The 121896-nt window shown below is 35.6% G+C and overlaps 2 protein-coding genes across 4 annotated transcripts in view; one reads left to right on the forward strand and one right to left on the reverse strand.

Moving 5' to 3' along the window:
• Nucleotides 1–10184, reverse strand: part of LOC138710590 (very long chain fatty acid elongase 7-like) — a 113328-nt gene extending 103144 nt beyond the window's left edge. The window contains exon 1 of the mRNA XM_069841584.1: nucleotides 10043–10184. The gene's annotated coding sequence lies outside the window, so the exon portion shown is untranslated. The remainder of the gene's footprint in view (nucleotides 1–10042) is intronic.
• A 24795-nt stretch (nucleotides 10185–34979) lies between these two features.
• LOC138710592 (very long chain fatty acid elongase 7-like) lies at nucleotides 34980–121210 on the forward strand. 3 transcript variants are annotated; one of them, XM_069841587.1, is made up of 10 exons: nucleotides 34980–35016; nucleotides 35157–35338; nucleotides 70972–71037; nucleotides 76961–77076; nucleotides 80303–80493; nucleotides 97182–97262; nucleotides 99129–99185; nucleotides 106602–106707; nucleotides 109089–109225; nucleotides 120984–121210. In XM_069841587.1, the coding sequence occupies exons 5-10, from the start codon at nucleotides 80329–80331 to the stop codon at nucleotides 121143–121145; spliced, it is 708 nt and encodes a 235-aa protein (XP_069697688.1). In that variant the 5' UTR covers nucleotides 34980–35016; nucleotides 35157–35338; nucleotides 70972–71037; nucleotides 76961–77076; nucleotides 80303–80328; the 3' UTR covers nucleotides 121146–121210. The 3 variants fall into 3 exon arrangements, with proteins under 3 accessions (XP_069697688.1, XP_069697687.1, XP_069697689.1); XM_069841586.1 differs by lacking the exon at nucleotides 76961–77076; XM_069841588.1 differs by lacking the exons at nucleotides 76961–77076; nucleotides 80303–80493.
• The last annotated feature ends 686 nt before the right edge of the window (nucleotides 121211–121896 follow it).

Consider the following 121896-nt stretch of genomic DNA (forward strand, 5'->3'; position numbering starts at 1 on the left):
TTATTTCTTGGGTAACTTTGTTGCGTAATTGTTTGTACTCAGATTGTCTTCAGATCTGGTCCTTCTGTATTTACGGTAAGCTGCGTCACGTTCAGTCATCATAGTGCGTATTGAGGCAGTTAACCATGGGCCTCGTTTCGATTTCAGTAGTGCGTGTTTATCGTAAAGTTGGGTAATGTAATCATTAAAAATCGAAACCTTGTCATCTAGAGTGGGAGTAATCCAAATTGTGTACTAGGGAATCATGGTTGCGTCTGATATTAAAGCTGTCTGGTCAATGCGTCTTGTGTCTCTATATGTCACTGTTTTACGAATGATTGGAGGGCATTCGACGGAATAGGCAAGGTAGATAATATCATGCGCCGAGGTTCCCGGTGCAGGTATTTGTCCGTGCGTCAGTACTTTGTCCCGGTTTGTTGTAGCTATTAATAGGTCCAGTAAGGTCTCAGAAATCGGAGTGTGGTGAGTAGGATTGAAGGGAAGGACTGTCAAGTTGCATGCTTGGAACATTGTCAATAGTTGTGTCGTGCAGTTCGATTGGGTGGCAAGCAGATTTGTATTTAGGTCGCCCATGATAATTGCGTGTTCATAATGAAGCAGATGGTTTATTAGGGGCTCTTTAATATCCATTATTCTAGTGATGTTTGGGGGGTTGATATATTACGCAAAGGAGACATTTTTGAAAATATGCAGTTATTTCAATGAAAATAACTTCAGGGGCTGCAGAATACTCACTAGGAGTAGAATATATAATTTTGGGTTGTAGATCTGACCTAATGTATGCTCCGACACCTCCATCACCTTTATTAGTGCGATCATTACGCAATAGCGTGTTGACTAGAGCCGAACAAAGGGAAGGTTTTAACCAAGTCTCGGTTAACAATAAGGCATGAAGATTAAGTGGAGAAAATATGTCATAGAACTCGTCGAAGTGGGCTAATAGGCTTTGAGTGTTAATGTGGGCCAGCTGTAGTGCGCGAGGGTGAAGAGAGAGAGCGTATTTTAGAAAACTGGTTTGTACCTGAAAGTTATTGACTGAAGGGCATGCACTATTGTTTGGGGGTGAACAGGGGTCGTTGTATTCCACAGTGCCAGAGACTGGCTGACCATTTCTGTTTCTAATAGTAACTGCTGCCAACTTAAAACCTTATCTAAGTCAAGAAACAAATTCTCTACTGAACTAAAATGAAATAACTAAAACTTCTAAGGATTAAACTGTGATGAGCTAAAATAAACCTTAATAGAATTTTCTGATAAGGAAAATAGAAAAAAATGTAAATCTAATTCGATAACAAGAGAAACAATGAATGAAACGTTTATGTAGGATACCAAGAAACACGCACTGACTCACTGCAGTTCATTTTTGCGGGTGACTCGCCTCTTCGTATCGCCTGTCTTCACAATTATTGCGCCATCCTGTGTCCATACGTTGTGCAGAACGTACTTTATGATGCAGTCCTTCAACAGTTGATGTCGCGTCAAATCTTCTCTCAACACAATTCCAGAATTTTTGAGCAGTTTTTTGTTTGTATACATTTCCTGTCGTTTCCTGTAGCTACAGAATTTCACTATTATTGGTCGGGGTTGTTCGTCATTTTTTCTCCCTACTCTATGGCTACGGTCGATATCGTTCACATTCAACACTACACCAATTTTCGTAGCCACATCCGCCGCTATTTTGTCCATGTCTTCAGACGCTTCTTCTTTCACTCCGAAGATACGGAGACACTGTCGCCGTTGGTATTGCTTCAGGTCGTCGATCTTTAATTCCAATTCTTCAATCTTCTTTTCCCTCTCCTCCAGAGACGACTTCAGACTCTGAATAACTGCGGAGTTGTCTTCAATAGTTTTCTTGAGTTCCAGCACAATCCCTCCTTGAATTACGCTGGCAAGACAACCCAACACGCTCGCGTTCTGCAATGCCTCGATTGCGGCGCGTTTCATATTTTCAGCTTTTATACTCATTCTAATATTTAGGATGTACTGATTTATATATTTGAAACTATATAATTACTAGTTAAATGTTTACACTTAAGCTTACACACAGGTACAGTAAAAACACCTTCGAATAACGCAAAAGAATCAAGAGCGTTGTTTGTGTGGTTACCTACTATCCGCCATCTTGTAACGGTTCGTTCTTTGAAGATATGTTGCTTATTCTGCATGAAACAAAACAAATAAATTAATTTGGAGGTTTGGATATACCAGACTCACCGCATTGCTTAAGGCACAAATGGGACACAAAGCATGGACCGATATCAATGCTAGATTAGCAACACCATCTTACTTAGGAAGGGCTGATCATATTAGGAAGTTTAAATGTAGAAAACAAAGAACGGACGTGGCAAAATTTTCCTTTGTTAACCGCACAATAGTAGACTGGAACAGCTTACCTGCGGCAATCTTTCAGGGTGGTCCTCTTAAAATCAATACATTCAAGGAAAGGTTGAGAAGATTAGACTGAAAATGTAATTGGAGGTGCAGTGTAATTATTTAAGTTGTGTCATGTAACTAATTGAGTTGATATATAATTAAGTTGATATGTAATTAATTAAGATGATATGTAATTAATTAAGATGATATGTAATTAAGTTGGTATGTAATTAATTAAGGCGATATGTAATTATTTAAACTGGTAATAGTTGGGTGAAATAGAAGAACTTATAAGTTAGATTTACTTTTGCTTATCGTAGGCGTTATTATAGAAAAGTTTTTTATTTATAGTCCTAGGTTTATTGCATCTAATATTTATAAATATACGTTTATTTTATTTTATTTCTGTAATAATTGTAATTATTGTATATTATTTATCACGCCACCGGATGTTAATAATACATACATACATACATACATACATACATACATACATACATACATACATACATACATACATACATACATACATACATACATACATACATAATTTGCGTATTAAGAAAACGATATTCTAGGAACTATAAAAGAGGAAAAAGAACTCCATAAAATTATCCAAGACTAGAATAAACGTGGGAAAAGAGAAAGAAAATAAATAATTAACGTAACATATTGACAGTATCTGTTTAACATAAAATTATCATAGGAATACTAAAATTTGTAACATTCACCTGATGATGTCAATGAACGTTACATCCAATCTTGATTCCGCCTAGGAAACGGTTAAATACCTCCCACATGTCCTGACTGTTATTTGGGCTGCCTAAACAAAAAATAATGGCTGAAATCTTGTTTTCATTTTGTTGTTGTTGTAACTATTATTATTATTATTATTATTATTATTATTATTATTATTATTATTATTATTAATTGTATATTGTTCCTGTATTTCTGCCATTTTAATATTTGCTATTGTTCTTAAACTGGTTGAGTGGAAGAGAAGGCTTTATGGCCTTAACTCTGCCAGTATAAATAAACAAACAAAGAAATAAATGAATAAATAAATACATGAATAAATAAATGAATAAATAAATAAATAAATAAACAAAATAAATAAATAAATAAATAAAGAGTTTAATAGTTTAAATTACATGTCTGAAAACAATATGTATAGACAAGGTCAGTTAAGATGGAACAATTACAAAGAAATTGTACAATCAAGAAATTCGTCGAGGTTATAAAATGGATTTAAAATTAACCAATTAGAGGTGTAAAATTTGAGAGCAGCTATGCTTAAATTAAAAATTTGTGATGGAAATATATTTGCAACCCACAATGACATCTCACAAAATATTTTTTTGGGATTTAACAAGTCTACAAATTATGATATTGTGACAGCGACGTGAGATTCGAACTCACGCCCCGCAAGAGAGCAGATCGCGCGTGAGCCGACACGGGCTTCACGGAGCACGGAGGGACGGCGCGCGGCGGAGAGAAGAGAGGGGAAAGGGGCCTACGCGACGAGGGGAGAGTGCGCGCGCAGCTCGCGGAGTGAAGGTGGGACGGACCCTCCCGAATCTTCTAGAGAAGTCCTTTCGAAGTGGAGATAGCCCGATAATTCGAGAGGACATCCGTAGAAATTTCTCGCAACTATGATTTTGCTATAAAAGAAGAAACGCCAGAGAACTCGAGCAGTTTTAGTTTATTCAGTCAGTGAGTAAGCCAGAGCAAGCAAGCCAGTCTTGTGTACCGGAATTCGACTCGAGTGTGCGTCCGCAACTGTGTCAGCATCCGAAGGCCTGAGTTCGAGTGCAGTGGACCGCAGTTGGAGAGACCTGAGTTCGAGTGCAGTGGACCGCAGTTGGAGGGACCTGAGTTCGAGTACAGTGAACTGTCTCTGAAGGTCTGTGGTTCGAGATACTGTGAACTCGAGTGACTGAGCTAGAAGAACTGTGAACTGAGAACTAACAGTTCTGATTTGTAAATAGTGCTTTGTAAATATTAGTTAAGATTAATAGTTCATTGTTGTTCGTAATAGCCCTAGTAAATTGTCATTGTCGTTTGTGGAGTGCACTAACGAATACTGTGTTACGTGTGTGGAGAGCAAATCCCATTGTTGCCGAGAGCGTTTAATGTGAATTGTAGAAAGGAGTTATTATTGTTGAGTTGAAATAAATTCACAATATTAAAATCATTTCCTTGTCTTGTGTAATTGAAATGAATATAATTTCCTAATGTTAAAGTTGGAAGATTTCCTTAACATACAGAATTAACTCTAACACATATAAATTTATTACAGTCATGATTTTCTTTTTCACAAATAATGGTTTACAGTGTTCATTAAAAGTTTTATTTGATATAATTCTTATAAAGGAATAAAAATGAATGCATGAATAAATGAATGAGTGAATGAATAGAGGAATAAATAAATATGTAAATGAATAAATGAGCAAATGAATGAATGAATAAATAAATAAATAAATAAATAAATAAATAAATAAATAAATAAATAAATCCGACAACCTATAGAAAAATTTCTTTATTATGTGGATAATACCTCTTTAAAACATAATCCCACTATATGTATGAACAAAACACATATTTTAGCCTTAACTATGACAGACAGACAGACAGATAGACAGACAGATAGATAGATAGAGAAAGTAAATAAATAAATGTTTTTTTCGTTGCATGTGTGGACAAAGTGTGGTGGCCCCTGAATTTATTTTTTAGTTTTGTCTAACCCTGGTAAAATGATCTTTCATTGCATCTAAGCTGCGTTTAAATAAATACTTTCTTATTGTTGTTACCAAATTCAAATGACATTTTGTACGTTAGTACTATTCCTTTTGTTGACCGACTTATATACACAGGTACATGATTAAACAGATGTAAACACACAGTACCGGAGCGTGAGGGGAGACTAGCAGCGTGAACTGTTGACTCGCAGCTTGCTCTTCGTACCAAGCGAAGCTATATGGTATGATCGATGCACACTTAACTTGTATTCAAAGTAACCAAACGCAGAACTAGTAATGAGACTCACTAGGGACAATCCTGCCTTCTTAATACTTTGCTTCACAGATTCATTCACGCGTAATAATATTTTCACTACTCGCAACTGAAATACCCTTAACAATCTGGGGGCAAGCCTCGTCCCTCTTCTACCTGTTCAGTAGTAGGGTGTGTGATACACACCATGTTTCAAAATGATGGTAATACTTTCATATTATTGTTATTAAGTTCTAAGTTGTGAAAACATATATAGTAACAATGTACATAAGTTTTTTCGCAGACATTTCCGAACTAATCATATACTACATTGTTGGACTGGACGTGCTACTGCCGCTGATTTGGTCTATCGCCCTTGGCCTACGAAGTCACCAGACTTGACACCGACTTCTTTCTTTGGGAGTACGTGAAGGTTGTAATTTATGTACCACAATCATCTACCCCAAGATCCTGAAGATATAAGATATCGGATCATTACTGCGATTACATCCATAAATACAGAGATATGATGGAGAGAGTGCGGCAAGAATTTGACTATCGTGTTTATGTAACTCGTGCAACAAGGGATCCTCATATTGAGTGTTTATAACGTGCTAATAACTTAGATACTTTGAGAGTTTCTTAAACAAATAAAGGTACATAAGAAAAACGATGAATGTCAAAATTCTGTTAAGGGTGATGTCATCTATTACAATAGATTACTACAAACTTTAGTGTTGTTCTTATAAAAATTGGGAAAAAGAAGAATTACCACCACTTTCCTTCGTTTTCAATAGGAAGAGCAATACATTTTGTTATGATATACTCAATTAGATCATCTCAATCTTAACAGAAATGTGACATTCATAGTTTTCCCCTTTTACCGTTGAAATTATGTGTACCAAGTTAATGTATCATTAACACTTAATAATAATGAGAGGAAATTGTTACAATAATTTTGACAGACGGTGTATTTTCTCAAAGAAAAATTTAAATAATCCTGCATATATAGTAATTTCTCTCACAAATATCGTTCTTAGACGAGAGTATCTCGCTTCTCTCATTTATTTTTCAGTATAGCCTACATAATACAAAATATCAAAGAGAAAATCGACTGACGATACTTAGAGTTCAGCGCCATGTGAGTCATTCCACTTCAAATCGCACAAAATTATACAAATTTTGACCTTCATATTTCTGATTGCGTTTATATTTTTTTACCAACTCTATGGGTCTAATAAATCAACAAGTGTATTTTTATTTCCTACTAAGTCCACATGGTTTTTAAATATTACATGTTAAAATTCGTTAAAAATGTCGCACAATGCAACATTTAAAGAGTCATATTTCTGACGATATTGATGTTAAAATTTTTTTGAAAAATGCATTTAAAAGCTTAAAGTACTGTATTTTATTAAATATTTACTAACTAATTTTAATATAATTATTTCAAATATTTTTTTTATAATTCAATTTTTAAAAGTTATATATCAATGTGAAATAGTCCTATTAAAAATCTAAAAAAATGCCTACTAGGTGAACTGAAGTATTCTTAATAATTCCAGAAAAAATCAGAATGGGATCTCCAATAGTTTAATGGAAATTTAATTACTTAAGACACAATGTGTAGCGATCGGCGCAGCAGCAGTGGACGGGAAGCGTTAAAGCGCGCTGGGAGGTTTATCGGCGCTGGATGATTGACTGAACGTTGCAACATTACACCCAGTACGGATCAAGTCACTCGAGGAAACAATGCTAATTTACTTATTATGATATCTTCAAATAATTGTACATTATGCTTTTTAAATGTTTCTTTTCATTCACACTTTAAATTTTCATTCGCCTACCTTATTTCTTGAAAGAAAATTGTTTTACTAAATCTTCAGTTTTTGAGAACGGGGTGAAAGAATATAATTTTAATGTACCAGTTATTGGTTTTAGATTATGGTATCTGGCCTGCAAATTTTCAGTGTGATTTTTGTGCTTATTGAATGGACAAAATATAAATGACACGTTAGAAATGTTTTTTGTGACCAAGGTTTTTTTTTTCTTTTTTTCTTTTTTGGTGTTGTTATAGGATCTTGTATAGGCTAACTCTCGTGGCAAGTCTTTTAACAGTATCTCCAATGCCATCACATGGACCTTTACCATGCGACGTTGCAAAGAAGTGTCATTCAGCACTAATTCCATAATCGTCTTCATGTAAGCAATTATTTTTAAAATTCGTTTTTTTTTTTTTTGTATTGTGAACTTGATCCATTGGAAAAGTAGATGGTTTTTTTCATATCGTTAAATTCTTGCTTTAAGAAATTGATTGCTTCGGATTGAAAAAAGTGAAAGGGATCGGTTTCATATTTCATGGTTTCTGAGATGACAATACTTTTGTAACGAATTTCTGTATCTCCTTTGAAATATACTACGAAAGAATTTATTTATTTATTTAAATATACAGAATAAAGAATATAATTACAAACAAGAGAAATAGAAATAAAATAATACAATCAATATAAAAAAGGAGATGCAGTAGTAAGTTATTAACAAAATTTGAGACCAGATGAGCAGCGCTCCTGTTCGGTCGCAGTTCCGATATAATATTAATAGGCCTATAAGAGAACATAAAATAAAGTAAATTGGAAGTAAAATTAAAATTGTGTTGTATTGTGGCTTGGCATATGTTCCAATTCACACCTTGTATTGAATCTTGTATTACAAATGAATAATTTTCAGAAAAGTCTGCAATAACTATGTAATTTTCAGGTTGTACATTTCTTTGCATTCCGTCAAAAATAAAATATGGCTGACTTTTGAAGGGATGACGATGCATCTTCTATATGAAAAACTTTACATGCTAGGGAGCCTTTTACTTTTTGAAACTTTTCACGGGGGTATCGTTTTTGTTGTAGCTTTCTTTTTTTGATAGGGGATTTTATTGACATCAAACTCTTGTTTAATTCCTCAATATTACTGATTTCTATTACTGTATCCATAGAACTGCTAGAATAAGAACGGGGATAATCACTTTCTCTGTCCGCACTTTCATTTGATTCATGTTTATTAATATCACAAGAACTACCGGCTTCACATATAATTTCACTTGACCTATCCGGAAATTGATTGATTTTTACGGAACGAATCACATATTTGCACATTCAAAGACTCCTTTAAATTGAGCTTTATCAATAAGTCGCGACTTACGCGTCTTAGTGTACTTTTCTTTTTAAAAGCGTGATTAGGAAGGTAAATGGATTTAAACACATATTATATATTACGCGATCTTTACCATCACTCATGTTGTATAGAAGTCACGTCACTGCGTGAAATTCAAACCCAAACTGATTATTTTTCTCTTCTATATTTTGTCTCCTGCCATCTGTTTACTGCCATAAAGTTTACAGCCTCACCCAGCCTCGCTATCATCAAACACTTGGTTATAATACAGTATAAACATATAGAACTGTGAAGGGCTTCCCCTCTTAGCTGAACTGACAATAATAAATAATTTTAGATAAGATATTTACTGTTCCTTAAGGTATTAATCATTTGATGATTTGTATAGTGACATCAGATGCAACGGGGAATTTCGTAAAACTTTCCACTGGCAGCCTTCTAGCCTATGGCTGCAAGCAGTTCATTAGCTGGGCATCGCGAGTGCGTGCATGCCTCCGGAAAATAAATTGTTACAAATGTATGGGTGCCGATTCCAGATTTATAAATGCAGTAGCTTACAGATAATACATCAACGAACAAGTCTATATTTTTTCAGGTTTTTAACTTGGCTATTTAATATAGTAATTTTGCTTTGAAAAAGAAATGATTAAAAAAATAGGCCTAATTTTAAATTTATTTGTGATAGGCCTAAAGTAATAAAAAGTGTTGTATTTAGTCTTTCAAATGCACCAAACCGCAAATCTCAATTATATGTAGATACAGAGTTCCAAGTGAGTTTATGTAACAGTGAGCGCATAATTTGCGTAACTTCAAATAGTCATAACTACACAAATAATTAATAATTGTGAAAATAAAACAATACGGGTCTCCTTATTTGATGTCTGGAATTCATGAAAAAAAATTCGACCATTTCCGAGAAGGTCGTGTTTTATTGCTGTGCGATTTGACGTGGAATGGCTCATGTGTGTTTTTGTTTTAAAATAAAGATATACATATTAATTCTGTTACTAAAGTTATTATACTTTATGTGCATTACTTCCGTACATATTTACTAGTAGATCCTGAATATGAGCAAAATAATACCAGTATTTTAGGAGAAATCACTGTGCACAGACAGACGATATCCAAACACAATTTTGAGTATGGCGGAATGTCAATATGTGCATCTCTGTGAAAATGTACGAATATGTTCTTTTGTGTCATAATTACTAATTTTTATATTTCGTATACTGCAAAAGAAAAAGACTGGAATACAATATTATTCCTCTCACTAAGAACAGACCGATATAAGTGAGTTTGTAATACAACTCTTATTTCCTATACGGTTAAGAAAGGTTGTAGGATTGAAAGAGGAGGAGGAAACCTCCTCACGAATAATACTAAATAATGTTATATCGGTATTGTATTAATACCCGTGATCATATAATAAATATTACCACGTGTTTTATTTTCAAGATTTTGCAACATGCACTTCTTTTCTCAGGAATAATCCAATTTTCATTTTACTTACAAGTGGAAAGATCACAAGTCCACTTCCAGCCAACCTCTTCTTTTCAACCAAGCACTACCAACTGTGCAGAAGGACATTAGGAAAATTCGATTAACTTAATGAAGGAAGTGTTGAGAACCAATGGACAATAGGTCTTCGCTGTTTGTTTAAAATTCAAGGTTCTACTACTAATAAAAAGCAGTTTACATAGTAAACACCTAATAGTTCGTAATCGTTACGCATGTTGGAATCTTACCTACTGCGTAACGAAACTTGGTTGATTTATTTTACGGAGGGGCAGGCGGAAGTTCTCGTGTACGAAGTTACTAATTGGTTTACATAGGAGGAAGGAGTGAAATGATGTAACTCAATAGTTTAATTCCACCACACATTTAAATTAATAATCCAGTGACTCAGAGTTGCCAGATGTGGCTACTTGTCGCCATTCTGGCGCCTTTTATGTTCCTTGTGGCGACGAAAATTTTCACTTGGCGACCTGGCTACTTTTCTTGCGTCTTTAATTTGAAATTATAAAAATAATTTAATTAAAACATTTTTTCACAAGAATATGATCCACTGTACGTAATATTCTTCAGTATGTAATATTCGTCAGTTATTGTAGACACGTTAATAAAAAAAATGGCTGAGTAACGTTCAAGGTTGCATATAAAATTTCCTCAGGCTCTGTCTGACACGGGGATATCAACGTGCATGTATGGTCTGTGATGTTTTTAATAACATAATTAAGTGGAATTAATGCATATAAATATATTACATTAATGGATAAAATAAGTGGATGTTATTATCAATTAAACTTTTAGTTTAAAATACATAAAATCCATTTATGTACATTATTTCTAAACTTCGACAATTAACAGAAACGATGTTGAGCAGTAAGCCGTTGATTAATAATAGCGGGAGTTCAGCGATTTACCGGGCCTGTTAGCAGATTCTTTCACTTGGTTGCTTTTTTTAACTGTGATAACAACTTTTATGTAGAAGATGCCGAAATATGAGAGGTACAGAAAGTATAATAAGGAGTGGGAGAAGCTGCCCTGGGCTAAAGGTAAATTCTAGTTTAATTAAAATTATATAACCAAGCCTAAAAATTCGGTGCCGGTATTTAGTCATAATCCAAAATAACTACCATTTTTTAAAATGCACCATTACACTACAGACATACCGAATGCAGAAAATTAATATTTTCAAGCTGGCTTCAAGAGGCTACAGATTTTAAGAAAAATTCGAATGAAGTAATTTGTAAAATATGTAAATTTTGTGAACAAATAAGCAACAGAATACAAGTTGAACAAACAGAAAAATACAAGTATCAAAGATACACATCATAGCTGAATAATGCCATTTAATGATCCTGTATCTTTGTATTAAATAATATTAACAATAAAATTATTACAAATTTATGAATGAATATAAATTGTTATGTTCATGATTACGCCGTAGGTTTTTTAATTTTATTGCTCCTGTCAATATCAACTTCAGAGATAATTGGCTACTTTATGGCATCTTGTTGTTGTATAGTTGGCGACATTGGTCTGAAATCATCTGGTAACCCTGCCGTGACTCAACATCGCTAATAGAACTTAGATCTACCAGCCAACTACCGGTTTTACACCCATTTATCTCAGTAGAGATTGAATAGAATCTTACCAGTATGGGGTAACATATTATGATCAACACATTGAAGCTGCTTTCATAGATCCGATTACTCTACTCATTGTAGCTCACTACTTTTCTCAGGATGCTGGGTGAGCATCGGTCTTGTACACTAGCAGAATTTGAAATAAAATAACTCTTATCGCACGAAGACTTCAATCACCGAGCATATCCTACCTTAATTCCAAAGCATGTTGGCTTAAACCACACGGCATGACGTGTAACACAGCCAAGTTATAGCATAGAATATAATATAGGCCTAATACAATGCGCGGACTTTACGAATTACCGGCATTATAACCGGTCGTAACTCGCGTGTTTAGTGGCGAGATCCCACCGCTTTCGCGCACGAGAAAAACAAATCAACGGTGATTGGCAGTAATTTAGGCCTACAGTCCCGCAAAACTAAAACGCCTGAAAGAGATAACAAGCAGGCAGTGCATTTCTGTTTCCGAACGTACAGCGGATCGAGTCGTTTCGCATGGGGTCATTAAATAACAATGATGTAATGTATTATAAATAAGCCCCTATAACGTCATAAGACGTAGAAAGAACATTCTCTTAGTTTAAAAAAAATATGTGAAGTTCGTAAAAGATTTGCATTTCATAACCTCAGAATATACTGTATGTTTTCGTTCACTGCAACAGGATAGGTTTTGATAAATGAATTATTTGTGCATATCGTATAAAATATAAATATTACTAATTTGTATATTGATTTTTGTTATTATTATTTTGTCCCTGTAACGTCATGTGACGTAGGAAGAACATTTTCTTAGCTTAAACAACTTTTTTTTTACAGTTATAGTAAAAGATATGGATTTAATAATCTCAAAATATATGTTTTTGTTCACCGTAACGGAGTTGATTTCGTTAAATGAATATATTTATTTATTCGAATGACAGGTACATAGATAACTTATCTTTTACCTAAACACAACCTCAAGATTAAAAAAGTTAACTTAAAATTAAATCTAAAGAAGGAACTAAACAAAATCCTTAAAGAACTAAAAACTAAGAACTAGAGAGAGGCATGAGGCTTCTCGCTTCCCAGTATCTGGCACATTCAGTCAGTGATTTTAGAGCTGGACAGCGTTGGAGATTATCCCTATTCATCGCTTCTTGAAGGTCACAAAGGCTACAGGTTTGATATTGATAAATACCGAAACGGTGGAGACGCTGCGCCAAGCAGTCATGACCATTTCGCGCATTTCCGCTTTGCAACTGGTCATGACTGGTCGTTAAATGAATTAATTGTACAAAAATTGTATATATTATATATAGAGTATTTACAGTTAATGTGTATCATGTTTACTATTATGTTCTATAATATGTATTGCATATACTAATTCAGTATTATTATCGATATAATTTTATTTTTTGTCATATGTAGCACTAATATTTTGTACAGAGCTAGTTTCGAAGTGTTAGTGCGTTTATATGGTTAAAAAGCAGCTGTACAGACCATTTAAATTTAGTAGCAATCCCATTTACAGTTGGCATTCTCCATTATTGTTATGTACAGAACTAGATTATACCACAGTCTAGTATATACAGTCACGAAGCTCAATACGTAGTACATATGCATCCATACATAGTTGCTAACCACTAGGATCACTACTATCGCATCATTACAGACAATGCGAAATAGTACCTGCACAGTCTATTGTTTCTAGTTCTCTCAACAACTCAAGCTTCGTGACTGTAGGCCTATATATTAGACTGTGGTTATACCTTTCGTAGCGTAGTGACGTAAGCATTTAGGGTCAGAGTTTCAACCCTAAAACTCCAATTCCAGGATATAGGAGTACTAACCGATAATTTTCCTAACTTGTTTGGGAACGAAAATGCGCTGCCTGGCAATAAGAAAACGTTATCTTCATCTTATCTTTCATTAAATCACACGTTGAAAATTATGTCCACCTTACTGGATGAAAGAATCTCATCCGAGAAAATTGCAGATATTCAGGCAAGAATACAGCAAAGTCCTAGGAAATATGTAGGCCTATTCACGCCTATTAGCACAAGAATGCAGCATGTCACAAATATCTGGATTAAGAGAAGTGAAAATGCAGCACTTTTGTCCTCCTAGAGTGACAGTGATTCATCGATTACAGCAAGGAGATCCAGCCACTCGCGTGAATGTTTGTTTTGTTCAGTTGATGTTGCAGCCCGTTCATGACGGTACTCTTGATCCATCTAAATTAATAATGACGGACGATGTTTGCTTCTATTTAAATGGTTACGTACACTCACAGAATACAAAGGCACTGAGAATCTTCATTTAGTGCATGAAGTTGCTCTTCACGATCAGAAAGCAAATGTGTGTTGTGGCATTACTGCACAGGCACACAGAGTAATTGGCCTCACTTTCTCTTACGACCTCGTCAACTCACAACATTTTTGCGATATTGACTGAAGATGAAAAATAGAATGCTTATTTCCAACAGGATAACTCCACTGCACATATAGCTGCTAGATCGTTAGAAGTATTAGAAAAAGTGTTCGATCGCGTAATTGGTCGCGGACATTCGCCAGCTCGTTTCGCAGAATTAAAATTTTGTGATTTTACTTGCTGGGGAATTTAAAAGAGAGAGTATATGTTAACAAACCACACACTCTAGAAGAGCTAGAGAATGAAATAAGGCAGTGGCTGCTCCTGCATATTTCTTAAGAGAAGAAAAGAAGTTAACAGCACAAAATGACACCTTCTTGAATAAAACATACCGGTACTACAAATTAGCCGACATGCATATACAGGGTGTTTCAAAAATACGGGGCATAATTTCAGGTATGTATTTCCCACATGTAGACAATCAAAATAGTTCATTACAACATGTGTCCGGAAATGCTTCTTTTCCGAGTTATGGCCTTCACAACATTGAAATTCACCGGAACGTTTTTCTTTCCACAGGTCGTTGCCGTCAAAGGAGACATTAAGAGGGCACTCTGACAGTTCATTCCGAGGCGGAGGTTACATTCAGTGTTGTGTAGGCGTTAGACTGTGCGACATGTATGTATGTAAGACCAGGTAGTGTTGGGGTTGACCTTTCCTTTTGTATAGCAATGATCTGTAGGCCTACTTGTAAACTGAGTTTCCTAAATTGTCCAAAATATAATATGTTTTCACTTCCATTCATTGTTGAATAATTGCACAAGTTAACAATTACAAGAAAATTCACAACCTTGTAGCATTTTTCGCGCACACTACAGCATCACACATGTTGGAACAGACTAGCTACTAACACGTAACCGGAACCGTTTTACAGAAATGGGAATGAGAAATAATGTTAGGAAAGCGAGAACAATGCACCCACCCACGTGGTCTGTGTTGCCACATATTTTACATTACCACATGTACATTTTAAAAGTTCAGTATCACATATTTTTGAAGAATGTCAGTTCTTGTAAAGTCATACTACCGTTATTGTTCAGAGCTGCCGTTGGCCGATTAATTTTTTTACGTTAAAAATAATGTAGTTTGGAGTACTTTCAATTTCAAATATATATGTACAAAAGTGACAACTTGGCTGTTGCCCTGTCTAGTAGACTATGAATGGAAGTGAATTTCAGGGGCCAAAAGAATCTGCCATACTAACGCAGAACTGCTTCCTCTTTGTTTCATATAAATCCTACTTTAACTTTCAAATATCCTCGAAAGTTTCAAATCATGAATAGGAGCCTATATAAAATGCAATGAATAATATATTTCGATTTATAATTAAAAAAACTGTTTTTATTGTGCCTCCTTCTAGATGTGTTATAGTCTGGTTGAATGCAACATCGTTAGATGGCAGCAAGCTTGCTGCACGACCAGTCGGTTTCTGTCTGCTACACTATTTTCCGCTCATGCGCTGATTCAGAGGAGGATCTCCTCCCTCTCCGTTCATTTTCTTGCTTTAAAACTCTACTGCTTTCTCTGGCCTCTAGTGCGCTGTTGTCTATGTGTGTTAATTGCAGTAAAGGAGGAAAGGGTTGACTTTCCTCCTCACAAACAATCTCGCATCCTTCTCACAGTTTTCTAGCAGCACATGAGCGCGCGTCGTTTTAACTCGATCAACCGATGTTTTCTTATAGCTGTGAACTCAAAACTTATCGAATCTTTCTCGAATTTCTAGGCACGTCTTTTATTTGGTATTTACTTTCAAAAGAAAAAAAATGTGAGGAGGAAGTTCCTCCCTTCCTTCCCCCGAGGAACTGCCACTGAAATCAGGCAAGTGTTGTGTGAAATTACAAATAGAGAGTTGTAGAAGGTGTTTCAGAATTTTGTACACCGATGTGATTCTTGCATTCAGAAAGGTGAAGATCATTATCATCTACCTTGATAAAAAGTAAGATCAACAACTTTCTCTTATTACCTCTTACCGGCGCATTATTTGTATGGGACTCCAGGCCTAAATCACTGTCAATTACCGCCGATTCGTTTTCTTCCCGTACGAGAGCGGTCGTTCTCCCCATTAAGCACGCGCGCTACGACCGGTTACAATGCCGGTAAGTTGTACTCGTATATGCCGCGCACTGTATCTTCATGAAGTTCCAGTAAGGCCACCATATCTTACAGAATATTTTGCTATACGAAAGGGTCCCGCCAAGCAGACATCTTCACGGGATCTTGAGGCATCATTAGATCTCCAAAACTTTGACAACAATCCGTAACTTTAAGCGATAGACACCTGGCTGATCATACCCATCTGATATCATTGGGGCTGAAGAAAAGTATTGGTATCAGGGTAGTAAATAATCTCTATATACATCGTTTACAAAATGCGTCTCGTTGCCGGGTGTCTCTACTGTCTGTAAGGAGCAGAGCAAGTGAACATTCCACACTCCTCAATAGTAGACCTGCTTAAGTGAAGTGAGGTTGTATCAGAATGCCGAAACAAAAATCCAACAAAGAACAGACAATAATAGAATTGAATTCAGAACATGGGGAAAATGTGTTTGACTTTAGTAATAATAATGGTATTATTGTTTGTAAATGTAATGTTTGTTCCGAGTAAATCAATTTGAAACACAAATAATTCTGTAAATGTAAATTCTATTATGAGTTCATTCATACGGAGCGGACTGTACAAGCAGTCGCTACCGTAACTAGTCGAGTGTACACACAAGAATGTTGTAAACACAGAGCTCTACGTACGATGCAGCTTAGCCTATAACCAATCCTTTTTTTCAGCCCTAGATATCATTTAACTTTCTACGTACTTTGAATTCCATATGCTTATTATAAAATGAAATGTTATAAAATTAAGGGAAATAGAAGTGAAATGAAGAATGTTTGTGGAATGATGTTTTACTCCTATAAGTACGTTTTTCCTTTCCAGTTTTTAGAGGGTAACTTGGGAATTGACTGTCACATAAAAATATTAGTTCCCTTGTATTACACTTGTATTCTATTAATCCTTCTTGAGGGTAGGTCTGCATGCCCTAAGGGTCCCCGAGCTATACAGATTGCCCTGTGGGCCGCCTCCTAACTTTCTTACAACCTACAAAATCCTTTTAACTTTCCGAGTAGGTATCACAGCGGTCCCTGAACCACGGCCTCACGAACTACCAAGAACCCGGGAAGAGTCAATGATACATAGCACTACCACCAGCAACTAATGACCAAGTACCACGGGGTCCAATTTCGGTGGCGGTCTGCAGCTGATTCTACCGGAGAAAACCCAAAATTTTGGACGAAATATGGAACAGAAAGCGATGTGATGAGGATGGGGAAAGTGTAATTATGATGGCAAAATAAGTCCAAGGTCAGCAATTCTGCTTCAATTGGGTGAGGGAAGATCTAGGAAAAACTGAACCAGGTCACTCGTCCCACCCAGGTTTTGAACCCATACCCGCTCATTTCACGGTCACACATGCTAACCGTTATTCCATAGCGGTGGACTTGTATTTGAGTTCCTTATTCAAATTATCCGTTCCAAAAGTTTTAGTTGTACCAAGACAATTTAAAGTTCGAACTGTTCCAGTATGTCATTTTGAATTAAAATCTTAGGGTGCTATGCATACACATTTCACTAGCCCGCGCTACAAGCGTGCAAAACTAGCCCCGGCTATCGACTGATTACTTGTACGGGAATCATATCATATCATATCATATCATATCATATCATATCATATCATATCATATCATATCATATCATATCATATCATATCATATCATATCATATCATATCATATCATATCATATCATATCATATCATATCATATCATATCACATCATATCGTTAACACTGGTTTATGAATACGAAAAATGTTAGTTCGCTTATCCACCGGAAGCCCGCGCTAAAAATGTCTATGACTATGACCCTTAGTTTTATTGGTTCTTTCCCTTTTATTATCATAGATTTTGTTTCTTCAATGGATTTGATCATATTTTGAAATATTTTTTTTTCATAATCGTTACCTTCAACATTAAATTTTCTAAATATTTTGATTAAGAAAAAAAATATTTCCTGAAGGAATAGGTAAAATATCCTAGACTATATCGTTGGTGTAGGTCTTTAAAATATACCAGTAAAATACCCATGAAGATATTTAATTAATTGTGTAACTTATTTTATTATGTAAATACTTTACGGTTGTAAAAATAATTATGAAATTTTGATATTATTTTTGCAGGTAATTATTAGCTATTTTAATATCCTGAATAGTGTTTTATGAAGTGTAATGTATGTATATTAAGCACGAAAAGTTATGCTCATTTAACTTTTATAATAGCTGAAATATAAAAAGGAAATTAATTTCATTAAACTTTTGCAGGCCAATGGTATACCTTTCCAGTAATCTTCTGCCTTTGGAACAATAATTCAGAAATTGACGGGGTATACGGGTCGGTCCATTCTTTGGACATGCTGTTTCCAATTGTTCGTCTGTGAGTCAATATATTCCATAACAGATCTAATGTGTAATTCTTCCAATATTGCGATATTTCTTCTTCTGTCTAATCATGTATAACCTGCTGTACGATATAAAACTTTCATATCGCTAGCCACAGTTCTGGATCTATCACAATTACGTAGCCTATTGTCCAGGCTTTGTTACCATAGGTTAAAATAGTCCTAAGTAGGGTCTTATATACTCTGATTCTTCTATGTCTTTGGACTAATGAATTATTTATACTAGTGATTAATGATAATCACGGTGCTGTTATAATAATTGAGGATTTTTGTTGGGACATCAACTTAATTTCTGTAGGATATGTTGTATCCCAAATATTTAAATGAAAACACTTGTTCCGTAGGCTTGTTGTATACACATATTTTACTTCTAATGGGGTATTTGTCATATGGGATATTTGTTTTGTTAGTAGAAATTTTCATGTTATATTTGCCAGACACCAGTTCAAATGTGTAAGTCGAAAGTTACAGTTCATCTTCTGATTTTCCAAATGGTAGTATAATATCATCCGCAAACATTTGAATATCTACGAGGGTCTTAATTTTTTATTTTTAGACAAACCAGGTATATCACCTTAATCTACAGACTTTTATGTCACTTTTCAACATAGTCTCCATTTCTTTGCACACTTTTTCCCCGTCGTTTTGTAAGCTTGAAAATTCCCTTGCTGTAAAGGTTCGTTTCATCTTCCCGAAGACACTGACGCACTGCTTTACGGATGTCCTCCAGCGTCTCGTAGCGTTGGCCTCGCAGCTATTCCTTTACAGAACTGAAAAGATGGTAGTCGGAGGATTCCAAGTCGGGACTGTAGGGAGGTTGCAGAAGAGTTTCCCATCCAAATGTTCTGATTTTCTCCACGGTGACACGATCAGAGTGAGGCCACGGGTTATCGTGTTGCAGCATGATCTTCTTTTCAGGGGATTTCTCGCGCAATGCACGACGGAGCTTCAAAACTATCTGAATATAGCGGACAGCATTTATGGTCTGTCCAGGTTCAACCAAAATGCATCCCAGAACTCATCAATTCTTTCCTTGTTGCCTTCCGTGGAGGCAGTTCGAGGGCGACCGCTACGAGGCTCATCTTGGATGCTCGTGTTCCCATCTTCGAAATATTTCACCCGTCTCCTAACACTACTAGTGTCCATGCGCACATCTCCGTATGCACGCTGAAGTCTGAGGTTAATTTCAGCAGCAAATCTTTCTTCTTTAAGAAGGAATTTAATGACAGCACACTGTCGAAACGAACCATCGTTCTCGACCATTTTGCAAACATTGCCTGTGGTCACAGAGAAGTTAATGACGTCACATTATCTCAATACATAGTGTAAAGACTGTAGATTATGATCATATGATTGGAATTATAGCAATGTGTTGCTCACGACTTTCAGTACGAACCTCTGTAGATTTGGATTGCTATTAATATATATGCTTCCATGATTATTAGTTTTCCATTCATTTATTAAAGAATTTAAATGTCGATGGTGTTGAACAGAAAGCTCGTATGTCAAAATATTCAATTTCACAGGAGAGAGAAAAAATATTTTGATATATTGATAAGGAATAAATATCTGACATAAGAGAGTATTTCAATATCTTCTCCTAAATTTGTATCCATGCCTTGACATAAGATGTAGATATTGCATTAGCAGAAGGTTTGGAAATACTTTTTTGATAGGGATAAAGTGAAAACTCATTTTGTTCATTTTTTTTTTACATACGAGCTTGCTGTTAAACATCAACGATATATTATATAGGATAAGTTAGGGCCTCTGCGATAAACTCTGAGGAGCGACAGATCTCGTAGTAAGGATAATTTTTCCTTATGTTCTATGACGCGCGGTTTAAGAGCTACGCGACATCGAAGAAAAGTCTTGACATTTAAAATTACGAAATTAGTTATTAATTTATTTCTTCAGCTCGACTTCCATGCGGGATCATTACAGGTCCATAAAGTAAACAATTAATTGCATGCAGGAATTTTGAATGCACACTTGAATTGCATGCGTGGGCTACTCTCAAAAGGTAAAGATCGAATCCCCGAAGGCAGAACAAAACTAATTTGAAGTAGACTCTCAAACATTTAAGGCCGTATTCATAGACATTCTTAGCGCGGGCTTTCGGTGGATGATCAGCGAACTAACGTTTTTCGTATTCATAAACCAGTGTCAGCGATATGATATGATATGAATCCTGTTTAGCACGCTCGTAGCCCGGGCTAGCGAAATGTCTATGAATAGCACCCATAGGTACTGTAAGTAAATAAACAAGTCAGCAATGCAACACGACAAGGTAAGTGAAACAACTACTTGTTAACAGGTTTAAATATTATTTATTGTAGTAACAGTGCTTACTGAAAATTGCTATATTTAGATGCATTCAACCCGAGAGAGAGATTCAATCATATAGCACAGACATGGGTATTTCAGACCCCGCGTGTCAGACTAGGTGTATAGCTTCCGTCCCTCCTCTTTTCTGCTAGGGTGCTATTCATAGACATTTCGCTAGCCCGCGCTACGAGCGTGCTAAACTAGCCCCGGCTATCGACTGGTTACTTGTACTACAGGATTCATATCATATCATATCGCTAACACTGGTTTATGAATACGAAAGACGTAAGTTCGCTGATCATCCACCGGAAGCTCGCACTAACAATGTCTATGAATACGGCCCCTAGTGTTTATAAAGAGCTCGACCTAAGTGAGCATGATGCTAGCCTGTGGCGGACCACCGATAGCCTATAAGCGCATTATAGACACGCGATTTATCCCACAAGATGAACATTTAAAGAGGAATGCGTATGCGTTCATCTATATTTTGTGGTTTACAAAGATAATGCAATGTAGTTTACTGTGTACTTTGCAAAAAAAAAACAATTGTCACATATTTCTATTTATAATAATAATAATAATAATAATAATAATAATAATAATAATAATAATAAACCTCTGATTGAGGCTCTGGCTGATACGTATATTTATTATCAGGCAGTACATCTCACTTTACGATGTGTCCGTGGAAGAACAATTTATTGTTTATCTGCATCGCAAGCCTGATTAGTGAAATATGTTACTAGTCAGCGATATATGCAATGGAGGCGAAAACTGGCCATCTTACCCCATTAACTCCTGGCTTAGTTGCCTTTTTGAGTGATGCCTTATTGGTTTCACTTATAAGATTCAGACCTGTCTTGGGACAGTTGACTAAATAATAATAATAGTAATAATAATAATAATAATAATAATAATAATAATAATAATAATAATAATAATAATAATAATAATAATGCCACCTTCATGATTTTTCGAAATCCATTCATTGTTCCTGCCCATAAAGTGCCACTAGAGTTGCAGATGGAGTTATTGAAGCTTCAGTGTAACTCAGAGCTCACTGAGGAACATTATCTTTCAGGCATGAATATTTCTAGAAATAAATATGCCAACCTGCGTACCTTTGGAAGGAAGACAAATATTATGAGTGAATATATATATATTTGTGAATAGTTTTTTCTCGTATGAAGTTTACAAAGTCATCTCACCGTTCTAGGTTGCTACATGTAAAATATAGGCATCCCTTTTCATTGCTAGATTGTACCTGACTTGTAAATCAAAAAGACATCGATTTAAAAGGATTGTTCCCGATTATTCCTTTCCATACAATACAAATCCCACATTTTAAGTAGGTAGTACACCCAGGTAATTAAACCGAAGCATAAAATACATTATGGTACGCCACTGTTTCTGCTTCAGCGGACAGAGGGGAAAAGTAAGTCTCAATACTATTCTCCTCTTCTTCTGGTGGCACGTAGCGCGCCCATACCCGATATAACCAATTGTTACAACCATGATGGGTGGAAAATTTTTTTTAGTTGGTTATTTAACGACGCTGTAACAACTACGAGGTTATTTAGCGTCGATGAGATTGATGATAGCGAGATCGTATTTGGCGAAATGAGGCCGAGGATTCGCCATAGATTATCTGGCATTCACGTTACGGTTGGGGAAAACCTCGGAAAAAACTCAACTAGGTAATCAGCCCAAGCGGGGATCGAACCCGGGCCCGAGTGCAACTTCAGACCAGCAGGCAAGCGCCTTAACCGACTGAGCCACGGCGGTGGTTGAGTGGAAAACTTATGAAACCATTTGTTATTGCAGTTTAAAAATTTTATTTGCAAAAGACACTAATTAATAATAAAGGAAGGTGGAAGTGTTGAAGTGAACAGAAACTCGTTGAATCAATAATGAAATAATATTTCAGTTTATCAAAAAGGTACCTTGCACCGAAGTCTGTTGTTAGCCAGCTCCTTGATCTCATTCCAACTTTTTCCATTTGATTTTAAAATTGGTTTATTTTACGATGCTTTGTCAACTGCTATGAGTCGCTTACGGTGCCAATACTCGTAAGCCTCAAACTTTTTCCGGTTCTCTGTACTGAATAGTTATACTGAATACTACTTCTTCGCATATCCGCATTGCAGTGTGTAAGTGCTTGTTTGAAAACCCGAGTGTCGTGATTTTTTTTAAGCAATAGGCATACAGATTTAAATATTACTCGTATTATGACTAAAAGACAAGAGACATTTCTTAATTTTGGTATTAATAAATTTCTTAATGGTGTTTGTAACGCAACAATTAGTGATGCACCCACCCCAATTTCACAGAGTGATCTCTAGGATAAGCAAAAGGAGAGAAAATTACCAATACACAGAAGAAAAAGTCAGCGTTCACTCTTAAGTACCCTGGCACCAAAAAGGATTGACACACTCAATGTTTTCCCTGTACTGTAAGATCTGTATAAAGGGCAAGTTTAAGAAACTAAAATGTTTATTCCCTAATGTAATGTAAAACTAAAAATCTTTCATACAAATCACAACAACAATAACACAAAATAATATTTATAAAAGAAAATCTATTTTCTGATTTTAAAAAAGTATTAGCACATTATACTAATGCATATAATATGTCTTTGTAATGTATTTTCAGTGTCTTGTATGCAAGCCATTACCAAAGATGACAGCTTCCAGAAGTCTCGGCATTGAATGAACCAAATTTATCGTCGTTTCAGGGGAAATATCAGATCACACATCCAAGAACCTTCTTAAACTCTTCCTTATTAGATGGGCGACACTTGGTGCTTTCCCTTCCAAGATATTACCACAAATACTCAGTAGAATTGAATAAGCTTCTCTACTGTAAGATCTATAATATATAAACACAGAGAACAAGGATCCACACGAAACAAGGAAAGATCTAGTCGCCCATGAAAATTCACATATCGAGAGAAAAGAGTCATCATACGTTTAGTCCAAAAGAAACCTACAAAAAGTGCTGCTTCTTTAGCTGTTGACATTGCAACAACATGTGACAAGACAGAAAGTGTTTAGACAGTACGGAATGTCTTTAATAGTGCTGATATTCATGGCAGGTCTTAAAAAAACATATTTCCGAGGTAAACGAGAAGAAACGCCTTGAGGTTGCCAAGACATATTGTGGAAAGTCATTGGTATTCTGGGACACTGTCATATTCTCAGACGAGTCGAAGTTTAACCTGTTCGGATCTGAAGGACGGAAAAAAAGTGTGACGAAAACCTAGCACAGAATTACAGCAAAAACACGTAGTTTCAATAGTAAAACATGGAGGTGGACATTTTATGGTTTGAAAGTGCATGGCATCCTCGGGAGTTAGAAATCTGGCCTTTATTGATGGAGAAATGGATCAGTACCAATTCATTGGTGTGCTGCGAGATATTTTGTCCAACAATGTGCACAAGCTCGACCTGGATGGTGTCTTCCGTCTCCAACAAGATAACGACCCCAACCACACAGCTACAGAAACAAGAGAGTGGCTACTATATAATGCCTCCAGGAGACTTCTTACTCCACCACAGAGCCCAGATTTGAATTGTATTGGGTATTTGTGGAAATATCTTGGGAGGGAAAGGGCCAAGCGCCGACCATCTAATAAGGAAGAGTTTAAGAGGGTTATTGGATGTGTGATCTGAAATTTCCCCTAAAACGAAGAGAAATTTGGTTCATTCAATGCCGAGACGTCTGGAAGCTGTCATCCGTGGTAATGGCTTGCATACAGGATATATTACGAGATCTATTACATGCATTAGTATAATGTGCCAATACTTTTTTTGGAATCATAAAGTAGATGTTTTTTGTAAATAATTCTTTTGTGTTACTGTTGTTGTGATTTCATTATATTAACGAATAAACATTTTATTTTCTTAAACTTGCCCTTTATATATATATATATATATATATATATATATATATATTGAGTGTGCCAATACTTTTTGGTGCCAGTGTACATGGACATTTAAAATTTGGTTTCATATGGGTACAATGCCTGGCATTGACCACTTGCCATGACCTCATTTGTGCTACTGTTCTGGGAAATGAAGCTATGAAGCCATTGCGACATTTTTGAGATCTTCAAAACAAAGCATTCCGATTTAGTGAACAAACCAATTGACTTCTTCATGCGTGAAAGAGATATAGTTAAAATAGAAAAGAAAGTTATTTCCTAAGTTTCACACTCTTACTTTTAAGTCTTAGAGAATACGTACGCCATATTTAATTATTAATACTTAGTTAAATGTAGGAACTTTAAGAAATTGAAAAGGTATTCACGAGTAAATTTGTTGGTACCAGATCCTCGTCTTATAGAAAAAGAATTTACGGACCGCTTTCTCTGAAAGGTTGATATCCACTGGTCTAAGTGATGCTCATCTACCTGCAATGGAAAAAATCGACATCTCTTACATATAAACTACAGTATTGCAGGTAGACAATTGAAGGGTTCAGAGCCATAATGGATCAAGCGCCATATATTAAAAACGGAGAAAACAAGGGTTAAAATTAAGTGAATACCATAATTCAATGAAACATATAGCAACTAATGTAAAGTATACACGTTAAAACTAAATGACATGTCAATCTTCATTAAACTATGTTATTCACTTAACTTTAACCCTTGCTTTCTCCGATTTTAATAAATGGCGCTTGGCCCACTATGGCTCTGAACCATTCAATTTTATAAAGAACCCGAATTGTTATGCAAAGTGTGGAGCATGTAATTGTCGTCATCGAGCTAGCGAATTTTTATGAATGAAAGCCAATAACAACACGGAAACAAGATTATTAAAGCAAAAAATACACAAACAAAAGTTTTTCCACTTTCATTTGTCGCGATTACGGCCAGCTGTCTTCGGCGTAGTAGAGGGCCGTCGATCTAGCCCTGTAGTTAACGGACAGAGTCTGTTTCAATGCTTACTTCATTAAGGATATAATGGAAAAGCTCATGTCATTTAAACATCGAAATGCTCTTTTGTTCTTTTACGCTATAAATGTTAATGCAAGAAGTGTCAAATTAGCATACAAAGCTGTATAATTAATTTATTGTCTCGTACGTCATTGTTCCAACTGCAGCAACGAACACGTCTATTGACGTGCTTCCTGTAACGCTGCTAACTTTCCGGGTTCCGTCAGGCATGTCACACATTACTTACAGAACTGACAGAAAACCAGGACTGTACATCATTATTAAACAATCGAGGTCATGCTACGTTAGGGTCAAGAAATGTAATAGAGTACCCTCTAGAAAAATGATGTCTGTCTATTCTTCTTCCCTATCTCTCGGGTGACAAATGAAGTTGCTCTAAGTTGTACTCAGAGAATTTTTCTGGGAGGCATAATATTCCTATCCCTCTGTCTCAATCGATGGGTTACCAACACTTCAGGTACTGGTATATTTAATGAAATATTACTTGCAGTGTAAGTTTCTTAGTAAATTCTAGCACAAATGGTTTTATAACATCATTAGAGGAACTACGTCTGTAGCTTCCATTCAGGCGACCCAGGTTCGACCCCCGGTCACATCATGATAAACAAAGCAGACATTCAGATTATTTTTCTCAGGATACTCCCGTTCCCTCTGTCATACTACCAACACTTCCCCATATTGAGGCCGGTTCCGGAAGAAGGGCACATACCTATAAAGTGAATTTTGAGACAATGACCTGCAAAGGTGTTGTGTTGCCAGTACGCATTTTAAACATAATTTTGATTTCGTTCCTTATATTTTATAAATTCATCGTTTATTAATATGCTAATATGTATATATTACATTTGTAAACCTACCGATATTTTGTCAGAATAGTAAGTACAGTTGTATGTAATAAAAGATAGTTCCCATTATATGTAATAAATGACAGTTCGCTAGTGTGCAATGTTATATTGCCTATATTGATTTACTTCGAATGAATTGTAGGCCTATCTGTTTTTCTGTACCATGTTTGTTGCTTTAATTTTGCTCACCAGTGTAGTAGAGCGGGAAATTGACGTTCTACTCTCTCGGACGTTCACTGTAATACTAATTCGTCAATGCACACAAGAAACGTCAGGACTTCAGTTTTGAGATTAATGAACTGAATGTTATCCGGGTTGCGTTCACTATGGATTCGGCGCAAATTGTTTTCTGCCACCCCTGATGTAGTGGTTCGAATCTGCTAACATCCGCGAATTCTTTTTATTAAGCGTGTAATTTTTTCTTATTCTCTCATTTATTTTGGCTCTCTCTCTCCCTTTTTTTGCTTATAGTGATACCTCAGCCGAATTTTTCTTTCTACATTTGAAATTCATAGCATGAGTGGAAGTACGTAATAGCTTAATGTTGTTAATCAAATTAATCTTATTAAATTCAATTTCGAAATATACAGCAAAATAAAGTTTTCCAGTGAGTAATGTAAATATTTATAGTTCTCTTGGAAACACTCGTTTATTCAAAAATAGTTACTGCCAATTAGTCTAATCGATTTAGTTTAATGTAAAATAGCCTATATTAAACTGAATTTCAGAATGGAACAAAAGAAACGTGTGGTATGAATATTTTAAAATATAGACTCCTTTTTAAAAATAATTTATTCAGGCTCTTAGTTGCCTTTAACTCTAGGAAAAACTTTTACATAATGTATACAGTTATTTAGGACCTAACATTCTACATGTGCTACGTGCTAAATTTCTGAACTATTGATGAAAAACACACTGCACAATGGATGTTGAGATACCTACAACACCATCTCTTGGCGCACGAATGAGTCACACGCAGTTGAGCTACGACAAAGACAATTTAGTATGATATTCTCATATGGATATTCCTCACTTAGATTGAATCAAATCAGGAAGCTTGTGGTAGAGAGACTTCACCATATCGTACCGTGGCTAGTGGGCGCATGCATTTCGCAGCGGGAGGGAAGATGTTCATCAAAAACGTGGAACTGGCAGACCGTAATCGGCAAGTGAACGCTGTAAGAGCGCTGCTGGAAGAACACCGTTGTTGGTTATGATTTTGACGGAACCCTTCTCACTAATTCCATTCCTATCGGAAATCATGTAAATGGTGCATAGTACAGTTACCTTCTGGAACACCATTTACAACCAACGGTGCGCCTTAAACGTCCAAATCTACTGAATTATCATCCTATTGTGCTACATGATGGTGTTCGCTCTCACATAGCTGCCCCTGTCCTTAATTTAGTTCGCAGATGAAACTGGGAAGTTCTGAAGAATCCTCCATATTCTCCAGATATGAGTGCATTTGATTCTGACCTTTCCCCGAAAATGGAATTACCACTTAGAGGAGTTCACTTTAGAACCAGACAGGCAATTATAGCAGCAGTAGAGCAGTCTGTTCGAAGATTAGTACAACAAGACGCTGTGGATGACATCCGTCGTCTCCCTGAGGTGTGGAGGCGTGTTCTTCATGTTGGAGGAGATTACTTCTGAGCACTGCAACAATGTGACTGTTCCAAAAATGTTTTTTTTTTTTTTTTTGTTAATTCAAAAGTTGCCCTAATTATTGAATGAGCCATGTATACAAGGAGTGTTCCAAATTGATGTGTACACTCTTTGAAATACTATTTCACAGAAAATAAATGAGATAGAAATACGATTTTTGCGGTTTATGATTCAGAAGGCAGTGGAAGGTATGGAAACATGTTCATCTGTATATAAACAAACATGGCGGTGCAATTATCATTCGAAGAACGAAAGTGGATACTGAAATGTTATTAGAAAGTGGAGAATGTTATTGAGGTTCAACGAAGTTGGAGGGTTGAATTTGGAACACAACCACCAACAAAGTTAACTATAATAAGAATCCGAGACAAGTTTGGAGTCGACGGAACGGTGCAAGATGTGTTGAAAGGGAAGTGCGGAAGAAAGAGAAGTTCCACCGATAACGAAAGTGTTGATACAGTCATGCAGGCTTTTGCACAATCTCCAAAGAAGTTAATGAGGCAATGTTCTCTTCTGATTGGTATCAAATCCAGGGTTCATCGAATTTTGAGAGTTCAAAAATGGAAGCCTCACATTCCGAGACTTGTCCAAGCACTAAATGAGGACGACCCAGATAGGCGACTGGAATTTTGTGAGTGGTTCTTGAACATGTGTGATGAAAGGGAAGATTTTCAAGACTTAATTGTTTGGTCAGATGAAGCCACATTTAAACTTAATGGCACAATTGTGTGTACTTGGCTAACGAAAACCCACACATCTTTCAAGAAAAGGCAGTTAATCTTCCAGAAGTAACAGTATGGTGTGGTCTGTCTTCCAGACGAATAATTGGGTCGTACTTCTTTGAAGGGACTGTCAAGGGTGAGAAATACATGTAAATGTTGAAAACTACTATTCACGTCTTAATGACCTCTTTGAGTATGAAAATGGGTTTTACTTTCAACAAGACGGGGTGCCAACTCACTTTCATGTCAATGTGAGGAATTTTCTCGATCGCACACTCAATCAGAAATGGATACAACGAAAAGGAAGTTCTGCGGAGTTTCAGCCTCGATCTCCGGATTTAAACTCTCCAGACTTCTACTTATGGGAAGCTCTAAAGAACACAGTGTACGCCACAAAACCACAAACACTGGAGGAACTTAGAGTTCAGATTGAACATGCCTGTAATGATTTCCATTAGTAACAATCAAATTGGAATGTCACTCTGTTGTACGTCGTTGTTGGGAGTGTACTGTGGCGAAAGGGGGCCATTTTGAACATGTACAGGCTTAAGGAATACAAAACCGCAAAAATCGTATTTCTATCTCATCTCGTTGCTAAGAAATGGTGTTTCAAAATGTGTATACATCAATTTGGGACACTCTGTATATTCATTCATTCATTCATTCATTCATTCATTCACAGTGTTTTGCCCAAGGGCAGATATTTCACTGCAAACCCAGCTTTCTCCAGTCTTTCCTATTTTGTGCCTTCCTCTTTGTCTCCTCATATGATCCATATATTTTAATGTCGTCTATCATCTGATATTTTCGTCTGCCACGAACTCTTCTCCCGTTCACCATTCCTTCCACAGCATCCTTCAGTAGGCAGTTTCTCCTCAACCAGTGACCCAGCCAATTCCTTTTTCTCTTTCTGATCAGTTTCAGTATCATTTTTTCTTCATCCACTCTTTCCAACACAGCTTCGTTTCTTACTCAGTCTGTGCATTTCACACGCTCCATCCTTCTCCATATCCACATTTCAAATGCTTCTATTCGCTTCTCTTCACTTCGTCGTAATGTCCATGTTTCTGCCCCATCTGGTAGAGGGACAGAGAAGGCCTGACGGCCTTATCTCTACCAGGTTAAATAAATAAATAAATAAATAAATAAATAAATAAATAAATAAATAAATAAATAAATAAAATAAATAAATAAATACTACTAAAAACTAAATACAATGCCGCACTCCACTAGTCTCTTCCTTAGTTCTTTCTCCAGTGGTTCGCAGAAGATGCTTCGTTTTCTATTAAAAGCTTCCTTTTTTTTTTCTTCTTTCTGCTTGACAATACTATAATACGCTGATTTCATGTAACGTAACTGTATCTTAATTACATACATTAAAGTACTGATATTCATTAGACCTATGTTATTGCAACTAAGCATATGCGATATTGATTAATATCGTATTCGTAACATCCTGCAAGTCTTGACCCCGCCAATCCAAAATAGCAGACGCGAGTTTTGAAAGTGATATTGATGGAATCACTCAAATAAACATTAATCCAACTTCAAACATTCTACTGGGATCCATTCCTTATCCTCAGATAAATTTCACAAACTATACAATCAACAACTATACTGTATTTAAAATAAAATAAATTCTATCCATGTTAATTCTTTTTAATAGGCTTTTCTAATAAATTGAATTTTTAGTGTTTTAATGTGTGTTGTTTTGAGGTTAAAATCTCCATACCAAGCCCTCCGTTGCGCCATCTGTTGCGCTACTCGAGAACAAGCTGAAAAGACACACTCGTGGCATCTGTTGCAATAGTCGAGAACACGCTGAAAATACAGGCATGTTCACCATTTCATTATCACTAAAGTAACAAGGTAAGATATTTGTAAGAACTCAAAACATAGACATTTAATTATGGTGGAACGAAAGCAGTCGCATGCACCTTGCTTTTAATGGTAATCAAGACGTTCGTATGAAAATTATGAAACTAGTGTCTTAACTACTACGATTATAGGCTCGTTGCATAATATACTAATACTCTTTTCATTAATGTAACGCACCTGAACTGTCCTTTAAGTAACAGTCAGTGATTCATTTGTTTTCTATACTAAAGTGCACTATTTCACGTATAATAACTGATGTCTGTGAAGCTATTTTATAAAGTTTTGTAAAGAAACTATTTAAAGATTATGAATTGTACATTTAAGACATCGAGGAACTCCCGTTTATATTCATATTTATCTCCTGTGCAGTTTCCTGATTTTGTGGACTCGTTTTTGTATAATATAGTATGTTCGGGTTAGGAGTACAATTTTGTTAATAGCATTTTTTTCATTTTTTTTATTGCGGTAGACCCCTGACTCAGCTCTCCACAAATATCTTTTCGGATCTATAAAAATATTAGCGTCTTTGTGATATGTTGTTTTCAATATGCTTTCTCAGCTATGAAATTTATTAATTTTTTGTAATTACTGAAAACATGACAATATTAGATTTAACACATATTAAAATGGTATTTTATCAATATCTCTGTTTAAACCAGTAGGATTATTAGATCCTATGTGATGTAGAAATAATAAGTGTACTATTACGGCTGCTATTACAATAAATGGTAATAGGAAATTAAGCAATCAAAAGAGTTTTGATCAGATTTCTTCCAGTCATCAAACACCTACTGTTCGATCACTGATGTTTTAGCCGGAGGAAAGGGTGGTATCTGTACAGGTTGCAGTCAGTGAAGCGTATCGACACACGAAACTCAACAAGAAGCCCATGCGATGTTACAACACTTATTTGAAGAAGAGGCTAGTTAGTTCTTTACTCACGAGTTGAAACTAAGTTTCGTATTGAGATTAAAGTGAGGTTACCAGACATTCCCGTTTCCCGCGGAAAATCCCGAAATTTTGCTTTGTCCCTGGAATATCCCCGAATTTAATAATTTGCCCCCAGATATCTCCGAATTTATGTGTTAATTATTATAATTTTATGAAAATGCTGCTGAACATCTCAGTGCCTGGAGTATTCATTCACAACATATCTGTGGGATGCATATTGCTGAGATGTCTTCCACAAACAAAAAAATTTGAAGAGAGAGTCCATTATTTTTCTTCCAATGTAGATGGACTTGACCTGGATGAAATAATTTATTTTATAAAATTCCTTTCTTCAAGAAATATGCGACTTCAGAGAAAATAAAAAAGTGAAAAGAAGGAAATGCTGATCTTTGCTCAAAATGGAGTGAAATTTTTAAAAATTTTCTCTCAGAAAATAACGCTCTATGCACAACTTCAGACGTTGATTGAAATATCTCCGTGACTCTCTGAAATAATGCTTGTGTGTAAATAGAATAAGTATTTTAATTCTTTAAGGTGTGTAAAAAACAATACAAGTGAATAACAAACTAACAAAATTGCTAAAAATAATTTTGCCAGTATATACCGATATAAACTCCTTAAAATTGTAGAAAAATCTGGTAAACATAAAGTGTAAACCAGTTCTTATAATGTGCCATTCTGTGTCTTAAAATATTGATAGTGATGATGAAAATGAACGTTCTATCTGACCAATTGGACGTGGTTTTTAGTGGTTTGTTTTACGATGCTCTATCAACATCTCAGGTTATTTAGCGTCTGAATGAAATAAAGGTGATAATGCCGGTGAAATGAGTCCGGGATCCAGCACCGATAGTTATCCAGCCTTTGCTCATATTGGGTTGAGGGAAAACCTCGCAAAAAACGTCAACCAGGTAACTTGTCCCAACCGGGATTCGAACCCAGGCCACCTGGTTTTGCTGTCAGATGCGCTGTTACTCCACAGGACTTTGATGTGGTAAAGCCATACATACACAGTCAACTGAAATTATTAAAAAATATATATATATATATATTTTTAAGAGGGAGGAGAATAATGTCATAGTTGCAGCAGGATCAACGTGGTTCAGTGGTTCTGTAGTATATGAACTCGTAAGTACTTATTTCACTCATGTATACCACTTCACCAATGGCGTGTAAAATTGCACTAAATTTGAACCGGAGCCATCTATCACTATAATAATAATAATAATAATAATAATAATAATAATAATAATAATAATAATAATAATAATAATAATTAGGGGGCGGATGTTGATGACCTAAAAATCTCCTGAAAATGATCATTAAAATGCTCTTAAACGAATGGAAATTGACATAAAATTAAAAGAAAATTACATTTAAATATTATTCATCGTACTCGCATCACCACGTCTTAAAAATTAGTTACCTTGTTTCAATGACTGCCCTGCAAATCTCGGAGAGAGGAGGCAACTTCCTGGAATTTGGCTAAGTTAAGGGAAAAGAACATGCAACAAAATGAAGGTTTTGAAGGGAATACTATAGATTTTAATGAGGGTTTACAATGTATTCCAATCAGAGGTGGTCCATGTCAGTGCTTTCATTCTCCGTCTCCTTCTCCTTCCGCGCTTCACTTTTGCTACCATATCTTCAAGATGAGGGAGTGTGAATGACAAAACAAATTGTGGGCGCAGCGTGCATTCTTGCAATCTTTGTGTTAAAAATACTGTCTATTACAGTAGACATCCCTTCCGAACCATGTTGAGAACACAACGTCCTGTCCAGGACATGGTGAAAGTTTCCCCCTTACCAAACATATATTCTAAAGACATCCTGATACTGACAAAAGAACAGTAGCAGTCAAAGTCCTCACTTAAACTAAACTGCTGTCAAGCATTCTATATTACTTCCGTTGTGTGAAGTGAAGCCTTCAGTGGAATGAAGGATGGACTTTAGAGTCTGTTCCAAATTATAAAACTCAAACTTCACCGTTATTCACTTATTCAGTAAGTAATTACTACTGAGCTATTTGGTTAGAAAATGATTTAACACGTCTATCGGTAAAGAAGAAAGTAAAATGCATTGCAAATGATCTAGAAGTTCTTCAAAATATTAAAAATGACCAAAAAATGCCGAAAAAAATTTTAAAATGACCTATTAGTTCAAAAACGTCAAAAATGCAAAAAAATCAATATAAAAATTACTTTTTAACGTTGATATTAAAATAGAAAGGATTTCTATATTAATAGGCATCGTCCCAATGTGAAAATAATAAGATGACTTTTCATCAACATCCGCCCCCTAATAATAATAATAATAATAATAATAATAATAATAATAATAATAATAATAATAATAATAATATGCACTATTATTTTTATTAATTAACAGACAGCGGAAATCATTAAAAATGTATATAATTATTTTAAGGAGGGAGGACAGGATCAACGTGGTTCATTGGTTCTGTAGTATGTGAACTCGTAAGTAGGCCTACTTATTTCACCATGTATACCACTTCACCAATTACGTGTAAGAATGCATTAAATTTTGAAACGGAGCCATCTATCACTACAATATATAATAATAATAATAACAATAATAATATACATTATTAATTTTATTAATTATTTTGTTATTATTCTATTCGCAAAGAAAATAATTTTATTAAAGAACCATCCAAGGTTCTGTCTTTCCTTGAGAAAAAATACTAAAGTTCCTCGAAAATATATAATAAAAAAGACCTCCCTCTCTCTCTCTCTCTCTTGTGACGTTATCTATAAAATGCACAAACTTTCAGAATTCAAAACCAATATATTGATAGGAGGAAGAGTTATGTACAGACGCATGGAAGAATGAAAACCAATTTGCGCAATATTCCAGTAACTTCTAGGTTCTTCACCTGGCAAGTGATTATACGAAGAGTCATGCAGACTGGAATCTGGTGTCAATGACATTACTGCTTTAATTCAATGAAGGCGCATGAATTGCATATGCAGCTACTCGATTACGCCGTCAACGAAGAACAAACGTATCTCAGTGCGGTAAGTGACAGGAAGCCAAGTGGGAGCGGAAGGTTAGTTACGCTTTTAGTCCAGTTAATATCAAAACATTAGGCAGTGACTTACTCCACTCCGGTTAAGAGAAAAACATCTTCTGACGTCATTCACTCGTAAATTTCCAGCGCAATATATATACATCTGATGATATTTGCAGGGAACAGAGGAGAGAGAAGCTACAGACAGATCTTCGCTCGATACCGACTGCAGTAGTTTCTTCGGTGGTGACTACAGACCGTTATTTAAATCTACCTACAGCACACATGATCCATACCTACCGGTTGGATCGAGAGGAGATTACCAGTGCTTCTTCAGTGTCGCGGTGAAATACGTACACAGGTACGAGACTTCACTTCGTTGTAGTGATTCTGTGTTCTGCTACGATTCATGTAAATTCGCTACATTGTGATAATCAGGCTTAGGATCCGGGACACTTTAGCAACCAATGTACGCACAACTTGACTACAGAGTTCCTTGAATATAGCAGACCAGCGGTAACCAAATCTCGAGCTGCAGTGATTACATGCGACAGACAGCCTATGAAGCTAGGAGACGGAGGAAAGGTACTTGGCATGAAAACTACAACCAGTGGTGGATCCTGTACTAACATCTCGATCAATCCTGCGGATAAAAATCTCAAGCTTTGCTGTATCAGTAATGTCACTCCTGTCATCAAGAGCCAGTGAATAATATACGATTTTTCTTGCTTCCTCTTGAACATAATCAGAAATTTTCTAGTTCTTCTTTCGATACTTGGTGGAGAAATAGTTTTTCAAAATTAAAAACTTTTTATGGACAACTTATTTAAGCTATTTTAATCATTACTCTTTTGAGAAATTATGTTTTATTAAATAGCTTTAGAGCACACGATATTTTAAACCCCATTAGTTAGCTGACTTCCTTACATTTATTTATCTCATCTTTCTCTTCCTGGCTATGATTTAAGACATGTCAATTCCTGGCGTTTAACAGTTCGTTGCCACATACTATTAAATCAGTTTTTCTACAATATTATTATTATATGAATAACTAATAAATAGTTACCCTCATATAAAGATTAAGAAGATTAAAATAGAGATAAAACCTAATGATTTTATCCTTCTAGGGAGAAGATCTAAAAATATCAATATTCATGCACGTACAGAAGAATTATAGAAACACATACTTAGTGGTTAGTAATAATAATGATAATAATAATAATAATAATAATAATAATAATAATAATAATAATAATAATAATAATACACTATTCAGCGTTGCAATTATTGTTTCTATATACTCCTAATTGAACCGTTGAGCAAAGTGAACATATTACATTTTGTCCGAGAGAACAACAGAATAGTTCTCCTTCTCATTCTTTACGAAACCACCTCTTAAGGTTGACGCTCACTGGCACGAACCGACCGGAACGGAACGAACCGGAAATATTCTGCGAGAGACGTATGCATGTATTTCAAACGGCAAACGCTCACTTATCCGAACGGAAGCAACCGGCTGCCGGTCCTGACGGACAGGGTTCTCGCGACACGACCCTAGCGGAATTTCCGATGACGATCGTCAGCATTCGTATGTCTTCGCTGGTCTTCGGAGAAAAGTGTGTTGGCTGTTCTCAGTACTTTCCCACTCAACATGTGCTGGTGCGTTGTCCAGACAGATTATTCTTAAAATGGGCGATGAAAAGTTAATTTTAACAGTGCTAATAGCGCTTCTGTGCTGATTGGCCTTCGAAATGTGATGTTTCCCTTCATTATTTCAAGTGCTAATAACAGATGAAGTTTTAAACATTTTTCTTCGCTCAAACGAAAGTACTAAAAAAACCATTACTCGATCTTTACACAAATCTGGGAAAAGATATTTAAATTAATCAAAACACTGTTTTATAACGTTATGACTAGAGCCCGGATTATATGTAATTACATATTCCTTTCCTACATATGTAGCTATAAGGAAAGCTGAAAGTCCGCGAATCATATTAAAGGAATCATTATTCCGAAGTTTTAAATGTTTTTACATATTTTGGTGCATAATAAATATTTTGGCACATATTATATTTTTTTTTTACATATTTTGAAGGATATTGCATATTTTGAAAGAATATATACATTTTTTTCACCAATTTTCTCTCTACGTAATTCTTAAGTTATTTTTTAAAATTGTTTATAAAGCTTATCCCTTCGTCTCTAGTGCATAAATATAATTTAATAATTGAAAATAATAACGTATTCTGTCAAAAAATGGACATCTCTTTGCAATGCTAATAGTTTGTAGGCTATATCCTTGAGAAGTAACGGTGAAGTAGGTACAAATACCAATGCAAATGGTGGGTCATTGTACTGCTAACGTAGTGAAGGAAAGAATGAAAATTACCCTGTGGGTATGGCCGTTTCGCACAAACACCCCCAATCAGTTGCTCTAAAAGAAAATAATAGTTTCTTCTGTTTTTTTTAAGAAACTTATTTTGACATCAGGTAATCCAAGTTAAAAGACTGGGTTTCAAATGATGATTCCTTTACTAAAATGGTAAAATCGTGCAGTCCAAAGTGTGTGACAAACGCATTGGGTGCTCCATGAAGTTACGATTAGAACAGCATTTAAAAATTGGACTTCATGTGAGAAATAAAAAAACGTGCTCCGTCGAAAAGAAACAAGTTCTTCTTACACAAGTGGTGCTGAAACATTCGTCTTCTACAAGTGAATTTAATAAAAATTTGTGCATGGCAATGGTTGCTGCAAACGTACAGTATATAAACTTGGAGTTCCAAAGTTCCAAGCATTCCTACGCAAATACTGCAACTTCAATATTTCGCATGAATCAACACTCCGGAAAACATATTTAAACTCCTGCTACACTGACACAATGGAAACGATTAGAGATGGACTTGATGATTCCTACGTATGGGTTGCCGTTGACGAGACGATCAATGACGGCAGAAAATATGGAAAAATATTTAATTATTAATTGCGCCTCCAAACGATAATTAAATGAGGTTCAATCACATGTGCACCTGTAATTTTTTATCAGTGTGCAAAAATACATCTAATAAAGCTTAGATTTTAAATTACCAACTTTTTTTTATTTATTACATATTTATCTACATACTTCGTCATTTTTAGCTTCATATTTATGTAGTCTACATAGTCCTCATTTTCACATTACATAAAATCCGGGATCTAGTTATGGACCCATATTTTCTTTTCTTTTTTTCTTCCTCATCAGCTAAAGACTCAGTAAAATAAAATAATCTTCGGAACTACTATCCCACTCCATGCTTAAACCAGACTGCCTGTCGACTGTACCGGAATATTCCGAGCAGTGAGCGTCAGCGCTTCCGCGGAAGACGGACTGCTGTAGATTTCCGTTCCGGTCGGTTCGTGCCAGTGAGCGTCAACCTTTACTGCTTGTAGAGACAGAGTTTGCAGAGCGACATTCATTTCTTGCCTTCAGTACGTGAATGAAACACACAGCAATGTACAGGAAACTCCTCGTATCCGTTTGAATGTCTGTGATTACACGATGTAATCACGGCAACAGCTGTAGTCATCGCTGTAGTAGACAGACATACTTTGAATGTAAACAACGATGTCAATGTGCTTCGTTATATTCTACTGTTAATAGTACAATCTAGTGATGGTGGAAAATGAAGTAGGATACATAGGTCACAAGTTTTCATGTCTCTCGCCGACATTGAAGGCATTAGCGTTACAATGAACAACCTTGTACATACTGCAACTCGTTCGAAAAAACTGTTCACTATGAATTGAAAATGCACTGTGATGGCCTGAGTTTGTTTCGTAGGGAGAGACGGAAGAATACTGTACCTCTGATCACGAACCTGATTGTACACTGACGCACAGGTAAACAAAACTCAACGTGCCACCTCACTCCATGTGTACTCCATTGCACTGTAACTTCACTTCATTCTTAAGTTGTCTCGGATCCTAAGCCTGGTGATAAGTTGTATGCTTTCTTATATGACAAAAATAAATATTGGTGTTCAGCGAATGAGAATATTGGTCTAAGTGTTCTTACATTAGAAGTTGACATAAGATCACTACTTAACTAAGGCTTGTGAAGAATCCTGAAACATAAAATAAAGCATATAATTTGCTTAATATAGTAGGGCTCCGCTAATTGGAACAAATTGGGTTAAGAAAATTTTTGGATCATCCGAAATCATCGCTGAAATATAGGTAAAGTGGATTCCATTAATGTCGTCTCGTTCTTTAATCGTACAGACAACGAAACTGCGTCTTAAACCACCACACCACCGTGCACGTATGGCTGGACTTGCCTATATTGTACCGGGACATAATTTTATTTTTACTAACATTTCTAATATTAACCTGGCGTTACCTTTGGATTAAAGGTTGAGAACCGGAAAAACCGTTTGCTACCTCCTTCCACGACCGGAGTTTGATGATACTGGCGTACAACACAAACAGATCACTTTACTTTTAATATATAAATCGTCTTTAATAATAATAATAATAATAATAATAATAATAATAATAATAATTTTAGGCAACTACCAAATATACATAGGCCAAGTAGAAATGATCGGGATGAAATTTAAATACAAACTGCTGAGCCATTTATACCGGAACCCACACTTTCTGAAGTCGAAATTGCGATAGAAAATCTGAAAAAGTACAAGTCACCAGGTATTGATCAAATTCCAGCAGAATTAATTCAAGAGAGTGGAAGCGTATTATCTAGAGAAATTTATAAACTTGTACTTGCTATTTGGGAAAAGGAAATTGTACCAGAACAATGGATCGAGTCCATAATCGTACCTATTTTTAAGAAGGGGGACAAGACTAACTGTAGTAACTTTCGAGGAATATCACTTTTGTTGACGTCGTACAAAATTTTGTCGAATATCCTTTTCAGAAGATTAACTCCATATGTAGATGAAATTATTGGGGATCATCAGTGTAGTTTCAGGCGTAATAGATCGACTATTGATCAGATTTTTTTTATCCGACAGATATTGGAGAAAAAATGGGAGTATAAGGGTACAATGCATCAGTTATTCATAGATTTCAAAAAGGCGTATGACTCGGATAAGAGAGAAGTTTTATATAATATTCTTATTGAATTTGGTATTAACAAGAAACTAGTTCGATTAATTAAAATGTGTCTTAGTGAAACTTACAGCAGAGTCCGTATAGGCCAGTTTCTATCTGATGCTTTTCCAATTCACTGCGGGCTAAAACAGGGAGATGCACTATCACCTTTATTTTTTAACTTCGCTCTAGAATATGCCATTAGGAAAGTCCAGGATAACACAGAGGGTTTGGAATTGAACGGGTTACATCAGCTTCTTGTCTATGCGGATGACGTGAATATGTTAGGAGAAAATCCGCAAACGATTAGGGAAAACGCGGAAATTCTACTTGAAGCAAGTAAAGAGATAGGGTTGGAAGTAAATCCCGAAAAGACTAAGTATATGATTACGTCTCGTGATTAGAATATGGTACGAAATGGAACTATAAAAGTTGGAGATTTATCCTTCGAAGGGGTGAAAAAATCCAAATATCTTGGAGCAACAGTAACAAATCTAAATGACACTAGGGAGGAAATTAAACGCAGAATAAATATGGGAAATGCCTGTTATTATTCGGTTGAGAAGCTCTTGTCATCTAGTCTGCTGTAAAAAAATATGAAAGTTAGAATTTATAAAACAGTTATATTACCGGTTGTTCTGTATGGCTGTGAAACTTGGACTCTCACTTTGAGAGAGGAACAGAGATTGAGGGTTTTTGAGAATAAGGTTCTTAGGAAAATATTTGGGGCTAAGAGGGATGAAGTTACAGGAGAATGGAGAAAGTTACACAACGGAGAGCTGCACGCATTGTATCCTTCACCTGACATAATTAGGAACATTAAATCCAGACGTTTGAGATGGGCAGGGCATGTAGCACGTATGGGCGAATCCAAAAATGCATATAGAGTGTTAGTTGGGAGGCCAGAGGGGAAAAGACCTTTGGGGAGGCCGAGACGTAGATGGGAAGATAATATTAAAATGGATTTGAGGGAGGTGGGATATGATGATAGAGACTGGATTCATCTTGCTCAGGATAGGATCCAATGGCGGGCTTATGTGAGGGCGGCAATGAAGCTCCGGATTCCTTAAAAGCCAGTAAGTAAGTAAGTAAGTAAGTAAGTAAGTAAGTAAGTAAGTAAGTAAATAAAAATAATAGGAAAGTATTTATTTTATTTTAGTAGGTTATTTTACGACGCTGTATCAACATCTACTTGAAACACCGACTACATTCTCACCGGCGTTTCATTTTTATTTATATTTATTGTGTTATTTTACGACTTGTTTGTTCTGCAGTCGACCTTCTATTAATGGATCAAAACTTGAGCTTGGACACTGTTGAAAATGGATTCTAGTGATAAAGATTGATACTATGATGACCTTTACTACAATTTAAATGATTAATTAATTAATTTATTTATTTGATATCATTTTACTGGTACTGCCAGAGATTAAAGCCGCTCAAGCTATATAAAAATACCAGTATAATAATAATAATAATAATAATAATAATAATAATAATAATAATAATAATAATAATAATAATTATTATTATTATTATAACAATAATAATACTTACTTACTGGCTTTTAAGGAACCCGGAGGTTCATTGCCGCCCTCACATAAGCCCGCCATTGGACCCTATCCTGAGCAAAATTAATCCATTCTCTATCATCATATCCCACCTCCCTCAAATCAATTTTAATATTATCTTCCCATCTACGTCACGGCCTCCCCAAAGATCTTTTTCCCTCCGGCCTCCCAACTAACACTCTATATGCATTTCTGGATTCGCCAATACGTGCTACATGCCCTACCCATCTCAAACGTCTGGATTTAATGTTCCTAATTATGTCAGGTGAAGAATACAATGCGTGCAGTTCTGTGTTGTGTAACTTTCTCAATTCTCCTGTAACTTCATCCCTCTTAGCCCCAGATATTTTCCTAAGAATCTTATTCTCAAACACCCGTAGTCTCTGTTCCTCTCTCAAAGTGAGAGTCCAAGTTTCACAACCATACAGAAAAACCGGTAATATAACTGTTTTATAAATTCTAACTTTCAGATTTTTCGACAGCAGACTGGATGATAAAAGTTTCTCAACCGAATAATAACAGGCATTTCCCATATTTATTCTGTGTTTAATTTCCTCCCGAGTATCATTTACATTTGTTACTGTTGCTCCCAGATATTTGAACTTCTCCACCTCTTCAAAAGATAAATTTCCAATTTTTATATTTTCATTTCGTACAATATTCTGGTCACGAGACATAATCATATTTGTCTTTTCGGGATTTACTTCATAAACCTATCTCTTTACTCGCTTCCAGTAAAATTCCCGTGTTTTCCCTAATCGTTTGTGTATTTTCTCCTAACATATTCACGTCATCCGCATAGACAAGAAGCTGATGTAACCCGTTCAATTCCAAACCCTCTGTGTTATCCTGGACTTTCCTAATGGCATACTCTAGAGCGAAGTTAAAAAGTAAAGGTGATAGTGCATCTCCTTGCTTTAGCCCAGAGTGAATTGGAACACATCTGACAGAAACTGACCTATACGAACTCTGCTGTAAGTTTCACTGAGACACATTTTAACTAGTTTTTTGTTAATACCAAATTCAATAAGAATATCATATAAAACTTCTCTCTTAACCGAGTCATATGCCTTTTTGAAATCTATGAATAACTGATGCACTGTACCCTTATACTTCCATTTTTTCTCCATTATCTGTCGAATACAAAATATCTGGTCAATAGTTGATCTATTGCGCCTAAAACCACATTGATGATCCCCAATAATTTCATCTACACATGGAGTTAATCTTCTCAAAAGAATATTGGACAAAATTTTGTACGACGTCAAAAAAAGTGATATTCCTCGAAAGTTACTACAGTTAGTCTTGTCCCCCTTCTTAAAGATAGGTACAATAATGGATTCCTTCCACTGTTCTGGTACAATTTCCTTTTCCCAAATAGCAAGTACAAGCTTGTAAATTTCGTTAGATAATGCGCTTCCACCCTCTTGTATTAATTCTGCTGGAATTTGATCGATACCTGGAGACTGATAATTTTTCAGATTCTCTATCGCAATTTTGACTTCAGAAAGTGTGGGTTCGGGTATAAATGGCTCAGCAGGTTTTTATTTCAATTTCGTCCCGATCAATTCTATTTGGCCTATGTATATTTAGTAGTTGTCCAAAATAGTTTTTCCATCTGTTCATAATAATAATAATAATAATAATAATAATAATAATAATAATAATAATAATAATAATAATAATAATAATAATAATAATAGTAACAATAATCCATGGAAGGTTAAACAGCTTGTCTTGGATGAAAAATAGTTTTTGTAGTTAGTTACTTTCAATTTTCATCGATATAAAAGGAAACAAGCATAGAAAATGTTTCTTTCATGATGCCGTACCATCCGATAAAAAAGGTCACTCTTTACGTCACCATTATTTCAGTCTTGGACGTCATGATCGAACAGAATGAAATAAAGGAATGAATAGAGAAAACGTTTTGAGTTGGTCGTTTTCAATTGCTGATGTAAGAAGCAGAAACAAAACGTTCACGAAGTGTCGAAGGTCAGTCAAGTCATCAAATAGAAGAGTGAAAGGAAAAATGTAGCTACGTCGTTCAAATGGGTATATCCACGTCGCTGATAAATCACTGAAAATATTAAGGAACAAATATGTAAGACCACGATAGTATGGAAATAAAAATGTTAACACAGTTCGCGATTAGATCAAGTATTCCTGAACCTATTGAAAATGAGCCGACCTTCATATGTCAGATATTCCGTGCGACACCCCTGTCCCAAAAAGTTTAAATGAATTGCCCAAATTTTATTTCGTGGTATATTTTAAAATAAAATAGTAAATATACAACCTCGTAGTATTTTAAAAGTATTTAAGAATACAAAATTTGAATGACATTATAGAACTGAATAAGGAGGTGAAGAAGTAGGCATAATATTTTTGTTATACATGACCTTATGTCTACAGCTTGTTCATATTCCAATGGGAAAACATCTCGTCCTATAATTCATCATTTGAGTTTCACTTTTAACTAATAATTAAAAATGAGCCATCTTCGTACATGAAACCTATTCTACAAGAACAAACACATTGGACGTCATATGTGACTCTTTATACAGGGACATCATTTTATTTTTACTAACATTTCTAATATTAATTATATTTGGATTAACAGTTGAGAACCGGAAACACCGTTTGCTATCTCCTTCCACGACTGCAGTTCGATGATACCAGAGTACAATACAAATAAATCACTTTACTAGGTATAGGAGGGAAGAAAATTAGTTAATCCATTTACGTAAACTAGGAAATATAGCGATTTTCAGTTTCATAATTTTCATTAGGTTTCTGTTTAATCAAAACGCAGTAGGCTACTGTATTAACAATAAGTGAACTGAACTGAGCTATCCATGCGGACGTATTCATTATGCAGTGTATATTATATTGACTACAGCACATTAGCGTACAATATAGAGAATGAAGTTAAATTGAAAAATAATCATAATATGGATATTTAAACACATTTTTGAAAATGGTGGCCGTTCATTTCGACACAGGCTTCAGTTCTTTTGTGCACATTATAGCACTATAGACTATTTTACCTGATTTCAATTACCAATTTCGTCCTTGGTACTAGTAACTCATGTTGAAATAATTCTGTACCTACTCTATAAAAACAGTACCTTACGTACTGTAAATTCAATCTTCACTTCTACCAGATCCAAAATGATAAAATTACTCAGACATACTATCTACTCTCCGCACAAGTGGCTTTGTTGCAGGGTCGTAGAAAGGGGGAAAATGACGTGACAGTTAATTACTTAACTAGGTTCTTTTATTTAAGTTATTTTAATCAATTGTATAATATAATACTGTATAATATTACGTAGACGTCCAATTCCTATCAGAAATTAATGTTTTCAGGAAAGAGCTAAGACAGCTCAGTCACTAGTCTTTACAGAGGGGCGAGCGGAAGCGGGTGGGGGAAACCGGGATGCGGCGTAGGCAAACGGACAACAGTACCTGTGCGAAAATATGATTCTATATTGAAAGCTCTTTCGTCACTGGAAAACGCGAACGTATTTCTGGAACGTTCTATACTCACTAACTCAGTACTGTTTACTATAACCTTAAGGCAACTTTGACTGCATTGGAAGTTTACTAATAGATGGGGTGGGTGTGAAGTACATTCAAAAACTCAGGTACAATAAAAATTAAAGTAAAAATAAAATGATGTCCCTATAAAAATAACACTAAATACATATATTAATGTCTTTCGCAATGGTAACACTATTCGTCTGGGCTTCACACTTTTATAATAATTTTATAAACTACTTAACTAAATTGTCCCGCTCTGGTACAAGTCCTCATGGGGAAAGAAATTTTCTCATGAAATTTCGGCCAGTGTATGGTACCGGTGCCCATCCAGCATCGTGATGCACTTGGAGAGCTATGATAGGTAGCGAAAATTCGGTTTAGCAAATAAGCTATAACGGCCGGGAGGATCATCGTGCTAGCCACACGTTACTTCAATTCTTGTTGGATGATCGTCCACCTCTGCTTCGGCATGAGAGTGGGGCCAAAAGCCAGCTGGTCGGTCTTGGCCCTTCATGGGCTGCAGCATCACGGATTTACTTTTTTATTTAACTGAATTATTTTCTTCTTAATGGGTGACCTTGTTTCTCAGTACATAATACATCGAATCTGGCTTTTCCGCTTCTTCAACCGGATTTTAGATACGTGATGTATCGTGCAAATTATGAAATGATGCCGATAATTAGCGGTGGTGCCAATACAAGTTCAAGGAAAAGCTCCAGGCGAGAATGAAATTCCCCTGAATTCTTAAGCTATTAATGTAAAGAAATATATTTTATTTGCATTATGAGAAGTTAAATAACCGCTAAACTCCTCATGTGAACTATTTTTCTCTGTTAAATAATGGAAAATATACTAATTTGGCAGCATTGGGATTGACAGGTATCTCGTACTAGTGCACAGCCTCAACGGTGTATTCTACGTTGAAAATTCAAGCACATTAGTTCGAAAACTACCTATTTCCAAAACTTTTCCCATCTTTCCAATTGTCGCTAGTTGCACTAATAACGGGGTATGTCTATGTTGCCGAACGTCTGGATCACCCTGTATATCTAGATTTTATTACCGCCAGAACTGAAAATCTTGCCTCTCAAAGGTAGGATATAGCAAAAGAGAGAAATACTTTACGGATTTCTTACCCAATTCCGGATACTTCTTTGCGACAGTGTTTCAAAATTGTGGCAGATTCCGAAAGAGAATGTAATCGTCATTGTGGAGTCTGAAGAAGTGTCTAACAACTGAAGAGCTTGGACGAAGAAGGCCCTATCTCACGTTTTTAAACAATTGAGAAAAAAATTCTTCTTCCACCAAAAAGGACAGCCGTAAGTTTTGTTCCTCTCTTAAATAACAAAACTCATGAACGTACACACTAGATCAGTGGTTGCCAAACGCCACAAAATTGTGACGTAATAGAAATACAACCTGCACATCACTATCGCAGAGAGAGGAGTGGAGTGAGTATCTCCTCGAGCAATGCAATGCAGTAAAGGATATTGCAGAGACGAATTGTGACTAAAAACAGAATTAATATAATATTCTTCTACTTATTAGCTACATACAGATTATCCGTGTTAGCTTGTATTTTACACGTAAAAAATCCACCGATTATTCGTCTTGCGCTAACAGCACACCAAACTCCAACTTTCTTATCATGAAGAGGGATTTCTTGTAGCGACACGATGTGGATTTTCAGAACACCAGTAGCGAGTGTTTTGATTGTTTACACAACCAGTCAGATGGAACCATGCTTCGTCTGAAAAGAACACATGCTGTGGGTCGATTAAACCTTCACCATTGATGAAAAAACCACACACTTTGTGTACACTTCATTGTTCTTGAATTGAGCATTTTAATTATTGATAGGTTAAATATCGTATATACCAGCAGAACAAATGAAATCAGAAACATTACAGTGGCCGAACTTAATCGTGTCAATCAGAATGTGTTTTCCTGATACAACTCCTGTTTAGTCGAGGGAGGACGACATTCCAGCATCTTCTATAAGGTAAGATTTTATACACGATTTAAATAGCGGGGTTAACGTACGAGTGCGACCGGCTGCGACCTGGCCAGGCGTCCAGATGCAAAACACCGCGTCAGACCCTGTGTAAAGATGCTAATGACTTTAAACTAGCTATCGTCCTCAATCGAAAATACTTTAATACTGACAGTTACGCAATGTTTTACTAATCTGCTAGCCTTCCGGTAACGCGTATTCTTAATTTGTCGTTGCAGACCTACTTCAATAAAACAAGTACTGTTTCCTTATACTGTGCCGTTTACTAAAATATAGCAACGACGCTTTATTAACATCTCAGGTTATTTAGCGTCGTCCACACCTGTGGAGTAACGGTCAGCGCATCTGGCCGTGAAACCAGGTGGCCCGAATCCCGATCGGGGCAAGTTATCTGGTTGAGATTTTTTCCGGGGTTTTCCCTCAACCAATACGAGAAATGCTGGGTAACTTTCGGTATTAAAAAAAATGTTATGTTGTATTTAACGACTCTCGTAACTGCAGAGGTTATATCAGCGTCGCCGGATGTGCCGGAATTTTGTCCCGCAGGAGTTCTTTTACATGCCAGTAAATCTACTGACATGAGTCTGTCGCATTTAAGCACACTTAAATGCCATCGACCTGCCCCGGGATCGAACCCGCAACCTTGGGCATAGAAGGCCAGCGCTATACCAACTCGTCAACCAGGTCGACCTTTCGGTGTTGGACCCTGGACTCATTTCACCGGCATTATCACCTTCCTATCATTCAGACGCTAAATAACCTAGATGTTGATATAGCGCCGTAAAATAACCCAATAAAATAAATAAATAAAAAATATTTAGCGTCTGAATGAGATGAAGGTAATAATACGGGTGAAACGAGTCCGAGGTCCAGCACCGATAGTTACCCAGCATTTGCTCATATTGGGTTGAGGGAAAACCCCGGAAAACAACCTCAACCCGGTAACTTGCCCCAACCGGGAATCAAACCCGGGCCAGACGCGCTAACCGTTACTCCACAGGTGTGGACACTTCAATGTTGATAGGTGGATGATAGTTAAGTGATTGAAGGTCAATGCTGTCTTTCAACATTGTAACACACTGCAAAAAAATAAATGTTTAAAAAGTGTTAAGGCCTCGTTAACCAGCAGGAATACAATTAGCTTCATTTAATTACCTTTAGAGTAAACTCTGAGTTAGAAGGTAAATACTCATTCTGATTCTACAGCTCTTGATCGCCTTCATGAGGTCTTGTGCTTTTGGGACGGTATTTTTTGAACACACTGTATATGTGTGTGTGTGTGTGTGTGTGTGAATGAAGATGTATCTGTAAGCGTTTTCGGTTCTATTACAGAAATATAATACAAATATTTCAGAAATTTCAAGAATATAGGTAGTATAAGTCACTTTGGTTTTCAAAGCGCAATTACAGTAGTTTCCTACCATTCGCTAGCGGATGTACAGAGGAATATATATCAAAACATGACATTACATGAGAAAATAATTGGAGGGAAAGTAATTTGAAAAAAAAAATTGAATAAGAGAATGTTGAAATTTTTATATAATATTCTTATTGAATTTGATATTCCCAAGAAGCTGAGAAATGTGTCTCAGTGAAACATACAGCAGAGTCCGAATAGGCCAGTTTCTGTCTGACAATTTTCCAATTTAAAGCAAAGAAATGCATTACCACCTTTCCTTTTTAACTTTGCTCTAGAATATGCGATAAGAAAAGTCCAGGAAAACAGGGTTTGGAATTGAACGGGTTATATCAACTGCTTGTTTATGCAGATGACGTGAATATATTAGGAGAAAATTCACAAAATATTATGGAAAACACAAGAATTTTACTTGAAGTAATGAGATAAGTTTGGAAGTAAATCTCAAAAAGAAAAGGTACAGCTTATTATTATGTCTTGACCATAATATAGTACGACATGGAAATATAAAAATTGGAAATTTATCCTTTGAAGAGGTGGAAAAATTCAAATAATTTGAAGTGAGAGTAACAAATATAAATTACACTCGAGACAAAATTCAACTCAGAATTAATATGGGAAATGCCTGCTATTATTCGTCTGAGAAGCTTTTGTTATCTACTCTGTTTAAAAAAAAACAGGAAACTAGAATTTATAAAACAGTCTTATTACCGGTTGTTCTGTATGGTTCTGAAACTTAGATTCTCACTTTGAGAGAGGAACTAAGGTTAAGGTTGTTCGAGAATAAAGAGCTTAGGAAAATATTTAGACTAAGAGGGATGAAGTTACAGGGGAATGCGCAAGTTATACATCACAGAACTTCACGCACTGTATTCTTCACCTCACATATACCTAATTAGGAACATTAAATCCAAACGTTTGAAATGGGCAAGCCATGCAGCACGTATGCATGAATCTAGAAATGCATATAGAGTGTTAGTTGGGATATCTGAGGGAAAAAGACCTTTGCGGAGCCCGAGACGTAAGTGGGAGGATAATAAATTTTATTTGAGAAAGGTGGGATATTATGGTAGGGACTGGATTATGTTGCTCAGGATAGGGACCCATGGCGGGCTTATGTGAGGGCGGCAATGAACCTCCAGGTTCTCTAAAAGCCATTTGGAAGTAAGTAAATAAGTAACTTCTTCGTACGGAAGACAGCGAAAAAAGTCGATCTACTACTTTCCCAGAAAAGTAGAGAGAGTTGCACAAAATTGAGAATTACCACGTTATATCCAACACATAAAAGAAATGTGATAATAAAAGCATTAATGCAGTCTGTTATAACAGAGAAGGAGCTACAGTAATGGCCGGAAACAGTAATTTCCATGACGACACAGATATATATTTTAAGTGAAATAATCGACAAAATGTCTATGAAGTTTTGGAACAATTTCTGTTGTTCATTCACAGGGGAAATAACTTACATTAAGTGCAATATAAAAGACCTCATTTTGAAATGAAAGAGATCTTGATATGTATAAAAAAAGCCACTCAAATTTTCGTATGTGCACTTTAATCCATGGAGGTACTTATAAGCTGTGTGCAACCTTACTTGTTTTGAATTGAAAGTATAAAATAAAATCGCTATTAATAAAGTGTAGTGCCCAATGTTCGTCCCCTTGCCTAAATTCGTCCCCCTCGGTTTTCTCCCCTATAACGTGTCGCACCCTGGTGGTGGTGAGTAGAAACTATCCCTCTTTATACAGTAGCAAGCCTGCATTTGTTCAGTTGGAGCGAGTATTATTGTCTGCTTCGCTGTTATTTAAGTTTTTAATATCTGTGGAGTTTTTCTCCAATATCCGTCGAATATAACAAATCTGATCAATAATTGATCTATTACGCCTAAACCTACATTGATGACCCCCAATAATGTCATCTGCATCAGGAGTTAATCTTCTCAAGAGACTTGGACAAGATTTTGTATGACGTCAATAAAAATAATATTCCTCGAAAGTTACTACAGTTAGTCTTTTCCGCCTTCTTAAAAATAGGTACAGTATAGTAATGGACTCTCTCCATTCGACCGGTACAATTTCCTTTTCTCGAATAACATGTATAAGTTTAATATCACTAGATAATGCGTTTCCACCCTCATATATAATTCTGATGAAATTTGATCGATACCTTGAAACTTGTACTTTTTCAGATTTTCTATCGCAATTTCGACTTCAAAAAGTGTGGGTTCGGATATAAATGGCTCAGCAGTTTCTATTTGAATATCATCCCGATCATCTCTTTTTCGGTTATGCACATTTAGTGGTTGCCCAAAGTAGTTTTTCCATCTGTTCAGGATCGAATGAGTGTCTGCAAGTAAGTCACCATTCTCATTCTTGATCACATTTACCCTTGCTTGATATACGTCTTTAAATTCCTTTATGCCTCTATATAAATTCTAATGTTTTTATTCGTTTCTACTTAATTCAGCTTTTCCTTCAAAATCTCTCTTTTTGTCCCTAAGTGTAGCTTAGTACTTGCTTCCCGTCTTTCATTGAAATAATTATCTCTATTAGCCTGGACTGGATCCTGTAAGAATTTCAATTTTGTCTGTTTCCTTCTTTCAACTACCATACAACAATCCTCTTCAAACCACGGTGCCTGCGTTTTGTTAGTTTCATAATAGCTTACGCTCTGTTCAGCTGGGTTTTTGATATTATCTCTGATACTTTCTCACACGCTATTAATATCTAATTTTTCTCTACTTCGTCGGAACTTCCTAAAGCGACAAACGTATTTGAACTGTAGACTTGATAATGTTGTTTAGTTTGCTCAAGTTTTAATTTTGGAATATTGAATATCCTGATATTTATTAGTTGCTCTACTCGCTTGGCTACTGATAATCTTTCTCTTAATGCTCCAATTACCAAATTATGGTCAGAATCACAGTCTGCCCCTCTGAAGGATCGAATGTCTATTATACTAATATGTCTTCGTTTATCTATCAAGATGTGATCTATTTGTTTTTATGTCAACCCATCTGGAGAAGTATGTATTTATGTACTGTATATCCTTATGCGGGAATGTTATACTTCAGAATTAAATTTTTTAATATGGCAAAGTTGACTAACCTAACTCCATTATCATTACTAGTTATGTGTAGATTCTTGTTTCCAATATTTGGTTTAAAAATATCCTCCTGTCCTATTTTAGCATTGAAATCCTCCAATAAAATTTTCATATGATATCTAATAACTAATCAAAAGTGTGTTCCAATTCCTCATAGAAGCTATTTTTTATATGGTCGTCTTTCTCTTCTTTGGTTGATAGCAATACATACTGTGATTAAATGTCCTTTTCCCGCCAAGGTGCAGCCTACAGAATCGATTCTGGACTGGGATTAATTTGTTGACGATAATAATCTATAACTTTCAATAACAAGTGTTCTTCTTAAGGTAATATAAGTCTGCCTTTAGTATTCCTTTCCAAGAAGTGCAACAAAGGCATATAGTTACTAATGTTCTTTAAAAACTGAAGTTATCACTTCTGCTATTGCTGTACGGATGTCATTTAATTCATATGGATTCATGAAAAAATGGCAACGCTGTGTGTGAGACCTTTGCACGCGCTGCAGTTTTCTCGTTAATATTAATAACTAAACAATGACTGTGTTAGATATGTTAATTCTTTATTCATGCCGCGGGGAACGCCTAACAATTTATTATCTAAGCGTAAAAGCGCTTAATCTAATGAATATTTTGAATCTCAGAAATTTGTTTTCCGATTTATAGAAACACATTTTTCACGCTCAACATAGGGTTGTAACCTCTAAGCATTTGAGATAATTTGGCTGCTTTTAGCTAAACTAAGAATTTCTTAAAAGAGTTATAATAGTTTTCTGGGAAAATTTCACCGCAAAAATTAATGGAGCCTGAGAAATAACATTTTCATTTAAGTGTATGCAGGATCTCAAGATCTGAAAGCTTTCAAACAGGTATAATAAAACGGATATGAATATCGTCGCTTAAGAACCAATACCGCGTAACTGACAAAATGTAAATTTTACAGGAGAAGGAAAAAACCGAATAAAAACCATAAAAATAACGCAATAGTCTTGAAAAGTGGTGTATGGCTATGAAATAGCATAACTAATTTGTAACTAAGTGAAAATGGATTATCATGGCCGTAGACATTTGGCCATGTCACTTACGCGGTATTAGAACTCTGCCGTTGACTACATTTTGTTAGTTACGCGGTATTGTGAGGCAACTTTAGCAGCTTCAGGACACATTCTGACAAGCGTTTTCTTTGCGTGAAAACTGCCTTCTGGAAATATTATTCGTGCTCTTGTATATGTCAATGTGTTATCTGAATGTTGTCCTACCATCTGACTTGAGGTCAAGGTCGGTAGGCTGTAGCTTGAATCAGCACTAGATTACGTTCCAGACAATGATTGCTGTATTCTTAGTCAATCAAATGCTGAAACTATGGGAAAGGAAAAAGAAGACACAGTTCAATGTTTATTTTTATAATAATAATAATAATAATAATAATAATAATAATAATAATAATAATAATAATAATAATAATAATAATAATGACAATCTGATACCAGGTACTTTATTTTCACACTACGTATTTGGATAGATAAGTAGAATTGTTACTAAAACGTTGCTGACAAATATAATTTTATAATAAAATAATTACTAATAATAATAATATTAATATTATTATTATTATTATTATTATTATTATTATTATTATTATTATTATTGACAATGGACTTGACTGACTTACGAATAATGAAAAGAAAATCATAAAAATATAATAATGATGATAATTTTTCAGGCACAATATTCGTTAAACACAATAAAGAAATAATTATAGGCCTATGCTGAAATCACAAAAAGTAATCCTTGAGTAACCCTAGTGTGGAATACTATCATAAAAACTAAGGCACAATCGGTTCTACATACAATAATGTGACGGTAATTTAGGCAGGCTACTAATGCTCTTTTTTTTCTGTGCTTTTGCATGAGAACATGACTTTTTTTACAGACGGGACGCCATCAGTACTATTAGCTAACCAATATTGCACAGTTCATTCTTTAATTCCCAATGTACACAGAAACATCTTTTTGCAAACCTGAATTTTTTTTCTCATCAACTTTTAGGTTGTAGACAAATGTTCTCTTTCTTCTCGATTCAGAATTTGTATTGTCAGGTCTTTTCGTAGATTTGATACGTAAACGGTCCTCTGTTCCCAAGTCATAGTTTTCCAGAATGCCTGAAAGATGTCTTCTCTCATTAGAAATTAAATTACAGCCCCTTACTTTCGAATTTTGGCACATTTTATAACTACACTCTGGCCCCAAATTCCTTGCATCTCTTTCCGTATCATGTGTTACTTTGCCATTTTTCGATCTCTTGTAGCTAAGATAAGCTTCCTCTTCTATTCTAAGTTTTCTAATTTTCATTTTCTCCCACTTACCCTTTTGTGGCTTTGAACTTCTTTTTCTTTTCTGTCAAATTTCCATGAAACGCTTGTAGATTCTTCTCTTTACTTTTTCTGACGAATGTAAAGATGTAGAATAAGTAGCACTCACGAATTCTTCGCGGTCGTCTACATCTGAAGACGCATCCGAAATTTGGTGTAGGTCCTTCATTGACGGGGTATTGTCTTCAGTTTCTGTACTATCCTATTTCTAGCTGTATTATTTTAATAGTGTTGCTTTAAATCATACCAGACTGCATAATACGATCATAACATTACCGGTAACACTGGACGGATAATCCCTTATCTGCAGCAGCCCATTTCCAGAAGGACGGTTTTCTTTTGCATTTGAATTATCAGGCAGTACACCTACGAATAAGATGAGATTACTAGTGTTTATAAATGTGATATAAATGGCTTAAAAATGTGTAGTAAATATTATCATCAATTTAGATCTTCCTCCTACCGGAGGAAATGGAAGGAACCAAGCTCAGCACCACTGAATGTAGCGCAAATTATTTTAGCGGCCCATTCATGATTATTTATATCAAGTATTTAAATTAAGTTTGCTGTTATGATTCCGTAACTGAAGAAAAATAAACGTTTAATAACTGTGATACTTCTTATACCATACCTTTGTTAATGTTCACAGAAGTTTCTCCCGTCTTGAATGCAGAACATAGCACAGATAGGATTTCGTTCTCGCTAAACTGACTGTCGTCTGATTCATTGTCCATTTCTTCTCTTGTATATGTAGGCCTATATAATAATAAAATATTAAATGTACTATATTTCAGTGAATGCACTTGGAGATTCTGCGGCAATTCAGCTCAACTAACATTCAATTGACATTAGTGAAATAATTCTATTATATTTGCCTTTTAAATAATTGAAACTGAACACTTCTGTAATCTCAGAATATTACACACTGTTGATACAATTTTACAAGGCAGTAACGAGAACCAGCTTCCGTACTGAGGGCGCGCACAGAGTAGACATAATATCTGTTGTCAGATACGCGGTATTTCCTACAGACTTCTCGTGACTTCAGATACGCGGTATTGTACCCCCCTCTTTCGCACGCAGGCCATTCATGAAATCAAATTCCCGCGCTTGTCAATGCATGCAGATGACAGTGGAGGTACCATCTGTGCAAAAAAAACAGTTTTGACCAAAAATGTCAGTTACGCGGTATTGGTTCTTAAGCGACGATATATTCATCATTTGACCTGAGAACGTTTGCGTTCACATTCATTCATTTATAGTTTTCTGTCCAAGCGCTGGTCCTTTTGCAAACATAACACTCTCTCCAATCTTCCCTATCTTCTGCTTCCTTCTTAGTCTCCGTATATCATCCATACACCTTAATGCTGTCTATCATCTGATTCTTCTTCTGCCCTGAACTTTTCTGCGGTTCACCATTCCTTCCAGTGCATCCTTCAGTAGGCAGCGATCCAGCCAATTTCTTTTTCTCTTCCTGATCACTTTCGAAATCATTCTTTCTTCATTCACCTTTTCCAGCAAAACTTCATTTCTGATTGTGTCTGGCCATTTCATACGCTACATTCTTCTCCATATTCATATTTTAAATGTTTCTAGTAGTTTCTCTTCACTTCGCCGTAATGTCAATGATTGTTCTCCATAAAATTTCATATCCCACTCAAAGCACTTCACTAGTCTCCTCCTTAGTTCTTTTACAAAGGTCCCCAGGAGATGCTTGTTTTATTGTTATTACTTTAGTTCTCTTCCAGTAACCATGGTCTTCGTCTTGTTTGCATTTATCTTCATTCCATACTGCTTACAGCTGTCATTTAGCTTTAGTAGCATATTATCTCCTCTTCTGCTAACAACGCCATATCATCAGCAAATCTTATGTACTTTGTTCTTCTTTCTCTTATTATCACGCCTCCCATGTTCTGAAAATAGTTCTTCACTAAATGCCCCTAGTAGATGTTGAACAGGATAGGTGACAAAGGGCATCCTTGTTGTATCTTTCTTCTTATCCTATTTCCCTCTGGCATATCTTTTCCTAACTTGATTGATTCATTTCATATAAAGATTATTTAATATCTTCTTGTCTTTCCAATCCACACTAATTTTCATCAGGTTCCCCATACCTTTATTCCAATCCGCTCTGTTAATACTCTTATCTAGATCCACATATAGTACAGGTCTCGCAAGCAGAGAATATCGACGGAAGGAATGCGAATGAAACAATGCGATAAGGAACAGCGGGCGGCAGGAAAGGTCACGAGATAGCTTGAATGATATTCAAGAGTACAGTCGGAAGAGAAATGACATCGATAGAATCAGTCTTGCGTTGTGATAGTTACATCACGACTTTGGTTTGTTCTATTGCATGTGAATGCGTGTCTTGTATCGCACGGTATTATTATTTCATTCGTAAACATATGTTTAATTAGCTTGGAACTTTTCTCTTGCTACGTTCTCTATTTTCACAGCGATGTCCTCATTTTTTAATCTTCTTGGAAGAGACAGCACTTTCATCGGCCAGCACCTCTCGCCCCTCGACGTGCCTACATACACATGTCAAAACAGACAGCAACGCCAACATTGCTTTTCGGTAATCATTCCTTGCGCGAGCTATACATACCCTTGTTTATCTTTCCCTAGAAAAACTGCAGACATACTATACTGAGTCTTTCATTCACAAGTTCAATTTAATAAATGAAAACAATTGCATTGTAGTTGCTGAGATAGGATGTTTACTTTTGTAAACTAAGATAAAATTTTTGTAATAGAACGGAATTAAACAAGTAGAATACAAGGAGAACACAAGGATGCGGAAAGATAAGACGAATAGGAATAGGAGAAAAATAGGAATAAAGGAGAACAAGGAAAAAAACAAGAAGACAAGCAGAACAAGGGAAAGACGAGGAGAAGAAAGGGAACACAATGAGAAAGAAGAATACAAGTAAAAAAGGGGAATAAAATGAGGACAATATGAATATAATGAGAATAAAAGAAAGAAAAAGATAAAAGGGGAAGAAGAGGAAAATAAAGAGGAGACAAAGTAGAAAAGAATATGTAGAAGACAAACTGGTGAAACTGGCACCACACTCATTTGGAGAACTTTAAAATAATATTTTTTATTGTACTATTTAAACCGTACTGTAAGAAGAAAAATACTTTACAAACTTGAAATTTAAGTTACATGAGTAAGAACATATCTATCTGAACAGATTCTATGCCTCACAACACAATAAATCACTAACAATTGACATTTGAGACTATCAAATGCAAAACTCGCCTCATCCAGGTAAATTGATTTGTCAGAATACAGGAAAAACCGTTATGGATATGGACAGTTTTGCATTTGGCAGTAGTTTTCTGAGCTGTATGGAAGAGGAATTAGACAAGATTTGCACAAACCGACTATATCAGTAGATAGAGAGCTGCAAGAAGTACAACATCCCATATGTAACTCTTTTTTTTTTAATTTTGGATAAGGCGAGTTTTGCACTTGATAGCCTCATTTATTCACCCACATAGCAAGCCTGTCTACGACTGAACCTTAGCGAGATGTGTTAGAAAGAACTCGTTGTTCATACCCTTCTAAATACAGCTTGCTGCTGATATAACAGTGAAAGCTATTCCTCACAACATTCTCCAAATGTTAAAGAACATGAATTCATATTCACCTACAAAAACTTGGCACGACCTAAGAATGGTAGGCCTACTTCATATCAACAAACGCACGTGATCGTTTCTGTTATATATTATATTGGTGGTTTATTCGCGCGTAACATTTCTGGGTGCGGTAACACATAGCACAGTACAACCAAGTCAGTGTTGAAAATGGACGTGCATTTAAAATTATGGTTGGGAGGCCAGAGGGAAAAAGACCTTTGGGGAGGCCGAGACGTAGATGGGAGGATAAAACTAAATGGATATAAGGTGGGTGGGATATGATGATAGAGACTGGATAATCTTGCACAGGATAGGGACTGATGGCGGGCTTATGTGAGGGCGGCAATGAATCTCCGGTTTCCTTAAAAGCCATAAGTAAGTAGGAAGTAAAACGTTATAAATACAAATGTATGTAAATAGGAAGTTATAAATTATTAATTAAACATTATTGATTGAAGGTCTCCTATGACGCACTCTGGGCAACAACTCTATCTGTAAAGTGGTCAACACAACTGGCTTCATATGGATGAATGAACGGTCAAGTACCCGCCATTAGTATAAAAAAATTTCACTATTAAATTATTGTCAGCATATTACTCTATTTTATTAATAACTTAACGGTACCGTATATTATATTTTGGATATGATGATGGCAAGTTAATATGAGTGAGTCAATATACATTTATCAGTGTTATAATATTAGGCTCACATACAAATACATCAACATACTACACAATAAATTTCATATGACACAATAGTCAAACATGAAATGTAAACAAGTCTTCATATTTTAATATAATAACATTGATATTATTTACAAGAATATTTTAATTGGATTTAAATAATGAAGACTTGTAATTTTATATTAAACTTTGTATATTTATTTTTAAGCTTTTAACTTTATTGATATTAATGGTATGCAATTACAGAGTTTATTATATTATGAATGTAAAAAATGGTATCTGATGATGTCGCAAGTAAAAGCGACGAAAACGTTAATACGAAAAATTAAATGTGTAATATAAGGGTTCTATGCCTTATGTATAACATGTTACGTCATTGACGGAACAACATTAAAAGCACTTACTGAATTAATATAATTAGGCTAAATCAAACTAATAGAATTTACGTCAGTAACTTAGTCTCTGTCAAACAACGCGCCATTTCCTTTCGAATAAGATGCATGAGATGCTATCACGAAATAATCATCTGCCATAGGCTAGTAATCGTAAATCTATCCACAATTTGTCTGCAAGAGCGTCCGGCTACCACAAAAGCATATGTTTTGAAAGCATAAGAAAGAAGTTAAAATCTTCTATTAACTTTACTTAAATTAATACACTTAAACCAAAAATAAATAAATTTTAATTCCCATGATCATGAAAATAAATTAATTGTTCTATTATGGGTGATGCTCTATCCATTGTATCTTCTTCCTGATAACATGTTCAACAACACTTTGCTATCTTGAGGCCGCAACATCAGATAACCTAGGCCCTAGCTAATAGAAAACTGCGCACTTCAGATAGTTTGTATATCTTAATGTGATATACATTTTTTTCCACTTTTAAGTGGTTTACCTCGTTTATTGTATATTTTACTATAGATGAACCTGCAAGTTCTCCTGAAATAATATTCTATCCTACACCGGTAGACCACAACTTGAAAGGATAATATACACTATATTATCGTAACACATACCAAAATTCATTTTGTAAATTGTATTGATAAATAATTTACTGTCACAAAATATTTACAACACCGAATACAATTCACTCCACTTGCATAATAATATCACAATTTATTGATAAATGAATATTGCTCTCCAATAACTAGATCTATCACAATTCACAAATTCACTTTACTACTCGTAGCACTTCATAAAAGTGACCGATCAGCTGAAACTAAACTGCCCATCTGACATGCCTCACTTCAATTAAGTCTTAATCTGTAATTGTTATTCCTCTAAAATTACGAGATGCTGAGGTGAGGTAGGTCTTATACACATTCTGTGCGCGTATGGCATTATTAGTCATGATGAAGTCATTCAAAATGCAACCATTCTCTATCAGCATGGCGTTTCAGTACAAATATAAAACATTAGGTTAGCCCTACTACATATTACTGCATAGTGCAATAGTGTGTCCAAATTTCATGACAGGATCCCTGCTAGGGGAGTACGGTTCTTGCGGTGTAAGAGGAGAGAGTAAGCCAGTAACTCAGCGTTCTTCAAAGAGCAGGTGGATGGGAGTGGTGTCATTGGCCGGCTGCTACAAACAAGGCTCAGTCAATGGCCGGCCAGTTCCATGTCGGAGATAGGTTGTAAGAGTGGGGGAAAAACTCGCATTCCTTGCTCGGATCTTCTCGTGAAATGCGGACTGTACTTTAATCTGACCGCAGTGTACAACTTTTCCGTGTTTTGTATTAATGTGCTTTACTTTTTATTTAAATGAAAATATTTGTATATACTGTTCCTAATATAAATTAGTAGATAAGCTTTCGTTTAATACTTGTAAACTGCAATAATGCAATTAAAAAAAAAAACAGAAACCATTTATAAGGAGGGACTAGTTCTCTAATTGCGCATTGGTGTACTTGGTGTGTAACCAATTGCGAGTGCGTGCCATGTATAAACAAATCAAAATGTGATTTTCGTCCACCTAGACTAGGAAAATTGCACACTCTGCAACGTCACACGGCAGCAAATAGCAAGCGGTTCAAAACTAGGTTACATTTAAAAATGATTTCGCGTAAGAATATCACACTAATTAAATTGTTTCAACAGCTATTTTATTGGTAACGGTAACCATTTAATATTAGCGGACGGCGACATTTTTAACCCTTCGTTACTCGCGTTAAAATCCGTAACGCCAGTACTCACCTGGATTACAATGGTAATCCACATTTGTTTTTGTTTACAGACAAGGTTTAAACATTGGAATTAGATTTAAATGTTAAGAAATATATTGTTTTCAGTTATTACAGTAATAAGAATAGATATGGTACGCATAACGGAACGTATTAAATATAAATATTAATAATGAAATGGATAGTACACAAATTGCATTCAAGTGACATGTTTGCATAATATTTCAACACTGGTCGTGTCTTTGAGTCATAATTTATTGTTGCATCATAGTTATGAGTTAGTTCACTATCATCATAATTATGTAGGTTATCTAGCATTGTTGCTCACTCGATGTTTGAAGGTCATCTGAACTCTTGATCTCTCTTAATCTCTCCCACGGGAAACGCAAGTTCACTACTGCTGACCTTACTTACGTCATATTTGATAACCGAATACCTCACTCAGGGGTGTAGCAATGAAAAAATTCAGGGATGTAACAATCATTCTCACTTCACTTGTAATATTTTACAGATGTTTTTGTGTATTGTAAGAAGGATATTGATGCACTTTCATGTTTATGTTTGCATTTCACACTTTACACACGTGAGTCTAATCTACATCTGATTCAATTATCTGAGTAGGCCTATGCATTTCTTCTACACAGTTCAAACAAATTACATCAGAATGAGTAGGACAAATTCTCTTCAAGCACTGGGAACAAGACTGTCTTGTGCTCTTGTTTCTTGTTCTACCACACATGTAGCACCTACCAATACCTTCTGGCCGTGTTCCTTCTTCTTGACCTGTTTGTGGAATGCCTAACAGTTGCTCTCCTCTTCTCTTTATTTCTCTTGGAATTGTCTGTTGGGTGATACGCTCGGAAATTAGTGGCTTCATTAGGTCCAGAGCAAGGGTTTTTAGGAAGTTTTTCCGTAGAATTTTTTGTTTGTTTGCAGAATAAACAACAAGAGCATTGACACCTGCTATGCTTAGTAAGTCAAAGAAAATAGTCAGAGGCCAGCGGCGTGAATTTCTGCTTACATCATAGGCTGAGCATAACTGATCCAGGACATCCACAGCACATTTAGTTCTATTATAGAAAGATATTATTTCAGGCTTCTGGCTTCCTCCTGTTTCCTCATCCATTGCCTTATCATAATGCATGGTTGATAATGCTAACACTGTTTTGTTTTTCTTTGGTACATACGAAATAATTGTGCAGTTTTCATTGAATCCAAACAAAGTACTGTTAACTTCCCTGTCTTGAGTAGTTGTGAAATGAGGAGGGATTTCTCTTTTGTTTTTTTCAAGGTTCCTACAAGTGTAATTTTGTCATTTTCTAGAAGATCTAAACACAGAGGTATGCTCGTGAACCAGTTATCGGTTCCTTTGATGGGATGAACCAGCCTCTTCACCACTGCATGTGCACTGTTACTTTGGTGAAATGGACCATCTGGTTGAATACCAGCATAAATTTCCAAGTTATGAGTGTAATATGTTTTCACATCCACCATAGCAAAAATTTTGATCCCATATTTTGCTGGTTTAGTAGGTATATACACTTTCATGGGACATCGTCCTCTGAATGCAACCAACTGCTCGTCTATAGTTACATATTCGCTTGGAATGTAGCACCTTTGTGAATTCTGAACAAATAACTCGAACACTTCACGTACAGCAGCCAGTTTATCAATTTCTTTCCTTTCCTTCCTGTCATGAATGTTATCAAAGCGTAGACATCGTAACAAAAATTGGAATCTATTGTAGGTCATAGTCAGGTAAATTGACTCTATACCTGTTCCATTTTTATCCCATAGTTCTCTTACGTTCAGTCTTCCCGATTTCAAAGCACCGGCAAGATACAAAATACCTAAGAGTGCTCGAATTTCAACGTCATTTGTTAATTTGCAATCTCTGTCACGTCCGTAATTACGCTTCACTTTTTCAATATAAATATTAGTACACCTTACTATTACATTGATTATTGTCTGATCAATAAAGCAGTCAAAACACTCTGTGTGTGTCCGCGCATTTTTTGCAGCTCTTTTAGGGCCCGGTAAATGAATCACTATATTTTGTGCTCTTCTTCTCCCTCGTAGAGATACTGGTTCTTCCTGCCAAATTGTAGTGTTGTCTCTTCCCGTATAGCAGTTTCCATCATTTATAGACATTAGTCTTTCATCACCATCACCATAATCATCATCCTCCTCCTCATTGTCTTGTTCTGAATTAGAATCGTGAACTTCATTCAAAAGATCTTCTTTGTTGCTTTCATCATCACTTTCATTTTCAATGCCAACATCCAGATCTTCATCTAGCCACTTGCAAATATTGCTTGTATTTTCCGTACCCATTGGAGCCAACTACAAAGAGGATTGAACGATATCACACACTTTTTTCATAAAGTTCCTGCATTGCATCACTCATAACCATATAAAAACTATTTCACTTACCTGAGCAAGAAACTGACGTCAGTACTCGCGTGGATTACAATGGTAATCCACTCGGAAAAACTGCGTATAACTTGATAAAACTCCGTATAACTTTCCAAAGCGTTGCGACAAATACGTCTAAACACCAGTAATGCCTCACTTAGACTGTGACGAGAAATTGCATTGACGCTCAGCTACGCAGTGCTGCAGGCGGTGACGTAATACAGGATTAAATATCAGTGGATTACTATTGTAATCCACGCGAGTACTGAAGGGTTAAAAAATATGTTGTAAACTCTCCAAGACTATAAATTAGGATGCAAAATTGAACTGCAAATAATTAAGTCGATGGAAGTGGTGGGATTTGTAATAATTGTTGTGATAAGTCTAGTTAAAAATAGAAAAAGATGTCTGTACGAAGCAACGAAGTTGTTCACAGCACATTTTTAACTTCATAATACTTGACAATTAATATTTGAGGAGAAAAATTCGCTCCGGCGCAGGGGATAGAACCTGGGTCCTTGGTTCTACGTACCAAGCGCTCTGACCACTGAGCTACGCCGAATTCAATCCACAGCACCGGATCGAACTCTCCTCCTTCAATGTTTCCCTTTTGGCCTGTCTCCAAGTTAGGCATATATGTTGACGTTTTATGTCCAAGTCAACTGCCATTATACAAGGGGCGCACTCAGCTGAGTGACTTTTGGCCGGGATTCCGCAGTTAAGTGCACAGTAATCTGTACAAAATATGCACTGCTAGCTATGAGAATCCCGGCTAAATAAGTCACTCAGCTGACTGCGCCCCTTGTATAATGGCAGTTGACTTGGACATAAAACGTCAACATATATGCCTAACTTGGAGACAGGCCAAAAGTGAAACATTGAAGGAGGAGAGTTCGATCCGGTGCTGTGGATTGAATTCGGCGTAGCTCAGTGGTCAGAGCGCTTGGTACGTAGAATCAAGGACCCGGTTCGATCCCCGGCGCCGGAGCGAATTTTTCTCCTCAAATATTAATTGTCAATATCACAGATATTATTCCGTAGGACAAATTAATTAATCTTTAATATTTTTAATTTTTTTGCTCAAAATGTCTTCAGAAATACGCTCCTTAAAGGACGGTAAATCCTCGTGAATCACCCTGTATGGAACTGTCCATAAATGAAAATGCCCACACTATATTAATGTCCGCTTAAATAACTGTCGACTGCAAAAAATGCCCAATTAATTAAATATATACTACATAAATTTAATTACATAAATGTCCAATTAAAAAAGGTCCAATAAGTTATATTTTTCATAACCTTACTCAACTTCTTCGCCTTGTGCTTCTAGCTGTATACGAAATTTTAAGCTGTATGATATACCACGCATGATGAATTAATCAATGACGCACTTAGCCTGCCTTGGACTGAAGTGTGGAACTTACCAGACATTGACGACAAAATCGAAAAATTTAACGACCTAGTAATTCAGTTATACGATAAACACGCACCCTTGAAAACCAGACGAGTTGGTAGACACCCTGCGCCTTGGATGTGCGATGCCATAAAATTACTCATGACAGACAGAGACACTGCTTATCGTAAATTCAGACGGAGCAAGGACGAATTAGATTTTAATACTTACAAAGTTTTAAGAAATAAATGTAATCAAGCAGTAAGAAATGCTAAATTACGCCATGCACATTCCCTTATTCTACCTTCGGTCAGTGCGAAAGAATTGTGGCGTAACCTTAATAACCTGGGTCTAACAAAAGCAAAGCCTCGGGTAGATAACATCAACTTGTCACTCAATAGTCTAAATGAACATTTTGTCACTGCTCCACCTGAACCATTACATAAGCAAGAGACTCTTGAATTTCTCAGATCTTACCCCCAACCTGTGTGGGATAAATTCTTCTTTAAATACATTAACCCGACTGACGTAATGAAGACGCTGCGACGTATGAAATCTAAAGCCCAAGGTATAGACAATATAAATATCACTCTCCTGTATAAAATAATAGATGTGATCCTGCCGACCGTCACTCATATATTCAATGCATCTATTATGACTGGGTCCTACCCCTCTCTCTGGAAAATGGCATTAGTGAAACCTTTACCTAAATCTAACACACCTTCTACAGTAAACCAATACAGACCTATATCAATTCTTCCCACTCTTTCAAAAGCATTAGAACATATTGTACATGGACAACTTATGAACTATCTCGACGAACACAAACTCCTTGATGACTATCAATCGGGTTTTAGACATGGACACAGCACTTCTACAGCCCTACTTAAAGTGACTGAGGACATCCGTGAAGCTATGGATAGGGGTGAAGTAACGGCACTAACTCTTCTCGATTTCAGCAATGCCTTTGGTTCTGTTGATATCGACTTGCTTCTTGCAAAGATGAAGGCTTTGCACCTGTCAGACAATACCTTGAGCTGGATGGACTCCTACCTACGTGACCGCCAACAATGTGTTTCACTTGATAATCAATTCTCCCAATGGAGATGCACAAAGGCGGGAGTGCCGCAGGGCTCCGTATAGGACCACTACTTTTCTCTATCTACATTAATGACGTATCAAAGAACTTACAGTATTGCCGATATCACCTCTATGCCGACGACCTACAACTTTACATACATTCCAGACCCAATACGATCAATGAATCGATTGACAAGTTAAATTGTGACCTAGCCACTGTCTCCACTTGGGCGGCCAATTTCGGACTCGCACTTAATCCAAGTAAGACTCAAGCCATAATTATTGGACATAAGCGTTTAGTTAACTCCCTTAATAACAGTAATCTTTCAGTTGTTACCCTTAACAACACGCTAATCCCTTATTCATCTGTCGTAAAAAATCTTGGCTTCTTTTTTGATAATAATCTAAGTTGGAATTTTCAAGTTAAAGAAACGATAAAAAAAAAATCTGTTCCTCCATTCACTGTTTGAGTCGCTTGAGAAACTTCTTGCCCCAGCAACTAAAACTTACCCTAGTGCAAACCCTAGTAACGCCGCACTTCGATTATTGTGACGTTTTGTTAAGTGACCTAAGTTCTGAATTGTCAGTCAAGTTACAGCGAGCTCAGAATATGTGCGTCAGATACGTGTGCAACATCCGACGGTATGATCACATATCACCATCCTTCGCAAGTCTCTCGTGGCTCCGACTTAAAGAACGTAGAACTTTACACTCTTTGTCTTTACTCTTTCGAATTCTGCACACTTCAACACCAAATTACCTTTCGTCTCGTTTCTCTTATCTATACTCTAACCACGACGTAAATACCAGATCACTTATCTGTGGCACGCTAAGTATACCTCTTCATAGAACATCTTGTTATTCATCATCTTTTACAATATCCACCTCGCGTCAATGGAATTCCTTGTCACAAAGTATTAGGGGCTGCAAGACAATAAACACCTTTAAGAACAGCTTAAAAGATAACCTTATTAGCATTTCACTCCAATCATACTGATTTAAACTATCACTGACTACATTGTTACTTTTTTCTTTAGTCATCATCCTGATTGTGCTGTATTTTAATTGTCTCGTAATAATCTCTTTCTATTACCTAATATTATTTGAAATATATTAACATTCTATGTATTTTAGTTTAATTCTGCTACACAGTTTATTTCAGTGTTTAATTAATAGTTCATAGTATTTTGTTGTTTAATTTGTAAATAACTTTTGTATACATGTAACTCTCATCTAAATCAAATTGTTGGATTCTTTGTAAGTTCATGCATATGTATATACACTTTTTGCTGGTTGAGTGGAAGAGAAGGCCTTACGGCCTTAACTCTGCCAGCTAAAATAAATCATTATTATTATTATTATTATTATTATTATTATTATTATTATTATTATTATTATTATTATTATTATTATTATAAATAGCGTTTAACGTCATAGTTGTTTTTATATTCATTGTACCTCCTTATTGTTTTGTGTTCTCCTTTGGTTGGCAATACAATATAGGAGGCCTAGTGTTTACGTGGTCTGCTTGGATTTGAGTTATCATAATTTCGTTCTGGATGTTTTGTAGTTGAGTTCTATTTTGTTCATCATTTATATTTCACTTAAGTCTGTTTCACTCAGGAAGGCTTACCTAAATTTCATAATTTTCATTTTGTCCGATGATCTTTTTCACAATTTAGGATGGGCTTCAGTCTGCCCTTTCTGCAGTCCTTTCCCTTAGTGTCGCATTGACCCATACATCTTCAACTGCAGCAGGATCTGCTTCAAGCAGATATTGTCTTCGTCGATCTATTAACATCGTTATGTTATCCAGATCTGAATTACTTATACATCTAGCATTACAAGTTTTTCTTTCCACACACCGCTAACACAATTTATGGCGAAGATTTATAATACTATAGAGAAGTTGTATAACTTTGAATAAACGCTCTCTGCAGAGGCTGGCGGTACTATGGACCGTCATTTTTTGTTTGGTTATAGAAAAGCAGACTGTGCTGTGCTTAACACGTTTTAAAATGGTCAGTTTGGTGTAAAATAATTTTTAATGCTGTAACAATGCCGGCTGTGTGTTCAAACTGCACACACACAGAGCCAACAAAACAGAAGATACAGTATATCTTATTTTACGTAAGGGCATAAGCTTCGTAAAGCATACTTCTTTTGGTGTGTATTATTTTGTAGGCTTGTACAATGTACGGATGGAGATGTCAGTATATTCAATTACAATGAAATTCTTGATGCAAGTAAATATTATGAAAACAAACAGTCCTTTAACATCCCCTTAAACTTCTTATTCCAAATTTGAAATTATGTCAAGTGGTAATTTGGTTATAATAACCGGAAACTTTGAATAATATGTCCCGTAGTTTTCAATGAATACTTCATTCCATATTCCTGTATGATATAATTTCAATAATAATATTTCACAACGTTTCTATTATTATTGTTACTTATGTATTTGTATTAATTCTAGACTTGGGTTAGTGGAAGAGAAAAGCTTAACTCTGCCAGATAAAATAAAATAAATTAATAATAATAATAATAATAATAATAATAATATTGTTATCATCATCATCATCATCATTATTATTATTATTATTATTATTATTATTATTATTATATTTTTCGGATTCATTAATACTTAATTTCAACATTTCGCTATTGTTTGTTTTAAAAACTGATTTATAAATGAAGAAAGCAGTAATGGTTAAAACTTTAAAATTTATAAAAATGTCTTATTCCCTTGGATTTAAATTAAAAGTAAAAACTGATTTACAAATAAAGAAAGAATTAATGGTTAAAACTTTAAAATTTCTAAAAATGTCTTATTCACTTGGATTTAAATTAAAAGTAAAAACTGATTTATAAATAAAGAAAGAAGTAATGCTTAAAACTTTAAAATTTCTATAAATGTCTCATTCCCTTGGATTTAAATTAAAAGTAAAAACTGATTTATAACTAAAGAAAGAAGTAATGGTTAAAACTTTAAAATTTCTAAAAATGTCTCATTCTCTTGGATTTAAATTGAAAGTAAAAATTGATTTATAAATAAAGAAAGAAGTAATGGTTAAGACTAAAATTTCTAAAAATGTCTCTATCCTTTGGATTTAAATTAAAAGTACCGTAAATCGCAATAATCGTTTCTGGATGATTATACCTCTGAATATAGGTTGCATTGCCCCAGAGAATTATAAGATAAGACGGACCAAGCATATGCGAAATATCTATTTAATAAGTTTGTACGATCAAGAATTTAGTTCTTATTGTCTTTATAATGCGTAGGGTTCTTTTTGTTAACAAAGAGGAAACTCAGCACACACAATTTGCCATTATTTTGACAAATGTAAGAACAGTTTTATTTTACAAAAGTTTCAGCCTACAATAGTTGCGATCAATATATTTTGTTTCAAATTACAGTATATTAGACTACACAATGTGTCCATTACGCGAAAAGAAGGTAGCGAGCTGTGGCTCCTGTTGTTTCTGATAACGTTAACCGTAACTATCTTATCTTTTCAATAAATGTGGTGAGTTATGATTATGAGTAACTTTCTATTAGTGTCATTGTTTAACTATTATTTTGCATGCTAAGGGATTATTTGTAGTTTTAATAATTATTACAGTTTTCTAAAAATCCCTGTGTTACATTCAATTATGGAGTTAATTTTTCTAAATAATTATTGAATCTTTTAACCTTTCCTGTATTTCATTCCTATTAATTACAAACCGTCGCCTCTCTTAAAATCACTTTGAGCAGTGAATTAGGCCTACATGGTTTTACATTAGGTTAGATTAGCTGTAAGGCAATTAAATTTGTGACGAAGCCAAAAATTATGCGCTCTTGTTCGTTTGCCGAATACCTTGATCCGTCTTTAGATGCTTTGGTTTGATTTCATTGAATGTAACTTCTAATTTAATATCTGGGCTATATTTAGTGACACCAATACAACAATATGATGAAACAAGTCTTGTGCGTTTTTAAATTTTTGTACTTATTAACATCTAGGCTTAATATGTAGCTCAATTTACAATAATACCAACTTCATCACTGTAATTTCCTACAACATTCGAGTCACGCCCCTTTGTTTTAACCAAACAAATCATGGCGGACTAATGTTCTATTGTTTCCAACCAGAAGGCGTTGTAGCCGATAGATGGATGGATGGATGGATGGATGGATGGATGGATGGATGGATGGATGGATGGATGGATGGATGGTTGGATGGATGGGTGGGTGGGTGGGTGGGTGGATAGATAGATAGATAGATAGATAGATAGAGATAGAGATAGAGATAGATAGATAGAGATAGAGAGATAGATAGATAGATAGATAGATAGATAGATAGATAGATAGATAGATAGATAGATAGATAGATAGATAGATAGATAGATAGATAGATAGATAGATAGATAGATAGATAGATAGATAGATAGATAGATAGATAGATAGATAGATAGATAGATTATTAGGTTATTTTACGACGCTTTATCAACAGCTTAGGTTATTTAGCGTCTGAATGAGATGAAGGTGATAATGACGGCGAAATGAGTCCGGGGTCCAACACCGAAAGTTACCCAGCATTTGCTCATATTGGGTTGAGGGAAAACCCCGGAAAAAACCTCAACCAGGCAACTTGCCCCGACCGGGAATCGAACCCGGGCCACCTGGTTTCACGGCTAGACGCTCTAACCGTTACTCCACAGGTGTGGACAATAGATAGATAGATAGATAGATAGATAGATAGATAGATAGATAGATAGATAGATAGATAGATAGATAGATAGATAGATAGATAGATAGATAGATAAGTGCATTTACTGATGCATAATAAATAATACAAACTCATGTACACAAGATCTTTCGCACGAGCCCGTACGGCCATTCATGCTATAACTATGCACAGTTTGAAATTTCAAAACGAAAATAAAATAAGTCAGGGGAAGAAGTAGAGGTAACCACTCTGTAGTAATATAATTCGTTGATTCATGGCTATCTCTACTTGTCGAATGACAGTGGTACATGTATGCATCTTTTATCATTTTTTTTTGCAAATGAGTGATTTGAGGCATTAAGTTAATTAAAGTTTGTAACAGAAAATTTCCCGAATTTGCTCAGCAACGGCTATAATGCGATATAATGCATTGAAAATTTTTGTTCAAAGACATTCAGTAGTGGACATTTTTCTGTTTGTCCATGGAAATTTTTTCCTTGGAAAATTTTCACTGTAAATTTTTGCGTATGGACATCTTTTCCTCTGGACGTTTTGGATTGGACATTTTAACCTCGAAGCGAGACTATTTATTATGCCACGTGAAGGATTTTTTTTTAAACCTTTGGAAACTCAGTTGAACGTAGCAATGTGTGTGGTGAACCGCGCGCCTTGTGATGTTACTAAAACTGATCGAGGATAAATAATATTATTTATTTACACGCATTCGAGAAATCTGAATAGTGACGATCATTATTTCTGTTTCAGTTAAAATGCTTCAAGATATCAAGAATTTGTACAATAATTGCAGTCGTTACTGGGATGAAGTCACGGGTAAGTAGTAGAATCTTGTAATAAATCTAGTATTAGGAATTTTTGTTTCCTATTTACTTTTGCAAAGGCTCTGTTGGAGCGATTTTCTCGAAGTATTGACTTTGCTGCCATTGTAGAAATTTTTCTTCCAATTGTGAAACAATGTGAAATTCTTGGTGAGTAGGAAAACTAGCTCTCGTGTACAGAAGACTCTGATTCATAGAATTATCTGTTGTTAGAAAAAAAGTAATTAGGCTTGGAATATTATGTGTGAGCTATTACTCACTTTTCAACAAATATATCAGTTTTAAATACGCTAAGTAGGCTTACATACTTTCGCAAATAGGAAAAAAAAAGGTTTTTTTATGTGACACGTAAATTTAATAACATACATGGTTGGTCGTCATAACCTTTGCCTAGAAGTCCAACGTAAAAGCAAACTCACGTAAACTCCTTTGGCTGTTATACATAGACCTATTCACATCATTTATTTGTGTGTCCATAATTTACTCCCGGAGAGCAAGCAATCTTATGTGGATTACACTGCGTAACAAATTTTAACTTTTTTTTTTTTTTTTTTTTTTTTTTTTTGCGCTGGGCATGTGATACATGTTTTCTATATAATTTGAGCCTCCTGAATACGAATATAATAAAAAACTGTTGTTGGTTACGATCTTTGAGAAATTTTCGAATTTATATCTATTCAAAATACTGCTATATATATATATAAATAATGACAATAACGTTAAATATTCACTGTTCAGAAGATTACAGCTTTCTTTTTCTGCATTTTCTTCCATACTGGGCATCAGATAAATCATGAGATAAAGTTCAACAATTCTCTGCTAGCACATTGGCACTCCACTGTCCTTGGTATCTTTTTTCCATAGTTGAAATTTCTTGATGAAAGCGCTCACCATACTCATCACTGAAATCATCACAATTCTCGGGGGAAAAGTCAAGATGGAAGTGAAGGAAGTGAATTTTCAGGCACATGTTACAACCCACAGTTTCATAAGCCAGCAGTAAATTTTGCACAAGTTATTCATAGTTCTCACCTCTACGGTTACCCAGAAAACTTAATACAATCTACTTGAATGCAATCCAGGCGGCTTTCTCTTTTCCTTCCAACAAAGATTCGAAGTGATTGTCCATTATTTCTCTAATTTGTGGTCCATTGAAAGCTCCCTCTTTTATTTTCGAGTCACTAATTGCAGGAAATTTTTCATGGATTCATTTAAGTGCTTCAGCTTTATGATTCATCCCTTTAACAAAATTCTTTATTAACTGTAACTTAATGTGTGAAGGGAGTAAAATTACTTTACTTTGAGGTACAATGGGTTGATGTACAATATATTTCTTCCTTGGCTCTAGTCATTGTCGTTTTATTCTATAATGCTTATCTCGAGCGCGACTGTCCCATTCGCACAGAAAGCAGCAAAAGTTTGTGTAGGTAGCGTAATTGCATTCCAAGAAGCAATGCTACAACTTTCAAATCCGCACATATAAACCATTCGTACTTTGAATATTATCATTAAAATACACTTTAAAGAAATACACGTCTTACACAGAATATTAACACCACGGAAATCTCCTAGTAAAGAGAAGTGATTTCATATAGAAAATCTGTTTCTCCCCTCCAAATGGAACCGAAAAGGGCAATAAAACAATTTCCGCTTCTAGAAGTCGTTTTGACAAGGTGGTCTATTGCAATATATAAAGTACAGTAATGTCATTAAAGCTCACAATGAAAGAAATGCACATCTCAAGTAAAATCAGGTAAACTCAAGCGAAGAGAAATAAAATAATTTTAGTTTCTACAAGTGCTTCTAACATGGTGGCCTACTTATACTAATATTGTTTTCACATAATGGGTCGTCACATTTGTAAAACAAAAAGTAGTTACACACGAAATACGGTAATTTTAAAAAAAAATAGAATGCGTATAAAATGAATTATACTGTGCATCTCGAAAACCCAAACTGATGGAACATTTTGGTGGTTATTTTTGAATTCAGGAGGTCGAAATTAGTAATAATTTGTTATTTTTATGTCTCGCGCAAAATGGCTGTTGACCAGTGTTATCATAGGGGGTGTATAATGGAATTACGATTATTTCAGGAAGGTTTTGTAAGATCCTTGTAACACCCTTGACCCTCACTATAAAGCACTATGGTTTAAAGCAGACACAACGCAACAACAGAATTTCTTCGGGAACGCAAAATGGTCTGATGTATCACCAGATCTTAACGTGACTGAGCATTTTTAGGCAGTATTGAAGGCTGAAGTATAGACTCTGATGATGCAGGAAGAGGACATAATAAATATTTCTGGCTCACACTGATGGCACACATCTCAGCGGTTCTAAAGGTCTTGCAATATTTTCGACAGTATATGTCTTTAAAATCAGACCGACACATGGGGTACCAGAACGAAAGAGCGAAGTAACATTTACAGGGTGATCCATTCAGACATTTTAATTTCATGACTAATAACACGATTTAAATATGGTCTCGTTCTATCAGGTATACGATCACGATGGGAGCATGACCTTGAGTTTGCGCCGTGCATTGGCGAGGCACGGCTATAGTTCCGTGGTGACTGGCGGACATTTTGGACCTGGACGAAAATTTCCGGACAGTATATCACGTGACTCCGATATGCTAGCGCGATAATTTTGATGCCAAACGAAAGATCTCATCTAGATTTGTCGATTTAAGTCAGACGTATTGACGTAAGACCCACGGCCGAGTCTCCAACACAGCCACACCCCAATTTTTTTACTCATGATTACATTCATATCCTGAAAGATGGAGTGCTGTTAGGAAGGAAAATTGTCCCATGATCACATTCTTATCCTGAAAGATGGAGTGCTGTTCGGGAGGCAAATTGTCCCAGGATTACATTCTTATCCTGAAAGCTGGAGTGTTGTCCGGGAGGCAAATTGTCCCATGATTAATTTCCTATCCTGAAAGATGGCGTGCTGTCCGGAAGGCAAATTGTCCCATGATTACATTCTTATCCTGAAAGATGGAGTGTTATCCGGGAGGCAAATTGTCCCATGATTACATTCCTATTTTGAAAGATGGAGTGCTGTCCTGGAGGCAAATTGTCCCATGATTACATTCTTATCCTGAAAGATGGAGTACTGTCCGGGAGGCAAATTGTCCCATGATTACATTCTTATCCTGAAACATGGAGTGTTGTCCGGGCGGCAAATTGTCCCATGATTACATTCTTATCCTGAAAGATGGAGTGCTGTCCGGGAGGCAAATTGTCCCAGGATTACATTCTTATCCTGAAAGATGGAGTGTTGTCCGGGAGGCAAATTGTCCCATGATTAATTTCCTATCCTGAAAGATGGCGTGCTGTCCGGAAGGCAAATTGTCCCATGATTACATTCTTATCCTGAAAGATTGAGTGCTATCCGGGAGGCAAATTGTCCCATGATTACATTCCTATTTTGAAAGATGGAGTGCTGTCCCGGAGGAAAATTGTCCCATGATTATATTCCTATCCTGAAAGATGGAGTGCTGTTAGGAAGGCAAATTGTCCCATGATTACATTCTTATCCTGAAAGATGGAGTGCTATCCGGGAGGCAAATTGTCCCATGATTACATTCCTATTCTGAAAGGTGGAGTGCTATCCGGGAGGCAAATTGTCCCATGATTACATTCCTATTCTGAAAGATGGAGTGCTATCCGGGAGGCAAATTGTCCCATGATTACATTCCTATCCTGAAAGATGGAGTGCTGTTAGGAAGGCAAATTGTCCCATGATTACATTCTTATCCTGAAAGATGGAGTACTGTCCGAGAGGCAAATTGTCCCATGATTACATTCTTATCCTGAAAGATGGAGTGCTGTCCGGGAGGCAAATTGTCCCAGGATTACATTCTTGTCCTAAAACATGGAGTGTTGTCCGGGAGGCAAATTGTCCCACGATTACATTCCTATCCTGAAAGATGGAGTGCTATCCAGGAGGCAAATTGTCCCATGGTTACATTCTTATCCTGAAAGATGGAGTGCTGTCGGGCAGGCAAATTGTCCCATGATTACTTTTTATCCCGAAAGATGGAGTGCTGTCCGGGAGGCAAATTGTCCCATGATTACATTCTTATCCTGAAAAATGGAGTGCTGTCCGGGAGGCAAATTGTGGATACACAAATTATTGCTGTGAGATATATGTAAAAATGAATAATTAAAGGCGATATGAAGGGTTCAGAGCCATAGAGGGCCAAAAGCCATTTATTAAAAATGGAGAAAGCAATGGTTAAAGTTAAGTGAATACTATAGTTTAATGAAGATTAACATATAAGTTAGTTTTAATGTATTATATGTTTCCATTGAATTATGGTAATAACTTAATTGTAACCCTTGTTTTCTACGTCTTCAGTAAATGGCGCTTGGCCCACTATGGTTCTGAACCCTTCATGTAGTAGATAGATTTGTTTATATGGGGTTTCTTTTACGTCGGACTACAAGGTAAAGGTTATGACTAACACCGTACATCAATCTAAATTGTTATGGGACTATAAAGAAAATTATGTATATTGTGTGCAATTCAGAAAAAATTTAATTGTTTGGGTGCACAGCAAGTACGTAATTCCATTTATATGTTTTGAATAATAGTTAAAGAAAACTGATTATAAACGGTAATACCGATGGAAATATAGGCTATTAATTTTAATAAAACTGATCATTTTGACATAATTAACTGTTTTCAATAGTGGAAGATTGTTTAGTTGCACAAGATAAAGGTTTCCTATTACACAATGATTACGCATAATTATTCATTTGACACAGTTACATAAAACTGCTATATCTTTAGGTATAACGAATAACTGTAATACATTTTTATTTTCCATTTTGTATCATGACGATTTCTAGGTTGAGTATTTAAATTGAAAAATGTCTGAGCGGGAAGAAACAATTTTATGACAAATTTATTTATACATCTTGATCACACAACTTTTAACATTGTATCACTTCGGAAAACATATTAGTGTCTTTCACGTGTTAAATTTTATATTAACTTGTTAATATGTTTCGGCCTGCTATTGGCCATCTTCAGAACTGGTTGTTGCTGGTCTTGGAGCCTTTTGTTTTGTTTTCTGTGGGGGTGTGTTTGTGTAGTGTAATGTGGAGTCAAAGAGTGTGTGTGTTCTGAAATTGAGTTGTGTGTTGAGAATTTCATTTGGATGTGTTGTTGTGTCGGTATATTTCATATTGTTCTAGTTTCTGGCTCTTTGCTTGGATGTGTAGAATTTCCATGTCTGTGTTGATGTCTCTGTATGTGTGGTTAGCATTTGCGATGTGTTCTGCATATGTGGAAGTGTTTTGTAATTTTGTTATGGCTGTAATGTGTTGTTTGTAACGTATTTGAAATGATCTGCCTAGCTGTCCTATGTAGAAGTTGTTGCAGGTGTTACATTTGAGTTTGTAAACGCCTGTGTGGTTGTATTTGTTTGTTTGTGTTGTTTGTGTGTTGAGATGTTTTTGTGGAGTATTATTTGTTCTGTATGCGATGTTGTAATTCAGTTTCTTGAGTGAGATGGAAGATGTTCTGAAGATGGCCAGTAGCAGGCCGAAACATATTAACAAGGTAATATAAAATTTAACACGTGAAAGACACTAATACGTTTTCCGAAATTTATTTACATTATTTATGTATATTTGTTTCTGCTATTTCACCCCTTTCTCTCTTTAATTATCTCTCTCCCTCTTACCCTTCGCCCTCTTCCTATCCTCATAAGTCTCTCTGCTGCCTACCTCTCTCTCTCTTCTTCCTCTCTGTTGCTCTCCCTCTCTCTGTCATTCTCTTCTCAGTAACCCCATCCCATTCTCCCTGCTTTTTTTCACTGTCTCCCGGTCTTAACTGTTCTTTCTTTCTCTCGGAGTGTCGCTCTGAGCCTCTTGTCATAACTCTTAATCCTGTCATTAGGTTGACACTCGGCAGGACTCCCGCAATGTGATGTCGACACGATACTGGGCTTTCACTCAAGACAAAAAAGGACACAATTTTGAGGGCCACTAAAATTCCTTAAATTTTGTTATAATGTAAGTCTATTGTAAAAATGCTTTTTCATCATAATCATCAACAACCACTGCCAACTCATGTCTGTTACATTAGCAGAATATCCATGTTTCATTGTCAGTCTAGTATCCCAAAGCTTGTTTAGTTATTATTCATTCTAATGCGATTTCTTTATTATTGGTCTTTATGTTTATTGTGGTATTGTCCCATAATGAGTGTAGTGTGTTCAATATATCGGACTCTACTTTCAAATAATAGATGACATTCCATACTTATTTCGATTCCCTTCATCATAGTCTATCTCTTAACTCACAAATGTATTTGTCTCATTATTTCGATCTACATTCCAATATTTATTTCCGGGTAGTTATGGTACTGCAATGATCTTTCTTTTTGAAGTCCATACACTTTCCACGCCATTATTTGTTCTGAAATTCGTGGCGGTTCTGCTTACTGTACATACATACTAACATAGCATAACATAACATAAAATAACATAACAATTATAAAACATAACATAAAACAAAGACACATGATATGACATGGGATGGCTGGAACGACACGGCACGGCACAACACCTCACAACACAACATAAAACATGACATGACTTGGCATGATATAATTTATAACATTAACTACATTATGTATGCATATATACACAATCTGCAAGCAGAGGTTGTAATTGCATATCTATTTACTTTGTTTCTCGTAATAGGAATAATAATGAGCCAAGTGTTATTCAGCTCATATTTGACCATTAAGGTGTAAAAGGACAGCTGTGTGACTTCAATGGCTTAAATTACGTTAATGAAGGACGTAAAATAAGCTGAATATATCAGATTATCAACAGTAATACCATGTGTAGTTTTCTGATAATTTCATTGAACTTAACGAATGCTTCCTACCATGATAATTTATTTTATGACTAGGCAAGTGTGTTTCTAAACGAAATAAAATTATTACAGAAAATTATCACCATGAGTGGTATTCGGCGAAGTAATTTTCTAGCGAAAAATTAATTTTATTGCACAAGTGCATTTAATTATTTTCCTGTGAAAGCAGAGGTTATAGATGCGTAACTAAGCCTTCTGAAATATGAAACTCATTCATAAACTTTTGATAAAATAAAGACCTTGCCCTCCTTGCAATAAAAAGTGAACATCTGAGGTTAATATGTTATACCTCGTGGGTGTCAACACGCCTATTGAACCAGGAGATATTGCATGTCAAGCATGCTCTGCTAAGATAAATAACTTTCCATATAAAATAGAAAAAACGACCTTAAATATACGATAGCTTATGTCTTTAGTTAGAAAATTATTATAAATATAGATATAGCGCTTTAGTTTCAACTGGCATTTATTTATTTGTATTTGAAAATTATACATACATTATGCATATTATTGCGAACTCATGTTAATAGTAATTAATAGCATTCTTCCATACTGACCTCGAGTAATTGATGTAAGCGTTTGGTTACTAGCATTTCCTTTTAAACTTTTCACAATATAGGAATGAAATAATTAAGCTCATTTGAAGAAAGAACTATCACTTATTAGTTTTGAGAAGCATAAAACTGTCAATGTAGTTCGATTGCCAATGGTAAACTAAGCATGAATAAGCTTAGTGACTGACTTAAAATTGTTAGCTTGGAATTTTATTATTATATATTTTGCTAATATATAAACTTACAGATAGAATATAATAAGAATTCCAAGAAAACGATGAAAGAATATTATTTTTTTCGTGAGAGGAATAGAACTATGGTTTAACCGTACTATTAATGTTTATTAAAATAACTACCAGGATGATAAGAAGAAATAGTAAGCATTTTAGTAGTAGTAGTATGAACTATTCTAAATAAAAAATGATCATTTGAACGTGTGTCCAATTTTCAGTGGGTGTGGAGATACAGCTATTTGAATGTTACGCATAGCAAGCCTTTAAAATGTTGTGAAGAAACGACAAATGATTGCATACTGTTGACATGTACAAAGGAATAATACGTATCACTCTTCTGAAATCGACTGAGGACAGTAGGTCTACTGTTCATAATGGATGTAAAGAAACAGCTGTTTGTGGGCAGTTTGTGCAGATCCAATGCGCACGCAAGTTTGAAAACAATTACACTCAGCACTCTGAATAACATGTGACTGCAGTTGTGTTCTTACACTGTTGCTTTCATTGGTCACCAAGGTCCCCTGACCTCATCCATGTCGATTTTGTCTGTGAATGTGGATGAAAGGCGAATTGTACAAAAAGAAAGTAAACACAAATGACGAATTTATCGTTCGCATTGCACTGGACAACAAATTTAAACTTTGTTTCTGTCCTTTAGGTGATACTATGCAATTTTAAGTAAATGAGAGATGCTGAGTTCATTTCTGAAAACCAAAATTTTCTAACACATACCATTATTATGGTACACAAACTTAACTTATTTACACAAATTTGTTACACTAGCACATAAAGCAACCTTTGTTTGGCCAAAATTCACTAATTAAAATGTCTTTTTTTGATCTTTTACGTTTGTAAAGAGCTTCAGCAATCTTTCTAATGAGTGACCAGCAGTATTCAGCCAGCATACTTGCATTCCATCTTCCACTGAAGCGGTTTTCGAAGGTAGATATTTTTTGATGAAACCTCTCCCCGTGTTCATCGCTAACAGCACCAAGGTTTTTTTTGGAAAGAAGTCCAGGTGGCTGTCAAGAAAGTGTACTTTCAGTGGCATGTTGCATCCCATAAGGTGAAAGTAGTGCAACATTTCACTAACATTAAATAACTTTTTATTTTGTAGAAACAGTACGTGCTGGACAAAAACTAACTGCAGATTCGCTTTGCGACCACAAAATACATCGAATACACATATTTTTATAAAAAGGACAAATTTCATGTTGTAAAGTGTTATGAATTGTGCTGTCCTCATAAAAGTACGAGAGGACATTTGAGAAGAGCAACACTTACTATTGTCAACAGAGCGGAAAAGCACTGAAGCTGGTGGTGAAATTTTTAATCATTAAGTAATTGGTCTTTTCTTCTTGTCACTTGTATAATGCTTGTTATATATACATAACATTCGAACGGCTGTATCGCCACACCCAATGAAAACTGGAAAAGTATTTATATGAACTCTTTATTCAGAACAGTTGATACTACCACCCCTTAAAGTATTTACTCTTCCTCTTGAATCACCTTGTAGTTAGTTGAGACATGGATTTTATTTGCTATCTCCATGGTATTTTGTTTCAGACCATAGAACTGACGACTGGTTCCTGATGGGCTCTCCGTGGAAAGTGATCACTATCGTAATCTTATATCTGTACTTCGTCGAACATCTAGGTCCTCGGTTAATGAAAAAAAGACCTCCCTTCAATGTAGAACCTATAATCAAAGTGTACAATTTAGCACAAATTTTTATTTGTGCCCACATCATATATCGAGTAAGTTAATTTTACTAATATATGTGAATTTTTAATGACAGGTATTTTGACTTTTGTACCATGCCGATTGTAGATTATAAGTGCTAAATTTTGGAAGGAATAACTGCATAAGCGCCAATGACCATATTGTAAAAGAGCCAGTGAACGTGTTACATATACTTAAAAGTACCATACACGTGATGTAAATTCGTGCAACATAGGTGCCAAAATAAGCTAATTATATTCACAAACTGAGCAGTATGATAAATACGACATAAAATAAAACGAGTGTACTTACACAAACTCTATAGTTCCCAGAAAATTTTTGACATACCCTACATAGATGCATCATCTGCTAACATCAATTTACTCATTGGATAAAACTTGTAAATTAGTTTGACTTTTTAACATAATTATTTTACTACCATTATCAACAAACAGAAATTGATCGTGTTTATTAGTCAGAACCTGTATATTTTTCAAATGTGATGCAGCTTCTTCCAAATTTTTGGGAGAACAGAAAGTAATAAGGCAAACTCGGCTAATTTCACAGTACGTCTAATTTCACAGTATCTCATATATTAATTGCGGAGTTGTTCGTGCTCGTTTGAGCTCACAAAAATTACGGATAAATGTCAGAACCTATCGGGATTGTTTCATGCAGGAAGATCCTATTACAGCGCATTCTGGCGAAAGTTATACAACTATTTGCTTTAGTAGGTGTATGTTTGCTGAGATAGCATGAGTGAATTTGCAGTGTTGTGTTTCTGCACATTATATCGTCGAGATATTTGGAACTGTAAGTATCACACTGTGATTAATAAATTCTCCACATTCTCATGATTAATTTGAACCTTTGCTTGTTGTTTTACCTAATATAGTTTGTTCGTAATATGCTTTTGCCGGTACTCAATTTCTTACCTAGTTTCCACTAGTTACCGGCAGAGCAGTTTGAGTGGCACGCAGATTCTAACTTCCTTTAATAAGTGTTATGGGCCAAATATGCGTCAGCCTGAAAATCTGTCCTACCACAGAAGAGCAGCTTCAAATCGCTCGAATTTGAACAATTTTTATGATGTGCTAGGAAGTGTGTATGAAAAGGCAGAACGGAGTAACAAGCCTAATCTCATTTGGGATTTAGGTGAAGCAGGGTTTTCATTGGTTACCAAACCCAATAAAAATTGCGTCATCAAAAGGAGCAAAGTTTATCCACCTTCAAACAATGCCAGAGGAAGGATAAACAACAACTGTCTTGCTAGCGGTGAATGCGTTAGGGCAGAACATTCCTCCTTTGTTCATATTCAACGGTGTTCGGGTAACCGAAAACTTGAGAAAAATGCATCTCCCTTAAGTCAGGTGGCCGTTTCCAAGAATGACTGGATAAGTTCAGAAATATTCCTGGATTTCTTGAAACATTTCGTCAACTACATTCCTCCAACTCGGTCAGTGTTGTTGTTTATAGACTCGCATTCAAGCTATGTCTCTCCAGAGACTCTGCAGTTTCGTAAAGAAAATGAAATTATTTTTGTAACGTTGCCATCCATTGCACTTACATTTTGCAACCATTGGATGCATCGTTGTTCGGACCCCTGAAAATAAGTTGGAAAAGGAATGTAAGACACTTCATGTTTTCTTTTTCTATCTTTGGCATAATGTTTAATGCAGATATGTGTTAGATAAATTTATTAATTTACAATTAATATGCAAGCCTTCTCCCGTTATTAGTGTTAATAATTGAAGCCTAGGTGTTCTACATTCATTACCTCGTGTGTTAATGTATGTTCAGTTCATATGTGTAAACATGTACTGATGTTTAGATTACATTAAAACATAGTTTTGAACTAAAATGAGTATTCTTGAAAATTGCAGAAATGTTACTGCGAAATTGCCCGAGCAGTACTGCGAAGTTACACGAGTTCCTGAAAGACACATATCTCATGTTTTAGATAGAGCTATTTTTATACCAACCAATAAAATTATGTCTAGTTATTAACTAATTAAAAGCAGAATAAATATGGGAAATGCCTGTTATTATTCGGTTGAGAAGTTTTTGTCATCCAGTCTGCTGTCAAAAATCTGAAAGTTAGAATTTATAAAACAGTTATATTACCGGTTGTTCTTTATGGTTGTGAAATTTGGACTCTCACTTTGAAGAGGAACATAGGTTAAGGGTGTTTGAGTATAAGGTGCTTAGGAAATTATTTGGAGCTAAGAGGGATGAAGTTACAGGAGAATGGAGAAAGTTACACAACACAGAACTGCACGCATTGTATTCTTCACCTGACATAATTAGGAACATTAAATCTAGACGTTTGCGATGGGCAGGGCATGTAGCACGTATGGGCGAATCCAGGAATGTATATAGAGTGTTAGTTGGGAGACCGGAGGGAAAAAGACCTTTGGGGAGGCTGAGACGTAGATGGGAGGATAATATTAAAATGGATTTGAGGGAGGTGGGATATAATGATAGAGAATGGATTAATCTTGCACAGGATAGGGACCAATGGCGGGCTTATATGAGGGCGGCAATGAACCTCCGGGTTCCTTAAAAGCCAGTAAATAAGTAAGTAATTAACTGCCGCATGATGGAAGTTTTCTTAAGCATTTTGGGTATAACTATAGGCAGAAAACCTTAAAACTGCAAAATTAGCCGAGTTTGCCTTATCCTTCGTTTCCTGCACATAGTCATTCTAATATTCAAAATGGCTATACAATTCAAGCAACTCCTGTTGTATTATCTTACTGGTTTTCTCATTTAACTGATTTCTGCTTTACGCTTACAACTATTTAGTAAAACATGGTTATCTAGTGCCTGAACATTCAATGCTTCATGTGTATGATTTCCAGACTTGCTTAACATATCTATGATTTTGTCTTTAGTTACAGTTCTACTTGAACAAACTTTATAAATACCCCACAATGGTAATTCACCATCACCAATTATACGTGTTTGTTGATAATAATTGTAATATTTTGCACTATGCATGGCACAACCTTGTAGCGTTGTTGCTCAATCTTTTTAGCGGTGTTATCATTTATTGCTATTTTCATGCTTGCCTTGGCGCTTTAGTTATGTTGTCATTGGTGCTAATGGTAGCCTTTAGAAATAATAGTTGGCGCAAGCATAATCCATCGCGCCGAACTTTATCCCTTCGTCGCTTTCTTTTGTGGAGCCAACGGTATATGGTATGTCTATCATTATTAACTGTTTTCATAGTCTATGTGCTTTTAACTATTTTCATAGTCTATGTGTTGATGAATTGATAGTACTGTTGTTTATACCATGAATTTGAATGCTCATTGACTTCGTGTCAACTTGCAAAATGCTCTTGATGTAATAATATACAGTAATAGTCCGCTAAATGGACGATGGAGAAAAATACCAGTTTGGTATTTTTTAGGAAAATACTGAGTTTATCCACAGTGGAAAGGAAGCAAAAAGGTATATTAAACCATCAAACAATTCATAAAAATATTATATCGTCGAGAAAAGGTTGAGTCTTGATGCTACATGTAAACAACGTCACGAAAATAATTATACACAATTTTTCCGAATTGATTGTTCCGAATTACTATTTTTCTCGATAGCCAACTTCCGAACATACTATTTTCGAACACTATTAATTCAGAGTAGTGTTCACAACATGATGAGACATAAATAAATGAAGAGTGGTGACGTGTATTTTAATTCCAACAAATTAGTAACAGTTATATAATCACATAAATAATGCAGTGAAGCTGTGGCCAATGGCACGAAGTTACCCCAGGGCCCTATTTCACGAAAGTACAAATTACAAATTACAAGGAAGGAAAATTACAAATTTACAAATTTTTGTGTTTCACAAAGATACTCTTGTAAATATGTAAGTGAATTAGAAAATAATAGGTTCCAGGTCATGATACTACAAATTCAATTGTCATTTGTTTACAATTTTACAAATGACATGTTACAAATTTACAAATTTTGTAACAAATTCTTATCCTACTCTTGATTTAGGTAAATAGCTAAATTGGAGGTTATATCGTATTAGTTTAGATCCTAAAATTGTCTGAAGTGTATTTGGAAAATAAGAAAGCATGTATTCTTCTTCTGGTGATGAATAACTTGAGATTTATTAATATAATCGCCGTAGAAAAATATTTCGAGAAATAATTAATGTTAAATTTGAAGCTTCGGCGCAGTTTAATCAGAGATTCCAGATGCGTCGTGAGAAACTTGAAGAATATAAATAAGTCAAAGTAAAAAGATAGGCTACATATTTAGGCATATAAAATAAATCATTATGCATGATACAATGAATTTTATGTAAACTGAAGCTATTATATACATCACTCATGGCCTACATTTATAAATCACTGTTACAATATTACAGGAATATTTTCGAATGTTTTGTGAAACACATTTTACTGTAATTTGTAGCTATAGTAACTACTTCCTGTAAATTTGTACTTTCGTAATTTGTACTTTCGTGAAATAGGCTCCAGGCGACAATTTTCTTCCTTGTTTTGGTGATACTGGAGAACAATAATTCTAATTCCTTTTTGTGACATTATCCATTTCTGTATAGGTAATGGCTTCACTTGTCCTATCCTCAATTCCCACAGAAAACTTTCTCTCTCTCACCTTATTATTTCTGAAGTTCACTCCAAGCTGTATAAAAGTTAGTGTGATATTTTCTGAAAACCTAAAGAATGGATTATGAACCCCTTCCTTAAGCCCAGTTCCCAAGGTGCTTGTTTCCTTGCTGGCCAGCAAGCTTGGTGCTCTGATTGGTACGCTGATGGCTCCCGTGTTTGCTACTATTCTGGTTACTGTTCACACGCAGCTGGTTCTTCTCACAGTTCAAATTGGAAATAGTCTGCTGTTTCATCTGTTGCCAACACTCATGATCAAAAAGAAACTAAACCGTGAGTGGAAAACAACTAAAGTCCTACATTAACAATAGTAAATGTCGTAATAAGGTATTTAAACAAAAAGTGTAAAACACCTGAAGTCCGATATTTAATTGCTGTTTCTTCGAAACTAAGGAATATAGAGAAAAACAGATTTAGTAGGAAAACGACGAACATAGCGACATGGTTTCAGCGGTGATACTATATCATCATCTTTGGTTCCAGCCTGAAAGCCAACACGAAAAATAGCAAGCAACGTAATCTCGAAATCCAGCACGCTAGCCGCCAAAGCAGCCACCAGAGCGCATTATTTCCAGCGAGCAAGCAGCCATCAGCGCTGCCATCTTGGAATCCTCACACAAACAAGCACTGTGGGAACCGAGCTTTAGATTGTTGGCACAATGTTCGTTACGGAGAGTACCGATTCCAGATAGCAATTGGACAGTCATCTTCTGCACCGTGCTCTTCGGCCTGTGAAGTAATTTTTGTAGTAGGTTATTTTACGACGCTTTATCAACATCTTAGATTATTTAGAGTCTGAATGAGATGAATGTGATAATGTCGGTGAAATGAGTCCGGGGTCCAACATCGAAAGTTACCCAGCATTTGATGATATTAGTTTGAGGGAAAACCGCGGAAAAAACTTCAACCCGGTAATTTTTCCCGACCGCAAATCGAACCTGGGCCACCTGGTTTCGCGGTCAGACGCGCTAACCGTTACTCCACAGGTGTGGACTGAAGTAATTTATTTCAAAGTACTCCAATAGGCCTATATCTTCAAGTTCTTCGCAAGAATTTTCTTGCAGTTCTTCGAAACAGCTCGATACGTCTTCGACGGAAAGAAATGCGAACGCTATTATGCGTTTCTACCTTTAGCTGACGGTTTTCAAAGCGGCTATATTACTCCTGTAAGACATCTGTTTGTATTATTCAGTACACACTTTGGTCAAATGGAAGAAACAAAAGAGAGAGGTGTCAGGCAACACCGCAGACACATTATTTATCATGTCCTTCTATAAATCGAGCATTGCTGTAGCTGGTAACGTTATGAATCACGAAATTTCCAGCTGCAGATAAAACAGTTTGAAGTAAGACAATGTGTAAGAATATTCTTCTTTATGGAAATCTGGCTTTCAGGTAGAAGGTCCCTGTGAAGCAAACTTGAATAATTTCAAGGGAAAAATTGTTCCTCGACCGGGTATCGATCTCGGGACCCTTCGCTTAGCGCACGAATGCTCTACCAACTGAGCTACCCCAGGAACTATACACGACACCGTTACAATTCTTCCCTTTATATCCACACAACTCAAATGGGCTGGCAAGGCGCCAGAACCCAACTTTGAGTGCACACAATTCTGTGTGACTTAAATTGTGGCTTTCTGTTAACGTACCTACAGTAATATTCTTCTTTGTTAGCTAACCAATAGTATGGTAATTTGGACGTGTTCATAATCATATTCATCATAGTTCTCTCCAGATCTTGCTGACACACCTAGCATTAAATACAGAAAAACTCAAAGAACGAATGGCACAAAATTATAATTTATTGTAGATATGGAATCCGATATAAACAACAACGGCCTAAGCCAACGCACCATAACAGAAATACATACTCAGATCAGAAATATTTTAACACTTACTTACTTACAAATGGGTTTTAAGGAACCCGAAGATTCATTGCCGCCCTCACGTAAGCCCGCCAGCGGTCCCTAACCTGTGCAAGATTAATCCAGTCTCTATCATCATACCCCACCTCCCTCAAATCCATTTTAATATTATCCTCCCATCTGCGTCTCAGCCTCCCTAAAGGTCTTTTTCCCTCCGGTATCCCAACTAACACTCTATATGCATTTCTGGATTCGCCCATACGTGCTACATGCCCTGACCATCTCAAACGTCTGGATTTAATGTTCCTAATTATGTCAGGTGAAGAATACAATGCGTGCAATTGTGTGTTGTGTAACTTTCTCCATTCTCTTTTAACACTTACTATGGTAAACAAATGCATAAATAATTTGGACTAATCTTAAAAGTTCCCTCAGCAAACCACGTACTTCTTCGAAAAAGAATTTCCAAGTTTTCTTCAGTGGCGAGAATAATGACATAGATTTCTGGATTGAAATCTTTGTTGTATCATACAATAGGAATCTTTTTCCCTTGAATGTTTTTGTATACCGATGGGTATTTCATGAAAATCCTGTTAAGATCTTGGATTAAGAGGTTGATTATGTCTTCTCTGTCTTCTGATAGTCTTTTTTAAACTTTCTCTTTCCAGCAAAAATGGAAAAACACCAGAAGGAACACTTTGTAATTCAGTTCTCAATATTTGGGATGGCTGAAGCTCTGGATGTTCTTGAGCAGCTAGCTTAATATTTTGTTTAACTCTCAGCTTCCGCCTCTTCTCTGTTTGGAGCATGTGAATGCAGTGATTCATCGTCACCTTTGATAACTGTAAAATTCTGTATGGTTCCAACTGTGGCAGCACGTGCAGAGCATTCCTTTGCAAGCACCTTCCTACACTCCTAATAAATTTTAGCATCTCGACCAGATTTATATTTATAATATTACGTACCCTTTCAATAGTAATTTCATCCCTCTTCTTCCTGATCCCAGTATTACAGGCTCCCTCTGCATGTTGATTGCGGTGAATTTTGAAATAGAGGTACCAAAGATACTAATGATAACCACAGCAACAATAATAATATTATAATGCATAAAATTATTATTAATTAATGTTAATATTGTTGTAGCTCAGAACAACCACACACAGGTTTCCTCATTAGTAAATTTGTCCAATTCAGAAAAAAGGTAATTTTGATTAATATCTATTCGGAAACAAACTTTTGGAAAAACGCACTCTGAAATATTGTTATTCGAAAAGTAGCCGTGCGGAATAATAGACCTACATTCGGAAAAATGGTTTCAGGATTTTGAATGCTTAGATGCAATACACAGAACAATATGTGCAACTATTACCTGTGCACATTACTTCAACCTACACATCATTTTAAAGTTAAAATCTTCCGGAACAGGCCTACCATTCCAATGCACTTATAAGTGCACTGTATCAACGTGAATTATGTGTGTTCCGTATTTTCCATTTTAATGGAATATTTTTTTTATTAGGTTATTTTACGACGCTGTATCAACATCTCAGGTTATGTAGCGTCTGAATGAGATGAAGGTGATAATGACGGTGAAATGAGTCCGGGGTCCAGCACCGAAAGTTACCCAGCATTTGCTCGTATTGGGTTGAGGGAAAACCCCGGAAAAAACCTCAACCAGGTAACTTGCCCCGACCGGGATTCGAACCCGGGCCACCTGGTTTCGCGGCCAGACGCGCTGACTGTTACTCCACAGGTGTGGACTTAATGGAATAAATAAGTATTTTACTACGTAGTGTTTAGTGTTAGTTGGGAGGCCGGAGGGAAAAAGACCTTTAGGGAGGCCGAGACGTAGATGGGAAGATAATATTAAAATGGATTTGAGGGAGGTGGGATATGATGATAGAGAATGAATTAATCTTGCTCAGGATAGGGACCAATGGCGGGCTTATGTGAAGACGGCAATGAATCTCCGGGTTCCTTAAAGCCAGTAAGTATGTAAGTAAGTAAGTAAGTAAGTAAGTAAGTAAGTAAGTAAGTAAGTAAGTAAGTAAGTAAATAAGTAATTAAGTAAGCAAGTAAGTGAATGAGTGAGTGTGTAAGTAAGTAAGTAAGTAAGTCTTTATTCATCACATATATTATTGCACTATTTTTTGTACAGAGTGTTCGCCAATAAACAGGTTTCGCTGAGGTAAATCCCGTCTGACTTTTACTGTTATACATCGAACGAGACTGCCGAGTATACATTTCCCCTGGATCGAGCGTGGGAAGATTTTGTGTCGCGTATTATTTATAGATATCACAGGCTGAAGGAACGTCAAGTTTAGATCATTAACATACAGCTGACTTCCATTCAGGGCAGTTCTGTTTAGTTCGTAGCAATGCAGTACACATTAAAACAGTGAAGAAGAAATCGTAAAAGGAAACTGCCGTAATATATTTGTACGACAATATCGTGGTCTTCAACAAACATCTGATTCAAGAGCCCAGAATTTAGTGTTTAAAAAGTGAGAGAAAGCTGCTCATTTTCAAACAAAAAGAGAAAGTCAATAAATCGCGTTCTGGCTGAAGAATTCTTGTACGTAGGTTACAGGCTAGAAATCCACGAAATCGTTAACCCTTAAGCAGTCGCGCGGGGTGTTGTCAACTCCCCAGTCACGTACATGGAGCTGTTAACTACATAGAGTAAGCCTGTACTTCCGAAACTTTCAATATCTTTCTTAGAATTGGTAAGACAAAAATAACCGTATACATGTTTGATATCGGAATTCGCATACTCGAGATAATAACGATTGAAGTGATGTGGGGTGACGTCAACACCCCGACCTCCTATTGTAAATAGTGACAGTGACTCAACTGACCATACTTGTGTAACAAATAAGAACAATCGATGTTAAGTAATGACTGTGCGCACAGAAAAATCTAGGAAGTGGTCTGGAAAGGAAGATAAAAATAAATTATGATTAAGAGTGAACAGACGTTCAAATATTACATGTGAACTAATACTGAATTATTATCATTAATGTACAGTAGTCTAATTATAACAATGTGATAGATACGTATTTCATATAGTTGTATAAATAAAAAGAACGATATTTTAATTGTTCACTAAAAAAAATAGCCCATAAAAACTCATTATATTTCGAGTGTCAGCAACATCCGCACGACTCTTATTGTTATAAAGTTAGGCGCGATTGCTTAAGCGTTAAGACAATTATTTAAACAGACAAGTGTATCCAGAACATCAGCTTGTTAAGCGATGAAATTGTTAAACTGAACCTTGTAAGAGAACAGTTTTTCATTAATTGAATGAAACGGATTATTTGCCTATTGTCCAATTCTATCGACAGAGATTAAGTTCAGCGAGTGTCCAGGTATCCTTTCAAACGATCATTAGTGAGAACCGTCTAGAGTTACAGAACTTATTATAAAATAGACGATTAAATTAGATTTCGTTGCTACTCCTCCAAATCCGCAATGTGTTTCTAAAAAGATTTTGCAGGAGAAAGAAGAAAACCATTGTCACTTTTAATTCCCTTGATTTTCAAAGCTACTACACGAGAAGTTATGAAATGATACCAAAAGTAACTTTGAAAAAAAAAGAATTAAAAGTGACAATGCTTTTTTCTTTCTCCTGTAAAAAACACACAAACAGCGGATTTTGGAGGCGCAGCGACGATTTATAATGTACCTAATGCATAAAAATCGCGAAATTTTATTGCCTAAACTGGGGAATCGAATCACCGCTAAGTGAGCTGTTACTTGCTCATGCCAGTTTTCGATCGACGCAGTGCTAAGCAAAATCTACAGTATTTCGAGACACGCACAAATTAAAATGCAAGGGTGAAAATTAGATGTCAACTTTAAAATCAACATTTTGCGTTGTCATTGAAGCACCATGGGCAAATAGATCTACATTACGCCAATATTTATTTAAGTCAAATATGGTTATGATGTGTAATGGAGTAAGTGCAATTCCAGAGGAGTAAACCAAAACGTCCCAACCCGTAGCCCACTAGTTGGTTTGAAGTCGTTAAATAACCAATTAAATATTAAAATATGAAACTTCAAAATTTTAACACTTCTCTGGTTTTATATTTCAACAGTAACTGTTATAAAGTAAACTTCAAGAAAAACTATTAAATAACTCCAAATACCGGGCTTTCAAATCAATACTTTCCAGTCTGAATAACTATTTATTTCCATTAAATTTAAAATACACGTCAATTTAGACTGAGGAGGAAGTTTAAAAGTAGTATTATTTAATTTTAGGTTTCACCTCGTCACACACAACCACCGCATTTGAAATTTCAAATGGTACTCCTATACTCACTCACTCACTCACTCACTCACTCACTCACTCACTCACTCACTCACTCACTCACTCACTCACTCACTCACTCACTCACTCACAATTTTCTGCTCAATGGTAGATCTTTCACTGCAAATCCCGCATTTTCCAATCTCCGTTATTTTCCACCTTCGTCTTAAGGTCTTACTAATAAAAACTCTTACACAAATGTTTAACTGTCTCATACTTACACGATGAATTGCTCATTTATAAGTCGTGCTATAAATTCCTTACTAATAGTCACTACATACGTCGTGTATAACAGTACAACTGTTACACAGCATGACATAATTTCGTCATTACTTCGTTACGAAAGATAATAGAATATCTGAGGTTCTCTATTGCATCCAATAGCGCGCTAGTGTGCCGCGCTAAGTATCGATAGTACAACTGCGCCTGATCGATTACCACTCTATATTTTGATTAAAGAGTATAGCTATAGCAATATTATTCTAATTATTCTGTGCTCTTTGGTTTGTTCTTCTGTGGTTACAAAATGACAATCGATATGACCAGTTGTTAGAGGAGCAGCCATTTTTTCTCTATATACAACTCTTATGCATGGTTTATTAGCAACGTTTTCTGTCCCAACTCTGCATAAATCTCGCATAGAAACTATACACGGTTTATTAGTAAAACCGTTAGTCTCCGATTACGACTATATTTTCATGTTATCTATCATCTGATATATTCTTCTACCCGAACTTTACCCCTATATTACTCGTATGATACTTAAATGAGAGAGTATTCAATTGTTTATACATCTTATTCATTTTTCCCCACATCTTTTGTTTTCTATACTCGCCTGGCAACTATTAGAGCTGAAGAAAATAAATTAAACTCTTGATTACTGGTTACTTCAGGTAGTAACGGAGACTAATATTAAGGAATATTATGATTGTGTATTATAAAGCTATTCTTTAAAAATTGAAACACAATGGAGTATAATAAGAACTGAAATTTGAATATACGTTATTTATGTATGTTTTATACTATGGCAATGCTATATACTCGTACATTAGTTACGAAATAGGCTGTATTACCCTCTAACCAACAGTGGAGCACAATTTGAGCATTTAGTGTAGTAAATTGAATTAATTAAATTTAGGAAATTATCCAAAATATACCGCGTTTTCATTCTATAACTAACTAACAATAACAATAATTCAGGTTGACAGGCGACGATAGAAAACAAAAGATGTTAGAACAAATGAATTAGAAGTAAAAACGACTGAATACTCTTTCAGATTTTAACAAATGAATCAGAAGTAAAAACGACTGAATACTCTTTCAGATTTAAGTATCATAATATAGGGGGTCCACACCTGTGGAGTAACGGTTAGTGCATCTGGCCGCGAAACCAGGTGGCCCGGGTTCGATTCTCGGTCGGGACAAGTTACCTGGTTGAGGTTTTTTTCCAGGGTTTTCCCTCAACCCAAAAATGAGGAAATGCTGGGTAACTTTCGGTGTTGGACCCCGGACTCATTTCACCGGCATTATCACCTTCATCTCATTCAGACGCTAAATAACCTAAGCTGTTGATAAAGCGTCGTAAAATAACCTACTAAAATAAAAATAATATAGGAGTGACATTTGAAATAGGGATTGGAGAGGGTGAAGAGGTGAAACCTAAAATGTAATTAACACTGGTTTTGAACTTCTCTTCAATATCTAAATTTAAGTATTTTTTTGTTTAGGCCTAAATTAAATTTAATTGAAATACATTGTTTTCCAGACTGGGAAGTTTTGAAGTGAAAGCCCTGTATGTACCTCTTCGTGACAAATCATGTTAAAATAGTAAGTCACTGTGAGTAGACAAGATATGGCTAGGGAGAGGGGAAAAACCGTGATAATGAACATTCAGTTATTAATGATAATGTTATCGTCACTAAGTAAATGCGAAGATGTTATGCAACGATAGATATAATAGATTCTAACAAAGGCGAATGGAATTCAAGTTGTGGACATTGCCTGTGACATTTTCTATTGCAGGTCAATGTGCCGCTAGTCAAACGTGTGAAGCGTTGGTTACACACCTCGAAAATTAGGTCTATAGCTAAATCCCAGCCAATCTAAAAGAGATTTATGGTGTATGAGAATGTCATTGAAGAAATTTTCTAAGTAGACCGTTTCTCCTCCATAATTTGTTTACAATTAATAATCATTCTCATGACCGATATACTTGCAAATGGTAAATTATTGCATAGCATGATTTTACAATTCCTTGAGGACTCAAAGCCGATAGTTTCATGGAGCATGCATCTACACAAATTCCTGGGATTATCCATTTTAGGTACCACTACACAATTACCAAAAAATATGTCAACAATCGTCCCATAATATGGGTATGGTAACAATGAAAAAAAATAATTTTATAGCTGCATAAAACATCAGAATTTATAAACTGAAATTAGATACAAGTTCATTTGTTTCGTCATTTGTAAAAGCAAATCGGCAGGATTCTTTCTTGAAAGGTCAGCTTCCATGAAACATGTCGCTGAGGTCAGAACACACTTGATCTTGTCGGTGAACAATTTATCTCCCGGCCGGAAAGCGGCACCTTTGGCAATTGGCGGACCTCTCCCAAACAACAAACTACTAATGTAAAATAGGACTAATATAAGCAATTGAAATGTAATTTACTCAGCCAAATTACGGTAGAAGAGAATGAACATTTCTGTCCAATTATTCCAAAACGTTTTGCTATCTGCTTCGGGAATTATATTACTCGTTAGAGTTACATTTGAGAGATAGAAGCGTTGTTTTTTTCACATCTTATTTTTTCGGTTCTGCCAGGGTAAGGTAATTCGAGGAAGACGCCACACCTAAGGCATTTCTTGGCTATAGGACTCAAACCTGAAGTGATAAGGCAATATAAACAAATTGATCGTATTTCTTAAATTATAATTGGCTCTGTATAATGATTCGTTCCTTTCCAAGTACGTGTATTATTAACAATTTTTCATGTTAAAAGAACTCGTGTCAGGGTGGCATCTTCCTCCATATATACGGGGAAGATGCCACTTGGTATGGGGTAAGATGCAACAACACAGTAAATGGCATACATAAAATAAAATTGGAATATTATGTATATTTTATTACAACTATGGAGAAACATCTATGAAATTAATTACATATGTGTTTTATGATTATTTTTCAAACATTCATTAATTAGGACACAATTCTGATTGTTAGTACGAGCCTGCACCACTTTTCATACAGTGCAAATTATCACCACGGCAATCTTCGTGCAACCGTTTCTTGCATGCGATGCACTGAATCCAGTCACACTTGGGACAGTTCTTAACGTAAAAGTGTCCATTACAAACAATACAAAAATCATCATCATCATCATCCTAATGAAAACTATTGTCACTGTCATCGTGACTAATGTCATCACCAGGGGAAGAAGATGAACTTCACATCTCTTTTTCTTCTTTGGTTGGGAATGTTTCTTTTTATTTCTGGCCTATTCCCGCATAGTTTCTCTTCTCTGTGGTGTAGTTAAGACCTCCTCTGTTTGCTTTTTACATCCAGAGGGTTTAGATTTTCTTACTGGAGGAATAGGGCTGATTGTTTTCACAGCTGAAATTCCATTATCCGTTCTGATAGGCGCAACTGTTGATGTAGGTCTACTGCCACATGCTCTGCTAGTGGAAGGATCTGGTGAACCTTTAGTAAGGTTTGAAGTTTCCATCCGTCGTTTCAGAGTTCTGTATGGAATGCCATACAGCCTCGCTGCAGCCCATAACGTTTTTCGTCCATAATTTACATCTTCAGCAGCACGAATTAAATTTTATTCTGACCAAGATATCCGATCTGTTTTTCTTTTTGAGTCTCGAGTCATCGTCTGTATAGAAATGAAATGTGAATTAAATTTTTAACCTTTGATACCTTTTGTAAAGTATCAGAGAACATGTAAAATAATATAATGTAAAATATTGTCAAATAATAACCTTTCCACAACATACTTTACGGGTTAAATAATGTATTTCTTAACCATGTTGCGTCTTCCCCCAGTTGCAAGGGGAAGACACCACTCACACTTACTTGCCTACTGCAGCAAGGTTGCTGCCGTAGCTGCATGCCTCGTGTGCGTAACAAAATGTACAGTACAACTCACGTATATAGCAGATATTCCATTTAAAATAAAATATCAGTCTATGAACCTTAACTATAAGCAATGAAATATTATAAAGTATGTACTCATCGGGCTATATGCTCACAAGATCCAAAATAACGGCGATGAAAAGCGATAAAGTTAAGACAAATGCACACGCTACGTGTCCACCCGTCAACACTCTTCAAAATAAAAGATCTGCATTGACCACTGCTGACACATAAAAGAACTCCAAACAAAGTTGCGACTTCCCCTAACAAGCGTCTTCCCCCGAATTACCTTATATGTACTGTGGCTATTTGAAGAGTTCATGGGCTGGCATAGAAATAAAACTAGAATTAGTTTGGAACAATTTTATTTTGTAATGCAATACCACTGAAATTAACAAATCTATTCTAACAATGCTCCAATACTTTTATAACTTCCTTATAAACAGATTCTTTCAGGTCTGCAGCAAAAATCCCTGAGCTGCCGCGGTAATCTTGAACTGACGAAAATTTCTTTCGATCAGGGAGGAGAAAAAAAGTCAGAGGGTACCAGATCCGACGAAAACGCGAGGACGCGGCAATAATTCGAAATGTACGAGTAGTTAGCAATTGTGGACGTGTAAGCAAGAGCATTGTCACGATGAAGCAACTATTTTCTCACGGATATCCTTTTTAAATTCCTGCAAGAGATTTGAATATTAGCCTACTCTTCGTTTATGATTTTTCCATTCCGCTAGATAATAAATCACTATAACGCCCTTATAATTCTCGAACACTGACACCATGACTTTTCCAGCCCATAGAATAGCCCTTGCATTCTTTGAAAGTGGAGACTGCTCTTTTGTTCTTGGTGCATAGTGATGAATCCAGGGTTTTATCTGTGGTCACAGACGTCTTAAAAATCGGATGTATTTTTTTTCTCCAATTCGAGCCAGACATATTTCCAAATTTGACATCGAATGTGTTTTCGTTTCGGTGATAACAAACGAAGCACCGCCTTGCAGAGACTTTGGGCAAAACCAGTTCATCAACAAAGATGTGGAGTACTCGTTCACTTAAATTGTGCATTTCCCACAAATTTCGCGTGCGTTTAGTCTAAGATCTTTGAACACCATATCGTGGATTTTGTCGATGATTTTCTCACCACCGTCCACTGCGAGAGTCGTCTTTCACGTTCTCAGCCGTATATAAATAGGGCTGAACATTATTCCATAGTGGGGAAAGAAGACGCTAGTTCCTTCAAACTCGTATCGACGTAAGGTTTAATTTCTGTATGGTTCGTCACCAACTTTTTTTTTTTTACGAAATATTTAATAACTGTAGGCTACGATGCACAATATTCTGCATTTTGGACAATCTATTTTGCACACTAATATAAAAATTAAGCAACATAAAATGTATTCCACAGGCGATTATGATTCTTCGCTTACCATCTAATGAAAGAGGAACGCTAATAATAGTGGTGCTTTTGATGCGATTTAAATGACATCTATGAGTATATAGGCTACATATCTAGCCTATCTATATGAATTTCTAAAACAACCCTCGTACTTTTTTAATACAATTTAACTTTTAATTGCCTCGGAGGTAAAAGTCCCTGGAGATTGTCTTCGTAGCCAGATTGTGTGATCGCGACAGTATATAGCCAAAATTTCCATATTCCTACTGGCAGGCAATTTGCTCACCCACAATATTGCAATGATTTTGTTAGTGTTCATGTTATCTATTAAAAAGATTTTGTGTTTTCATTTCAGAGCCATGCACTGGGCTGGCTGAAAACTCATAGTTGGTATTGTCAACCTATTGATTATTCCAACAGGCCAATGGCTCTTCAGGTATGGCTCTCACATATGGAAAATGGAAGGTGTAAGATACGTAAGAACTTCATTTTTAAAAGAGCTTCTTTACTTCTTAAGACTTACATATAAGCTACCATCTCGCACACCTGGCAAAATACTTATTAAATTTAATTTTACGTATACTTCAATCAACTAGTTGCAAAAATGTGTAAATATCTTTAAGGAAATCTTTACATAACTCTACAAACTTGAATCAATATTTTTAATAATTTATATCTGTCATTTACTCGCTAAACTATGTTCCTAAGAACTTTCTTATTTCAATAGAACTATCAGTTATTGCTCTGAAGTAATATATTTCCGAATGTCTTCATTGTTACACTTAACAATATTTTATGTGATAAAAATTAAGAAACAAATAACTATAGCTCATTGTGGACGATACGACATTCTATGCTATGGTTAGATATGTAAGATCATTCAAAAGTCACTTCTAAGTTTAAAGAGAAATAAATACAGTAACATATGAGCTAGATAAAAATGAAAATATCACTGTATTGGGTAAGAAATGGGAATTGTTTTTACAAAAACATTGTGGATATGCCCGTTGTTCTCTTGTTAAGTAAATACCATCCTTTATATTACATCACGCACAACATTTTGCTGAATCTACTCGTATTTTGGAATATTTAATAAAAAATAGCATCTATCAGTTGCTATAGGGATGTTGGTTGTTTTACGAAAACTAGTTCCTTAAGATAATCCCATAAATAAATTTGACTAGATTGAGATCTGGAGATGGTGGAGGCCATATTGTTGGAAAATGCAAAAATCCGTCTAATTAATTGGTTTCCAGGGATGCATATGTGGGGCGGTGCGCCTTCTTACACGAAGATTATGTTTTCCATGTTATGACTCCTCAGTCTAGGAGCAATGAAGTTTATAGCATACTGTAATATCACTCCCCGTTTACTGTGACAGTATCTATTATTTCATTGTTATTTTTGTCGAAGAAATATGGACCAATGGTGAATTGTAAAATGAAGCCACACAATACCGTAACTTTTAAATCATCAGGTCTTTGGTAAATAGTAAAGCCTGAAAGCAAATTTGAGACATTCTGAAATTGCATATGTTAACTCCACTATTAAGGGAAAAGTGTGGTTCGTCTGTTCGGAAAACTTTGTGCAGCCAATGATTATTAAATTGAATCTCTGCCAGCACAAATACAGCAAAATTGTAATATATTTTCTGTTTGTAACTTTCTTTGAATTAAAAAAATGGTTTTAGTTTGTATGAGTACAGACTAATATGTTTTCTTAGAGTTTTCTAAACTGTGCTGTAATTCATTTTAAGACGCCTGGACACCTGACTAACACTACAAATTTCATAATAATTATTTCTACTTCCTTTATTGTCACAAGTACCTCAGTAATAGTGAAGTCATTGATTACCTTTGGTGTTCAAGATAATATCCTAATCACCATCATAATCATCATCATCATCATCATCATAATTTTTCTCAAAGTTCCTGATTAAATCTCTGTAACTACCCATGGAACATGGCTCTTCCCTTAAATTTTTGTATTCTAAATTTTCTCAGACCATAAGAAAAAATCCCATTGCTTTCACAATAACATTAGACCAACTGTATCCTGACATTTAATGATAGAACCACTGCGTGGAACTTCAAAATTCTTGTAGCTGTACTAATAAAATCATAATAAACAAAATGTTGACCAAAGAAGTGTAAAAAGTAACAAATGAAGCATAGTGATGATATTGTTTCTTCCAACTCAAATATTATACTACTTTATAACGCTTTACAATTTGAAATGACTTTTGAACGATCTTAAATAAAAATCTTTAATCATAATTTTATTTATGTTCGTTTCTTTGCAGATAGCAGGGACGGTGCATATGTACGTTGTGCTTAAGTTTATAGACCTAGTGGACACGGTGAGTTTCTGTGGTATCATTTATAATTTCTTAACAGCCAAGGCGGGTGAATCGGTTAACTTTTCAGTAGAATGGCTGTGACATTTAATATAAAGTGTATTTTTGAAAAAAAAAAAAAAAACAATGTGGCATCGTGGCATCAAACGAAAGACTGACACCTGTAGGCTATGTTATGTTCAGTTACTGTTTGTTTCAGAAGCTTCCTTGTAATTATCAATAATAGAGCATAAGAATGTGAGTGCAAATTAACCGCTTCGCCCGCCTTGGTAGGTCGAAGCGGATAGCGAGGAGGGTGAAAAGGATATCATAATTAATAAACTCTAGATAAAGACACCAAAATGATTATTAACATTCATCATAAAGAAATTACTTCACAACTGCATAGAAATCATTAAACACCTATAGGCATTTACCAGAAATAAAAGTTGTTTGTTTCTTCGGCTCTCACACAAAATTCACTTGACATTGAATTCAAGCATTTTCAGAGAACTTTGAGCATGAATATTTCCATTTACATAACTGACACAAATCATTTTCATTTTCTTCATATCTTTATCTACCTACATCGGCACTTTTCTCTGCAGATTAAATATCATTGCGCAACAATAGTCTTTCCACAAAAGCCTGCTTCCTATTATTGACATATCTTCTCGACGAGGTTCATTCATTTTGGACTGAATAACTCTTTTCGTCATTTACTTTCCATTTGCAAGATATTTTCTGGAGAAGATAAAAGTCATGCCTTTTGTTTTCTGTTTACTTTTATAAGCTTACCAGATACAGTAGAGCATCGGTTATCCGAAACAATTGGGGACAGGGCATGTTCGGATAACTGATTTTTCGGATAACCGATCATTTACGAAAACAAATTGTACCGGTGTCATAGGAGCAGTATGAAACAAAGAAACACTGATATTTAGACTTCGTTGAATTGCCACGCACAGCATGCAATCAGGTTGCCGATGTACGGTAGTATAGAGGAGGTGAGCGACCGCTTGGTCTCGTAGTATAAGCAGTTCATATTAAGAGTTGTGACCGGTCGAAATAGATAGAGCAGCTACAGCTAATGTATACCTATGTAAGCACTTGTTTTTGCATTACTGTGGTTGGAATAGTCAAAGCTTAACGTTTGTTCAGTGCAGACAAAAATTCAATCAAACATGCCACAATGAGAGTGTTGCTGTTCCAAATAATATTTTCTCCTGGAATACCCTTACCCCCGCAGCCAGTCTTGACCCGTTGGAAAACGTGGTTGGATGCTGTTAATTATTATGCAGAATATTACGGCAAAATAATGGAGGTAATTGATGCATTGGATAGCACAGACAGTTCCACTGTTGCAGCTGTAAAATCATTGCCTTCTGAATAGCTATTGGAAGATACTCTGTTCATTGATTCTAATTTTAAAATCGTGTCCAAAAGCATCATCCTATTAGAATCGTCTAAACTACAACTCTCAGAAGCCCTTAATATAGTGTATAAAGTATCACAAACCGTTATCCAAAATAACAATTAACTAATTTCAGAAAAAGTGAAATGTAAGTTGAGAAACATTATTGCTAAAATTCTGCCTATTCACAACTTCGTATTATAAATGATGTAGTATCAAGTCACGACAAGACGTCTGAAGTTGGTGTACTAAAAAGTAGTGACTTTCCGTTCTTCAGATATGCACCTATTACATCGTGTGATGTTGAACGTACATTTTCCCAATTTAAAAACTGTTTGAGTGACCATCGGAGGAGGTTACTTTGCAATCGCTCAAAATGTACGTAACTCTTCACTGCAATGCAGATATTCAAGGATGATACGAGTATATTACATCAAATTTTAAGAGTTAATATATCTCACTACAAAATAATTGTGTATTTACATGTTTAGACGTTTCCTACTTCAATGATCATTCATTATATTTCTTGAATGCAGGATACAGTTCAAACCATATCGTGTACAGCCTCTGCAACATTTGAAAGCAGAAGATTACGGCCGGCGTCTGCAATTTTGCACCACAATGCAGGAAGCAATGGAGGACGAAGATTTCGCCGCCAATTTGGTATTAAGTGACGAATGCACATGCCATTTATCTGGGGTTGTTAATCGTCATAATGTGCGTATTTGGGGCAGTCAAAGTCCTCATACATTTGTAATGATTGAAAGAGATTCGCCAAAGGTAAATGTTTTCTGTGCGATGTCACAGACAAAAGTGTATGGTGCGTTTTTCTTTTGTGAGAACACTGTTACGGGTACGTCTTACCTAGATATGACGGCTTTGTGGTTGTTTCCACAACTAACCGAAGATTCGGACAATTTTGTCTTCCAACAAGACGAGACACCCCATCATTGGATGCTTGATGTTCGTGAATACCTGAACCATGAACTACGAATCGCTGGATTGGGCGTGTTGGTGCAGATGACCGAGCTCTGTTCCCATGGTCCCCCAGATCACCAGACCTAACGCCATGTGACTTCTACCTTTGGGGGTACATTAAGGACCGCGTCTACGTACCTCTACTGCCACAAACACTGGTACAGCTGAGGGGGCGCATCAATAATGCAATAATGGCCATTGACAGGACAACGCTACACAGTGTGTGCAACGAACTGGACTACCGCCTGGACGTATGTCGTGTCACCCGAGGGGCACACATAGAACATTTGTAGAGTGTCGGAATAAATGTGTTGCGTGTACGGTTCTTATGATGTATCACTCATTGTTGTACGAGTAATACTTTTGAAAATGTAGGAGTTTGAAAACGAATGACTCTTTTGTAGTGGCCCTGTATTATCCAATCTGCACATAATAATAATAATAATAATAATAATAATAATAATAATAATAATAATAATAATAATAATAATAATAATAATAATAATAATAATCATTATTATTATTATTATTATTATTATTTACAGTAATATATTCAGATTGTCAGTGTTCATTAGGCCCACTTGACAGTAGGATGAACTCCTCTTCAATATTAGAGGCCTTTCAGTCCGCCTTGGGGTTAAGGAAATAATTTGTCCTGCAGCAGAAAATATTTAACTACAACAGTACCTACGTTGTTGTCTGCTAGAATTAAGTAAAACACGTGAACTCTGTTTGAACGTTTGAACTAACCGATAACGGCTACGGTTAACCGAGTAAAGGCTCATTCACAATGAAAATTAAACATAACGTAAGCGTTAACTTAAGAATATAAACGTTACGGTAAAATCAAGAAGTCATACCATCATTCACGATGGGAACATAAACATAACCGCAAACATACTTGGTAACCATGGAAACATAACAACGACGCCATTTCCTCATATCCTGTCGTATACTTCAGCGCTCCACGATTGTGTTCTGTTTGCATATCACGTAAGCATAAGCTTGAAAGTTTAGAGTTTGCAAACTTTCATGTTAACGTCTAACGGTAATGTTTATGTCAATGCTTAAGTGAATCAATGTGAATGATCCCATTGGGTAGCCTGGGCGCAAAGTTCTGTGTTTATGTTACGGTTATGTTTAATTTTCATTGTGAATGGGCCTTAACTTCGGTGCTCCGCTGCCAGGCACATAAACCGATAGAACCGAGTAACTCAACAGTTCTACTCGCTCCGTCCCCAGTTCTAGTTTGGAGAGATGACAGTCTTGTTCCTATAGCGAGAGGGACAGGTTCTGGAGCAGATAGCCGGAGAAGCTGCGCAGCGAGGCTGCGTGACTGTTGGGGCAGGCTTGTTGTTTGCCAAGCCGACCGATGGCGACGGGAAACCTGTGAGATGAGCACGATTGGTTTAAAAGAGAGAGAGAGAGAGATTCTCATTTTTTATTATTTTAGTAATTAGCATCAGGTTCATGACTCTATTATGCCATGATTTTATCATTAGTTTATTATGATATTATGGCTGCAAATGGAAAGAAAAAAGATTTTATTCTCAATATCTTTCGTGGGATAAACAAAACAAACTTATTGGCGTCTGCTATAGAACTTTCAAACAATTAAGCGTTCAAAATACAAAACAAAAAGCCACGATTCAATATTTAATCTATCTTCCCCACATCTCGATCACATCTTGCAGTTGACTGGGTATGGAATCGACTAGATTCTTTTCAAATACCGACTGTTCTCAGCCACGACATTCCAAGCATCCTGGACATACATAAGTATTCTGCCCATGGACAGTCTTTCACTGCAAACCCAGCATTGTCCAATATTTCCTATTTTCTGCCTTCCTCTTAATCTTCGCACATTATCCGCATATCTTAATATCGTCTATTATTTGGTATCTTCTGCCCCGAACTCTTCTCCCGTTCACCATTCCTTCCAGTGTACCCTTTAGTAGGCAGTTTCTTCTCAACCAGTGACCCAATCAATTCCTTTTCGTCTTTCTAAATCAGTTTCAATATCATTCTTTCTTCATCCACTTTTTCTAACACAAATTCATTTCTTATTCTGTCAGTCCACTTCAAACGCTCTATTCTTCTCCACATCCACATTTCAAATGCTTCTATTCGTTTTTTTTTTCATTTCGTCGTAATATCCATGTTTCTTCCCTATACAGTGCCACACTCCACAAAAAACATTTCACTAGTCTCTTCCTTAGTTCTTTTTCTGGAGGTCCGCAGAAGATGCTCCTTTTTCTATTAAAAGCTTCCTTCGCTTATGTTTGCAGTTTTTCTTGGGAAGGGTAAATGCGATAACTTACCATTGCTTTCCGCACACCACTCTCTTTCGAATCTTAATAGATCTCAGGAGCCTATTTGACTAATTGGGTCCTTCGGACTACACCGAAATTCACCACAAGAGTTAAATATTAGTTATATCAGGATTTCTGACCTGATCAGATACTGGGAAATCCCAATTAGCCTTTGCCCTCCGCATCCTGGACGAGCTTCTACAAATCATCAGAAAATCTTGGAGGGGATTGGGCCAATTTTTCCGCAAATGTTTCTATATTTGTGGCCACGTAGTTCAGTCAGAAGAACGTCGGAATTTAGATGTCAGCGTCTCAGGTTCATTTCCTCGTTACTCCTTTTCATTTTATTGTGTTTCAAGATAGTATATGTAATAATATAAAAAGGAAAAACTAACATCAGTATTACGCAACTGTATTGTTCCAAACCTAATATTAAATTTATGTTATTTATGTCGCTAAAGAGAGATAACAGAAAATAAATGATAACTTGAATATTATTTATATCGCTAAATAACGATAACAGAATATAAATGATAAATATCGGTTTGTATAACTAATATAAGATAAATATTGTATAATATATAATTCATTATTTAATTAAAATAACCCATTTTACAAAGAAAAATGGTTATTTATATTATAATAATTACTTATATAAAATATAGAGTATTTTTATCGCGAAAGAACAATAACAGAATATAAATAACTTTAATATTATTTATAACGCTAAGGAACAAAAACAGAATATGAATGAAAACTTGAATATTATTTATATCGCTAAAGAACGATAACAGAATATAAAACATAACTTTAATGTTATTTATATCGCTAAAGAACGATTAAAAAATAAAATGAAAACTTGAACAAAGCCCGAACTCACAACCTTCGGATCATTAAGGAAGCACTCTACCGCTGGTCTACGAGACGCAGATATGGAATAATTCCATAGTTCCGGAGCTGCTTCTACAAGCACATGCATCGTGTAACATCGCCGTGACCCGAAGTGGACTTAGAAAATATTCGCTGTTCACGAGTGCGGCCACTTTTTTTTTTTTTTTTTGTCAACTGTACATCTGATTTGTCATGACGTGGACGTTGAACTTACGTATGCGTGCACTGAGCCATTATGGGTAGTGTTTGTGCTAGAAATTGGCATACGCAGTGGACGTTTTTTGAGTTTCGAAGACTTTTTTATCGTCATGTTGCAATCAGATACGTTTGCATCTGAATTTAACAGGTCTTGGTTTGGGATAGCGAATGAGAGTGAAGACATTTTTTCTTCTCTTTCTCCTTCTCTCTTTTCCCGATTATTTCCATGCTTCATTTTGGCAAGTTGGCTTGATAGATTATATTGCTATATTAACGATTTCACTCGATCATATGTTACCAGTTTTCTATGTCCCGTGTCGGGATTTTTAAGTATTGTTATCGGTTACGTATATAGGCAACCAGATATTAGTTATTTATTTGTTATTGTTATTACCTTATTTTAATATTAATAAATTGTTTTATTAAGGCAGAAGTTGTAACATTATTGTTTAACCCAATTTCCAACAAGGTTTTCATCTTTATCAACGGTTTACGGGTTTACCATGGGTAGAAGTAGACCCAGTACGATTCAGCACTAGCAATTTCTGCTAAAGCTTTTTACTTTTTGTTGTGAGAATCGGCAATTGGAAATTCCATAACCACTCTCTTCGTTTAAGTAGGTATATTATTTATTTTTCTGTACTACATAGCAATCAGAAATTAACATTATTCAGTATACTTCAATGGTAACCAATAACACTATTCTCCTAAACAACGTTAGCAACCCACCTGTCTGAAACCATGCTACGAAAAAAATATATATTAGACCTAACAGTAAATATAGTCTCACTGCGTTGTACATTTAGTAACTTTTACAAACCATTTATTTTCATCACGTCCAACATCAAAATATATACAAACAATATAACGTATCACTGATACGTTTGAGTGGCAACACTGGTCGCAATCGCTGCAAAAGTTTCAATAAAACCAATATAAAAAATGTTGCGGCTGCAACCCTGAGAACCTAGTTCACACTGCTACTTTTAAGCTGCGTGTAGCATGAAAAAGAAGCGAACACGGTTCACACGTCGCAGTACGAGAGTTGCGCAGTATTGCAGCGCTGCAAAAGTAGCGACGTATGACCGTATCTTTATGTATACTTCTGCCAGATTTTCAAGCAGACTTTTTCTTCATGGTTATATTTCGCATGCAAAGAAAGGTATCCCGCATATTTTTTCGCAGCACAGTGTCCCTGAACTAATATTTATTTCGTAGATTACTCTTACATATATAATAGCCAGTAAAATTTGTTGATATGTGATTACCAGTAAGTCTTTAAATATTGCATTCAACTTCGTGTGACTGGATGATTGAACTTCTGCCATGTTGAAAACCGCTCATTAAACTGCACAACTCCACTGCAAACGTTAGCACGTAATGAAGTTGCTTCTCTACTACGCATATTACTGTAATGTAATTCATCCATACATACTTGCGGAGACAATGTGAGTTTCTTTTGTGAAGAGAGTATAGTATACACAGAAGGCTGCTAATGCAACAGATCTAAATGCGCAGTTGTACTCAACCTGAAAATAATGTTTTGGTACGAACTTCCTAAGACTGGTTATTATCATTGCTTTTATTGGGTTCTTGTTGGACACAATGTATTTCTAAAAACCTAATTCTATTTTATATTGATTGCAGATATTTTTCGTCCTACGAAAAAAGTTCAACCAGGTGTCATTTCTTCACGTGTATCACCATGCAATAATGTCGCTTGGATCATGGTTTTGTATGAAAATATTGCCAGGTATTTATAAAAACTTTCATTAACAATCTTTACATCGTCATTACCAGGCTTCGAGACTTCGGACCCAATAGAGCAGTTCAGTGGGAAATCCGCATAACGGCGTACTGAGTATAGTGGTAAAGCGTACAGTGGGTGGGGGTACTGCAGAATGAATGCCAACAAATACGCAAAGGAAAACGCTCTGAATTTGAAGGCTCTGACGAATAATTTGGTTTTCATACAAACTGTGTCTGAAACTATTACACGGTTAGAAAAGTCAGAGCAAGAGTTGCCGGAAGCCCTCAAATTAATTTAGAAAATGATGCAGAGAATTAATGAGACATCAAGTACACCGGTTACTGAACGTGTAAAACAGAATTGGAAATCAATTTTAAGTAAAAATAACGGACATGGAACATTGTGTAACATAAACAGCAAATTAGTGGACAGAGAGTCACCCGAGAATAAAGGACTGTCTCTTAGAGACTGCAATGATGTTAGGTTTTTTCGTTTTGCTCCTATCACGTCATGCGAAGTAGAGCACAGCTTTCTACAGTACAAACTTTGGCAGATAACCGAAAAAGATTTAGGTTTGAGACACTGAAAATGCATCTTGTAATAGATACATTGCAATTCGGTACTGTAACTGCACTTCCTAAAGACTACCAATAGGATAAATGAAAAAATTAAAATTGCTACATGCTTATTTCCACCATTAACACTGTGTATAATTAAACACAAATGCTTACAAAAGATAGGAGAATAAATGCTTTTCACATTCTTTTGACATTATCATTGTGTAATGTATATTTACTTTCAGAATGTATATATGTGTGTTTCCCCATACTACCGTACACTACTCTAAATAGCAACGTTGTTACCTCAACACATCTCCATCTACCTACAGCGAGTCAACAACCTATAGTGCATGCACAGTAAACTTATTGTATCGGGTCCAAAGTCTCGAAGCCTGGTCATTACCAAGGAACGGGTTTTTAGGTGCTAAAAGACTTCAAAATATTTATTTTTTATGTACGGTAGGGAGTTTACATTATAGGCTACAGTGAAAAAATATTCTAATTAATTTCAAGTGCATACCACCACCACCACCACCACCACCACCACCACTACCACTACCACTACCACTACCACTTCTACTACTACGACTACTACTACCACTACTACGACTACTACTACTACCACCACTACCACTACCACCACTACTACTACCACTACCACCACCACTACTACCACTACTACTATCACCATTAATGATTTGATCGCGCTTTAAAATCCACCGCTATCCGCTATTTTATTTACAAGGATTATGAATATGAGAGAGAGAAATGAATTTAATAATTTGTGTTCTGTATTATTATCATTAATTATTATTTTCACTTTATTTCTTTACTAAATATATACAAAATTGACAATGGAATAATTGTGCTTCATCTGAATTTCTTTGTTTGAGAGCTGTTAGTATGTAGCTATAATGATAAAGTAAATAAGAAGAAATGTAATAATTCATACAAGACAGAAAGTCTGTCCCATATTAGTTCTAGATTTCAATCTGTTATTAAGAAAGAGAGGTTAGAATAGTGTGACATAGGCCTACTAATTCATTGTCGTTGCCAAGCAAGTGACGTCAATGTTGTAATTTCATAATTTTTTTTTTTTTTTGTCTCTCGATCACTTATCTCTGGCAACTTAAGTATAACAGAATATCTTGTTATTCATCATCTTTACAGTCTCCACTTCGCGAAAATGGAATTCCTTATAACAAAGTATTAGGGGCTACAAGACAAAAATTAAAAAAAAAAAAATAGCTTAAAGGATAACCTTCTTAGCAATTCACTCTAATTATACTGACTTAAACGGTCACTGACTATATAGTAACTTCTTTCTTCAGACATGCATCCTGATAGCGCTGTATCTTCGAAATTCTCATAATAATCTCTTCCTACTATCTAACATTATTTGAAGTATATTAACATTCTAACGTATTTTAGTTTAATTTTGGTACACAGTTTGTATTTCATTGTTTAATTAATAGTTCATAGTATTTTACTGTTTTATAGGCGTACATAAATATCTCTTGTATACACATAACTTTCATCGAAATCAAATTGTTGTATTCTTTGTAGCTTGTAAGTTCATTCATATGTATGTATAATTTTTGCTGTTAGAGTGAAAGAGAAGGCCTTACGGCCTTAACTCTGCCAGCTAAAATAAATCATTATTATTATAAGTGTTTCACGCTGAAAAGAAGAAGATAAGAAATGTACAGGAAACGAAGAGAAGGAACATATACAAAAACAGAAGTAATATAAAGAAAACTTTTATTGATACTTGGAAAAGCGTCGGCAATCAGTAACTTATTTATAACTGTTATAACGTTACAGGAGGCCATGCAGTTTTTCTGGGATACCTCAATAGCTGGGTGCATGTCTTTATGTACACATATTATTTCATCACGTCCATGTGGCCAGAGTACAAGAAAAATATTTGGTGGAAGAAGCACATAACCCAGCTTCAGATGGTAAGACTATTATTATATTCTCCGTTCCATTACTCTTTCATCCTATTATTATAGGGCTTCTATTACATATACTGGCCACCAGAGCTAGGAAGTTGATACCAAAACTGTTAAGTTGAGCGAGCTTGCACTATATCTCTACCGAATGAAAAGTAATAGCGCTTCTATCTATGTCAGTGAACCAAAACGACAAACATGTACAGACTAGTGGTAACCAAACATGTATTCCAATAGTCCACAGCCTTAGAACAAGAAAATAATATAAAAAACAATAATTTGTAATTCTGAACTTCGTAAATCCCAAACTGAAATAATTTACCCATACATATAAAAATAACATACAAAGTATACAATTATGATTGTAGCCTCATTATAACAAATAACAACGAACATTTTCATTTTATCAAAATAAATACACCTTTCATGTTAAAAAATAGTACATTATGCAACGAGCCTATAATGGCAGTAATTAAGACGCTAGTATGTTTGTTTATGAAACGAGTGCAAGCGAGTTTCATAATTTTCATACAAGCGTCTTAATTACCATTATAGGCACGTTTCATACGACTTTTTATGCTCGACCATATTTCTAACTTGAAATTATTCATAAGTATTCATGTTATGGTTATGTGAGGAGCGGAAGTGACCTTCTAAATTGTGAGATGTGCGCAGACGCGAAAGTATTGATTTTTTCGAGGAACGAATGTCATTGACCTAGATATAATCTAGAGAATAACATGAACATTAGTCTTGATATAATCTGGAAATTGATTTAGAATTGAAAAACGAGATGACAAATTGAATTTATTTTGAATATTATTTACAATTAACGCTAATTATTATAGTAACAGAACATAACCTTCTGCGACAGTATTGGACTTCCAGTCTCCGTGACTTTTCGCTAGTTGTCTTTCGATTGCATATCCGAGAATAATCGATACTTGCGCTTTTATAATGCCACAACGGTGATTTCTGATTGGCTGAACAACTGAACTATAATGAATAGGTGTACTTTAATGAGGTGCATTAAAGGGTTACTACCAGGTGTATAATTACTACATTTCGGCATGGTGGAGCATAAAAACATTTGTACTGTGAAAATATTCGTTCTACATCACAAGACGTTATTGGAGCAAATCTGAAATATGATACAGTATATCTTAGTATCATTAGGTGCACAACTACTTTGTGACTCTAATAGTGCATAACGTATGTGGCACATAATATTAAATCCATAATTGTTTTCAAGAAAATTTTTCATTCTTAGTGTAATTACATCGTGATTCCGATGTTGAACTTGGACTTTAATGCAACCGAATGCTTAGCAGCACGAGACGTCAAAATTTACCGAAGAATAATTCGGGAAAAAATAAACGTGTTACACACTCCTGTTAGCATAAATAACAGATGAGTTTACTTTTTTTGGAATCATGCATATTATTAACATTACGTAAATAATACAATAATAACAGAATAGCTCACTTTGTTCAGAAATTAAAATATTAATATAAATTAACAATATTCTTCAAACTATTAACGACTCTACAAAACTCCATGGAATGTCACTATGCTTTGTTTATGTGAACATACTGTGTGTATCGTCTGTAGTGAGCGGGATCAGGGCGAGGCGCGGGTGACATCTATACTCCGCTGTACTGTTTTGGTACGAACTTTCGCTGGCGCGGTGTTTTGCTTCTCGGCGACTGAGCATGTCGCAGCCGGCAGCACTTACTTACTTACTTACTTACTTACTTACAAATGGCTTTTAAGGAACCTGAAGGTTCATTGCCCCCTCACATAAGCCCGCCAGCGGTTCCTATCCTGTGCAAGATTAATCCAGTCTCTATCATCATACCCCACCTCCCTCAAATCCATTTTAATATTATCCTCCCATCTACGTCTCGGCCTCCCTAAAGGTCTTTTTCCCTCCGGTCTCCCAACTAACACTCTATATGCATTTCTGGATTCGCCCATACGTGCTACATGCCCTGCCCATCTCAAACGTCTGGATTTAATGTTCCTAATTATGTCAGGTGAAGAATACAATGCGTGCAGTTCTACACTGTGTAACTTTCTCCATTCTCCTGTAACTTCATCCCGCTTAGCCCCAAATATTTTCCTAAGCACCTTATTCTCAAACACCCTGAACCTATGTTCCTCTCTCAGAGTGAGAGTCCAAGTTTCACAACCATACAGAAGAACCGGTTATAATATAATATAATATGCAGCCGGCAGCACTAGTAATTTATTTTCATTTTGTATGATTCTCCGATAAACACGTTGTAATATAATAATATTGAATTGGGCGAACCGTCTATACTTATCTAGTTTATATTTGGATTAACATTAACGTTTTCGGCACTTATGTGCCATTTTCAAATGCATGGAATTGCCTTATTACATGTTCAAATAGATACACCTTATGTGTGTGAAATATATGGTATCTACCTTTGATGATCTACCATCGTTTACAAAATAATATATAAATTAAATTAAAAACACTTGCTAATAATTAAAATCTATACTAATTTTAACAAGTGTTTTTAATTTAATTTATATATTATTTTGTAAACGATGGTAGATCATCAAGGGTACATACCATATATTTCACACACATAAGGTGTATCTATTTGAACATGTAATAAGGCAATTCCATGCATTTGAAAATGGCACATAAGTGCCGAAAACGTTAATGTTTAATCCAAATATAAACTAGATAAGTATAGACGGTTCGCCCAATTCAATATTATTATACTAGTAAGTTACGTTAACCCCGCTACTTAAAACGTGTATAAAATCGTACCTTATAGAAGATGCTGGAAATGTCGTCCTCCCTCGGCTAAACAGCAGTTGTATCAGAAAAATACATTGTGATTGACACGATTAAGTTCGGCCACTGTAATGTTTCTAATTGCATTTGTCCTACTGGTATATCTGGTATACGATATTTAACCTATCAGTAATTAAAATGCTCAATTGAATCGCTTGTTTCAGAAACCAGTCAAGCGCCAAGTATAGCCAATTGTGGGAAAATAAAAAAAAACTGTCTCGCATCAGACTAAATGGTTTGGTAGTGAGTTTAATATTTTTTGCTAAAAGTAGTAGGCCTACATATTTTAATACTTTTTATCTAAGGAAAATTATTTTGTGCGTTTTAACTTAGCTGTAAAGAATACGAAAACGTTTTTCACTTAACTGGTTTCTGCAATAAAAGAGTGGTGCAAACGTATTTTTACGGCATAATTCTCTAATTGTTTAGGATTTTGTTATAAAACTCATATATTTTTAAAGTAAATGTGTATGTATTTAGGAGTAGTATTTTCAAGCAGTAACCGACAAATTCTCCTTAATCTGTTATGTGAAACACCATGGATTTTCATAAACTCATTCTTGCAAACATGTTTCAGCACACCACCGGTCCTTATATTATAAATGTAAGATGAGATCTTTTAAAAGTGCCTTCATTAATATTTTCATTGCCTAACTCTTGCTCTGGACCATGTTCTTTTACGTATACGCTTAACTTCAGTAACCTCAACCAAAGTCTGAATATAGGTATGTTGAGAGCTTTTATTTTCAAGAGATGAAAATACCTTCATGTTTCATTTATCACTTTCACATTAATATTTAAAACACATTTCGCATTGCACTTGCAAGTGAGAATGTCGGGATTGGTTTTCTGAGGTAGACTACTTACCGCCAGAATAAGAAACATAGCCTTCTCCTTTTACCCTTGCATTCCGAATGGTATTACGTTTATAAGCGTTTTCGTTTACCACTCCTCGCTTCCTTTTAGGTATAGGTTCATCTTCTGAACTTTGAGACATTTCACTACGATATAGGTCTATTGTTATTATTAAAAAACCACTACGCTAACCACAAAACACTTTTTCAATCAGTTGGTCACAAAACTATGAATACAAAATGTACCCATTAGGGGCATGAATAGGGTTATAAATTAATTTATTATCATTTATTCCCCTAATATCAACCAATAAAAATGTAGACACAACGGAAGCCTCAATAAAGTAGGCTCGCTAATTGGAGATGATCAAATCTATAATGTAGTTGTTACTGCCCATGCCTTCATTATAATTTTTTTATAGTAATACCAATTATAATTGGTCGCTGTCGCTTGACTGGTTTCTGACCTAAACACAAAATTCAACGTAATGCCTGACACCATTACAAGAGGACGGCTTTTGACTGTTTTCAGCACTAAAATGTACGAATACCCTCATAGAACATTATGCCGCCTTTAACTCATTTTTCTTGTTTTTGCGTTTGACTGGTTTCTGAAATAAGACAATGAAGAGTAGGAAAAATGTGTTCCACTCGTAAAAAATGAGACTGATTATTCGTCTTGCGCTAACAGCACACCAAACTCTAACTTTCGTATTATGAAGAATGATTTCTTGTATACGATGTGGATTTTCAGAACACCAGTAGCGAGTGTTTTGATTGTTTACACGGCTAATCAGCTGGAAGAACAAACACCTCGGCTGAAAAAAAAAATCTACCATTTTGCTTCAAATTATTAACTAACGGTCAATAATAGCTCACAGTTCAACATCGAATTTATTCATTAAGGCCGCTTGACACAAATATCGTTACGTGTTCCTTCACGTAGGCTAGTGATCTCAAAATTACTCCGAAATAAAGAAACAAAGTGCGAAGTGGAAATCAGCGAACGCTCGCCATGCCAAGAGAAGTTCGTTGAGAAATAGATATAGAATCATATAAATTCTGTGGTATATGGGTAAAGGGAGATAAGTCATAAAAATGAGTTCGGAGATAAATGAAAATTAAACTTGGAACCCTTATTACAAATAATTTTCTACACAAATAAAACACATCAACTGCTAGAATTCTTTGATTTTTGCACACCCACTTGTATAATTTAACTTGTGTGTTCATCTGGGGAACAAAATTCCATCTGCACAAAAAAAATGACTTATACCCCTTTACCCGAACACCACAGAATTGTTATCATTTGCTAATGAAGCGAAAGAATTTTACACAGAGTCCATACATAGTGGCGGACGGTTATTGCTCCCTATTAGCCGGACGTTTTCAACGTGTGGTATTATCGCCGCTACCTCATACTTAACATGTCGGCATCATACAATAACGTGCGGTGTGCTTTTAAAACATAATTTTTCCGACCGATTGTTGCTTTGTAGGTTTCACTCTAAGCGTCACGTTGTCACGTCTACTTCCTCGATAAGAATAAGCACTAGTTTGTTGTATTGTTAAATGGCTATTATTATTATTACTATTATTATTATTATTATTATTATTATTATTATTATTATTATTATTATTATTATTATTATTATTTCATATACGACTACGTTGACATTCTTAACTCTTAATAATAACTCTTTAATAATAATAATAATAATAATAATAATAATAATAATAATAATAATTTTTAATCACATACCTTAATGTTCGTCCTCAGCACAAGACATTGCAACCTCGGTTTTAGTCCACGTGGATTGACAAGTAAGGTCCGGTTCACACGAGCGGAATGTCTGCGGAACGGCAGTCGCGCGGCGGCCGCGCCATTTTTTATGGCACACAAATTTAAATGTAGCAGTTCACACAGGACGGACAGCCTGCGGCAGCGAAACGTCTCCGCATGCCAGCCGCATCGCCCATAGTGGAACGGACGCCGCACGGTGGCCGCAAGTTCGCTATGGGCTATTTATTGTATCAATCACACGAGCGGACGCGGCAGTTTGTTGGCGAGTGTCCAGACACATATCTTGGCTTTTACGAGAGCAGGACTTGATACCTTAGGTATGCTTTGGCCCTTTTTGTGTCTATAGGTCTATATGCGACGATTGTCCAAATCTGACAGGTGGCCTGGGTGACATTCGTGAATCTGACGCTGATAGGTGGGCCATCTTGCATCAGCCCCTAATAGAGCTAGGTCCCGAACGAGTAGCCTGATAAGTCTCAGGGGCCGGAGCCTCAAGCCCTTCCTGTCATCATCAGCTGACAGATAGGCATCCTATCTGAGACATTGATAGAGCCAGGCATACGGGCTGAGGAGCCACAGCATCTGAAATCCGTAAGCCCTACTACCCCCATAACTTCACCCCCATCTATTTTTACTATTGTAGATGATAGATCAGGGAGAGGCGGAGTGTGTTGGTGGAATGATAAAGCGAAACGGGAGTACCCCGAGAAAAAACCCTCTGTAACGTCTTAACGTCTGCTTGAGTCACAGACGACATATCACATGCGTATTGTAGTACTGGCTGCTGCAGTTTTTTAACTTGTAGTGGTGCATTGCGTATTGTGATTATATTCAATGAATGATATGGATGTAGAGAAAGTTGACGTTGAGGTTTTTGTGATCGAGAATGAGAAAAGGCCATATATCTAGGACATTCAAAATGAAGAGTACAAGAACAGAAACAAAAAATGTTCAGCATGGTATGAAATTTGTTTTGTACCGTTTCTTACTTTCATGGAACATTTCGACGCAGAAAGGAATGTGTTAATAAGTAGTCCCTGTCAAATATTTCTCGCATAAGCCTATACATTAATACATTGATTATTTTAATTTATTACATTCACTTTTTACTTCATTAATTTTTTATGTGCTTTTTAATAAAAAGTGATAACACTGGTAACATTTCAGTTTCTGAAAATGAAACAAACTGTGATCTTAACATATTTCATTCCAGTAAACTCTGTTTATTATTGATAATACTTTCTAATCCCTCTCTCTTTACCTTCAACTAAAGTACCGGTAATATACGTACAGTAATATATTTTCTCCAAAATGAATACGAAATCAAATGCACTTATTAATTATTACAGTTTCATTTCAACAAATAAATGCATTAATTGGCCATAAATGTTATAGAAAGAGTTCTATTGGAGGTATAGCCAGTCTTACGTTAATATATTCTTTCTGAATTCATTTTTCAAAGTATGATACGAATTCATCGAAGCTGGGAAATGTCATTTTGAAGTTAATTAAAATAAATTGAGTCCTCCTTGCGCAACTAGTTAAACAACACATGAAAAGTTCCTTGTAATAAAGGACTGTTGACTATTGGATGTACTCAACGTCTTCATCTTTACTTTTCTTATCAATATTTGCATTTCGAAGTACACTAGTACTGCACGGTGATTAGCATCTGTGGCGACTGTCCACTTCAAATCCTTCAGTCCGTTTTTCATCCGCTCGTGTGGCCTCAGAATGATGCGGCTGCCGCACAGCTGCCGTTCCGCAGACATTCCGCTCGTGTGAACTGGGCCTAAGTGTCATTTTGTAATGGAAGCAGCTTATTGGTTGCAACATTGAAATTGAGGCGAATGATTGGGGCGGCGACACAAGAAATTGAAAACAATAATACAATTAAATTTCAAAGACCTGCCGAATGTTACGCACGAGGCCGCTAAAGACCTGCCGAATGTTAATCATGAGACCGCGGCGATACAGGTAATCCGTCGTGTACAGTCTTAAGGCCCATTCACAATAAAAATTAAACGTAACCATAACATAAACTCAGAAATTTGCGGAAAGGCTACCGAATGGGATCATTCACAATGATTCACATAAACACTGACATTAACATTGCCGTAAGACGTTCACATGAAAGTTTGCAAACTCCAAACTTTCATGTTTATGCTTGCGATTATGTTTATGTTCCCATCGTGAATGACAGTACAACTTCTTGATTTTACCGTAAAGTTTACATTCTTAAGTTAACGCTTACGTTATGTTTACTTTTCATTGTGAATGGGCCTTTTGTATCGAGAAGAGAGCAGTTGGTGCCTGTTACATGACAACGCACCTAGAAATAGAGTTCTTATTGTTATATAGATTTTGGCCAGTGAGAGAATGTTCTGGCTATCGCACCCATCGCATTCCCTGGAGTTATTTTGATGACATGAACGACATCCAAAAAGCCACCGGCGTGGCTCAGTCGGTTAAGGCGCTTGCTTGCCGGTCTGAAGTTGCGCTCGGGCGCGGGTTCGATCCCCGCTGGGGCTGATTACCTGGTTGGGTTCTTTTCCGAGGTTTTTCCCAACCGTAAGGTGAATATCAGGTAATCTATGGCGAATCCTCGGCCTCATCTCGCCAAATACCATCTCGCTATCACCAATTCATCGACGCTATATAACCTAGTAGTTGATACAGCGTCTTTAAATAACCGACTAAAAAAAAAACAACGTCCAAAGTGCTATGAAAGTAGCATTGAAGAAAATTCCGTCTTTCTTTCCAGTCACTTAATGACTATTTTACGCATTATATAGATAGGCCTATAAAGTATAGAAACTTTGAATACATATACATACATACATACATAGGCATAACTGTTCTGCCCACGGACAGGTATTTCACTGCAAACCCAGCATTCTCTAATCTTTATTTTCTGCCTTCCTCTTTGTCTCCTCATATGATCCATATATCTTAATGTCGTCTATCATCTGATATCTTCTTCTGCCCCGAACTCTTCTCCCGTTCACCATTCCTTCCAATGCATCCTTCAGTAAGCAGTTTCTTCCCAGCCAGTGACCCAACCAATTCCTCTTTCTCTTTCTGATCAGTTTCAGCATCATTCTTTCTTCACACACTCTTTCCAACACAACTTCATTTCTTATTCTGTCTGTCCACTTTACACGCTCCATTCTTCTCCATGTTCACATTTCAAACGCTTCTATTCGTTTCTCTTCATTTCATCGTAATTTGAAGAAACAATACTCAAATTATTAATGCATAGAATAATTTTTAAGAAATAGTCCAGTTTTTCAGGTTTCGCACTGTGTATTGAACGATTTGTTTATTTTTTCTTCTGACCAAATGACTTCAACATAGTGTACAGACTGTCCCATTTATCTTGCTCCTAAAAAAATAATGTTTTTCTTAGGAGCTAAATAAGCAATTGTTTCAAACAAATGTTTATGTACAATAGGGAATTAAATCTATGGACATAATTTTCTTATAGGCTTGTTCGTTAAGGAGATAGGAATCATGATTTCATTTCTTTAAATGAAACCATATATTATTCAGTGATATATTATTTTAATCTCTTCATGTGCTGATCAAAATATATTATAATGTACCATTCTAGTAAATAAAACATTCAGGGATGCAAAAGAATATGGACTCATATGTACTCACTTACTGCAAGTCAGAAGTAAAATTTCACTTTGTAGAACTTTGTACTCCTATTAACAATGGAGAAGTTTTCAGTAAGGCGCGATGGATTTGGCTGAAAGTGTTAATGTAGAGTGATTTAAGGTTCCTGAAAGCAATGATGAAGGTCTCTCGTTTTGGAATTGCATATTTGTGAAAATGCAGCAATTTTAAAAATCTGGATTGCATGTCGTTCTTGCACGCAGCTTACTCATAACCTACTTGCAGAGACACTGGAGGCGAAGTAACTACTTCTTCCACCCCTGTTAGAAATCTAGAAGTGGAATATGTCGTTTTACTTCGAATTTGCAGTGAGTAGGACTACGTACATTATGAGTTCTATATTTTTTAACCCCTTAATGTTTCGTTTTGTTTATTGGAATTGTAGAATTCTGAACAGGAATTGAAGAGGTTGAAAGATTCAATAAAATGTACACGTTACCATTCAAAGAAATGAAGTCAATACTCGTATCTCTTTAATAAATAATCTATACTAACTAATAATAAAGCTGGAACCAAATTTTTTCTGGTAATTTTCGATTTTACAAAAATAATTGGTGTTAACATCTATCAAATTAACCATTCGGAGATAAAAAATCGCATATATGAAATTTTTGTTTGTATGTATGTCTGTCTCGATGTTTGTTACCTTTTCACGCAATAATAGCTCAACCGATTTCTATGAAAATTAGAATATAAATTAAATTCGTTCTAACTTAGACTTTAGGCTATATAGCATTCAAATACTGAATTCAAAAGGGGGGTTATAAGGGGGCCTGCATTAAATAAATCGAAATATCTCGCTTATTATTAATTTTCGTAACAAATGTTACATAACAAACGTTTCTTTAAATACGATTTCCGATAAGTTTTATTTCACACAAAATTGTGATAGGACTGATATTTAATGAGATAGACAAGTTTAAATAACAATAGGCTATGTTTTATCAGCGCCGCCTCAGACTAATATGCTGTAATGAAATGAAAACAAATGACTCCGTCTATTTAAGGCAGCCTTGCACAACAAACGGAGAATATTTTTCATTTAACACTATTTTTATACGGATATAATTGTATTCTATGATGAGATGTATAAATGTTTATCAATATTATTATACAGAGAATGTTTCTATAAAGTAATTTCAGAAGCTACTAAACCGATTTGGATAATTCCTTCATAATTTGAAAGTGTAGTTTCCCTAGATGAACGTAATGCTATATGTCATTACGATAACTCCTGAATGAATCGAGAACTGAGGTAATATTAAAATAGATGCTGCACCACAGAAAACTTGATATTCTGTTACAGTATTGTATTACTTGATCCTTTAAACTTCATTTGGTCCGCATAAAGTACTCTAATTTTTATACATTTCAGTTTCTTTTTGTTCACCAAACATAATAGTATTTTTAAGAGCTTTGTCGTAAAGAGGGATATTTTTACGGGACCAAAATACAGCACATATGGAGTAAAAATTAGTATTTTACCGTTGAGCTCATTGGAGTTGCGTTATTTTACAAAGTGTGACGATATGCGTTCCTAAGCTCATAATTTACCTATATTCGTTTCCTATGTTTCTTAAAATAATAATTATGTACCACATTCACATTCATTTTTTTATTTACATAAACAATGATGCACAACTGAGCGAGTTGGCTTAGACGGCAGAGTTTGAGACTCGCATTCGGGAGGTCGTCGGTTCAAACTCTGTGGCCGACCAATCTGATTGGGGTTTCTCATGGTTTCCCTTAGTCATAAAGGCAAATTCCAGATTAGAAATTTACATGCTATGATTCATCACCGCCTCAATTACCAATACGACAAACATTAATCAAAATCTATATTCAGTTACATGAACACAACCCGTCTACAACATACGAGAGTACAATAGAAACAGAAACTCAGAAACAGAGTAAAAACGGTCTACTGGTATACCCACACATTCTAAACACGCGACATTACCACAAATGTTAAAGCGTGTATAAATAAAATGTATAAATAAACTTAACAAAGGAAAAAAAAGATGCTTAGTGAGTCCAACATAAAAAATTATCTTCTTATACAATCCTCTCTAATTTTACATTCATTCGGAGTGATTCATTAAAGGATGCATTCAAGACTAATTTAGAAAAATGTTAAACGATTATCCTTCTATCAAACACGGATGTTCTCTGGACCAAATGTCCTATTTTAATTGTGTAATTACTTTATATTTATTTCCAATAAGTGCAGCGAAGCGCACGAGTATGGCTAGTGTTGTAATAAATATGTAACAACAACATTCATTCGTCATTGTAGTTATGAAATTTTTGTTTGTAACAATTTTTCATTTGAGAGAATAAGAAAAACAATTATTTTGGGTTAACAAGGTAAATATATACTTATGTATAAGAAAATTGCATATTGTTAAACGAATACTACATAAAATGAAAGTTAGATTAAGTCTAAAAAAACACTAAATTAATTCCGCACAATAATTTAACAGAGAAAAATATAATGAAGTTAATTCAATTTCTCAATATAAAATCATTTTTAGTTATAGTCTGTGGATGTCTTTTGATACTATTTATTAATTCGCATTTGTTTTCTTACAGTTCCAGTTCTTCTTAATCTTCGTGCACGGACTAATACCATTTTTTATTGAATGTGAATATCCAAGATCAATGGCCTTTATTTTAAGCACACAGGCATTTGTTGTATTTTCACTCTTCTTTAACTTCTACGTGAAAACATATATGAAGGCGAAAACGAACTAGAAAATAAACTGTGTATGTGAAAATAAATTGATATTAATACAAAATAAAGCCACTAACAAATAATGTCTATTACTTTTATTTAATTCTTTTTCCTCTAACCCGGTTACAAGAATGTATTCCTATTTCGATCTAATACGTCACGCTAAGTTTTAAGTGGTATATCAACAAACCGTTTTTATGCGGGAGGGGGGTTATAAGCTAAATAGACCTATCATTTTTAAACTCAAATGCAACACCTGCAACGTCTACAAAGGGCAGACAGGCAGAACATTTCAAACACATCACAGCCATAACAAAATCACAAAACAGTTCCACAAATGCTAACCACGCATACAGCAACATGGAAATTCGATATATTAAAAAAAAAAAAAAAAAAAAAAAAAACAGAAACAGAAACTAAGCATACTGAAACGGTCTGGGACTGTGTACTCTGATTAGTTGTTAAAAATAATGAACAAACAATACTTCAAAGTAAAGACTACCCTGCTGTAGAACTTTATGATCGGGATGACAATCTCTTTGACAAGGCGATACAAGAAAACACTTAATGTAAACTAAACTCACTTCAAGAACATTTATTAACCAATAAGAAAAAATGGATATGAACCAATGTCTCATAAAACGTGCAATCACTCATAATTCCCTCTTCAAGTAAACTTGTTGATAATTTCCATTCACTGACCTGGCATTAATCAAATCATGGACTAGTAATGCCATCTGTTTTCTCTAGCTGAAAACATGAGTAATTAAT

Source organism: Periplaneta americana, chromosome 12, assembly GCF_040183065.1.
Source record: "Periplaneta americana isolate PAMFEO1 chromosome 12, P.americana_PAMFEO1_priV1, whole genome shotgun sequence".
Taxonomy (NCBI): domain Eukaryota; kingdom Metazoa; phylum Arthropoda; class Insecta; order Blattodea; family Blattidae; genus Periplaneta; species Periplaneta americana.

Excerpts from the sequence above, each read along its gene's own strand:
- LOC138710592 (XM_069841586.1), top strand. The coding sequence starts at position 70,977 with ATGCTTCAAGATATCAAGAATTTGTACAATAATTGCAGTCGTTACTGG. Across the intron at positions 99,186-106,601 it reads TTATAGACCTAGTGGACACG|ATATTTTTCGTCCTACGAAA; the intron begins GTGAGTTTCTGT and ends TATTGATTGCAG. Across the intron at positions 106,708-109,088 it reads TTGTATGAAAATATTGCCAG|GAGGCCATGCAGTTTTTCTG; the intron begins GTATTTATAAAA and ends ATAACGTTACAG.